Source organism: Microcaecilia unicolor, chromosome 2 (assembly GCF_901765095.1).
Source record: "Microcaecilia unicolor chromosome 2, aMicUni1.1, whole genome shotgun sequence".
Classification (NCBI taxonomy): domain Eukaryota; kingdom Metazoa; phylum Chordata; class Amphibia; order Gymnophiona; family Siphonopidae; genus Microcaecilia; species Microcaecilia unicolor.
In genome coordinates, this window is record NC_044032.1 from 360,716,571 (window position 1) to 360,841,353 (window position 124,783).

At 43.7% G+C, this 124,783-nt stretch overlaps 1 protein-coding gene across 1 annotated transcript; it reads right to left on the reverse strand.

The window, feature by feature from the left end:
- Positions 1–36,534: 36,534 nt before the first annotated feature.
- Positions 36,535–88,861, reverse strand: FUT10 (fucosyltransferase 10). The gene is given in 6 exon segments (XM_030192118.1): positions 36,535–39,196; positions 57,355–57,539; positions 57,542–58,189; positions 83,869–84,130; positions 88,155–88,218; positions 88,815–88,861. Coding segments are annotated over 6 exon segments (1,431 nt in total). The 3' UTR covers positions 36,535–38,971.
- Positions 88,862–124,783: the final 35,922 nt, after the last annotated feature.

The window sequence follows — 124,783 nt, forward strand, 5'->3', positions numbered from 1 at the left end:
CGAGCCTAGAGTGCAAACCATAAGGAAATCCCAGAAGCACCATAACGCATTTAGGGAGTCACTTACTTATACTTAGTGCGTGCTAACGGTGTTAGTAAATACTCATAGCAGGTAACTTTTCCTTTAATTAGACCCAATCCTTGTCAAGAAGGATCATACATCAGGGTACTATTTTTTAAAGTGGACAGTTTTTGGTACAGGGTGGAGGCCCACCCCATATCTGTTAGATTCTTAATAATGTCTTGAGAGATTCTTGGTTTCTTGATCCTCCAGGCAAAATTAGAAACATGTTTATACAGATCAGAGAGAAAGGAAGATAACACATCAAGGGAATCATTTGAAATAGAAACAGACCAGACGATATTCAGCCAGCGGTGAATATCCCCAGCTAGATTAGCCCCAGATATTCAGTGCCAGGCCATGTCTGGGCACTGGTGCTGAGAATATAGGCCTAATCATAAGGACCCTGGCTGCCAGAGCTTCTGCGGGTCCTGGCCAATAGTCAGCTGGGATCCGCATAAGACCGGGACCCACATAACCATTTTTTTTTTGTTTGTAATCTCCCCAAAAAGCTCCCCTGCCTTCCTTCCTCCTCCTCACAGCACGAGCGAAGCACAACCCCCCTTCTCCCAGGCCTACCTGATATCCCTGGTGGTCCCTGCCTCTTGTGGCTGCCTTCAGAAAATGGCTGGCTGCTGCCACCTCTCACGGAAGCTTGTGGTACTTGTGTACCACCAGCTCCTCTCCAGTGCCACCCCTTGAACTACTTCTGACCTGCTCACTTTTAACATGGGTGGTCAGAGACGATATTCAGTAGGAATGCCTAATTTAGTGTCATTGAATATCAACGGTTGGGTGGCTAACCCTGATTTAGGCACACCGGACCCTCTCCTGTCTGCTTAAATAGGTATGAATATCAGAACAAGAATTATTTGAAGGAATTCATCTTTATTATGGAGATTCTCCCCAGCCAGAAAAGATCTAATATGAATTTATCTTCATTAAGAAAGTATCATATTGATGGCAAAGGGCTTGATATCCAGTGGCTATTACCCAGATAATTGCCAGCTGCTGAAAATCTTCCCCGAGCATCCTGGTGCTATCCATATGGGGAGCAAGTCTACTACTACACACCAAGAAATAGACACCACAGTGGGTCATGCTTTGCACCAATTCTATAATGGATTCAGGGCAAAGATGTGTTGACACACTGAAATTTACATATGTGTACTTATAACAGGTCAATGCTGATGTTCAATGAAGTCTTCTGTGTGAGTCTCCACCCATGTTGTCAGAGCAGCGCTTAATTCAGCCGGCGTGCGTCAGCCACCAATGTTGGCACTCTTGCCTGTGCTTAGTTCAGCAACTGATGATGAACTAAGTATGTGTGGGAGTGCTGCCATCAGCGGCTCAAGCACGGTGCCAACTTGAGCACTGTTCTGGTTGTGTTATGTTGAGAGAAGAGGAGAGGATGAGGCAGTGTGTTTTTTCAGTATTCAGTTTCAGTTGGAATGAGTTTGCCCAAGAGTCCATGATGTTCAGGCCAGCGTTGAGTTCATTGGTTATTTCTGTCAAGTCCTGTCTAAAGGGGATGTAGATTGTAACATCATCTGTGTAGATGAATGGGTTGAGGCCTCAATTGGATAAGGACTTTGCCAGTGGGATCATCATCATGTTGAAGAGTATTGGTGATAATGGCGATCCCTGAGGTACTCCGCAGGCTGCTTTCCATGGTGGTGATATGTTTGAGTTTGATTTCACTTGATAAGTTATGGTGGTTAGAGAACCTTTGATCCAATTAAGTACATTTCCTTCAATCCCGAAGTGGCCAAGGAGTCTTAGTAGTATATCGTGGTTTACCATGTTGAATGCACTCGACATGTCGAACTGGAGGAGAAGTATACTTTTACCTGTGGCTATTTCCTGCTTGAATTTGGCTAGGAGGGTGACTAGGACAGTTTCGGTACTATGGTGGGATTGGAATCCTGATTGTGAGTTATGTAATATTGAGAACTTGTCCAGGTATTCCGTAAGCTGTTTAGTCACAAAACTCTCCATCAGTTTTACTACTAGTGGGATAGACGCAACTGGACGGTAGTTGGTAAGATCTTTTGTGCTTTTCTTGGTGTCTTTTGGTATTGGGGTGAGTAGGATGTTGCCATATTCCACAGGGAAGAGACCTTGTTGTAGCATGAAGTTTATGTGGGATGTAAGGTCTGCTATGAAGTGGTCGGGGGGCGGATTTAAGTAGATGACTGGGACATGTATCTAGTTTGCAATGGGTGTTGGCAAATCTGTGAGTCGCTTGTGTAACTGATTCGGTGTTGAGGATGTAAAATGTTATCCAGTTGCGGTCAGCTGGGAATCCATCAGGGGTTAGGTCCATATCATTCAAGAAGTTTTCAATGTCGATTTGTGGTGAGGAAGTGTGCTGCGTAATTTTATTATTTTTTTTGTTAAAGTAGTTAGCAAGGTTGTCTGCGGGTGGGATGTCTGTAATGGTGGTGGTGATAGGGGTGGTGTCTAGTAGCTTATTTACGAGTTGGAATAGTTTCTTCAGGTCTTTGTAATCTGGTCCTAGTTTGGTTTTGTAATAGGACCTTTTGATTTGTCTTATTGCATATTTGTATTTTTTATTAATTTGTTTCCATGCATAGAGTGTATGTTCATCTTTTATTTTTTTCCATGCTCGTTCTAGTTTCCTGTTTTTTTAGTTCGTCTTTGAACCATGGTGTTGTGTTCTGTTTACTTGATAATCTTGTTTTTAAGGGTGCTATTTCGTTTAGTACGCTTCTGCATCTATCCTCCCAGCGATTGAGATAAAGTATGGAATCAGTGTGTGTCGTCCATCCATTGTTGTATATCTGTTGCCAGAATACTTGTGGATCTATTTGCCCTCTTGTAGTGTAGGTTGTATGTTCTGGTGTGTGATTTGATCCTTTCTTCCGCCAGTTTAAAGATAGGTTCAGTTTGTAATGGTCGGTCCAAGGTGTTGCTGTCCATTTGATGTCTGTTATTAGTAAGTTATGATCTTTGGACAGTTTATGTGATAGGAGGTCCAGTGTGTGTCCCTTGATATGAATGGTTTGCATGTGAGGCCAGCTGAGATCCCGGGACTGTAGGAAGTCTTTGCATTCACGTACGTTAGTGGAATTGGGGTCTTCTAGGTGAAGGTTAATGTCGCCTAGTATTAGTGTGTTGGAGTTGTTTAAGCAAGTGTTTGATATGAAGCCCGTGAAGCTAGGTTGGCTTTAGTTCCAGTTACTGGGTGGTCTGTAAAACAGGACGCAAGTCAGGTGATTGGTCAGGGATTTATTATGGATTCTGAATGAGGCAATTTCTAGTTGGGGTGTTATGGCGTCGGCAATGGTTTCGGTGATGAATTGTTCTCGATAGATTAGTGCTATGCCTCCACCTCTCTTTTCCAATCTGGTCCAGTGAGTGATTTTATAACCTGGAGGGCATAGTTCAAGGATTATGGGGTCCTTTTGATTGTGGATCCATGTTTCATTGATAAAGATAAGATTGAGGTTTTCTGAGGTGATCCAATCTGATATTGTTGTTTTGTTAATTATGGACCTAGCATTGATGTAGCCCACTTGGATATTTTGGTATGGGGCTGCTAGGTTTGGTGTTATGTGGATTTTTGTTAATTGTCGTTCCTTGGGTGGTGTATGTTTGTTGTGATCTTTCCTTCCATTTTGTTGGTCTTGTCCATCTTGTGCCTAACATTATATCGAAAAGCACAGAAGAACAAAAGTCTTCCGCACAGGTAACACAGGTAAACAAACACAGCGGGGGTGACATGAAGGATGATGCAGAATAAAAATGTTGAATGGACTAAAAAGTTCACATCAGAAGCTTTATTCACAATAAAATGGACTCAACATGAATCGTGTTTTGGCCACAAGCTTGTTAGCTGTGACTCTGACAGTGCTTCTGCGATTGATACTCACTGTCTAGGTTATTAGACTTTGGTACTTGCAGTGTTGTATAGCCATATAAGTACAACCTACAGGGACTCCTGAAGCAGGTCTTTGTGGCTGAAACACGATTTGTTTGCCTAACATTATATGCCAAGTTGTACAATCGCCTGGATAGTATCAAGATGGTCTAGGGGTGGAGCCAAGTCAAATCCAGGAACCAGTGATGTTCAGCATCCATACCCAGATAACTATCCAGATAAGTTACAATAGCTATTTTGCTGTCTTAATGTATCCAGATCATTTTCAGATACGAACACTGAATATCAGTGGTACCCATATAACTTGTACCTGAGTATTCATTGCTGGCATCCAGGCATGGCCTGGCACTGAATGCGAAGGCATAAATTTAAATGCTGAAGTCAACACTGACCATGATGTTTAAATATCGGGGAGAAAGATTTTAAACATGTTCTGGGGATTAAGATGGGCTCCACCTTAACCAGGGTGGGATCAGCCTGCTGGCATCGGCATTTAAAAAGGAGAACGGCTTTTAAACTAGAAATGGGGCAGGGGAGGTCGACAGTCGCTCAAAAGCGCATGGTTCAGGATAAGGTATCTTTCAAAGATATCACCAAAACAGGGAAGATAGGGTTGCAAAAGAGACCGTAATAGATCAGATGTCCTTAAATAAAAATAAAAATCAGAAAAAAGATTGCAAATTAATACTGTCAAGTACTAAGCATGATGTAATTAGGAACAACAAACATAGTTTGAAATGTCTATATGCGAATGCCAGGAGCCTAAGAAATAAGATGGGAGAGTTAGAGTATATTGCACTAAATGAAAAATTAGATATAATAGGCATCTCTGAGACCTGGTGGAAGGAGGATAACCAGTGGGACACTGTCATACCGGGATACAAATTATATCGTAGTGATAGGGTGCATTGAATTGGTGGAGGGGTAGCATTGTATATTAAGGAGAGCCTTGAATCAAATAGATTGAAAATTCTGCAGGAAACAAAACACTTCTTGGAATCACTGTGGATTGAAATTCCATGTGTAAAGGGGAAAAGGATAGTGATAGGAATGTATTACTGTCCGCCTGGCCAGGATGAACAGACGGATGCAGAAATGTTAAAGGAAATTAAAGACGAAAACAAACTGGGCAACACAATAATAATGGGTGATTTCAATTACCCCGATATTGACTGGGTAAATGTAACATCAGGGCACTCTAGGGAGGTAAAATTCCTTGATGAATCAAGGACAGCTTTATGGAGCAGCTGGTACAGGAGCCAACAAGAGAAGGAAAAATTCTAGACCTAGTCCTTAGTGGAGCGCATGATCTGGTGCAGGAGGTAATGGTGCTGGGGCCGCTTGATAACAGTGATCATAATATGATCGGATTCGATATTAGCTTTGAAGTAAGTATACATAGGAAATCAAATATGTTAGCGTTTAACTTTAAAAAAGGAGACTATGATAAAATCAGAAGAACTGTGAAAAAAAAACTTAGAGGAGCGACTGCAAGGGTCAAAAATTTACATCAGGCATGAATGCTGTTCAAAAACACCATCCTGGAAGCCTAGACCAAATATATTCCATGTTTTAAAAAAGGAGGATGGAAGACCAAACGACAGCTGGCGTGGTTAAAAAGTGAGGTGAAGGAAGCTATTAGAGCTAAAAGAAAATCCTTCAGAAAATGGAAGAAGGAAATGACTGAAAATAATAAGAAACAGCATAAGGAATGTTAAGTCAAATGCAAAGCGCTGATAAGGAAAGCTAAGAGGGACTTTGAAAAAAAGATTGTGTTGGAGGCAAAAACATATAGTAAATTTTTTTTAGGTATATTAAAAGCAGGAAGCTGGCAAAAGAATCGATTGGACCGCTAGATGACCAAGGAGTAAAAGGGGCGATCAGGGAAGACAAAGCCGTAGCGGAGAGATTAAATGAATTCATTGCTTTGGTCTTCACCGAGGCCACTCCTACACTCATCCACTCCAAGCTTTCGAAGGTAGCTCTTCATCAGATCTGTTCTGATTTGATGAAGAAGGGCTACCTTCGAAAACTAATCATAAAATGTATTAAGTTAGTCCAATAAAAAAGGTATCATCTTATTTTCTTTTCTCTGTTTTATTTTATTTTATTCCTATTGGATATACAGAAGAAAATGGCCCATTCTGTCTAGTTCTTGTAGTCATCTTTCACTTTCAGAAACTGATCTTTTCCTTGCAAAGGTACTGAGGTACTTGTACAAGTTAATATATCCATGAGGTTTCATGGATATTTTTATTACTTGCCCCATGGCTAAGGTGATGGAAGTTGTATCAACTCTAGTAGATTTTCACTAGTATGTAGCCAATGTTCCATAATCAGTGACCTGGAATAAATGCACCAACAAAATCTAGAGTGCAAAATCCAAACACAAGATAGGGAATTTCATTCTTGAATTTATTACTGTGACTCTCTTTTGCTTAAGTTAAACATGCTACTCATTTTAATGTTAAAACTTTTATTTGACTTCTTTGTTTGTATTAAAAAGCTGTTGTCTAAAAAAGCAATTTTCAAAGACATTTCCAAGCATAAAACTCTGTTTTAAATAAAGAAAAAAAGGGGAATTTCGGAATATGCACATACTGATACTTGCATATTAGAGAGGTGTTCCTGGAGGCAAGGTTGACATGGAGAATGCACTTACATCCAATTTCTGTGTATATATTTCCATGGAGGATGTACCCAGACAGCAGATGTAAAATTGCATGTGTATATTTTCCTAGTCAGTTTTCAAAGAGAAGTTTTTCCTTTTGATAACTAACATATTCTTTCTGGATAAAAAGTACCCAGACACTTTATACTTATGTGCTGTGTTTGAAAGTTTTCCCCTAAGTGTGTATCTGTTTTTTAAAATTATTATTATTATTATTATTTATCTGATGGTGGGTCAGTGAATGCTTGAGTTCTGGATGTGGAATCCCCCTCAGTCATACCCAGAGGAATTACCCACATTACTACCAGTGCATCATATCTAAAGGAACGAAGGCCCCTGAAGATGGCAAGCCCCATCCACAATGAAAAAGAATCCATTCTGTTAACAGTTGTGTAGATTATGGGAAAAAAAAAACATGCCAGAGTGAGTCCCACTCCCCTCATTGTTCAAATACCCAGATGGGGATTACATACAGATATATGACCCATAATACCTCTTCTTGGCCCCTCCAGTCCCCTAAACAGAATGGCATATCAGCTTGTGCATTGAGTAATGGAGAAGCGTCAGATCTCACTTGAGCCATTTTGAATGAAGGGATTGCCATTGGAATGAACAATCAGGAAATGTTCAAACTGCTTCTTGCAAATGGACTAGTTAATAATGCAGATAGATTCTGGGATAGCCCACATTTGCAAGTTGGCATTACATTGGGGCTTCCAGGCAGGTTTGGCTGTGGACACAACTATTCAGCTGGTTTCTTTTCTCCAGGCCTGATGACAGGCTGTGGACCTTGCATCCAAAACCAATTTAAGGGCCCCTTTTTTAATATTTAGTAAATTTTATAAGATTTCAAGGGTAACAAACATCCAAATTCAATTAAAAAATACAATGTTTTATAACTTCCATTCCATAAGAGAAACTATATGATAACAGACATTTAACTGGATAAAAATTAAATAATGTTGTAGTTCAAAAGCTTGAATTGAGTGAATACACAACAAGTATACAGATAAATAGCTTATATACACTTTAATGGAAGTTATATGAGAATGAATAGAATGAGAATGAATAGTAAATTGGAAGACAAAAAAAAACAAAACTAGGAGGAGAGGGGGAAAAAAGGGGGAGATTTAGATATTTTACTCAGGTGGCTATTTAGTTGGATTTGATTCAAAAAATTGTTGCAGAGCTAACCAACTAGTAATATCTTAAGGGCCCTTTTACTAAAGTTTAGTTTAGTTAAGTTTATTCAGACTTGCTATACCTCCTTTGTTAATTAGTAGTTCAAAGCGGTTTACAATCTGAAAATGTAGACAAGAGGAACTACAAAATATGACAGGAAAGTAAAAGACTTCCATTCATACAACACAAATTATAACCAGGTAATAAGAGAAAGCGGGTAGAGACAAGGAAGGGGAGACAAAATAGATTAGAAGAAAAAAAAGATAGGAACATTAGGCACTTAACAAACAAATTGGTGCACATTAACTGCTACAACACATCAATGTGATAACTACTTTTTGCATTATTTTTATAATTCGTTTGCACTAATTTGAACATTAAAGGCTAGATTCTATATATGATGCCTGAAAAATCTGCATGGAAAAAAATACGCCTAGGTGTATTCTGAAAAGTATGCCTAAATTTTATAGAATAGGCTTAAACTTCCACGCAGTATATAGAATATGCTGAATGTCTCTCTACATGACCAAATTTGTTTGCATCCATTTAAGCCACATTTTACTTGGTGTAAATCCCATCACCTAAATTAGGTGCCGATCGAGTGTAATCTATAATAATGTGCATAGATTTTAGAAAGGCACACGCCCCGCCCCCTAAGCACACCCCCTTTTTCAACTATGCAACTTAGAATTTAGGTGCACTATGATATAGATACTCCTAGGGGCCCTTTACTGCTCGCTCCTGGGACTACCGCTGTCCTAATGCGGCTGCCGGTGGTAGTCCTTCCCTGAGCATGCACCATTTCCGGGGGAAAAAGAAAACCCCTGGAAATGGTTTGCATGGTGATAACCTGGTGATAATCGGGCATTGCTGTGAACTGCCCGGTTACACCAGGTTAGTGCAGGAGCCCTTACCGCCACCTCAATTGGTGGTGGTAAGGGCTCCCCGCCACATGGCCATATGGTAAGAGTTCTCTTACCGCATGGCCATGTGTGTCTGGGGACTTTTTTATCTGCTGTGGTAAAAAGGCACTGGCACATGGAAAAATAGCATTCACCACTATTGCAGGGCCTTTTTTCCCCCGCAGTTTCATAAAAGGACCCCCTCAGTGAGTTGTGTGTATAAATCTCAATTAATGCCAGTTAGTACTGATAACATCCAATTAACAGCGCTGATTAACTAGTTAACCAATTAAGTTATGTGCATTGTTATAGAATACGCTTTGATTTCTGTGAGGAAATTCAGGCGCCATATATAGAATCCCGGGGTAAGAGCACTTTGTGTTAGGAGGCATAACTAGGTGGAGCATGGACAAGAATGGGTGTAAAGAGAAATGCTAAATAGTAGTAGTAGTAGTAAAGAGTACAGTGTAATTACTGCATATTAACTGACAATTTTGCAGTTAGAATGGGTTCATTTAGGCCTAAATAGGAGGTGCCGAGTGCAACCAGAGTTCCACATGCTAATGGACATTTTAATGTGCAACCTGCAAAAGAAATGCTGAGTACGCCCCCTAATAAGTACCATGTTAAACTTGCACTCACCGCACATCAATTTCTTGAGTTAAGGTGCAGTAGCTGCAAAATGTGATGCTCTTTTGTAAAAGGATCCCTTAGTTTACTACTTAGGTTGGATAGACAGGTAGAGAAGACACTGAACTGATGAACTGCAAATGATTTGACATAACATAACATTATAACTTATAATCCGCTATAGCCACGTCACGAGTTCTAAGTGGACTACAATAAGAATAGATGACTAGAACTATACTAGTAAATAACACTCATAATAAGATCTTCAAATAAATTCTGACTAATATTCTGTCCAATAATCATTTAGAAATAAAAAGAAAATTGCTGCATAATCACTCTATAAATCAAAGAAGACATCCCTAAAACATATTTATGAATCAAAAAAAGTTTTTAAATGTTTTTGATAAGTAAAATAATGATTTGAGACTTGTAACTCTTTTGGTAAATCATTCCAGACTTTTACTGCCTGGCAGGCTAATGAGGTACGAAATAATATTATGGATTGTTTTCCCCTTTAGGACTAAGCAATGAAAAGATGGAATTAGTGCAGTTTCTATGATTTCTTCCAAAAGGTACAAATTGAAAATGGGCATGCATATAGGGAAGCAGAGTGCCATACAGAATCTTATGAAGTACAAATGAAAATTTAAAATGAATCCTCCCCTCAGTTGGAAGCCAGTGCAACCTCTGCCAGAACACATCAATATTCTAGTAGACTTAGGTAAAGAAAAAATATCAATCTGATGATAATTTTCTGTAAAGTCTGAAGTGTTCTTTTAGTACATATCCTACTAATTGCTATATTTAATTGTTCTCTTCCTTCCCTCTAAAACTTATAGTCACCTTCAAATTCCCACGAACAGCTCCACTGAAACACACTCTCCAAGGTTATCTCTCTTTGCTTTTCTTTTCTTGATTGATTTTATTTTATTTATTTTTGTTACATTTGTACCCCGCGCTTTCCCACTCAAGGCAGGCTCAATACGGCAGGCAATGGAGGGTCAAGTGACTTGCCCAGATTGATTTATTCTGGAACTATGTGGTACCTAATTGGTTTAAGATTAGGAATTCAATTTTCATGCCAGCAAACAAACACCATGCTTGCTAGTGGCAGGTGTCCATTTTGACTTCCAACTTCAGTAATACGGGTAAAGCCAAAAAACCCATCATCCTGCACAGGCAAGAAGAAGAGGTCAGGAATACAATTGGATAACCAGAGCCAAACCTGGTACCTGAACTGATTTCATGATCTAAAATGGCATTTATTTATTTAATTTGGCTTTTATATCACCTCTGTCACCCAGAACTGAAGTGATTCTCAAGCCATCATAAAATAATTTTTAAAAAGCTATAAACAATGAAATAAAACATTACCCATGCATATCCGTAACATTATAGTGTGATGGTCTCACTTATTTTCATACTGTCACAGTCCCTCAACAGTGTTACGGCCTTGTAAATCTTAGATATTAGAGTTTTTATTTAGTTCATAATATATGTAATATTTATGAGTTCATGTGCAGCTTAGATTTCAGTACTTTATGAGTTAATCCAATTTAGATTAGTATCACGATATGTGGAGGTACTTCATCTGGCAAAACTTATTCCCACATCCGCCTTTTTATCTCAAGAGGTACAATTAAAAATGAACATGAAACTGTTTCACTCTATTATTAAATTACCAAAAGAACACAATAATATCACAACCAGATAACTGAGACACTAGAAACCAAAAGAACAAGATACTAAGAAATATCTAATGTAAACCATATTGTCAGCAAGTGATATCATGCACTGTGTATTTCTCCTCAGGCAATTTAGCCACTACAAATAGCATTGCATACATATCAGTCAAACTGCTGTAAACTGATTCCTTTATATGATGACAGCATCCTTTGATGTCAACAATACTGGATACCAGTGAGGCAATATAATAAGAATGTCAGTGCTTGTCTAACAATTCTGTTCAACTAAAGGTTCTGGACATTCAGCAAAATACAGACATTGCTGATACTAGCCCCGCAAACTTTATCTGACTCAACAAGGGCCCAACCATGAGTCAGTTGGGCACCAGTTGTTTTAGTTTTCTTGATGTAGCCCCCTGGTAGGCACTCTTTTCAGATACGCAGGGGCTCATTAGGGGGTCCTTTTACTAAGGTACGCTGAAAAATGGCTTGCAGTAGTGTAGGCGTGGGTTTTGGGCACACACCGATCCATTTTTTAGCGCACCTATAAAAAGGCCTTTTTTTGCCGAAAATGGACATGCGGCAAAATCAAAATTGCCGCTCGTCTATTTTGGGTCTGAGACCTTACCACCAGCCATTGACCTAGCGGTAATGAATCTGGGCGGTAATGACCTACGCACATCGAATGCCACTTGGCGCACGTCCGTTACGCGCACCCAAAAATAAGAAATATTATTCAGACGGGCATATCAGCTGCGTGCCAAAAATGAAATTACTGCAAGAGCCATGCGGTAGTCGGGCGGTAACTCCATTTTGGCGTGCATTGGGTGCACGTAGATGCTTATGTGGCTTAGTAAAAGGACCCCTAGTTTAGGTTCCAATCCCTTTCTCACTTTGAAAAAGCTAGTGTGGATTCCCTGACTGGAGGAAGAGATAACCAGTTCAGGGACCTAGGTGTAGTCACTCTTTAATAGTAGCAAAAAAAAAAAAAAAAATCACACAGACCAGCAAATAGTATTCTATGAATTGACCAATTTCCGCAAACTATTGAAAACCTATCTCTTCGACAAGATATATCACAAAGATCAACATGTGTAACTGTATAATCTAACATGTGTAACTATATAATCTTTAAAACTTCCAGACTGTCTTATAATGTCTTATAATGTCTTTCTGCTTTAACACCTTCATGTATTTCACCACCATGTAACACAAAACCCTCTGTAAACCAAATGTATATTCACTTCTATTTCCAGTATCCATGATGAATTGTAAGCCACATTGAGCCTGCAAAGAGGTGGGATAATGTGGGATACAAATGCAATAAATAAATAAATAACTCAAATGTAGTATAGAAACTTAATGCAATGACTGTTTACTCCACTTCTTCCATAACAAAGCTCAAAATCATCCTCTGTAAACTTCACATTCAACAGTGACAGCGCATCTTAAAAACTGAGGCTTGAGATTTTAAGGTGAAGCGTCCAGTTCATATAGTTTACAATGTGGATGAATATGCATGAAGATGGATATGGATTGGGGGGTGGTGGGAGGCATTGAATAATGCAGGCATCGTATGGAAAAGAAGTGATAATAACAGCATAATTCAGCTGACCCCTAAGATGAACAAGAAACACCAAAGACAGGACAATCTGATTTCAGTTAAGTCCATTTACATTTATGATGTGCCATGAAGAAATTGCCCCTATTCAGGCCTATGGTGATGATTTTATATTTTTTTGATGAGTTCCAATTCAGCAGCTTCATACTGGGCAGTTCCTTTGAAGTTCCTTTGTAGGAGTATGGTAACCTTAAGGTCAGACAGCTGCAGTTACCCTACAGGTTTTGTTGTTGTTTTTTGGTTTTTGTTTTTGGGTTTGTTTGGGGTTTTTTTTTTTGCCATTTCTGATCTCAGATTTGTGTCCACTTATTCTTTTTTTTTTTTTTTTTTTACAGATTGACCTGTTTGTCCTATGTAGGCAGCTGGGACCATTGTTGGGAGATCATATCCCTATCCCTAAAACCCTACCAAACAAGCACATCACTAACCACCTATGTTTGTTTAATTTCTGATGATACCTTGGCCAAGCATATATAGAAACAGAACAATGAACTTGATACCAATTTGAATGTTGATGACTGCCAATCTATTTAGAGCAAGACTCCATCAATCTCTAATTGTCACAGAGAGTGAGAGAGAGAGAGAGAGAGAGAGAGAGAGAGATTATGTATCATATACTTCACCATGCATATAAATATCCAAGTCAATATTCAAAGCACTTGCCCAGAAAACAGCAGCTGCTATCCAGACATGTGCTGCTGACAGGATATTCGGAGGCACTAGCCACATACTACCTGTAAATATCCTTACAGAGCACCTCTGTACTGTGCAGAACTGCAGATAGTGCCGAGTCAGAGGAAGGATAAAGCCTGGGAGGTCCTGGAACTTATCCAGATAGTGGCAATATTCAGTCTGTATCCAGATTATTAATTTGGATAACTTGGAGACAAACAGGTTGTCCAAGGTTATCTGGACAGCAGACTGAATATAGCCACTATGAGGGGCTATTCTATAACTGAGCACCTTCACTTAGGTGCCTTGAGGATGCCGTGGTGGATTGGTGCAACTTCCATTTACATGCTCACAGTTATACCAGCTATAGTCCTGGTGGAACAGTATATTCCTAAATGCTACCAGAAATGCATATAATTTACAATCTTCTGTAAGGTAGGTGCATCAGTGGGAGTCTTGCCTATTGCCCACCTATGCTCCACCCTTTACATTTACACATTATGCCACTTACGCTCACCAGAATAGCGCATACGTGCCCTACTGGCACTTTTGCAGGTACGTGACCGTGTTCTATAATTTTAAGCGTGCAAGGAGTACATAAATGCAAGCATTCATTTATAGAATTGCATTTCACCTGGATATGTTCTGGCACTTTTTACTTTATCCGGATATTCAGCACCGGACACTATCTAGATAATGGTGTTGAATATCCAGATGTTTTGACTGCCACAGCTGTACCTCTTTTTAACCTCGGTTCAATAGGACAGAGAGGCTTAAGAAACTGTACTGAATCCCTCTGTGTTTTGAAGTTTGTGTTGTTATATGTATGTAATCCCCTGAGGAAACTGGTAATGAGACTACTGGGTGTGTAGGAAAATTGTCACCGAGGACAGGCAAGGTGGGTGGTTGGGAGTAACAGTCTGCTGGGGGAGGGGGAGCCCAATGAAGATCAGTGCTGTTAGCCCTCCACAGTAAGGGGCAGGGTTAACATGTTCTATGTTGCAATATGCTGTTAGTGTTGTATAAAATTATGATGTTTTATAAATGATGGATGGTTGTACTTGGGGGGGGGGGGGGGGGTCATAGAGGTGGAGTTGATGGGAATAAAACTGCCTGTGCAAGGGACATGAGGTCTTTAGTTGCCCAAACCCCTGCCAGGAGCCATGGAGATGAGGGGGTATCTTGCCCAGCATCAGAAGCAGGAGCTGCTATTTGGACATGACCACTGCTAGGGAGCAGAGGCTGAAAAGGCGAGACTCCAGGGGAGGGGGAGAGAGAGAATATAACACCCCTCCCCCCCATGAGTGGAACAAGGAAAGGACCTGTTCAGTTCAGAGGTGGATGAGGGAAACTGCAATTCCGAGTGAGAAGGGCAGACAGCGAGGTCTGGCCTGGATGCAGTTCAGCAGCTAGGAAAAAGCCTAGCGGGACACTTGCCTGGTGAGTGAGTGGACAGCTGCAGCTCCAGGTTGTCCTGCCGGGTGGGATGAGTTTGAACATTACATTACTTTACAAGAGAAACTTATACCCTGCAAAGTCCTATAAGAGCTCCATACGGTTTACAATAAAAAGAGAACTGTTTAATTATTGGAGGGTTTTTTTTTAATTGCACTTCAGTTGATGAACTGAATGACTGATTGATGCTTCCATGAAAGCCATACATTTTCTGTCAACTGTTGGAACACAACATAGAGAATTGTGGATTCTAAGAGGAAAAGAAAAATGAAGATGGCCAGGAGGAAAAGGCAGACAGGCAGTAAGACCAACTGAAGTGCAATTAAAACAACAACAGCAACAACAACAACAACAACAAACCTCCAATAATTAATGTGAATCCAAGAGATGATGTAATTTTTCCACATTAAAAAGTATATTAACATTTCATGGATTAATACATCTTAGTAACTAGGAGTATTTTTCATGTGTATGTTAACTGTCTCATCTATGTTAAATTAGTCAATTTAAATATACAATAGAACAGAAGTTAAACATGTTTGAGAGGCTAGGTGTTAGGGATGTGTATGGAAAAATATTGGGTTGCTTTCCAGTTCATTTACAGAAAATTTTCCCACAACTTTCAGATAATTTTTGGAATGTTTCAAACTTTTTTGTTAATGAAAATGTAAATTGCAGAAACTGACTTTAATTTGTAGGTTAAATGATTTTGCACACGTTTTCAGCTCTTAAACGAACTAAATGTGCACTAATGAATTTACAACTCTATTGGATGTTAATGTTGAAACAACCTGTGTTAAGTTTGGTAAAATACATTTTCAGGTGTGTTAGAAATAGGTTCTAGATAACCTGAGAACCTATACAAAGAAAGAATGTCAAAAACAAATTGGTGAAGCAAGTCTTAATTATTATTTCAAAATACAATCTTGCAAGAATGGGTGTCTCTTATAGCAAACAGACACACACATACCTTAATTCTTAGAGCTTATATTCCTTTCTCTTGTAACATAGGTTTCTGCCCCTAAATTCTTCATTGGATATTAATTTCATATCTATAACCTATTACATTAGTTCTAAGCATTGTATGTCAACTCCACCCCTTATTCTGTTCCCTTTTTCTTTTCTTCTAAAAACTTAAAATTTTCCATAGATACAGAGTTTCTATTTCAGGTGTTATCTTGCATGTGTCCACCCATGGGTAGCTCTTATGCTTTGCTTACATTCTCTTATCTCAGCCTTCAGAACTCCATGTCCTGAAGACTCACATAAGTTTCTGCATCACCAGTTTCAGGCGTGGTAGGCTTCACCCCTCCCCCCCCCCCCCCCCCCCCCCACCTACTGGTTATAGATTATCTTGCTTTTCACATTGCTTGTTAACTAGCAACATCCTGCTTTTCAAACTGCCAATTCTTAAAGCAAATTAATATGTTATATTAATTTCTATGTATTAATGTGGTGGTCCTTATTAGGAAGGGCCTGCAATATTAGTACACACACACAAACTCACACAAGTATAGTTACACCATTTATCCCCCAAAGATTTTCCCTTTTAAAGGGGCATAAGCTATGTATTTTACTTTTGCAATTTTGTTAAGTGAAAAAGCAATATATTTACATATTTCTCACAGGTGCCATTTACCCAAGTAAAATGGCTGTTTGAAAACTGCATACCCTTCCCTGGTTAAAAGTATATATGCAGAAGAGGAAGTGACATCACCTGCTAGGATGGCATCCTTGAGCTTTTGGCTCTGGGTATACCGCATTAAAAACATGAATTTATTTGCTCCTAATTTGAGTCTGCACTTACTAATTTACAGGCAACACAAATCTCAGCATACTGCATTTATGTATCCCTTGTATGTGTAAAAGCAGGGAACATTAGCATTTATGTGCTACAGCACATAACTGCAAGGGGGCATATGCAGCATGATCAGGACATGGACGTGTCTCCAGTGGTGTGCCATTTGTTAGGTTTTTAAGAATTTTGGTAGCCAGTTGTTAAAGTAGGCCCCTCCCTAGCTAAATTCTGACCTTTTAAATTCCAAACTTCTCAACTTTCTGGCTATAGATGAGATACCTGATATTCTCTTTAATTTAATGCTTATTGCTTAATTAATTAATTTGCCCTGTGAAACCTCTTATTTGCTTTCTTTCTCTTCCTGCCAAGCTCTGATAGAGAGGAGAGGCTGTTTAAACTGCATTGCATTGCATTGAGGCTCTAAAGTTGCATTTTACATTGCTGAAACTGCTATAATTATTGGGAATATTTAGATTTATATTACAAAAAGGAAAGTTATATTCTAGGGCAATTTTGAAAGTTAAATCAATTGAAAATGCTTTGATCAGACTTTACCATTTCTGGTCCCATCTAGAGAATTGCCTTGATAACAGCATTTAGTTGACACATTGAGTGGTCCAGGCTGAAAGAAGTAATAAATAGGGCCACAGACCTTTCTGTAAAGAGAGTAAATAAAAGCAAGAGAAAAAGGAAACCAATATGGTTATCTAAGCAAGTGGCTGAGAAAATAAAGGCTAAAGAGTTAGCATTCCAGAAATATAGAAAATCTCAAGAAGAGGAAGACGGGGAGGAATACCGGATGAAACTGAATGAAGCCAAGAGAGAGATACGTCTGGCGAAGGCGCAAGCAGAAGAACAAATGGCTAGAAATGTAAGGAGGGGAGACAAAAATTTCTTCAGGTATATTAGTGAAAGGAGAATGACTAAAAAGGGAATTGTGAAACTAAAAGATACAGCGAAACGCTATGTAGATAATGATGAAGAAAAAGCCAATTTGCTAAATAGATACTTTTGTTCTGTTTTCACTGAAGAAAATCCTGGAGAAGGACCACAAGGGACTGGCAAAAGTACACCTGAGAATGGAGTGGATAGAGCACTGTTCACGGAAGAGAGTGTGTATCAACAACTTGGAAAGCTAAAGGTGGACAAAGCCATGGGACCGGACGGGATCCACCCCAGAATATTGAGGGAGCTCAGAGAGGTTCTGGCGGGTCTTCTTAAAGATTTGTTTAATAAATCCTTGGAGACGGGAGAGGTTCCGAGGGATTGGAGAATGGCGGATGTGGTCCCTCTTCACAAAAGTGGTGATAGGGAAGAAGCTGGAAACTACAGACCGGTAAGCCTCACTTCGGTTATTGGAAAAGTAATGGAAGCGATGCTAAGGGAAAGGATAGTGAATTTCCTGGAAGCCAATAAGTTGCAAGGTCCGAGACAACATGGTTTTACCAGAGGGAAATCGTGCCAAACGAATCTCATTGAATTAGTTGATTGGGTAACTGGAGAATTGAATCATCGACATGCTATAGACGTAATCTACTTAGATTTTAGCAAAGCTTTTGACACGGTTCCCCACAGGAGGCTCTTAAATAAACTCGATGGGCTGAAGATAGGTCCTGAAGTGGTGAACTGGATTAGGAACTGGATGACGGACAGACGACAGAGGGTGGTGGTAAATGGAGTTCGCTCAGAGGAGGGAAAGGTGAGTAGTGGAGTGCCTCAGGGATCGGTGCTGGGGCCGATTCTGTTCAATATATTTGTGAGTGACATTGCCGAAGGGTTAGAAGCAGTGGTGTGCTGGAGCCGGCTCGCACCGGCTCGCAAGAGCCGCTTGTTAAATTTTGACAGCTCTTGCGAGCCGGTTGTTGTTGGGGGCGAGCCGGCTCCATTGCGGGAGGTAAGCATGGCAGGAGGGCGCCATCACTGGCCATGCTTACCTCCCCTGCCGCTCCGAAGCATGCACAACCATGTCCTTCGCCCCCCTCCGTCTTTCTTGAATTACCTCCGTCGAAGCGCCGCCATTTAAAGCCCTGCTGCGTGCTGGCTGGCCGTCTCCAGGCTTCCCCTGCTTGATTCGGATGATGTTCGTGCCTTAGTCCCGCCTTCATTCTGACGTCATTTCCTTTTTCGCGAAGGTGGGACTCCGACTAAGGCACGAACATCATCCGAATCAAGCAGGGGAAGCCTGGAGACGGCCAGCCAGCACGCAGCAGGGCTTTAAATGGCGGCGCTTCGACGGAGGTAATTCAAAAAAGACGGAGGGGAGGGTGGGAGCGAAGGAGTGGCAGGGGAGGGAGGATAATCGCTGGATGGGTAGAAGGGGGCAGGGGAGAGACCTGCTGGGCATGGGTGGGTAGAGGGGGGCAGGGAAGAGACTTGCTGGGCATGGATGGGCAGAGGAAGGCAGGGGAGAGATTTGCTGGCCATGGATGGGCAGAGGGGGGCAGGGGAGAGAACTGCTGGGCATGGATGGGCAGAGGGAGGCAAGGGAGGAGAACAGCTGGCCATGGATGGGCAGAGGGGGGCAGGGGAGAGATTTGCTGGCCATGGATGGGCAGAGGGGGGCAGGGGAGAGAACTGCTGGGCATGGATGGGCAGAGGGAGGCAAGGGAGGAGAACAGCTGGCCATGGATGGGCAGAGGGAGGCAGGGGAGAGAATTGCTGGGCATGGATGGGCAGAGGGAGGCAGGGGAGAGATTTGCTGGCCATGGATGGGCAGGGGAGAGAATTGCTGGGCATGGATGGGCAGAGGGGGGCATGGGAGAGAATTGCTGGGCACGGATGGGCAGGGGAGAGAATTGCTGGGCATGGATGGGCAGAGGGGGGCAGGGGAGAGAACTGCTGGGCATGGATGGGCAGAGGGAGGCAGGGGAGAGAATTGCTGGCCATGGATGGGCAGAGGGAGGCAGGGGAGAGATTTGCTGGCCATGGATGGGCAGAGGGAAGCAGGGGAGAGAATTGCTGGGCATGAATGGGCAGAGGAGAGAATTGCTGGGCAGAGGGGGCAGGAGAGAGAAGAGAATTGCTGGGTATGGATGGCTAGAGAGGGGCAGGGGAGAGAGGAGAGTTTCAGGACATGGATGGCAGGGAGAGCAAGAGAAATTCTGGACATGGATGGAGGGGAGGGAAGGGAGAGAGAAGAAATGCTGGACATAGAGGAAGGAGATTAGATGAGGGAAAAGGAAGTGAGGAGAGAAACTGCACATGGATGGAGAAAATAGGAGGAAGCTGGATCCACTGTACAGTCAAGTATGCGGAGGACCAGAAATGAAGAAGAAAGGAGGAAAGAAAAGAAATAAATGGAAAGGAAGCCCTGGAAACGGAGTCAAGGGAACAGATAGAGAGCAGCAGAATCAGATACTGGACCAGCATGATCAGAGAAACAAAGTCACCAGACAACAAAGGTAGAAAAAAAATAATTTTATTTTCATTATAGTGTTTGGAATATGTCCACTTTGAGAATCAGGTGCTGAACGTTAAAAGTTTATGTTTATTTACTTATTTATGGCATTTTATCCCATATTAAACATGAATTAGATTGGAACCTGGGATCATTTAATTTTTTTTCCTGGAGAGAGTAATGTGTTGGCCGCTGCCCCCCCCCCCCCCCCCCCCTCCCGGTATAGTCAGCTCTGCAATTGTTTTTTGGGGGGGGCACAGAGGTGGACGGGGGGCGCAGGGGTGGACGGGGGGGCGCCGAGGTGGACGGGGGGGGGGGGGCGCCGAGGTGGACCGGGGAGAGAGCCTGTTGTTAAAAATTTACCAGCACACCACTGGTTAGAAGGTAAAGTTTGCCTATTTGCGGATGATACTAAGATTTGCAACAGAGTGGACACCCGGGAGGGAGTGGAAAGCATGAAAAAGGATCTGAGGAAGCTAGAAGAATGGTCTAAGGTTTGGCAATTAAAATTCAATGCGAAGAAATGCAAAGTGATGCACTTAGGGAGTAGAAACCCAAGAGAGACTTATGTGTTAGGCGGTGAGAGTCTGATAGGTACTGAGGGGGAGAGGGATCTTGGTGTGATAGTATCCGAGGATCTGAAGGCGACGAAACAGTGTGACAAGGCGGTGGCCATAGCGAGAAGGTTGCTAGGCTGTATAGAGAGAGGTGTGATCAGCAGAAGAAAGGAAATGTTGATGCCCCTGTACAAGTCGTTGGTGAGGCCCCACCTGGAGTATTGTGTTCAGTTTTGAAGGCCGTACCTTGCGAAGGATGTTAAAAAAATGGAAGCGGTGCAAAGAAAAGCTACGAGAATGGTACGGGATTTGCATTCCAAGACGTATGAAGAGAGACTTGCTGACCTGAACATGTATACCCTGGAGGAAAGGAGGAACAGGGGTGATATGATACAGACGTTCAAATATTTCAAAGGTATTAATCCGCAAACAAATCTTTTCCGGAGATGGGAAGGCGGTAGAACGAGAGGACATGAAATGAGGTTGAAGGGGGGCAGACTCAGGAAAGATGTCAGGAAGTATTTTTTCACAGAGAGGGTGGTGGATGCTTGGAATGCCCTCCCGCGGGAGGTGGTGGAGATGAAAACGGTAACGGAATTCAACCATGCGTAGGATATGCATAAAGGAATCCTGTGCAGAAGGAATGGATCCTCAGAAGCTTAGCCGAAATTGGATGGTGGAGCAGGTGGGGGGAAGAGGGGTTGGTGGTTGGGAGGTGAGGATAGTGGAGGGCAGACTTATATGGTCTGTGCCAGAGCCGGTGATGGGAGGCGGGACTGGTGGTTGGGAGGCGGGAAGTACTCTTGTATGGTCTGTGCCCTGAATAAGGCAGGTACAAATCAAGGTAAGGTATACGCATATGAGTTTGTCTTGTTGGGCAGACTAGATGGACCGTGCAGGTCTTTTTCTGCCGTCATCTACTATGTTACTATGTTTTAAAAACCGGCTCCCAAAATTTGGGCTCTGGCCCCCTGCTGAACGCCCTATTACTTTGCTGGCAGGGATGCCAAGCCCTGCCAGCCAAATAGACTGCTGCCACTCACCGCTGCTTGTATGTGGTCTGAGCAGCATGCCGGAACTTCTCACACATGCTCAGAGCCAGAAACAAGCAGCAGGGAGAAGTGGCAGTCCATTTATTTGGCAGCATCCCTGCCATCTAAGGTATGCCTAGCATCCCCACAAGGAGGGGGAGAGGAATGCATTGCCTCCTAGTCCATACCTGCCCCCCCCAAAAAAAATTGCAGGGTTGGCTACGCCCAGAGAGAGAGCCCGTTGTTAAACATTTACCAGCACACCACTGCGTGTCTCCCACTAATGAGTGAAACTTATAAACAGTGTAAGTTGTGTGCATCCTTGCTGCATTACTATGCCCATGATTGTACCAGGTTGATGGCTGGTGCAGTTGCTGGTACGTAAGTTTTAGGTACACTGATGCTGACTTACACTACTATTATATGACGCAATCTGGGTGCCCAGATGCCATTATAGAATAGGTGTCACCTGTGCGGCATTGGCACAACTAAAAGGAGGCACCAACAGATACTATGCATGTAAAATGCTTAGAATAATGGCATTTACACATCTATGTGCATGCATGCATGAATGTCAATATTTTGCCTAAGCACTATTCTGTAAATACTGTACCCACTTAACTTACATCACATGTATTTTCAAGTGAAGTGTATACATGTATCTCCAACACTATGCTTGACTTATTCTTGCTGTACACTGTCTTGAGTGAATTTCATCAAAAAGGTGGTAAATAGTAACATAGTAACATAATAGTAACATAGTAGATGACGGCAGAAAAAGACCTGCATGGTCCATCCAGTCTGCCCAACAAGATAAACTCATATGTGCTACTTTTTGTGTATACCTTAACCCTAATAAATAAATACATAAAATTTTAGGCATGAGCATTTACACCAGCTCTATGACTGGCATAAGTGCTCGCACCTAACTTTTATTAACTTGGTTATACTAGTATTCTATAAAGGAAATTAGGCTCCTATGTTTCTTTATAGAATATGCTGGTAATAGTCATCCAATTATAGAGCTGCCCTGTTTACACTGATGAGTTATCTATGAGACAATGAATAATATCCAACCTTTGGTGTTTATGGCTTGGTTTTATTGATCAACATTTCTCTCTCTCACAAAGTTTTTTTTTTTTTTTTGGGGGGGGGGGGGGGTCTAATGTCTTCCTCCTTTGTCTTTTCGGTTTGAGCTCTTTCTCTTCCTTCTTTGTCTTTTTCCTTCACCGGTAAATATTTGAATACTTTTCCTTCTCTATGTATGCTTCTACCCCTTTTCTTATCCTTCCTGTTCTCCTTCCCATTCCTCCTTTCTCTCCTCATGAGTTCTCTTCCACTTCTTATCCTCTTCCTCTGACACCCTCTTACTCTCTTCACTCCCCTTTCCAGTCCAGCATCTCCACCTCTCTCTCCTCACCAGTGCCAACCAGCATCAACAACACTATTTCTCTTCCCACAGTGTCCCTCCCTGCAGTGCCTCCTTTATCTAGTCAAGCTGTGGAAGCAAGAAGGACAGCACTATAAGAAACATCAAGGTAAGAAACATCAAGGTACTCCATGGAAGCTTCTAGCACGTGTTCAGCTGTTAGATGGAAAGGAAAATGGGACTTGATTTACCACCTCTCTATGGTTTTTGCAACTACATTCAAAGCAGTTTACATAGTACATACAGGTACTTATTTGTACCTGGGGCAATGGAGGGTTAAGTCACAAGGAGCTGCAGTGGGAATCAAACCCAGTTCCCCAGGAGCAAATTCCACTATACTAACCACTAGGGTACTCTTCCACTTCCACAGGACACCTTGGTGTTTCTCCTACTGCTGTACTTCTTGCTGCCCTTGCCTAGGTAAAGGAGCACTGAAGGGAGGGAGCTTTGAGGGGAGATTTGGCACCACAGGATGGGTAAAAGCATGAATCGGGAACAAAATGTACTTGTGTAATGCTCCTTCAGGACCATCCCTGGATTTGGGGCCTGACCTGGCAGGAACTCCCCGGGCCAGCTCCTTCAGTCCCTTATATATCCTAGCCGTTAAGCCCGTAACAACAGGCTAGTTTTTTGTTTTCCTATGGCCTCTCCCCCCACCCCCCATCCACCAACCCTGCTTTCTCCCCTGCCCTCCCCCCAGCGTCTGTTTCCCTCAGTTCCGCCCCCTCCTTCCTTCCCTGCTCCCTCCTCCTCTGATTTCCACGCCCATGTCCAAGCCCTCCTCCCTATTGGGCTGTACTGCTGGTGGAGGAAGGGCTTGGACTTCTACACTCTCAGCGTTCCGACTCTACTGCGCATTTGCAGGTGAGTCGGTCACTTACTGTTTATATGTTTGATGGTACCTGATGCCTCCACCTGAGGTAAAAGGTTTTTTTTTTTTTTAGCATGTACGATTTCCCTCCCTTTTTCCCAGAAAAACTCCAACAAACACTTCTGTGAATTTAACTCTCTTAGGATTTTCCACTCCTGACAGGTTTCAGAGAACTCCTCCAGAGCAGAGAAATCACTCCCTGTTTACTCAGTTCTCAGGAAAGCTCCTCCCTCCTCCTCTCAGGCACAGGTTGCTATGGAGAAGAGAAAAAGACATTTCACTGACAGCCTGTGTTCAGCACATTCCCAACATATGGACTTTATCAGTAAGATGCATGTGCTTCATACTACTACTACCACTACTTGACATTTCTAAAGCGCTACTAGGGTTACGCAACGCTGTACAGTTTAACACAAAAGGACAGTCCCTGCTCAAGGAGCTTACAATCTAAAGGACAAATGTACAGTCAGTCAAATTGGAGCAGTCAAATTGGAGCAGTCTAGATTACCTGAATAGGTATAAAGGTTAAGTGCCAAAAGCAACATTGAAGAGGTGGGCTTTGAGCAAGGATTTGAAGATGGGTAGGGAGGGGGCTTGGCGTAAGAGCTCAGGAAGTTTATTCTAAGCATAGGGTGAGGTGAGGCAGAAAGGGCGGAGCCTGGAGTTGGCGGTGGTGGAGAAGGGTACTGAGAGGAGGGATTTGTCCTATGAGCGGAGGTTACAGGCGGGAACGTAAGGGGAAATGAGGGTAGAGAGGTAATGAGGGGCTGCAGACTGAGTGCATTTGTAGGTAAGAAGGAGAAGCTTGAACTGTATGCGGTATCTGATTGGAAGCCAGTGAAATGGCCTGAGGAGAGGGGTGATATGAGTATATCGGTTCAGGCGGAATATAAGATGTGCAACAGAGTTCTGAATGGATTGAAGGGGGGATAGATGGCTAAGTGGGAGGCCAGTGAGGAGTAGGTTGCAGTAGTCAAGGCGAGAGGTAATGAGAGCGTGGACGAGAGTATAGGTGGTGTGCTCAGAGAGGAAAGGGCGAATTTTGCTGATGTTAAAGAGAAAGAAGTGACAGGTCTTGGCTATCTGCTGGATATGCGCAGAGAAGGAGAGGGAGGAGTCGAATCAAACCGGTTTTAGACAGTGTCACAGTACCGAAACAACATTATTAGACATTAATTCCTATATTTACTACCATCTGGAACAGTCAAAATCTATCGTCTTCCTGCCTTTAATCCTATCCACAGCATTCAATCGTATATGGATCACTCCTACTTTCCAGATTACATCAGATCAGGTTAACTGTCATTGCTTTTGAATGGTTCCAGTTTTATCTCACAGACCATAGTTACACAGTTCAGTTTCAAAACTCCTTTCCCAGCCCATTTTCAATGTCTCTGAGGACTCCCAAGGATCAATTTTGGCTCCTACACTTTTTAAACATTTTTTTTTTGCTCCTCTCTTAACCCTTGCACAGACTCTATACTTTATTATGTATGTCTATGCAGACAATATTCAAGTCTTATGCCTCAGAGTCTCAGGAAATCAGTAAGATCAATAATAAGCTAATACAACTCACAGACTGGCTTAGGGAAACATACCCGCACTAAAACCTGACAAATCGAAGGTTATTGCTTTTGCCAATGAAGAAAAGACAACTCTTGTCTTTTCTTCATTGGCAACTCTTGCACCGCTTATCTTTCTCTGCTCTACTCCACTTCCTTTAGCCCATACCACAAGAATCATTTATCTTATATAACACCCTTCAAAACCCACCAGAAACCCACTGTACCCACATGCAGGTGCCCCCCTTCACCCCTTAGGGCTACGGTAGTGGTGTACAGTTGTGGGGAGTGGGTTTGGGGGGGGGGCTCAGCACACAAGATAAGGGAGCTATGCATCTAGGAGCAATTTCTGAAGTCCACTCCAGTGCCCCCTAGGGTGCCCGGTTGGTGTCCTGGCATGTCAGGGGGACCAGTGCACTACGAATGCTGGCTCCTCCCACGACCAAATGGCTTGGATTTGGTCGTTTCTGAGATGGGCATCCTCGGTTTCCATTATGGCCGAAAATCGGGGACGACCATCTCTAAGGTCAACCTAAATTTCGCGATTTGGGTGTCCCCGACCGTATTATCGAAACAAAAGATGGACGCCCATCTTGTTTCGATAATACGGGTTTCCCTGCCCCTTCGCCGGGACATCCTGCAAGGATGTCCTCAGGAAAACTTGGGCACCCCTTTCGATTATGCCCCTCCATGTGTACTGTAAACTGTTTACATTTCATCTGGTTGTTAACTGTAAACTGCTTTAAAACCTTGTTGAACTAAGCGGTATATAAAATAAATAAATCAAATTAAATCAATAATGGTATTATCTGACTTCTACTCACCAAAAGGATGCTGAAACTTCTAGGACTGAAATTAACCCACAGTGATTTAAGTGCACCTTTGATTGATTTGGGTGAAGGTTTGACAATGGTATCCTTCATGTTTGTGCTATTAACATGCCTGGAACTTGCAGCTATGATATATTACATGCATTATCCTGTTTCACACCTTTCCCTGCCCCTCACAAAAAGTTGCTCTAGTCTACTATAAGATTAGTTTGTGAAGGAAAATGCTGCATTCTAGTGGTTAAGACCTGATTTGATTTTCCTGTGACTATGCAAAAAAGTATTTGACAGATCAGATTCACAGGAATTTTTCTCCTCTGAAGGAGAATGTGAATGTGACCCTTCTTGATAAGACACTAGCTGCTCTCTTCCAATGCAAAACAACCAAAAATCCCCATTCCATAAGTGAAAGAATGTTGTTCCGACAGTGGAATGAGGGAGGAGAAACGTGGGAAGCATAAAAAGTTCATTCAGAAATCGAACCAGCTTATGAGGCTGATGAAAAAGGTCACACTCCCTTTTTCCTTTCTTGTAGGAGGCTGGAATAGCTGATCAATGAATAATCAAAGCAGATAATTCAGCATCTTAGATACCTATGAAACATCAGTCTTTGAATCAAGAGTTTTTATTTGCTATTTACCCATATTTTTAATGCTGAATAACACTTATATGCTAGAGTTTTAATAACAGCTTCTGAAATAAAGGTTAATAAATAGAAACAACAAAAAACAGAATAGTTTAATATGTATTTTGACTAGTGCTTTGGGAGCTACAAGCCCTTTCCTTAGGACAGAACAGAATGGGCAAAAGATGTTAGCACTAGAATATGTAAGGGAATGTTAAAAATCATTACAATGATAGTCTGAAGGTGAAAGAGGGAAGGAGGTTGACCAGAAAGTGACTTGTCACTTAGAAAGGCCAGATCTTCATTACATACTTTCTTGTCTCCTTCAAAGAGCCTTATCATTTTAATTTCAAAAGCTTTATCTTGCCAGTGAAACAGACCAGATACCGAAGGCTGGGGATGAGCCTTCACTTGTAACAATATGAGAAATGTCAATGACATATCCCATGTCTTTGCATGTGTTTTTCAAATGAATAGGAACAGAGCAAACACAAAAATTCATGTTTTTATCATTAGACAATAATATTGCGTACTCTTTCACGAGAGTGCACATTATTTGCAAAGAGGACATCCATTGTGTATGCAGAGGAGTGTGGTAGCCGTGTTAGTCCACTCTTAAGGTTATCAATAGAAATCAAACAAAATAAAACATGGAAAAGAAAATAAGATGATACCTTTTTTATTGGACATAACTTAATACATTTCTTGATTAGCTTTCGAAGGTTGCCCTTCTTCGTCAGATCGGAAATAAGCAAATGTGCTAGCTGACAGTGTATATAAGTGAAAACATTCAAGCATTACTATAAACTACCAAGCATGCATGAGCCAATACATATGTGCTCATAGTACACACTTTTTCAGGAACAGTGCACCCTCTTTGCACATAATACACCCTCTTTCAAAACAGTGCCAGGCTATCCAAGACATAACAGAAGAGATTTACAGCATGGGAGACACACGACTAGCCACAGGTGATGTCACCAGCAGTCTGAGAGACATTTCATTGGAACTGAATGCTCTAAAACAGAGGAAGTGATCACATCCTCCTCCTCATTGATTCTGACAGACTGGGACAACAGAGAGGTAGGTGCATCAGAACTTGAAAGGGAAGTGGTGAGACAATAGAGGTCAGTGCAGAGATTCCTTCCTGTCTGAGATTTTTAGATAAATTTGACTTAAATGCCAAGTGAAGATCAGTTCTGAAGCATCTTTCCTTTGATCACTCCTATGGGACATAATGCTAAAAGGGCGAAGATGGAGACAAGAAAAACAAGAATGCTCGTGCTGGTACCGCGGGGCCACCAGCATTACAGAAGACCTGTGAGGAATCGACGTGCTGGATGGAAACTGGCAAACTGGTTGGAAGTGCTGTTTTCTATGAAGGGCACTGCTGATTCAAGTCTGTCTCAGGAAGTGTGATATACAGTGTCCTTGAGAGAAGGTTTCATTACTTAATACGACCTCTTCCACAGCTGCTTAGTAAGTACTTTTCTGTTACTGTCTTTCCATCCATTACAGGTGATTTCTACTCATTTCTATTTGTTTGCAAGGTGTTCTACACTTCGTGGACTTCACATCTGCATCCTGCTACTGCTGGTGGTTCTTCTGTGTCTTAATGTTTTCAGTAGCTCATGGAAGAACCCAGAAAGCCTTTTGAGCACAATCTGAAACAGCCTTTTAAAACTGGGATTTTAAATCCACTCTTGTTTTCACATAGGCCCAAATTATACATTGATGTTATGTGGAGAGTGACTGAATTTGGACTGCTTTTCCATACAACTTTTCTCCTGATCCCCAATTCGCCCTTGACCCCACCTCCTGGTTAAAGCATAACTTTTATATGTATAGCCAATGTCCATTAATTTAATGCACAAGATTAAGCCTTAAAATTGAGTTCACTCTGAGAAAAGGGCAATTCCTAATGACATGCCATTCGGATTGGTTCTTGGTCCAGTATTTTTCAACATTTTTGTAAATGATATTATGGAAAGCTATTGAGAATATTTGCTTTTTGTGGATGATACAAAAATATGTAATGAGGTGGACACCCTGAAAGACATGTAAAACATGAAGAGGGATCAAGCAAAGCTTGAAGAATGGTGTAGAGTGTGGCAGCTAAGATTTCTGCTGAAAGAAATTCAGGGTCATAATTTGGGGTGGAAAACTCAATACAATATAGGGAGTGAAGTTCTGCTGTGCACAAATAAAAGTGGGGCCTAGGGGGTGGGTCATATTTGATGACCTTAAGATGAACAAAACAGGTAGAAAAGGTGGCAGCAAAAGCCAGAAAGATACTTGGATATATAAGGACAGGAATGGCCAGCAGAAAATAAGAAGTGATAGTGCTTTTGTATAAGTCTCTGGTGAGACTTCATCTGGAATACTGTGCAATTCTGGAGAATGACCTTTAGAAGGATAAAAACACGATAGAGTCAGACTAGAAGACAGCTACTAAAATGGTTGGTGGTCTCCATTATAAATCATCTCTAAATATGTATACTTTGAAAGAAAGGCAGGATGGGAGATGTTAAAATATCTCCAAGGTACTAATTCACAGGAATTGGACATCTTTCACATTTCAACTTTATTTGATATACCACAACAAAGTAACATGTCTAAGTAGTTTATACAGTAAAAATAAATAATACAAGTGGGGAAATGAAAGGGTGTGTGATACATAAGGAGAAACTATGAAATTGGGGACTATTATTACTACAACAACAATAACAACAACAGAGAAGCGATCTAGTAAAGGGAGGTGTCTATACTTTACCATAAATCATGATAAGAGAAGAGGTAGTGAGAAAAGGTCAATATTGTGAGCAGAGGGAGCTTGCTGCACAAGAATGTCACAACCGTCAGCCTGTCCATATGAGAAAAAAAAGCCTGTTTGCTAGTTCGAGGGGAAAACCTGCGCAAAATAATGAGTTTTGAAGACGGTTTTAAATTTCTTAAAGAAAGTTCCAGGCTGGATTTGAAAAGGAATTGCATTACAAAGTGCAGGTGCCACTACACTGAAGCAAGACTGTCTAGTGGAATCTAAGTGGATATATAAATGGCAAGGGATGACCAGCAAATACTGTTGAGATGATCTGAAAGGGTATGATAACATGTGGCATAGTAAATGTCAGCAGATAAAGACCTGTACGGTTCATCCAGTCTGCTCAAGGTGGCCAGAGTTGAATCTGGCATTCTGCCATTTCTTCATGATCATCATTAAACATTGGTATACTTAGATTATAATTAAAGCAAAAACAAAACCAAAAAATAGCATAACTGGCAGATATATGTTTTTCTCACAGAAAAACGTGTAACATGTGTAATCAAACAAACCCAAAAAATTTGTCCAAGACTGATAGTTGCCGAAAAGAAAAAATGCCCAGAGGAGGCGTTTTGTGGGCATGATGTGGTCGGTGTTACATGATGAATCTTTTTGGCAATAACAGATAGCAAAACCACTTCCTTGAGGCAGAGTGAAAAACGTCTGGAATTAGACCTCCTTTAAAAGCATCTAGGTAAGGCTGAGCCTGTCTTTGGACCTATGTGTGATTTTGGCGAATTGGAGAATGGAGAGATGGAAGTGGTCGTTTGTGAGAAATAGTGGAGAGTTGCTGAGTGATTTCTTACCCTTTGTGTGTTTGCTCCAGTTTGAACCTTTTGACTCACATGCCTTGTGTCCTCTGTGTCTAACCTCCTCAACATACCTGCTATCCTTCCCCAGCCACACCCATCCTGTATCTGGCTCCCTTCCCCCACTAAACCTCACTGTTCCCAAACCCCCACAACTTCTTACCTGCTTGTCCTCTGACTCTCATTGTTCCTCTGTTTGTCCACTCCCACTTTGTCACTTTGCTCTATGTTGCAGCTGTGTGTGTGTAATGACTGTTTGCTGGTGGTGGAAGAATGAGTGCTTAGTGCTGGAGATGTGTGTGTCAGGACTGTTTATTGGTGGTGGGAGAGTGTTTTGGACACCTGGTGTGTGTCTCACAACTGTGTGCTGGTGTGGGTCCTAGGTCTCACGAGGCGCCAATAGGTGGGGGTGTGCACAGTGGTGTTTCTGGGGTCAGCGGGTTGCCCTTGTGGTGGTGGGACACCTGCATGTCAATCATGGATGCACTGAATGCTTTGGTGACTCACACCTTGCTAAAGGTGAATGAGAGTTTGGAGGGACGGCCACAGAGGAGATATCCCCATCAGAGAGTTTTCAGGCCCAGCACCCACTTCCTGGACCTCACTGACCAGGGATGCCTTACTAGGTACCGCTTTGACAGGGCTGCCATACAGCACCTCGGTGACCTGCTACAATCCCTCCTCAAGCCCAGGACATGCAGGAATAATCTTGAGCCAGGCCACCTGAAGGTCACTGCCTCCTTCGCCTTTCTGGCCAGTGGCACTTTTCAGTCAGTGCTAGTAGTAAATGTAGGTCTTACCAACCCCACCATCTCGAAATGTCTTGCCCAGCTCCTTGATGCCTTCCTCACCCACATCTCATATTTTATTACATTCCCTACCACTTCTCATGTTCTACAGAACAAAATGGCTCAGTTCAACACCATAGACCTCCCCGCACACTAGGTCAGCTATAGAAATAGAAAATCATATTACTCCATAAACATGCAGATTGTGTGTGATGTCCAGGAGGAGATTGTGGATGTGTGTGCCCAATACCCAGGCTCCACCCATGATGCCTACATCCTCCAACATTCAGGAATCTACTGCAGGTTTAACCGAGGGGAGATCACCGGTGGCTGGCTCCTAGGTAAGCAGTTTAGAGATTCCCAAACCCCATACCCCACCTTCCACCCCTCCTAACCTTCAACACACTTTCTTCCTCTAGATGCCCCCAGAACCCACAACCATTATCCCACCTATACAAGATCACTATACTAGCCAATGCAGACCCATGTTTGTGATTCTGCTTCCCCCCACAGGTGACAGGATGTCCCCAGCAAACCTGGCTCACGACTCCCATAGTCTACCCCCAAAATGAGGCAGAAGAGGAGTACAACAAGAGGCATAAGAGCACCTGCACCATCATAGAACAGACCTATGACCAGCTCAAGAATCACTTCAGATATCTTGACCGTTTCAGAGGGGAACTCCTCTAACGCCCTGAAAAGGTTGCCAAAACTTTCATGGCCTGCTGCATATTGCACAATCTGGCTCTCTGAAGAAGACAGACCCTGCCAGAGGAGGGACATCAACCATAGCAGCAGCTGCCAGACCCAGAGGATGAGGAGTCCCCCCCTTCCGCCCACAGAGTTGAACAGGAAGCACACCAGTTGGAGGTCCGTGCCAGATAAAGACTCATTCTGACCAATTTTCTGTAAAGGTAAGTGCACAATTTATTTGTGCACAGCACCTCTGTAGCATCCCTTTTCCCCATACCACCACCCCCTTTCCCCCTAGCACACACCACTACAGTAGGGCAATTAGGTAGCTCACAACCATACCTCATCCTCCCCCTCCCCCTCCCTTCTGGAAGCCACCTCTCTCACCCCATCCCCAGGTGGTGATATTATCATCTCCATAATAAGACTTGAGATTTTAGAATCAGTAGAAAAAAATAATTTATGAGAAATTGACAATGATACATCTTCGTACAACTTTATGAACAATATAAATCAACATAGTGGACATATATAACACTTTTGAATGCAGTACTTTGAAGATGCATAACACTGTGATGCTGTGAGTGTATTGTTAAAGACATTTGAATAAGACCATCTTTTTTTACATTTGATTTGCTGGCGCTAAAGAACCCCTGACGAAGGCTCTGTATTTCAAAACATGGTTCATGTTGGGTTGGTGCGTCACCACATCTTGTTTGAAGAATAAACTTTGGTCTTCTTGGACATGGTGGTTGGCTTATTTCACTCTTTTTTGCAGTCCATATATAATGCTACCATCTTTAACACTTTTTGATTGATAGGTGAACTTGTATGGGTATTTGTGATAGTCATAGAATTATCATTGTGTGATGTAATGTGACAATAAGATATTGGGAATTTTAAAGTTTTTGATAAGATTGCGATAAATAAAGTAGGATTGATTGATATCATAGTTATTTTTATTAATAGACTTTCAAAGGAGGAGAAACAACGTCAGAGTGCAAGACTTATGTTTATATTGTGCTTACCCAGGATATTATGTTAACAGATGTCCCAGGAAATTAGGGAGACTTCAAGGCCTACAGTTGATTGGGGAGGCATCCATAGGTCCCATTCTGAACCTCTTCAACATTCCTCATTACTTACTGGTCATTCTCAATGGGGAGATAAATCATTGTCCAGGCCTTCCTTGACTCTGGGGCTGCCAGGAAATTTATGGACGAATGGCTGATATGCCAGAATGATATCCCCATAAACTCCCTTGGAAACCTTTTTGTATCTCCTCGGTCTACGGGGACCCACTACATGGGCACCTGATGACGATTACTAGCCCTATTTCTCTTGAGGTGGGCCTCTTGAACCAATAAATGATAGAATTTTATGTACTCCCTAGACCAGTCAATCAGGTCATTTTGGGCCTTCCTTGGTTACAGAAACATGTACCCCATATCAACTTGTGTTTCGGAGATATTCTGGCCTGGGGCCCCACCTGTTTCCATTCCTGCTTGATACCTGTTCAACCTCAGTTAACCCTGGCTAAAACTGAATCAGCCCTGCCTCCTAGTCTTCCAGCAGTTTATGCCGTCTATGTAGACATCTTCTGCAAGAAACAAGCTGAGAAACTACCACCTCACTGGGAGTATGACTGCTCTATTGACCTCCTGCCCAAAAAGATGCCACCCAAAGGCAAGGTTTACTCACTTTCCATTCCTGAGACAAAGGCTATGAGGGAGTATATCCAGGATAACCTGCAGTGTGGTTTCATTCATCCCTCCACCTTTCCTGCAGGAGGTGGCTTCTTTTTCATTGGGAAGAAAGATGGATCCTTAAGGCCCTGCATCAATTATTGGGGTCTGAATGCTATACCATTAAGAATAAGTACCCCTTACCACTCATAGCTGAGTTGTTTGATCGTCTACAACAAGCGATCATCTTCACCAAACTGAACCTCCATGGAGCCTATAATCTGATTCGTATTTGAGATGGCGACAAGAGGAAAACGGCCTTCTACACACAGAATGGAAACTATGGTGATGCCTTTTAGACTGTGTGTATTTCAGCACTTCATTAATGAAGTTTATTGAGATCTCCTCTATTCCTGTATTTTAGTGTACCTAGATGACATTCTAGTGTATTCTACATCACTCCCTGAGAATCAAATCCATGTCAAGACAGTGCTACAGTGCCTACAGGCTACAGGAGAATGGTCTGCACGCTAATCTGGAGAAGTGCAGACAAACCAAGTCACATGCATTTGGCGTGTGACACACACATTGAGCTCCATTCTCCAGCTCACATGTCAAAGCCCCCTCCTATCATGCACTGAGGAAAGCCTCAAGTCCCCGGATCTACCCGAATGATTTGGGTAGGTCCAAGGATTCGGGGCTTTAATCAGAAGGACTGAGGAGCAGAAACAAGAAAAATTTGGTTACAATGGATGGGAAGGGTGGGGAGGGAGGATTGTAGCTTCCCTCTACTAAGAGATGAAGTGTGTGTTATTAAGGGGCCCTTTTACTAAGCTGCGTAAGCATCTATGCGCGCCCAATGCACGCCAAAATGGAGTTACTGCCTGACTACTGTGTGGCTCTTGCGGTAATTTCATTTTGGCATGCGTCCAATAGGCGAGTCTGCAAAATATTTTTTATTTTCGGACGCATGTAACGGACGCACACCAAGTGGCATTTGACAGGTGTAGGTCATTACCGCACGGATTCTTTACCGCTAGGTCAATGACTGGTGCTAAGGACTCAGACCAAAACCGGACGTGCGGCAATTTTGATTTTGCCGCACGCCCATTTTCGGCAAAAAAAAGAGGCCTTTTTCATGGGCATGCTGAAAAATGGATTGGTGCGTGCCCAAAACCCACACCTACACTACTGCAAGCCATTTTTGAGCACACCTTAGTAAAAGGACCCCTTAGAGAATCAATAGATGTTACAGGATTCCAATTTACACACTCAGGTTTAAATATACATACACTGAATTAAAGTACAAATCAATTAGTTTATTGCACTTAATATCTTAAAAACAGTTAAAATGGACCAAGATAATTACAATTCTAAATTTCTGCTTACAAAAAAATGTTTACAATCAGAACTCAGGTAGAATAGTGTACTTGTAATTTAAATTGTTTAGGCTAACATGTAAAACTCCTCTACTATTTAAAATTACTTTTTCTTTTCTAAAAAAGTATTTCCTCTGTTCTATATATGAGGTAAGTATAACTTCAATTCTTAGAAGCGTAAAGTTTAAATCTTAAAGTCTATTTTTTCTTTTTCCAGGATCTACAAATTAGCAATAGGCAAGTATGAGTAAGTATTATATATATGTAACAGCTTTATGTGCGATTTCTTTCTTTTTAAAAGTCCTAGGGGGTCTTTTACTAAGGCGCGCTCACGTTTTTAGCACGGGCTAAAATTGGGTGTGCGCTAAACGTTAGAGATGACAATGCATTTCTATGGGCGTCTCTAACGTTTAGCGCTTGCCCAATCTTAGTGCACGCCAAAATTGTGAGTGCGTCTTAGTAAAAGACCCCCCCTAGAGTCTTTAAGTTTGTCTTCTTCTTTACTTATCTGTTCAAGCTTTCTTTAGTTTTCAGCTCTTCATCTGTCTTGAATAACTTCATCTGTATCTACTGGGAGAATGGGCGTGCAAGTGGCAGATGAAGTTCAATGTTGACAAGTGCAAAGTGATGCATGTGGGTAAGAGGAACCCGAATTATAGCTACGTCTTGCAAGGTTCCGCGTTAGGAGTTACGGATCAAGAAAGGGATCTGGGTGTCGTCGTCGATGATACACTGAAACCTTCTGCTCAGTGTGCTGCTGCGGCTAGGAAAGCGAATAGAATGTTGGGTGTTATTAGGAAGGGTATGGAGTCCAGGTGTGCGGATGTTATAATGCCGTTGTATCGCTCCATGGTGCGACCGCACCTGGAGTATTGTGTTCAGTACTGGTCTCCGTATCTCAAAAAAGATATAGTAGAATTGGAAAAGGTACAGCGAAGGGCGACGAAAATGATAGTGGGGATGGGACGACTTTCCTATGAAGAGAGGCTGAGAAGGCTAGGGCTTTTCAGCTTGGAGAAGAGACGGCTGAGGGGAGATATGATAGAAGTGTATAAAATAATGAGTGGAATGGATCGGGTGGATGTGAAGCGACTGTTCACGCTATCCAAAAATACTAGGACTAGAGGGCATGAGTTGAAGCTACAGTGTGGTAAATTTAAAACGAATCGGAGAAAATTTTTCTTCACCCAACGTGTAATTAGACTCTGGAATTCGTTGCCGGAGAACGTGGTACGGGCGGTTAGCTTGACGGAGTTTAAAAAGGGGTTAGATAGATTCCTAAAGGACAAGTCCATAGACCGCTATTAAATGGACTTGGAAAAATTCCGCATTTTTAGGTATAACTTGTCTGAAATGTTTTTACGTTTGGGGAGCGTGCCAGGTGCCCTTGACCTGGATTGGCCACTGTCGGTGACAGGATGCTGGGCTAGATGGACCTTTGGTCTTTCCCAGTATGGCACTACTTATGTACTTATATGTACTCCCTGTAATCTCACTTTAAAATAAAAGAAAGAGTCTTCCTCCCTATATGTGTGTACCTGTATTATGTGACTGCCTGTCGCAGGATACCTGCACTATATTTTTACCTAAGAAAATAATTAATATTTTTCATTTAAATTTTGTCTATATTCCTTACTATTCTTATTTATACTTTCCCTAAGTTAACTAATAGAGAACTTGGCTGTCTTCTGGATACTGGTTTTCTTCAGCTACAATGCAGTCACTCAGACTCATACAAAAAACACTCAAACAATTGGTTTCTGAGGAAAACTGAATAATTATGAAAATTTGAAATAATTATATCCCAATTATGTCTTAGGCTTCTTGAAGGTCTAAAGAGAATACACAAACGTGAAGAACTCAATAGATCCCACGGGATAGAGAATAAATGCAAACAAGAGTGGGAATGTGAACCAGGCTTATCCAAAGAACAGAAACCAGACAAAAAAGTAGAGTTAAAAACCAACAAACTATATTTTAACTCTAATTTTTGTCTGGTTCCTGTTCTTTGGATAAGCCTGGTTCACATTCCCACTCTTGTTTGCATTTAGGCTTCTTGAAGAAATTATTTCTTGAACTTAAGGAGCATTTTTATTCTTCTTTGAATTAAAGATTTAACTTTCTTGTAAATAATATTTTTTCTTTAACTAAAAATGAATTAGTTCTCAATACTAATTTGTTCTTCACTTCTATTATTTCTCTTTTGTCAGAAATATATAAGCTTTATAGATTCCTTCATTTAGTTTCTGACAGGAATCACTCTCAGGTTTATTTTTATTTTTTTCTTAGAACTGTTAGATCCAAAACAGTTTAAATTCACAAGGCAATATTGTCTTAGTTATTTTGTGTCTTTCTTTCAATAAATTACTAGTTACCTTTCACTAAGGGCCTCTTTTATCAAGCCGCACTCCTGACACCCGGTGCGGCATTGCCACGTGGGAACCATTTGCACGGCTTATAAAAAGAGGCCCTAAATTTCCAATGTGCTACAGAAATTTCATTTTAAAAATTAGAAATTACTTTCTCAGCACTTTTCCGTTCACTTTAAAATGTATTATCTGAAAACAATCTCATTTTCAATATTTCCACACCACAAACTCTCACAGTCTTGGTAACACTTCTGTTCGTTTCTGTGGTGTCCATTGCTCCTCCACTAATTGTTTCTGACAAGGTTCCTTTACTGACTAATGCAGCCAATCAGAGCAGAGTACATATACCAAACCTCATAGGCATTCCAGTACTCTATTTTATATTAAAATTGCTATTTAAACCCTTGTTTATTGCCTGAATACCACACAAATCAAGTTACAGCCATGCTTTAATCTGTATTATGTAAAAATTTGAATTTCTAGAGACCCAAATTACACCAAATGGGTGTCTATTAATTTGCAGTGTTTTGCACTTAAACGAGGCACAAAAAGAATAAAAATTTTTCCACCTCTGCACATCTTAATTCTTATATTTAAATTTTCCTTCCACTTTTAAAATCATTTAAATAGTTAAATTATTTTGTAGGTGTCAGTGCCAGTTTCCGTGGCACTTACTGCACATGCGTGATTTGTTTGTGCCAGAATTTGGGCCATTAATGGGCACAAGATAGTGCCCTTCAGCTCCCAGCAACCTCTGAGGCATATTATTACAAAACAGCATGTTTCATGCATACACGAATGCTCTATTATTTTCACTTTTGGCCTAATTTCAGCCCAAACAATACAAAGACCCTCTATAGGTCTGAAACAACTATTCCCGCATTTTACTTTTAAAATAATTGGTGGCATAGTGCTCCCTTTGACTCTGGGATTTTCCTGGAGCTATCGGGACTCTCTCTCTTCCTCTGCTCATGCATGTATGATGTCACTGATGATGTCACTGTGCATCTGCATCACCACATGTGCACGCAGCAGTGTCCCGGGCCCAAAACAGGCTCTAGCACATCCAGGGACTCTCCCAAAAACTCCTGTCCACTTCTATCCACCTTAGGTGGCCGTGAACCCCACAGGACATGTTGGGAACGTGACTCCGTGCCAGGTCCCACCCCCAAGAAGGGATCAACACCTGACCCTCCCAGGACCTTCCCAAAACCCTGGGAGCCAGGTAAACTTTTTTTTTTTAAACATTTTTTCTCTGGTTACATTTGCTCGAGAAACATATGGAGGGTTGGGTGTTCAAAGCATACAAGGACAAAAGTGACGAGCAGTGAAATCACATCTGCTGGAATATAAAAAAAAGAATGGAAGATTTTTAATAAACTAGTGAAGAAAATTTGTAATATACATTCACAGAACAGCTGTGACCAAATATTACCATTTGTAAAGTATTGTGTGAGGTACCAAGTTGAGTTTCTACAGCATCACAGGCTTCAAGTTCCTTCCTGCAGTGAGTGGATCAGTTCTTTCTTCTTTTCCATTTCTTTAAAATTAATACTTAAAAACAAGATTCCAAAACTCCCGAGATGTAAAGTTTGTATTCCTGTTCACTAGCTGACGGAGTGCTTGGGCCTCTCTCTTGGACTGTTCGAAGCTCGATTTCCACAGTTCTCTTACGGGTGTCCGATGTGAACTGAATGATGAGAATGTGAAAGCTTCAGGTGAAGGGCAACTTAAGTGATTGGCCTTCGCGTTCCATCGCCTGGGTTCTAGTCCCTGCCAAATAGTAACACATATGACCAGTTACTATGGGATTAAACACACTTGGAAGCACAAATTTCTAAGCAACAGGCCACAAGAAAACCACATAGGTGCTGGAATATCAACGAAGCATATTCTATAAATGTGCCTAAATCTTATAGAATATGCTTACGTGAAAATGATTTCTTTGTGGATATTGCAGGTGCCATATATAGAATCTTCTCCTAAACCCCTAAATTCAAAGCACGGCCATGTCTAGGCACTGGCATTGAACTTCCGGGTTTCCAGAGCCAGCTAACACATGTTATGTTATGGTACTCATAACCTGCTTTATCTTTTATAAAAGTTCACAGCAGGATATAAAAGAATTTCTGATTCATCAATCAGGAGAATACAATATAAAATGCAATAATAACATAAAAATAATCTTTATAACAAATACTTCAAAAATAAATAAGATTTTAATAACCTTCAAAAACGAAACTAGCAAGAACTTAGACAAATTTCCTGAGATTAAGTCATTCCAAAACTTCACAGACTGATACATAAAAGAATTTGCAAAAAACACCTCAGACTTAAGATTCTTAGATGGAAAACTTTAAATTAAATAACTACACTTACAGCGATCAGTATTAGATCTCAACAAACTAATCAAAGGGCTTGATACTCAGCCAGCAGGAGGCAGCCTGCATAAGTGCTGTAGTTGGCGCTGAAACCGGATATTCAGTGCTGGGCTGTTTCCGGTGACTGGCGTTCTATCTTCATTTTTTTTTTTGGCCATAGCTAACTTAACTGGCTAAGTGAATATTCAGCACTGGCCGGTTAAGTTAATAGTGGGAAAATATAGGACTGCTATTTATGTGGTCTGATTTGCCCTCTAAACTTAACTGGTCAGTGCTGAATATTGCCAGTTAACTTTTTGGTGCTGACTGCGAATATTCAGCGTGAGATGACCAGTTATTTCATGCTGAAAATTCACAGTTAGGCACTGAAATGCTATTTAACCGGAGAGCAGTCATTTCTGGACAGTTAAATAGCTTTGAATATCGGGGGGGGGGGGGGGGGGGGGGGGGGGGGGAGTGAAGAGAGAGATTCAGCTGGTTAAATGTGATATTCAGCACTCAAGCAGCTATGGGTTACCGCGCAAAGGGGTCCTTTTACCAAGCTGCGGGAAAAAGGGCTCTGCGCTACCCGCGGGGCCATTTTTCCTGCGCCAGGGTCCTTTTACCACAGCAGGTAAAAAAGCCCCCAGCACACATGGCCATGCGGTAAGAGAACTCTTACCACATGGCCATGCAGCAGGGATCACTTACCACCACCCATTGAGGTGATGATAAGGGCTCCCATGCTAACCCGGCGGGTAACTGGGCAGTGCACGGCGATGCCCGATTACCGCCGGGTTATCGCCATGCAACCCATTTCCAGGGGTTTTCTTTTTCCCCAGGAAATGGTGAACACTCAGGGAAAGACTACCACCAGCGGACACGTTGGGCCAGCGGTAGTCCTGGAAGAGCGAGCTGTAAGCCTGTGTTGCGCTTACCGCAGCTCGTAAAAGGGCCCCAAAGACAGGACTGACTTTTATGCAATCCTATTTATGCGGTTAACATGGGCGGTTAAGTGCTGAATACTGGCACTTAACCGGCCAACCGTCAACTCCACCCATGGAATGCTCCCCAAAATTCCCAGTTTTCAGTTTAGCGCAAACCGGTTATATTCAGCAGCACTAACCGGTAAAGTGCCACTGAAAATGACCAGTTAACCTCAAACAAGTGATTTAACAGGCCAGGAGCCATCTCTGGCTGGTTAAATCATTTGAATATCGACCCCCAACAATTATAAACTGGACTCACACTGAAATAAGTAAACTTTATACAGTTCTTGTTAAAGCACTTAAACCTGGTATATCAAATCCTATTTATTACTATTGTGTTCATCAACCTAATTATAATAAAGAACTACTACTACTACTTATCATTTCTAAAGCGCTACTAGACGTACACAGCGCTGTACACTTGAACATGAAGAGACAGTCCCTGCTCGACAGAGCTTACAATCTAATTAAACAGTACATAAACTCTACATTCGGGTCACCTAAAGGATAGTTTCAAAAGCATTTCCAGGGAGACACTGCGCTAACGTTAGGCAGCTGCTCAAAGCTCCAAAATTTAGAGGATGGCAAAAGCACACCCTGTATGCTCCCAATTTCCAATTTACTCACTGCACTGGCCTGAATATAAAAAGAAATTCCACCCAAAAAGGCTTGTGTTGAGCTGCAGCCTCTGCCTCCTCACCCTACTATACCCTGGTAGAATCAATGAGCTATGAGTGCCGCCCTGCCCCTCTTCTGCAACCACACTCCAGCAGCTGAGCCCCCAGCCACATGGTCAGTGCTTATGAGCTGATCCTGTTACCCACGCTTCTTTTCTCCCTACCTCATGGTTCAATACTCCACTTTGCAGAACGCCTCTGACAAGGGAAAAAGTATTCTTACTTGCTAATTTTCTTTCCTTTAGTCCAACCAGACCATTCCAAGATATGTGGGTTATGGCCCATCAGCCAGCAGACATGGAGATGAGGATTCAAAGAAGGGAAAAATTCTTGCTCCTCAAAGAACTTCTGCAAACCACAAATAATTTAAACAACAAAGTAATGCAGAAATGGGTGGGTTCCTGGACTGGTCTGGTAGGACTATAGGAAAGAAAATTAGCAGGTAAGAATAATGTTTCCTCCTCATCGTCCATACTAGACCAGTCAAGGGCATATGGGATGTAGCCAAGCAATTCTGAAAAAGGGTGGAAATCTGCCGATGCGCACCTAAATACCCAGAACCAAATGAGGCTACTGCTCTCACTGATAAATAAGTCTATAATGGTTTGAAAAAGTGTGAAGAGATTACATTTACCATGTTTGTGAAGTGCAAGTATACTCTAATTCATGCACTTTAACAGCTTAACACACTTTAGTAACAGAGAACCCCTAAATGTTAAGATGGCCACTGACTAAGATGAGTGCACCATGGTGAGCTCCAACCACACTTGCCTGATTCAAACTTAATCCCCAGGAAAACAAAGCCAAATGCCAAGGCTCCCATTCAGGCTCAGAACCAGAAATGGCCACTGACTAAGATGAGTGCACCATGGTGAGCTCCAACCACACTTGCCTGATTCAAACTTAATCCCCAGGAAAACAAAGCCAAATGCCAAGGCTCCCATTCAGGCTCAGAACCAGAGATCCAACCATCTAAGCAGCTAAACATCCGCCCATACGACCCTAGCACATTGTGATGCAACCCGAAGCGGAATTGGAGGCTGCAAGACAGACAGTGAAAAGCCAATCTCACTTATTGTGAGGGAGAACTCCCTCCTGCACGGCGATCAGCCCAATGGAGAATCAGAACTCCAAGCAGCACCTACGGAACACTCGCTCACTCAAAAAGCATACGGCTCCCGGCTCACCGCTACAAGAACATGGAAGCAACAGGCCCATTGCCTCTCTGTAGTGAGGAAGACCTCTCTCCTTTGGCCCAAAGGAAGAATCGGCATCCCAAGCAGCACCTACGACACAAGAACCCACTCAGCAAGGGTCCTACAACCAACACACCATGGCCAAAATATGAAAAAAAACAGACTGTAGGGAGAACTGGACTGCTGGAACTAATCAGTGAGTAAACCCACTGCATCAGCACTATCAGGTTCACGAGCCGCCTCCTGCTCTCCCAAAACACCATCCCCTAATTCTCCCACCCAGTGGCGTAGCTAAAAGGCAATTTTTGGGTGGGCCAACAAGTTGGATGGGTGGGCACTAGAGAAACACATGCCACTTGATTTACCCATGTCCTGCCCCTGCCGCACACCTACCCCACTCTCAATAACTTCAATGAGAGTAATAGTGCTGGCTTCAGTGACTGCAGGTCACGTTGAGGGCTAGGGGAAGTACAAAAGAGTGCATTCTTCATCTTCCATCGAGCCACGGTCTTCAAACACACATATGCTTCCCCCAAGTATTCTGCATCCATACAACCCCCTGGCCCTCCCCCAACAGTGGATGCAGAGCAGAGATAGGACATTTACCTATAAAACTCACCATACAAAAATGTTTGTTTCTAGTGTTATCCCAATAACAAGGCATATTGTATAGTACAAAAATCTATCAAACAAAAGTCACTCAGAACCTACAGCAAATCTATCATGCCAGCACTAACATCCAAAACAAGGATCCTACCTATGATATTTTAGGGCCCTAAATATTTTAGTGGGGCTCTAAAATATCAATACATCTATCGAGAAAACTGAACAAGCCAAATTACTACAGAATACCACATAGAAAATTCATGCTAACAATACTTTGGTCACACACACAGAACACAAATATCAAATACAGAATAAGTGACCACAAACCATAAACAAATTAAATCGAAATCCCAAGAGGCCACATCTTGCACGTAGTACAGCACCAGAGAAATAGAAAGAGATGCATTTTCTCCTACACTGTGCAAAATATAATGATAGCACATGCCACAGATGGTGTTAGGGGTTACAACTAGGGCAACAGCCCTTGGTCCCCTAGCCAGAAAGAACTACCATTTTTGCCCGAGGCCCACCCTAACTATCCCCAATCTAACATCCTTTGCTATCTTGCTCCTGCAGGTCCAAGATTGTTGCCTCTTCCTGCTCCCCCCTGCCCCACCACTGCCGCGGTGCCTGCAGCTTTCATTTATTGGCCTTTGCTGTCAGCGATTCACATAGGCACTCTAGGGTGGCCTTCTCTCTGCTGCATCTGGCACGCACATAAACGAAGTTACATCAGAGAGGGCCAGATGTGGCAGAAGGAAGGTTGCCCTGAAGTTCCTTATGTGAATCGCTGCTAGCAACAACTGAAAATGAAAGCGGCAGCAGCACGGAGCGGTGCAGGCAGGCAGGCAGGGTCAATGATCTCGGACAGCTGAACCTGTGGGAGGAAAGGCAGCAAGGGGTTGGAGGGAAAGAAGAGAGCTGCTGGACTTCTGGGAGGAAGAGAAAAAACTGGTATAACAGGATCCCCGGGAAGACTCTATGGTCTTGAGACACCACCCAGTAACCCAGGCCCCACACAAAAAAGGTTGTGAGACATTTCCCTAAGCAACGACCCTAACCCAGAACCGGTGCACTAGGAACCCGAGATATCTCACAGCCGCAAAAAAAAAAAAACCCTCCATAAAGGTTATGTGGAGCCAGCAGAATAAAGATGGAACCAGCTGAGGCAACCTACTTCCTATGTCGACCCACTAACTGTGAGGTCACACAGTGAGCAAACTTCATGCAGGCAATCAGATTAACTAACCACGTAAACCGGAGACATCACCAGATCCAATGGCAAGCAAGCAATAAAATATCACCCGCCCAGGGCATCATGGCTTCACACAGAACACTACTAAAAGCGACATTGCTCCTCCTTATAATTGGCACCTCTGCCCTTGTACATGGAGATTAACAGGCGATTCCTGTAATCATACACCCCGAACAGTGACTGAATAATTGCAATTCCTGTAATCATATACCCCGGACAGTGACTGAATAATTACATAGGAAATGAAGTAAAACACATCACACACAAATCCTCCTTCAGGGGAACTAATCCATCAGAAAACCACATAGCCGGGGATACAGGAAAACCCGGAAAACCCCCAGAGACCACAACCATCAACAACTGACTAAGATAGCATTAGAACCCCTACACAAAGAAAACTTCCTACCCATTCCCATTGGCTACATCAACACATGATTGGTACTAAACAAAGCAGAAAATATTACTGGATCGAAGAAGAAGAATTAGGGCTAGTCTTCATCAAGGAAACATGGCTCTGCTCTAAAGAGGACCCAATCATAAATGAGATATGCCCTCCAGGATACAAAATATCCCAATGGACCAGAGAAAAGAAAAGGGGAGGGGAGATAGCTGTGCTGTAGAAATCCTTCTTCAGAACCGAAACATTATCGGAACTCATAACTCCCCATCTAGAAATAACTGCAATCAAGATAACTGCAATCAAGATGAATCACTACTGGGCCACCTCTGAGCTATCCTACTTTATAGACCACCAGGAAACTGGAAAGAGTGCCAACCAGACTTCATAGTTTTTATCTCTAGCACCTGTATGACCTGCTGTAATTATAGGTGATATTGACCTACACCTAGGCGACATGGCAGATGAAAACAATAGAGCATGCAGGGAATTCCTACAACTATGGGATTTCCAACTTCCCCCAGTAACCAAGATTCACAAAAAAGGGCATGTGTTGGATCTATTAGCCTACAGATTTATTGCCAACCTAGACTTGCGAATGGGAGACTAAAACTGGGAGGAAACACCGTGGTCTGATCACCACAAACTAACACTTAACTGGAGAGAAACCTTATCTTGAACCAGGACAGTGCCTACCCAATACAAATCTTGGGGCAAGATTAATGGCAAAGAGTTCTGGGACAGAATCCACAACAATACCAAACATTTGTCAACTAAAACCATGGAATTCCTCATACTCTCGGATGAAAAATACATATCCACACTAGACAAAGTCGCCCAAGTAAGGATGAAAAAGAAATACAGAATTAAGCCATCCCCTTGATTTCATGAGGAACTGAAGCAACTAAAAAGCCAGTGCAGAAAATGGGAACGGAGATGGCAAAAAAACCAAAACCAATAAAATAAAGCTTGAATGAAAAAAAGCAATTAAAACTTACAAGGTGAGTATAAGACATGCAAAGTGGAAATACTACAGAGAGCAAATGGGAACCAACTACAGAAACACAAAGAACCTATACTGGCTTTTACACAGTCTATTAGACACAAATCCTGTGACATCGATGATCGGCTTGGCTCCATCTGCACTTGATCTAGCAAAATACTTTGAGAAAAAGACTGCAGATCTGAAAAGGGGAAATAACACAGAACAACAGGAACTTAGAGGACTTACAAGCACAGCACACGGGAGTCATTGCGGACATAGCTTGGACATCGTTCACTCCTCCCACATTTGACACCATCATTCAAACTGTAAAACAATTCTCCATAGCATTCTGTCTGCTAGATGACTGCCTCAACTACCTAATGAATGAAGCCCTGGCACATTTCATAGACCAAATCCGATCACACAGCATTCATGTTATCTAAAGGTCTGTTTCCAACAGAAAAGGACAGAATAGTTCTGACACTGATCCCAAAGAATGCACAGAAAAGCAGAAGCGAAATCTCGAACTACAGACCAATGGCCTCCATACCCCTCATGACCATGATCATGGAAGTAGCCAAACAACTCATGGACTACCTCAACAACTTCTCCATACTCCATATCTCCCAAATGGGATTCAGGCCACAGTTCAGCACAGAAACAGTAGGCATAATGCTATTAGCCAACTTCAAATGGGAAATCAGCAAAGGCAAGAAAATACTATTGCTACAATTCAACATACCAAGCGCCTTTGACATGGTTGATCACCTGATCCTGATAAGACTACTGGACAAAATCAGCATCAGCAGCAAGGTGCTACAATGGTTCAAAGGCTTCCTGACATCCAGAGCCTACCAAATCAAGATGGGCAACACACTCTCCCCCAGACAGCAGAATGTGGGGTTCTACAAGGATCACCAATCTCGCCCACACTATACAACATAATGATGAACCCACTAGCAAACACACTGGCAAGAAATGGTTTCAACCCATTCATCTAAGCAGACGATGTGTCAATATACATCCCATTTGACATGGACAAGAAAGAAATCACAGCCTTGATAACCCAAGGAATGAATATCCTAGAATCATGGGCAACTGTATTCAAACTTAAACTAAACAGACAGAAGACACAATTCTTACTACTCACATCCACCTTCTGCAAGAAAACCTTATCCAGCATCACTCTAGATGGGATCAGCTACCTGATAGCAGACAGTCTGAAAATCCTAGGAATCACTCTGGACTGCACCCTGTCCTTTGATAATCAGACGATGAATGTAGTAACAAAAATGTTACACACAATGTGGAAGCTAAGGCGCATTAGAAGTTACTTTCCAAGAAAGGTGTTCCACATCTTAGGGCAAACACAAACCTTAGAACACTAGACTACTGCAAGAGAGTTTATGCTAGATGCAAAGACCATGTCCTGAAAAAACACTGCCACATTACTGATTGACAGAAAATCTCACTTCGACAGAGCCATTCCACTACTACAAGCCTTACACTAGCTCCCTGTCAAGGCAAGAATAACCTTCAAACTCTGTACCCTAGCATACAGAATTATTTTCAGTCTGGCTCCTGGTTACATGGCAGACCTAATAACCCTGCCACTATGCAACATCAGTACGGAATTAAGGAACTCTCTCACACTCCACTTCCCTAATTGCCAGGGTCTACAATACGAATCAGTTTACTCATCGAGCTGGAACACTCTCCCAAAAGCCATATGGAGCATGAATAAGTACCTGAACTTTCATAAAGACTCTTCTGTGAGGACTCAAATGGGAACTCCAGATCAGAAATTTCCTTTGTTAGCTTGCACTCCACTATTAGCCTGCACTCAACCCTCCTTCTCACAAACATGTAACCAGTCACCAAAATGTAACTACCCTATTATCACTGTAAGCCACATTGAAACAATATATAAATGCCAAAATAAATAAATAAATTACCGTGTTGCAGCTTTACAAATATCTAGGCGAGCCACCGAATGTGACTCTGCTCAAGAAGCAGGTATACCCATAGAAGAATGAGCTCTTCAACTCTGTGGTGGTTGCTTTCCCTTAAGGATATAAGCAGAGAAAATTAGGTTCTTGAGCCACTGTGTTACTGTAGGTTTGAAAGCTGCTTTGCCTTTCTTTGATCTGCTGAAAAGAATAAATATTCAAAGGCTCCTTCCCAGTTAAACCCCGCCGAGCTGGCCAGCCACCGATATTTAGCAGCACTTAACCAGATAGTGCCACTAAATATGTGCTCTAACCAGCTAGATTAGGGGTAGTCTAGGGGCAGAGTTTGGGCAGAGCCAATACTTAGCCGATTAGCAGCTAACCAGCTAATTAAGGGGATAAATTTAGGACAGCAAAAAGGCTGTCCCAACTTTATTCGCTGAGTTAACTGGGCACCAATATGAATAACAGTTGGTGCCCAGTTAAATTCTGGGGTGCTGCTAAACCTGCATTTTCAATGCAGAGGTCAGACATACTCCAACATGAATAATTCAGCCCACAGCTGTGAGCGGCTTACAAGCTGCTTATCACTGTGGGCTGAATATTAGGCCCACAGAGTCTGTCAGACTTTCTAAATTCATTAGTAACCCCTAAGTATCTGAGGAAAACTCGACGACTATCTAGAAAATGAAGGGTCTTGAACTTTTCCCATAATCCTCTTTACAAATGAGGGAAGAACAAAAGCTTCATTCAAATGGAACGAAGACACCACCTTAGGTAAAAGGAAGGAACTGTGTGGATAGAAACTCCTGCCTCCGTGAAATGAAGATAGGGATCCCTATCTTAATCTAAAATACTGTCTTAAGAGTGTGATCCTTCAAAGTTTGGTGCTTAATGGAATCAAAGGGAGACCTCTTTTCAGGAATTTAAGAAGGGTCTTAAAGATGCATTTCGAAATTAACTGACCCAGGGAAATGGGAAGTGTGATGTGAGAGCCTCAGTCTGGAGCAGGAGGACAAACTTTCTCTTAACTTTTACTTTACTTAAGTTCCACGCAATACAAGCTTTTCAGAAAGGAGGTTGAATACAAGCTATGCCTTTAAGAAAATGAACTACATCTGGATGAGATGCTAAAGAAAACCTTTTAAAGCAACCACTGAAACAAAACAATGCTGCCAATTGTGCTTTCAAGGACCCTAAAGCCAACCTCTGTGCAGACCACCCTGAAGAAAAGCTAAAATTTGGGGGAATAGTCCTATCTGCACACCAGGATTTGAACAATCTCCAGATCCTCGAATAAGAAATAATGTAGATCTCTTTCTGGCTTGAAGTAGCACAGTTATAACTTCCTTCGAATAACCCTTGTATCTTAAACAAGACTGCTCAAGAGCTAGGCTGTAAGAGTAAATGGAGTGGGATCTTCCCATTGGCACCAGTCCATGCAGAAAAGACCCTTCTTCAGTGGCAGCAGAAGGGGTTGATCCTTTTTGAGCCCAATGAGCTTTACAAATCAAGGCATCCTGGGTCAATCTGGAGCCACAAGAATCACTGGGCAAGAATGAGATGAAATGTTTTGAAGTCTCAACCTATCATAGGCACAAAATGGAAATATATACATCAGGTTTTGTGATGGCCATGGCTGTTGAACAGCATCTAGGCCCTTGGATCCTGCTTCCTTCCAACAACTAAGGAACTTTGACATTTACTAAGGTGCATTAGCATTTTTAACGTGCCTTTAAAGGTAAGGCGCGTTAAACGCTAACATGCCTATACATTTCTATAGGCGCGTTAGAGTTTAACGCACATTAACGTGCATTAACAACAATAACATGCCTATAGCGCCCTTTGGTAAACATAGGCGCAAGTATCTTGAACGAAAGATTTAGAAAACAATTCCCATTCTCCTGGGTAGAGAGAATTTCTGCTGAGAAAATCTGCCAGGGTGTTCTGGCCCCCTTTTATCTTATTGAAGTGATGACTGTTATTGGGTGGAAAGTCGGACCTTTTAAGGGCTCAATGGTTACTGTCTTTTCCTTCAGGTAGGAATGTTAGGTATAAAAGAATTTTGTCATCTTCACTTTCTTACCAAGCTCCTGCTTTTTGGAATTCATTGCCTTTGGAGCTGCGGCATAGTTCAGACCTTCTTATGGTTAGAAGGATGCTTAAGACTTTTTTGTTTAAGAAATTTGTAGTGGGATCTTTTGTTATTTTATCTTGAATATATTATGACATATTGTATTATATCTTAAACACTGTGTTCAATTTCTTACTTTGTAAGTGAACTGTATTGGTATTAGTGGGCTATAAGTCCTTTATAAAATAAATAAATAATAAACAGAACTAGGAGATGTCGTTCTGTCCAAATCATTAGAAGACTTACTTCTTGGTCCCCCCCCCCCCCCTTCCTTGTTGTATGTATGCTACAGCAGTCACATTCTTAAATGCTTCCTTTTCTGTCCGCTGAAAGGAAGGGGATATGGCCTTGACATTTTGCACAGTGACCACTACTACTTCTCATTTCTAGTGACAGGAACTTGATTTTTCTGGCTGATACTTCTTCATCTCCCTAAATCTGGTCCCGGAAGAAGTCTGTCTGGAGGAAGGTTTGGGTTTATCTTCTGGCAGTCTCTGTGTCTTGGTATCTTCTAAATCCTTAACTAACTTCTCCAAGTCTTCATCAAAGAGAAGATTGCTTCTAAAAGGAAGTTTGCTGAGACGAGTATTTAAAGCATTATGCTCAGACCAATTACGTAGTCGCAATAAGCTCCTAGAAGATATCAAGGTTGAGGAAGTTCTGAAGACAAAAGGCTCTGACATCAAAGGACTGCTTAAGGATTGTCTCTAATTTGTGGTCTTGCTAATCTTTGATAGCTCTATGCCCCTCCACCAGGATAGTAGTGTTTTTGGTAACCACTATTATCAAAGCATCTGCTTTAGCCTGTTTAAACTTTTCTTTTTTCCTCTGGAAGTAATGAAGAGAGATTTGCCATAGTTCTTCTAGCTTTAAGAGTTGCTTCAGAAGCATCCCACTCAGAAGAAATAAAAATTTGAACACCTTGATGGATTGGAAGAACTTTGGAAGGACCTTAGTGCCCAAAAGAATACAATTTTATGAGGAGCCATGGAGATACTTGCTGACATCTAAGCATCTCTGTGAAAAAGATGTACAACTGAGGGGTTATACAACTTGCTCTTGTTGAGACCTCTTTAGCATGAAAGCTTTGTGAAGCAGAAATACAAACTCTGGAGAGAAAGGCACAGTCATTTTTGTGCTACAGGGATTGGTTCTAGGATCATATATGCTTCTTTTATATAATAAACTGAAGAGACAACATGTTTAAGAGATGGTGACTGCATATTGAGGGGGCCAGCCTTGAGAAAGCTTAGGCCAAAACATGTCGGCAAAGTAATCCCCATACCAATGCTGGACATTAGCTTTAAAGCTGCTATAACTGCTACTGCTTAGGATTAAACTAAGTGCTTTTCTGATTTTTATATTCATGTATTAAGTTAGTGAATTACAATATAAATTAACAACGATACTATTTTACATCTTTTTCAAAATTTAGAACCAATGACGATCTGGTACATAAAGCTTAGGCACCAATGATTTTGTAAGCTACTGAAGTGGTACCGCTGAGGTTCTTGAAATTGGTCTCTAAGATGTTTATTATTATTATAGCAACATATAGTAACATAGTAAGTGACGGCAAATAAAGACCTGTATGGTCCATCCAGTCTGCCCAACAGTCACATTCATTAGCAATTCAAGATTTAAATCAACAATGAACGTGATATTATATACTTGATCACAGTCTTTCTTTGGTGTTTCTTGGACATAGGCCATAGAAGTCCGCCCTGTTCCGACTACTGGAGTTGCTGACAAAGCTCACTCTAGCCTATCTGAATCTGCCTTGTCATTTGTGGGACAAAGACAGTAAAAGTTTGCCTGGCATTGTTCTCACATTCCAAATTACTAGAGTTTCCGTCAAAGCTCTCTCCAGTCCATCGTAAACTGGATTGCTATATGCGGGATTCAGACCGTACAAGCCAGCCCAAGCACCGGCCTTAGCTGATGCAGCCAGAGTCACCAGCTAAGCACCACTTGACATGCAAACACATATGCAACCCCTTAAGTTTTGTTTTTTTTTATAATATTCATTTTCTAATTAGAAATCCTGTGTTCATACCATGCCTTTTTGAATTCCACCACAGTTTTTTTTTTTCTCACCACTTCCCCTGGGAGGGCATTCTAGGCATCAACCACTCTCTCCGTGAAAAATAATTTTCTGACATTACTTCTGTTCTGTCTACTGAATAATATAATATGATCTACTTCTACTATTTGATTATTTTTTGAGCCTATTAGATTGTATATCTTTTATAAAATAGGGTTAAAATAGGAGCCTTTATGGACTTCTGTAGGCATTCATTTATAAAACTTTCCCCATTAAATTTAATAGTTACTTCAATCTTACTCCACATTCATAGTTTTCAAATATTCGGTAATGTAACAAAGACTGCATACTTTTTACCCAGGGGCTTTGAATAAATTCTCTATCTGTATTTCCTTTAAAATGTGCCCTAGTGTTCTGCCCCCATATTCATGGAGGCAGGTTGTTTATTTTTTATATGTATATGATGGATATTGTTATATCACATTGCACTGATTGTAACAGATTACATTACTTGTGCCTTTAAGAAAGGCAGGAAATGCCTTTGAACTACAAATATTAGTCTTCCTGCACTGCACTGTAATGGGCTTTTCCTAAGCACATGTTCTAGTTCCTGATGCCTTGTGGGATTTTTCCTATTGGCTGGCTTCTTGTCTGTGTATGATGGGATGTAGCCTGCACATTCTCTCTCCATTGAGTAATAGGAATCTGTCTGCAGCATGCTTGTTATTGACTGAGTCTAATACTGTGCTTGCTTCTTTAAGCCTGTCAAAAGTCTTGTATCATCATCAAATTTTCAACAATTAAAGTATTGACAGCATCTACTCATCAGCCAGTGCTGAGATTTCCTGGCTTCCCTGGTTACATGGTAAGCTGGTAGAGAACAGACTCCCAGTTCTGCAAGGCAGAAACTCTTGTGCATCGCTACAAACTGTAAGTCATATTTCCTTTGTTTAATTTGCATTAAAGAAGTTTTGATTCAAGAGTTCTGAGTCTTACCAACCATTCCTTGGCACACACTTAGTCTCATCAGGTTTTCAGGATATCCACACTAAATATGCATGAGATGAATTTGCATACACTGCCTCAATTGCATGCAAATTTAACTCAAATATTCATTGTGGATATCCTGAAAAAACGATGAGACTAGATGTGCCCTGAGGACTGGGTGGGGAATGTTTTTTTCTGTACTATGGTTTAGCTGACAGTCTAGCTAAGTGTATGAAACAGCACTTCTGCAAGGTCTGTAGACCTAGTTACATATAACATAAGTAATGCCACACTGGGAAAAGACCAAGGGTCCATCGAGCCCAGCATCCTGTCCTCGACAGTGGCCAATCCAGGCCAAAGGCACCTGGCAAGGTAGAGTTTTGATGAAAAATGAAGTTTTCAAAATGCCTCTCCAAAACTTAATATGCCCTGAGAACACTTCCTTTCAATGCCTTTAAAGTACATGTTTTGTGGAATAATGCACTAAGGGAGGTCAATTTCCAAACAGCCTCTTAATACGGGTAAAATGCTTTTTGCCTATATAAATGAGTTAGAAATTGTTTTCTCCCTTCTTTCCTGTGCTAAAAACATTATTTTTGTTGTTTTAACTTTATGGAGAAATGTTTCAGCTTAGGGCCTGATATATCATAAACGCAGAATAGGAGAAAAGCTTTAGTGAGTCAGACTCCTACAGAGGAACTCAAAATTCTAAGATAATTACCGTCTAGCCAGCTGAAAGCATCTCACTGGTTAGATAATAAATTTACACTCAAGAAGATCGTGAGCTAGTTTATAATGAGATGGGATCTGTGGCACCGCTGGAAACATCCATTTTGTACTACTAATGAATTAGAATGCTCTGAGATGACAGCATCTCAAAAAATAATTCTGATATTGAGCTCTGCTGCTAGAGCAGCTGAATGTTCTCCGAAACTGCAAGGCTCCCTGGTCAAGGTAAACCACATTAGCTCACAAAAAGCCACAAATGGAGGTAAAATATTCAGGCTTGGAGGGTATAATGACATTATATATGTGGTATTCTGTTATGCAGTTCTGTTTATCTGAACAAATTTCAGCTAGCGTATGATTCCTGTAAGGCTTAGAGCTGAAGGCAGGATACAAGAAAATCTCCAAGTACTTACACCCAGGGACGTATTTTTAAAACAATTCTGAACTTTCTTTCATCAGGTCATATTAAACATAACCAGGAAATGTACATATAATATGCAGGCCCTGCAGTCTGCAGGCCCTCATCAAGTACATTCACTCTTAAAGTAACATACATAACATAGTAGGTGACAGCAGAAAAAGACCTGTACGGTCCATCCAGAGTGCCCAACAAGTATAAAATACTATTAAGTCACACTTCAGTTCCAGCTTTAATTTTCTTACTTCTTCCCAGAGACTCTGGAATTTCTCGAAGAGAGGACTCAGGCTCAGACTTTAGGTGTCTCTCTCTCTCTCTCTCTCTCTCAGACCCTGACCCTCCAGGCTCCAACTTCTACAGTATCTCCTCTGATTCCTCAGCATCTTTTCTGGAAAGATGCTGAGGAATCTCTGAGGACTTTTAAGGGGCTTCGACGTTAGCTTCAGAACTTAGTACAAGAGGAGTGCTGGGCAGACTTCTACGGTCTGTGCCCTGAGAATGGCAAGGACATAGTAAACTCGGGTATACATATAAAGTAACACATACCATGTAAAATGAGTTTATCTTGTTGGGCAGACTGGATGGATCATACAGGTCTTTATCTGCTGTCATTTACTATGTTACTATGAAACACATCACATTTCTATTTTCTTCCTTCTTCAACTGAGGCTCCTGTAGCCTCTTTCCCCTTTCTCCAGTTACTTGGTTGCCCAGTGGCTTAGCCAGCCAATGACAAGAAATTATCATTGAGCTGTAATATTTATATATAACTTCTTCTGCTCTTTTTGGCAGTTATTATTATATCATTAATGGGTAAGACCTCCCAAAATTGAAAGTTCTGGGTCTTGGAAATATAACTCCTGTACCCGATAAAGGTGCTCCGTTACAAAGCCTCAGTAAAAAGTGGTCTGCAGTAATGAGTGTGTGAAAATTGCTGTGCGACGAGGCCACTTTTACCATAGCAGGAATTTCCATTATTTTAAATGGAAATCGTTAAATGGCCATGTGCTAATAAAAATATTGGTGCATGGCGATCCCTTACCGCTTCCTATTTAGCAGGCGGTAAGGGCTCACATGCTAACCCAGTGGCAATTGGACATTATGCGCCGATGGCCGATTACCGCTGGACACACCTATTCCCCTACCCCCATGCTGGAAAATAGAAAAATATTTTCTGACATGTCAAACCTAGAACTACTGCAGGGCGCCGCGGTGCACCACGTAGTACTGCTGTTTTGCCATGCCCTACCCACGCGGTAACTCTACTGCACCTTTGTAAAAGCAACCCAAAGTGTCTAGAAGTCTCTGCATATAAATCTTCTTTATCTGGTAGTTTTTGAATGAACTCAACTACTGTGAGTGGACACTGGAGGATTCACTTACTGTGGTCCTTGTTAGCAACATCTGAAACATTAAGATACTTTGGATTCTTACTCTTAATTAATTTCTGAATATCTCTATAATTGTTCTTTTATCATGAATGTGTAGAATATATTGTGTAGATCAATGAAACAAATTTAAAAACTTTAAAAATATTTTGAACTGTATTTTTTAGACAGCAGAATGTGAAAAATATACAAGGTTATGAAAACCTTTAGAAAACACTGTAAATATAAAGATCCAACCATTACATATGAACGATACCACAGGCACATCCAGTGGTGTGCTGGAGCAGGCTCTCATAGGCTCGCAAGAGCTGGTTGTTAAGTTTTTAAGAATTTTGGGAGCCGGTTGTTAAAGTAGGGCCCTCCATGGCTACTTTAACAACTGGCTCCCAAAATGTGGGCTTGGGCCCCTGCTGAATTATCTTTTACTTTGCTGGTGGGGATGCTGAGCCCTGTCAGCCAAGTAAATAGACTACTTCTGCTCCCTGCTCCTTGTCTGGGCAGCAGACTGGGACTTCTCGAGCATGTGAAAGAAGTTCCAGCATGCTGCTCAGAGCAAGACGTTGGGAGTGGTGGCAGTCCATTTATTGGCTGCCAGCAAAGGTATGCCTAGCGTGCCCGCATGAAGGTAGGGAGGAGAGAGAGGCAAGTGTTGCTCCCCCACCCCACCCCACCCCCACACCCGGCCACCCCTGGCCCTTCCAACTGCAGAGCTGGCTACATCCAGAGAAAGAGCCTGTTGTTAAAAATTTACCAGCACACCCCTGGGCACATCTATTATAACTACCTCAGTTTGTATATACTCTTCTGCATTAAGCCGTTCTTTAACTTTTTATGAGATCATAAGATTTGTGAGGTGAAGACAACGTTTTATTATAAAGATATCATTTAGGGATTCTTATTGGTGAAAGATGATCTCTGTACCCAGGATCAGCCTAAACAGAGACAATTCTATAAATACACAACTATAAATCAACTTCAGTTCTTCCCTTCTATCCTCCTCTACCGCTACCCCATTTTTTTCCCTCTGTGAACTTATAAATCCCTCTTTATCTCTTCTGGAAAAGATCCCCTTTACTCCCTTTCTATTTTAGAAACATTTTAAACCTGGATCACATACCTGACCTGAATCAATGACTTTTTCAGTGTAGCTAAACTGGACTGGCCCATCTGTATTCTTCATGTTCCTTCTAAGAGTCTAAAATGCACTTCAGTTTGACTTTCAAATTGTGGGGCCCTTTTACTAAGCCGCGTAGGCACTGCGAGCACCCAACGCACACCAAATTGGAGTTACCGCCCGGTTGCCGCGTGGCCCTTGCAGTAATTTCAGTTTTGATGCGTGTCCACTACGTGTGTCTGAAAAATATTTATTTTCTGATACGCGGCAGCTACGCACGTCAAGTAGAATTTGATGCGCGTAGACCATTGCCACCCATTTACCGTGTGAGACCATACCGCTAGGTCAGTGGCTTGCGGTAAGGTCTCAGACTGAAAATGGACGCGCGGCAATTTTCATTTTGCCGCATGTCCACTTTCGGCAACAATTTTAAAAAGGCATTTTTGTAGGTGCGCGAAAAAATAATTCTGTGCGCACTCAAAACAAGCGCCTACACTACCGCAGGCCATTTTTCAGCTAACCTTATAAAAGGGCCCCTAAGTTCCTCAAATGCTTTTGAAAATCCAAATGGAATGTGTTTCAAATTAATTTGAGAAAAAAAACAATTAAATGAGAACTATAATAGAGATACAGCAAAATATATTTATCAAAGAAAGGCACCAGAAGAGGCCACCAAAAAGAGGGGAGGTCATATATACCTTACCTTGTTTTGTCGTCTAATATTTTCCCAGACTCTGTTACACACCATGCACTCAAATGCATCAATATAATTGTCCTGCATCATGTCCTGTACTCCCCATTTGCGTTCTTTGATGGCAGCCAACAGCTTCCCATTAGAAATGTCACCTTTTAGTTTCCATTCAATATAGGCCTTATATTCAGTGTCATTTCATCTAATCGCTTGATGTAGCTTGCCAGCTCCTGAGGATGGGAAAATCTGGCAACAAGAATTGCACTTTTGTTACTAGGAAGCCAGTCTGCAATGGTAGAAGACCCATAGTACACTGGGATCACCCCCAGTTTTAGAGGCCTCCAAACCTTCTCTGTTATGTAATCATCGCAAATTGCATTTTCAAAAGCAAGAATGAACTTATATTGTGCCAAGATGTGGTGGAACTTAGTATGATCCATGGAGGCTGAGGATTTCAGCTGCTCAGGGAGATCTTTGTTGTGCAAGCATTCCCCATATGAGTCTACCTCAATGTAGTTCATCAGCTCACGCACATAGGTGTCCCGATCTGAAGGAGGGTCACAGTCAGACTGTACGTATGCCAGTGGTGCAAGTGTCTGTCGCAAGCTGTTTTTCTTTTGCAGTGGAACCATGTAGTTCAGTGACGTCAATGCCTCTATACCATCTAGGTACTGAGTGGTCAGTGGCATATGGGAATGACGACTAAATGTAGCTGTGTGGTTGAACAAGCTGAGGACAGGCTCATGGAAGAGCCTGTAGTTGTTTTTAGGGGATTCTTCATGAAAGAGAGCCCAGTCATAGTGGATTTGACGAGGGAGAGGTAAGCTGCTTATACTGAAGTCCGTACCTAGTAAATAAATGAAAAAAAAGGGTTAAAATTGAATTTACAGAGGCCTATTCATGAAACTGCAAAAAGACTAACACGGGCACATTAAGCCTCATGGAACCCTGTACAGCTTCATGCAGGTGTTCACTCGCCTGTGTTAGGCTTACTTAGGTCAATATTCAACCCACGGGGGTCAACGGTTCTTTTAACGCCAATAGACATGAGCAGAATTAGGCCCAGATATTCAATGTACGGCCTAGATATTCAATGTATGGCCAGTGGCATAGACTATCCAGAGCTAATTCCTCAGATGCTAGCCACAGACGCTTATGTGGGTCCCGGCTGAATATCAGCCAGGACCCACATAAAAAGATTTGCCCCCTTCTGATGCCCATTCCCCCTTCCCATGCTGGGGGGGGGGGGGGGGGGGGCGCCTTGTTTCTGAGGGGAGCAGGCATCTGAAGAGGGGTATTTTTTTTCCTTTATAACTTTTCCATATAAAAATACAAGATTGCTCTTGAATCAGAAACACAGAAAGTAATTAAACCAGAAGAAAAATTATTTTAACATCAGAAAACTTATACATTTCTTCCTTAGACCACAATAAAGTAGGGGAGAGTGAAACAAAGAAATTCAAGGAGATCCAAAAGAAGTAAATTCACAAAAAAAGAGAAGCTTAGCATTAGGGCTGAACCGAATATTCATATTCGATTCATTTTGGCTGCAAATAGTACTCCGAATTCATTATTCAGCCGAATAGTGATTTAAATTTGAATACTAGATCCTACTGAAATATACACTTGATTTCTGATTTCACATTGCTTATTATCTGTTATGTTAAAGCTCAATGCCCATTATTTGTATTCAGATATTTTTCATTATTTGTATTCAACCGAATAGTAAAATATGCTATTTGGTACAGCTTTACTTAGCATAATCTCAAATTCCATCATCTATTCAAATAAACTAACAACAACATCATCCTACATGATCTTCTTTATATCTAAAAAGGCACACAACTGGTTTGGAGAGAAAAAAAGACATACTTACAGGCTCATTTTCGAAAGAGAAGGACACCCATTTTTCGACACAAATCGGAAGATGGGCATTCTTCTCACAGGGTCGCCCAAATTGGTATAATCGAAAGCCAATTTTGGGCATCCCCAACTGCTTTTCATCTTGGGGACGACCAAAGTTCACGGGGGCGTGTCAGAGGTGTAGCGAAGGCGGGACTTGGGCGTGCCTAACACATGGGCTTCCTCAACCCATAATGGAAAAAAAAAAAGGATGCCCCTGACGAGCACTTGGATGACTTTACCTAGTCCTGTTTTTCTTATGACCAAGCCACAAAAAGGTGCCCAAACTGACCAGATGACCACTGGATAGAATCGGTGATCACCTCCCCTTACTCCCCCAGTGGTCACTAACCCCTCCCACCCTCAAAAAACATCTTTCGTGCCAGCCTCAAATGTCATACTCAGGTCCATCACAGCAGTATGCAGGTCCCTGGAGCAGTTTTAGTGGGTGAAGTGCACTTCAGGCAAGCGGACCCAGGCCTATCCCCCCCTACCTGTTACACCTGTGGTGGTAATGCGAGCCCTCCAAAACCCACTACAAACCCACTGTACCCACATCTAGGTGCCCCCCTTCACCTGTAAGGGCTATGGTAATGGTGTACAGTTGTGAGGAGTGGGTTTCGGGGGGGGGGCTCAGCACACAAGGTAAGGGAGCTATGTACTTGGGAGCAATTTCTGAAGTCCACTAGGGTGCCCGGTTGGTGTCCTGGAATGTCAGGGGGGGCCAGTGCACTACGAATGCTGGCTCCTCCCACGACCAAAGGGCTTGCATTTGGTCGTTTCTGAGATGGGCATCCTTGGTTTCCATTATCGCCGAAAATTAGAAACAACCAAGTCTAGGGACGACAATCTCTAAGGACAAGCTAAATGTCAAGATTTGGGAGTCCCCGACCATATTATCGAAATGAAAGATGGACGTCCATCTTGTTTTGATAATACGGGTTTCCCCGCCTCTCCACCGGGACGTTTTGCGAGGACGTCCTCAGAAAAACGTGGGCGTCCCTTTCGATTATGCCCATCCACGTTCTCCCCAATCTAACTATACATTTATAGGGGTAAGCCAGAAGAAATACATCACCAGGATTCTTTGTCTCTTGCCAGGATGGCTAAAAAAGGCCTTCCTTCTATCATGTGTACCCCTTTGTTACATCGGGATATATTCACACTTTTTCTCCACCAAAAAATCTTCTGAATGTCTAAAGTAGAGTCTTAAGATTGCATTCACATCCTGTTCAAAAAAAAAAAAAAAAAAAAACCCAACAATAAAGTGGCCCTTTGAATAGACTCTGTTATAGATTCTTCCAAAATGGCAGATATAGTTTTTACATCTAACTGAACTTGTTGACCCAGAACTCCTTTTGTCTCTCCTTGGAGATTCTTTGAAGAAAGCCGATTTTGGGCGTCCCCAACTGCTTCCCGTTACGGGGATGACCAAAGTTCTCGGGGGCATGTTGGAGGCATAGCGAAGGTGGGACTGGGGCATGCCTAACAGATGGGCAATAATGGAAAAAAGAAGGGCATCCCTGAGGAGCACTTGGGTTTACTTGGTCCATTTTTTTCTTACGACCAAACCTCAAAAAGGTGCCCGAACTGACCAGATGACCACCAGAGTGACTCAGGGGATGACCTCCACTGATTCCTCCAGTGGTCACTAACCCCCTCCCACCCAGAAAAAAACAACTTTAAAAACTTTTTTTGCCAGCCTGAAATGTCATACTCAGGTCCACCACAGCAGTATGCAGGTCCCGGGGGGGGGGGGGGGGGAAGGTATGTGTGTGCCAGCAGAGGCATAGCAAAGGTGTGGACGTCCTTCTTTCAAAATTTTGGACCTCCTGAACTGCCCCTCCATACACACACACAGGGATGGCCAAATTTCAAGGGAGAGGAGTGGCCTAGTGGTTAGAGCACTGGTCTTGCAAGCCAGAGCTGGCTGGTTCAAATCCCACTGCTGCCACTTGTGATCCAAAATCCAAATAAATAAAGGGGATGTCAGAGGCATAGCAAAGGCATGGACATCCTTCTCACAGAAACATCCACATTTTGGACGTCCTCAATGGAGGCATAGCGAAGGACATCCTTCACCCATACTCTAAAAAAAAAAAAAAAAAAAAAGATGACCCTGACAAGCACTTGGACGTTTTCACCTGGACTTGTGTTTTCCTAAGGTTGCAGACGGCTATTATACACGCAGCTTGTCTGCATGTATGAAGCCGTCTTTGGCATGCGCAGAGCAGCCACACTTAATGCTTGGCTGCTCTGCACTGGCTTCCCCTCCTTAGGAAGGAAATCGTGTGCAAATGAGCTAACAGCGAGCAGCTCATTTGCATGTGATTTCCTTCATGCATGCCCGTTCCTTTCCGGATCAGTAAGGGAAGGGCTTTTTCTGTTCAGTTAGTGCATCTGGCTGAAGGTAAAGAGCTATGTACCTGGGAGCAATTTGTGAAGTCCACTGCAGTGCCCCCTAGGGTGCCCGGTTGGTGTCCTGGCATGTCAGGGGGACCAGTGCACTACGAATGCTGGCTCCTCCCACAACCAAAAGGCTTGCATTTGGTCGTTTCTGAGATGGGCGTGCTTGCTTTCCATTATCGCTGAAAATCAGAAACGACCAAGTCCTGGGGACGACCATCTCTAAGGTCGACCTAAATTTGCTGATTTGGGCGTCCCCGACCGTATTATCGAAACGAAAGATTACTGCTCTACAGTGTGACTACTGATAAATACTAAGTGCTCAATATTGAGCACAGAGTTGCATCATAGTGGATTACAAATTTACATACATAATATAAAAACAAACCAGACACAACACCATAACATCATAAAATAACTCACTGAATCGGTCCAAATCTCCACAAACAGAACTTAGATCTTCACTCATCACTTAAGGGATTGCATGAGCTTCCTTCTGCTTCCAAAAGCAATCAAAACCAGCAGATTTTACTACTATACATCTACTACTTCTTATTTCTATAGCACTACTAAAATCATGAGAGAAGCATGCGAATCATAGAAAATCCTCTCTTCCAATCCCCTAATGCCTGCTCTGATTTGGTGTTATTTTTTGCAGCGGTAAGGCAGTTTTGTTTCAGGTGTGCTTTCCTGAACATTGACGAAGAATACAAAATGACCTCATTAACATGAGCGTGACTACATTTGTATGCTATCTGCACTGGTGCTCTCTTTTACTGTGCTAGACCCCTCTGAACATTCTGTGTAGGTCAATGCAGGCGATAGTACGGTTCTAATGGTCTCCAGCGCATGCGTTTACTTTTGAGCATTGGGGCCTCAGTAAGTCAAATACATTTCCAGTTATAGTAGATGTCACAGCTTTCAGCTACCTTTATACAACACCCAGGGCCAAGTTTTCAGGAGCGCCCTAATGAATATTCATGAGAGAAATTTGCATGCAAAAGAGCTAATAGCCCTTGGTAGCCCTCCAGAGCTGGGAGTGAATACCAGGGACCCAGAGACTCATCATTTGATAGAAACTTTTTATCAGCAGCCCTTACAATAATTACAGAGGTGGTGTGTTACTGGTCTGTTGAGTTTTATTAATTTGCATTCCACCAGAACAATAAAAAAAACTATAATGATGTGAAAAAGTAAATTTGGGAAAAAAAGACAGAGGAAACGTGGGTAAAGGAGCCCACTAGGCATAAAGTTATCAAAGGCAACCTTTATATAACATCAAATAAGGCTGCCTGGGGCAATCAGACAAGTTATTAGAAAGATACTGTACAAAAATGTGAAAAAAAAAAAGAATTTTCCATTACCAAAGAGAGGTCAGGAAATGGGTATAGTTAGGAATGCCTACTCACAAGTTAAAGAAAAGATTTTTATGGCCATCAATGAAGGAAGAAATTACTTCCCTAGGAGGTCACAGATGATGCTAAAATAAGTGAAGTCTTAAAATGGATAACTGCTCATCCTAATCAGAATAAATGACACTAGGGGAGCACAAGAGAACAGCAGCTAACGTGCAAAAAAAAAAAAAAAAAAAGACAGGAATACAATTAAACTAAATTTCAAAATTCAAACTTTATGCACAGATCTGTTACTCTTATTGTAGAAAGCATTAAATGGAAAATAAACAGTACTGAAAGTATATATATTTAAGGAAAGTAAAAGAGAAGAAATACACTACATCAGTGGTTCCCAAACCTGGACCTGGAGGCACCCCAGTCAGGTTTTCAGGATACCCACAATGAATATTCATGAGAGAGATTTGAATGCAATGGAGGCTGTACATGCAAATATCTCTCATAAATATTCATTTGGACATCCCAAAAACCAGACTGGCTAGGGTGCCTCCAGGACCAGGTTTGGGAACCAGTGCATTAACTATTGAAATGGTTACTCTGACAAATGCTGTCACAGTTTTAAGTTCCCTTTTACATTTTCCCTTGATCATGAGACAGGCAAGCAAACATCAATCCCTATAGATCTGAAAGGTTAAAATGATTGTACTCTGTGTCAGACCAGCTGCCATGTAGACTCAGACCTGATTCCTGGACCTGGTTCCTGCTCTCTGGGCCAGAAACACAGAATCTGCTTTATGGTGCCATCTACTGGCTGGATTAGCAAAATGTCTGAACTGCATTTCCGAGAGAATGCTGGTTTATGCCTCTCAAGAAACTGTTGCTGCAATAACTTGGTAAGGCAGGAAGTGAGAGGGGGACTAAAAAGGCAAAATAATAAATAAAACCTTCTTGTACCAGAAATCCAGTTGGGACAGTTTCTGATTGAGCTGAAAGTCAAAGGTATAGGAGGAGAAGTCGTTTTCCCATTATCTTCTTGAATGCCTAACATGAGACTATGACCAAAATACAACAAATTAATTTGATAGGAAATGTTAAGTGTTTATCAGCAGTTCACTGAAAGCAATTACCATCAGTTGTTATTTAATTGTTTATTTATTTGTTGCATTTGTATCCCACATTTTCCCACCTTTTTGCAGGCTCAATGTTATTACCTACTGATAGTAGAAAGAAGTGTACTCAGTGGCGTACCAAGGAGGGGGGGCGGTGGGGGCGGTCCGCCCCGGGTGCACGCCGCTGGGGGTGCCGCGCACGCGCCTGTTCCAAGTTCGCTAAACTTCGTCGCTCGTTCGCTGCAGCTCCCTCTGCCCCGGAACAGGTTACTTCCTGTTCCGGGGCAGAGGGAGCTGCAGCGAAGCGAAGTTTAGCGAACTTGGAGCAGGCGTGCGCCGCGGCACCCCCCCAGCGGCGTGCACCCGGTGGGGGGTTGTCATTTCACCGGAGGGGGGGGGAAGGTGTAATTTAGTGGGGGGGGGGGGGGGGTGGCGCATCGGCGCTCCGCCCCGGGTGCCATCCAGGCCAGGAACGCCACTGAGTGTACTATGTTAATATTACAAATTATTTGCTGGGGGGGGGGGGGGGGTCGATATTCAATGCGATTTAACTGACTCCTGGCCAATTAACTTTCAGCAGTACTTAACTGGTTAGTGCAACTGAAAATAACCGGTTAGCACCGAACTCAGATTAAGTACTGATATTCAGAACTTAATCAGCCAGGTTAACCGCATAAATAGGACTGCATAAAATCTTTGGGGCCCTTTTACTAAGCCACGTATGCGCTGCGTGGCCCAGGCGGTAACTTCATTTTTTACACGCGTCCACTACATGCGATTATTTTCCGGCACACGGCGCTAACCAAGCTGTAAAAGGCAATCTATGTGCATAGAATATTACCACCCGGTTAACACATAAGACCTTACCACTAAGTCAATGGGTGGCGGTAAGGTCTCAGACCCAAAATGGACACGTCCATTTTCGGCCAAAATTTTTAAAAAGGCATTTTTTTACAGGTGCACTGAAAAATGGATCTGTGCACGTCCAAAACATGCGCCTACACTAGCGCAGGCCATTTTTCAGTGCCCCTTAGTAAAAGGACCCCTTTATGAGGTAACCAACATCTGGTTAAGAGCTAAAATATTGCACTTTTATCGGCTATGTATTAGCCGGCTCCACAAAGCAGGAAATTCAGTGCCGGAGACTGGACATGGCCTGGTATTGAATTTCCATGTTAGTGCCGGCAACGGTCCAGCAAAATACTGATCACCAGCAGCTCAATATCGACCCTAGATTAGTTCTAGTATACCAAATCGTACATGCACAAAAACACACGGGCTGGTTCTCTGTTGTAACTGGATATTCAGTCAACTTATCCAGTTAACTTTAAGACAGCTATCTGTACAGTCTAAACATCTGATCTAATTTTTTCCATGCCCACCAAACAGCTGTTTGACCTCTTCCACTTATCTAGATAATGTCTGACCAGATATCATAATGTTCAGCCACTAATTATATCTTCAGAGGACCTGAATATTTTAAAAAGATATATATCTAGTTAACTCCCACAGTTAACCAGATACATTTCTGAATATGGACCCCCTTAAAATGTATGCCATATTTAGTTGAAATATTTAGGATGGTACGTTAATAGAGAAATTAGCGCGTGACCATTAATTGAGAAAATGGGAAATGTACCCATTTTACAGCAGTGCTAAAAGTGGCTTCACTTCACAGGAAAGCCCTGTGCTAATGACAGAACTGGCCACTTTTAGCGCAGCTCAGTAAAAGGGCCCCTGTGACAGAGTCTATAGGACACTTCCTCACACTATCAGAGCCAAGGAGGTTGGAGAAAGAACATGAGATGTCATGAGGTCACAATGCTGAAGCCAGTTTCCCCAGAAGCCTCCATATTGGTACACCCAACACAAAGTAAGAGGCTATCAGCTGCTGTATCCATGTTGCCCGTTGTTCATTATTATTTATCTCAGTTATATTTAGAAACATGCTGGCTTGTGCAGCATACAGATATACACAGAGGAAACTATCACAACAGAATAACCTTTCATCAGTTAGAGTAGTAATTTGTCCTAAAAATCACAATCATTGTGTCATTTGGAGGGGCTGGTTTATAGGGACACCCTAGCAGGCATTGTATTGGTACTGAGATTGGGCCACCAAAACAGACATCATGATATGAGAATCAGGTGCTCACACTGAGTTTTTATTTTTAAGTGTAAAGATTTTTTTTTAACTTTAGGTTGAAACCTAAGAACATTTAAAATCTATTGCCTGTGCATAGATCAAAAGAGAAAAAAAGGTATGTGGGAACTTGCTCCTTTTGTTTTGTGGAATGCCGTGGGTATATTATAAAAATGCCCTGATTTATTACTACTATTTAAAAGGGAAGTACTGAATAATGAGGGAACACTACCTTCAGGCAGAAGTTTCTGTTTGGATGTAAATGGCATGTTTTATTATTATTTAACCTTTGTCTCCCGGCTATGTGTTAGTATAGCGAATGCTACATACCTGTAGAAGGTATTCTCCGAGGACAGCAGGCTGATTGTTCTCACTGATAGGGTGACGTCCACGGCAGCCCTTCCAATCGGAAACTTCTCTAGCAAGTCCTTTGCTAGTCCTCGCGCGCAGCCGCGCGCACACGCGCATGCGCGTCCGTCTTCCCGCCCGAAACCGGCTTGAGCCGGCCAGTCTCATATGTAGCAAGACAAAGACAAGGGAAGACACAACTCCAAGGGGAGGCGGGCGGGTTTGTGAGAACAATCAGCCTGCTGTCCTCGGAGAATACCTTCTACAGGTATGTAGCATTCGCTTTCTCCGAGGACAAGCAGGCTGCTTGTTCTCACTGATGGGGTATCCCTAGCCCCCAGGCTCACTCAAAACAACAACCATGGGCAATTGGGCCTCGCAACGGCGAGGACATAACTGAGATTGACCTAAAAAATTTACCAACTAACTGAGAGTGCAGCCTGGAACAGAACAAACAGGGCCCTCGGGGGGTGGAGTTGGATCCTAAAGCCCAAACAGGTTCTGAAGAACTGACTGCCCGAACCGACTGTCGCGTCGGGTATCCTGCTGCAGGCAGTAATGAGATGTGAATGTGGTGGACAGATGACCACGTCGCAGCTTTGCAAATTTCTTCAATGGAGGCTGACTTCAAGTGGGCTACCGACGCAGCCATGGCTCTAACATTATGAGCCGTGACATGACCCTCAAGAGCCAGCCCCGCCTGGGCGTAAGTGAAGGAAATGCAATCTGCTAGCCAATTGGATATGGTGGCGTTTCCCTACAGCCACTCCCCTCCTATTGGGATCAAAAGAAACAAACAATTGGGCGGACTGTCTGTGGGGCTGTGTCCGCTCCAGGTAGAAGGCCAATGCTCTCTTGCAGTCCAATGTGTGCAGCTGACGTTCAGCAGGGCAGGAATGAGGACGGGGAAAGAATGTTGGCAAGACAATTGACTGGTTCAGATGGAACTCCGACACGACCTTTGGCAAGAACTTAGGGTGAGTGCGGAGGACTACTCTGTTGTGATGAAATTTGGTGTAGGGGCCTGGGCTACCAGGGCCTGAAGCTCACTGACTCTACAAGCTGAAGTAACTGCCACCAAGAAAATGACCTTCCAGTCAAGTACTTCAGATGGCAGGAATTCAGTGGCTCAAAAGGAGGTTTCATCAGCTGGGTGAGAACGACATTGAGATCCCATGACACTGTAGGAGGCTTGACAGGGGGCTTTGACAAAAGCAAACCTCTCATGAAGCGAACAACTAAAGGCTGTCCTGAGATCGGCTTACCTTCCACATGGTAATGGTATGCACTGATTGCGCTAAGGTGAACTCTTCCAGAGTTGGTCTTGAGACCAGACTCAGACAAGTGCAGAAGGTATTCAAGCAGGGTCTGTGTAGGACAAGAGCGAGGAGCTAGGGCCTTGCTGTCACACCAGACGGCACACCTCCTCCCCAGAAAGAAGTAACTCCTCTTAGTGGAATCTTTCCTGGAAGCAAGCAAGACTGCGGGAGACACCCTCTGACAGACCCAAAGAGGCAAAGTCTACGCTCTCAACATCCAGGCCGTGAGAGCAGGGACCGTAGGCTGGATGCAGAAGAGCCCCTTCGTCCTGCGAGATGAGGGTCGGAAAACACTCCAATCTCCACGGTTTCTTCGAAGGATAACTCCAGAAGAAGAGGGAACCAGATCTGACGCGGCCAAAAAGGAGCAATCAGAATCATGGTGCCTCGGTCTTGTTTGAGTTTCAACAAAGTCTTCCCCACCAGAGAAATGGGAGGATAAGCATACAGCAGGCCCTCCCCCCAATCCAGGAGGAGGCATCCGATGCCAGTCTGCCGGGGGCCTGAAGCCTGGAAACAGAACTGAAGGACTTTGTGGTTCACTCGAGATGCGAAGAGATCCACCAAGGGGGTGCCCCAACGCTTGGAAGATCTGGCGCACCACTCTGGAGTTGAGCGACCACTCGTGAGGTTGCATAATCCGGCTCAGTCTGTCGGCCAGACTGTTTGTTTATCGCCTGCCAGATATGTGGCTTGGAGCACCATGCCGAGACGGCGAGCCCAGAGCCACATGCTGACGGCTTCCTGACACAGGGGGCGAGATCCGGTGCCCCCCTGCTTGTTGACATAGTACATGGCAACCTGGTTGTCTGTCTGAATTTGGATAATTTGATGGGACAGCCGATCTCTGAAAGCCTTCAGAGCGTTCCAGATCGCTCGCAACTCCAGGAGATTGATCTGTAGACCGCGTTCCTGGAGGGACCAGCTTCCTTGGGTGTGAAGCCCATCGACATGAGCTCCCCATCCCAGGAGAGACGCATCCGTTGTCAGCACTTTTTGTGGCTGAGGAATTTGGAAGGACGTCCCAGAGTCAAATTGGACCAGATTGTCCACCAATACAGGGATTCGAGAAACTCGTGGACAGGTGGATCACGTCTTCTAGACCCCCAGCAGCCTGATACCACTGAGAGGCTAGGGTCCATTGAGCAGATCTCATGTGAAGACGGGCCATGGGAGTCACATGAACTGTGGAGGCCATGTGGCCCAGCAATCTCAACATCTGCCGAGCTGTGATCTGCTGGGACGCTCGCACCCGCGAGACGAGGGACAACAAGTTGTTGGCCCTCGTCTCTGGGAGGTAGGCGCGAGCCGTCCCGAGAATCCAGCAGAGCTCCTATGAATTCGAGTTTCTGCACTGGGAGAAGATGGGACTTTGGATAATTTATCACAAACCCCAGTAGCTCCAGGAGGCGAATAGTCATCTGCATGGACTGCAGGGCTCCTGCCTCGGATGTGTTCTTCACCAGCCAATCGTCGAGATATGGGAACACGTGCACCCCCAGCCTGCGAAGTGCCGCTGCTACCACAGCTAGGCACTTTGTGAACACCCTGGGCGCAGAGGCGAGCCCAAAGGGTAGCACACAGTACTGGAAGTGGCGTGTGCCCAACTGAAATCGCAGATACTGTCTGTGAGCTGGCAGTATCGGGATGTGTGTGTAGGCATCCTTCAAGTCCAGAGAGCATAGCCAATCGTTTTGCTGAATCATGGGGAGAAGGGTGCCCAGGGAAAGCATCCTGAACTTTTCTTTTACGAGATATTTGTTCAGGGCCCTTAGGTCTAGGATGGGACGCATCCCCCCCTGTTTTCTTTTCCACAAGGAAGTACCTGGAATAGAATCCCAGCCCTTCTTGCCCGGATGGCACGGGCTCGACCGCATTGGCGCTGAGAAGGCGGAGAGTTCCTCTGCAAGTACCTGCCGGTGCTGGAAGCTGTAAGACTGAGCTCCCGGTGGACAATTTGGAGGTTTTGAGGGCCAAATTGAGGGTGTATCCTTGCCGGACTATTTGAAGAACCCACTGGTCGGAGGTTATGAGAGGCCACCTTTGGTGAAAAGCTTTCAACCTCCCCCCGACTGGCAGGTCGCCCGGCACTGACACTTGGATGTCGGCTATGCTCTGCTGGAGCCAGTCAAAAGCTCGCCCCTTGCTTTTGCTGGGGAGCCGCGGGGCCTTGCTGAGGCGCACGCTGCTGACGAGAGCGAGCGCGCTGGGGCTTAGCCTGGGCCGCAGGCTGTCGAGAAGGAGGATTGTACCTACGCTTACCAGAAGAGTAGGGAACAGTCTTCCTTCCCCCGAAAAATCTTCTACCTGTAGAGGTAGATGCTGAAGGCTGCCGGAGGGAGAACTTGTCGAATGCGGTGTCCCGCTGGTGGAGAGACTCTACCACCTGTTCGACTTTCTCTCCAAAAATGTTGTCCGCGCGGCAAGGCGAGTCCGCAATCCGCTGCTGGAGTCTATTCTCCAGGTCGGCGGCACGCAGCCATGAGAGCCTGCGCATCACCACACCTTGAGCAGCGGCCCTGGACGCAACATCAAAGGTGTCATACACCCCTCTGGCCAGGAAGTTTCTGCCACGCCTTCAGCTGCCTGACCACCTCCTGAAAAGGCTTGGCCTGCTCGGGGGGGAGAGCATCAACCAAGCCCGCCAACTGCCGCACATTGTTCCGCATGTGTATGCTCGTGTAGAGCTGGTAAGACTGGATTTTGGCCACGAGCATAGAGGAATGGTAGGCCTTCCTCCCAAAGGAGTCTAAGGTTCTAGAGTCCTTGCCCGGGGGCGCCGAAGCATGCTCCCTAGAACTCTTAGCCTTCTTTAGGGCCAGATCCACAACTCCAGAATCATGAGGCAACTTGGTGCGCATCAGATCTGGGTCCCCATGGATCCGGTACTGGGACTCGATCTTCTTGGGGATGTGGGGATTAGTTAGAGGTTTGTCCAGTTCGCAAGCAATGTCTTTTTAGGACATGGTGCAAGGGAACAGTGGACGCTTCCTTAGGTGGAGAAGGATAGTCCAGGAGCTCAAACATTTTCAGCCCTGGGCTCGTCCTCCACAACCACCGGGAAGGGGATGGCCGTAGACATCTCCCGGACAAAGGAAGCAAAAGACAGACTCTCAGGAGGAGAAAGCTGTCTTTCAGGAGAGGGAGTGGATCAGAAGGAAGACTCTCAGACTCCTCGTCAGAGAATATCTGGGGTCTTCTTCTTCCTCCCACGAGGCCTCACCCTCGGTGTCAGACACAAGTTCACGAACCTGTGTCTGCAACCTCGCCCGGCTCGACTCAGTGGAGCCACGTCCACGATGGGGGCGTCGAGAGGTAGACTCCCTGGCCCGCATCGGCGAAGCTCCCTCCGCCGACGTAGTCGGGGAGCCCTCCTGGGAGGTGGCCGCAGTCGGCACCGCACGCGGTACTGACGTCGGGGACCTCACCCCGGGCGATGGGCCAGCCGGCGCCACGCTCGACGGTACCGGAGGCGCAAGCACCGCCGGTACCGGAGGGGTAGGGCGCAACAGCTCTCCCAGAATCTCTGGGAGAACGGCCCGGAGGCTCTCGTTCAGAGCGGCTGCAGAGAAAGGCAAAGAGGTCGATGCAGGCGTCGACGTCAGAACCTGTTCCGGGCGAGGAGGCTGTTCCGGGCTGTCCAGAGTGGAGCGCATCGACACCTCTTGAACAGAGGGTGAGCGGTCCTCTCGGTGCCGATGCCTGCTGGGTGCCGACTCCCTCGGCGACCCAGAGCTCTCGGTGCCGACGCGGGGAGGCGACCGGTGTCGATGCTTCTTCGATTTCTTCCGAAGCATGTCACCGGAGCTCCCCGGCACCGACGAGGAGGACGTAGAATCCAGCCGTCGCTTCCTCGGGGCCGAGGCCGAAGGAGGTCGGTCTCGGGGGGGCTGTACCGCAGGAGCCCTCAGGGTAGGAGGAGACCCACCCGAAGGCTCACCGCCACCAGCAGGGGAATGGACAGCCCTCACCTGCACTCCTGACGATGCACCACCGTCCGACGACATCAGCAGACGAGGTCCCGGTACCACCGACGTCGATGCAGCTATCCGATGTCTCGGCGCCGATGCAGAGGCCCGATGCCTCGATGCACTCGATGCAGGGGCGGCCGAGAGGAAGATGGTCTGGACGCTGACGACGTCGATGCACTCGAAGATCCCGGTGCCGATGCCGACGAAGAGCCCGAGAACAACACGTTCCACTGGGCTAATCTCGCTACCTGAGTCCGCCTTTGAAGCAGGGAACACAGACTGCAGTTCTGAGGGCGGTGCTCGGCCCCCAGACACTGAAGACACGACGAGTGTTGATCAGTGAGCGAGATAACCCGGGCGCACTGGGTGCACTTCTTGAAGCCGCTGGAAGGCTTCGATGTCATGGGCGGAAAAATCGCGCCGGCGAAATCAAAGTCCGAAATGACGGAAAAAGAGCACCAAAAAATTTGTAAGGGAGAAAATCTCGACCGAGGCCGAAAAGAGGCCTATCCCGACGACGAAAGAAAACTTATCGGGGCAAAAAGCTGGAAGTACGGGGAGGATTAACATGAAACCCGGGGGGGGGGGTTTCCGGAGCACTTCCCGACACTTGAAAAGACTTTTCCGAAGAAAATCACGTCAAAATAAATTTTGGACGCGCGAGGTCGACTTTCCGGGGCTCGACACGGCGAAAACACGACCGTACCGAGTGCGGACAAAAGAAGACTGGCCGGCTCGAGCCGGTTTCGGGCGGGAAGACGGCCGCGCATGCGCGGTGCGCGCGGGCGCGCGAGGACTAGCAAAGGACTTTGCTAGAGAAGTTTCCGATTGGAGGGGCTGCCGTGGACGTCACCCTATCAGTGAGAACAAGCAGCCTGCTTGTCCTCGGAGAAACAGATGAGTCCTAGGAATAATGATGCCTAAGGGAAAGCAGCAGTTAAAGAGCTGGAGCTGAATGACATTTATATTTTGCAAATGGTGATGCATAGCTTGATGGGACGCCCTTGTTAGAACAGAGTAAATCATTTCTTAGCTATTTTGGCAGGTGGGCTTATAGGGAGGGAAGAGAGAGCAGAAGGGGAAGGGTTCTTGGGGTATGTTTCTCTATAAAAGTTTATAGTTTGCCATGTTGGACGGTTCACTGGTTTTTCTTGTTCTGTATGAAGCTTATCTACCTCCACCTTTTAAGGCAATGCCTATCCGACTGGATGGTGATGGCATAAGGAAAGCAAGTTTGGTCCAGTGAAGACTAACTCAAAATAGCCTGTTCCGTAGCTGGGCTCTAGTATTACCATGTTGAAAATGCGACCATACCATGCCCTTGTGGTTATGCTCCACTAATAAGTTAAACAATTAACTGGTTTTCTTGAAAGGATTATATAACCTTTGGATGCATAACTAGGAAGAACACACACATTTATGGAATATCACAATTTCCTCATGTACAGCCACAAAACAAACTTTTAGGGTGGATAGTGTTCATAATGAGCTCCTTTTATTATTGACCAGATAGAAGAGATAAGAGTTTTCAGTTTCGGCACAGTATAAGTCATCATAAGAACAAAATAGAAGAAAATCAATGGACTGCATTAGGGGCTTATAGCCCATTTAGGGCTTCTTTTACAAAGCTGCGCTACAGATTCCCACACAGCTTATGAGAGGAAGCCCACAGGAATTGAATGCCTATAGAAATCCCTAGCATGGCTTTGTAAAATAAGTCTTTAGTTATATTTAAACAAATGAGAGATCTGCATGAAACAAAATATTTTTTTTTTATTATTTCGACTTATAAAACCACTTGTCCCTGAAACATGCTCAAAACAGAATAATCCATTTGTGTATTTAAAACGTAAACTTTCTATTCTATTCTATCTAGATTTTATATACTGCCTATTATTCCAAAAAAGATTCATTGCGGTAAACAAAATAAGAGGTTCTCTATATTAGAGGGAATTACAAAAATTATCTTTATACAAAAGTAGCATCATCCAGTCTAAATTCCAATTTCTCAAGTTCCTTATCAAATAACTAAGTTTTTAAAGTCTTCCTAAATAGTACATAAAATGGTAGATTCTTCATAGTCTGGGGTAGCATATTCCAAATCATGCCCCCTGAAAAGGAAAAGAACCCTAATAAATGGATTTTAACTGAACATCTTTTAAAATTGGATAGTTCAGATCTAGGGTTCGATGGAAACACAAACTCCTACCAGAAGAAGGAATCTCAAGCAGTTCTCCGAGCCCATTAGGATGAAGTGAAGATGTGATTTCATGTGCCCCAATGAAAGGAGAATTTAATTTTACTTCCAATATTTATAACACCAGGCTTCCCAAGGCATATTACTACTACTACGTATCATTTCTATAGCGCTACTAGACGTACGCAGCGCTGTACACTTGAACATGAAGAGACAGTCCCTGCTCGAAGGAGCTTACAATCTAATTAGGGCAGACAAACAGGACAAACAAGAGATAAGGGAATATTAAAGTCAGGATGATAAAATAAGGGTTCTGAACAAGTGAACAAGAGTTAGGGGTTAAAAGCAGCATCAAAAAGGTGGGCTTTTAGCTTAGATTTGAAGACGGCCAGAGATGGAGCTTGACGTACCGGCTCAGGAAGTCTATTCCAAGCATAAGGTGCAGTAAGATAAAAGGAACGGAGTCTGGAGTTAGCAGTGGAGGAGAAGGGTGCAGATAAGAGAGATTTACCCAGTGAACGGAGTTCCTGGAGAGGAATGTAGGGAGAGATGAGAGTGGAGAGGTACTGAGGAGCTGCAGAGTTAATGCACTTATAGGTCAATAAGAGGAGTTTGAACTGTATGCGGAAACGGATAGGAAGCCAGTGAAGTGACTTGAGGAGAGGGCTAATATGAGCATAACGACTCTGGCGGAATATTAGTCGAGCAGCAGAATTTTGAACAGATTGAAGAGGAGAGAGATGGCTAAGTGGGAGACCTGTGAGAAGCAAGTTGCAATAGTCTAAGTGAGAGGTGATAAGAGTGTGGATGAGGGTTCTGGTAGTGTGCTCAGAAAGGAAAGGGCAAATTTTGGTGGTATTATAGAGAAAGAAACGACAGATTTTAGCAGTCAGTTGAATATGTGCAGAGAAGGAGAGGGAGGAGTCAAAGATGACCCCAAGGTTACGAGCTGATGAGACAGGAAGGATGGGAGTATAAAGGTAAAGGTGTATAGGGAGGAAGGAGAATGTGTGGTAGTGGATAGGAGAAATATGAGGAAATTGGACAGGGGGGATATAGTTTTCTATTTTCAGCTTTATTTTATGATATACATCTACACATAGAAAGCTTTCAGATAAATAAAAAGGCTGTCAAACAAAAAATAAAATCCTTAATCCTCTGATTTTTAAGGCACTGCCTATCCAACTGGCACACCTTTAGACTTTTTTTTTTTTATAGACGGACTATGCATAGGTAGTCTGTTATTTCTAATAAGCATTTCCTATTGTTTTCAATAGCATTTGCTATTGCTTTGGGTGACTCAATGTGGTGGCATGCGACACCTACTGGCTTCAGCCAGCATAATGGGCCCGATAGGCTCATGTTGTCTTCTGTTCTTTCTCCAACCTCCTTGGTCAAAACCACCTTAACCCCTGGTCCCACCCCAGGGGGAAGTGACATGCAATAGGTGGAGCCAGAAGGGCATAGACCAGGAAGTATAAAAGGCTGGGCTACAGCTAGATTAAGGGAGACCTAGAGGGAAGCAACCAGGGTTGCCTGATGGGTGGTTTTCCCGCCCAATTAGGCGGTTTTCCGCAACCCGCCACGGGAAACTTTTGCCCGCGGCGGTTGCAGTTTTTTGGGCTCGTTTCTTTTTTCTGGGCGGTTTTTCGGCCGGCGGGGGTGGGGCTAATGGCGACAGAGGCGGGGTTTTGGGCGGGGTTTGGTGACGTATTGCGTGGGGCTGATTACGGCGGGGGCGGGGTGATGACGGAAGGGGTGGGGTTGATGATGGCGGGAGTGGGGTGATGACGGAAGGGGCGGGGGTGATGACGGCGGGGGTGGGGTGTGTGCGGTTTTTGGGCGGGTTTTGAGCGGTTTTGTGTGGGAATTTTTTTTTATATGGCAACCCTGGAAGCAACGACACCCACTACAGATGTTTTTACCCTGAAGCGGATACAGGCCAGCCTTGTGTACCTGCTAGAGACTGTGCTGGAACTCTGGATTCAGGGACCAGTCCACAGACCAGCAAGAGTGGTTGCAGAGTGGAGAGGAATTCATGTATGCTGTGGTCCTGCAGGAGCAGGCCATCCAAAGACACTGTTGTGCTTACTGAATTAGCTTTCAATATTGTTTTCTCCCCTCCTGTGAAGTGAACAGGAGCACTTCCAACACCTTTACTTCAGCATAACTTGTGGAGAATGTGTGTATGTCTTGGCTTACCAGGCTCCATGACACCGCCCCCACCCCCTCCAATCATGGTATCACAGCCCCTTAGTGAAACTGAAAGGCTGTAATACACAGTCTTATCTCATGCATGCATATTAAAGCACACTCAGGATTTTCTTCTTTTCAGAAAAACCAATAGGGGGCCTCAGTAAAACATTGACTCCACACTGTTTTGCACCAGAAGAATAATTTTTTTCTACTGATTCTTAGAAACAATTTCATGCTTCCTGAAGCAAGTGTTTTTACAGATGTCTATAGCATTTTTAGCACCTGAAATTTCACATATTGTACCAAGCCAAATCTGCAGAACTCTACAAAATGTTTTTGAAACCATCCACCATGCTGTAGCTCTGAGATCACTTGGTTATGAAATTGACTAGTGTCAGAGTAATAACAGAGCAGTGCAATTCCCTCAAACTATTATGAGAGACACACCATTCAGCCCTAAGCAAATTCCTCCAGGGTTTGCTTATTTGCAGGGAAAAAAACTGCCTGCTTAAGTAAATTGAAATCCATTTACTGACCCTGGAAACTGCTGTTCTGTGCAATTGCCTACCACGTCAACTGGATTGTATACCTTTTTATAGCAGCCATTTCAAAATGTACAGGTCAGAGCAATAAGGCTCTTCTGAGGAAGGATGGAGAATCGTAAACTTCAGCAGACTAAAATACACTGCAGTGCAGCTTTTGAATTTACCTAACACACTGTCATACGGATTCATTTAAGCTTTCTGTCAACATTACAGAATACATACTGGAGACAGTGACTCCAAAACTTGACTGCTTTTCATTGTTTATAGTAAAGAGCTTTGACTAATCTGACCCTGTGAAGGTATAAAGAGACGTTAGGGATACTGGGATCCATTTTACTTGAATGAAAGAAGAGCAGGACTTAGGGGTGAACTTATTTGATGATCTTAAGGTGGCCAAAGGAGTAGAAAAACCAAAAGATGCTTGAATGTGTAGGGAGAGGAATGGTCAGCTGGAAAAAGGAGGTGATAGTGCCTCTGTATAAGTCTCTGATGAGACCGCATTTAGAGTACCGTGTACAATTTTGGAGACCACACCTTTGAAAGATATAAACAGGTTGAAGGTAGTCCAGAGGGCGGCTACTAAAATGGTAAGTGGTCTTCATCATAAAGCATATGGGGCAGAGATGGATCACAAGTTTGTGGGCCCCTGGGCCACGTAGCACATAAAGCCCCCTCCCCCTTTCTGGCCGCAACTGCCAAGTACATAGTTTTACTATCCATCACACAAGGAACACAATATTTATACAAATGTAAAACATCAAGTTGCGTTTTAAAATTAAACAATATGTGTATATTATCGAGGCTCTAGCTCACTGTTGTACAAATTAGTAATTGTTGTCTAACAGAGTAAGAGGAGACCTATTGCTCACATGAAAATTCATCCACCACATCATCAAAGTCTGTTTAGTAAGTTCACTTTCAATTGACACGAGTGAAAGCGAATTCAGTTGTTCCTGTTTCATCATTGTATGCAGCTAATTTTTTATCCGTCCCATACATGAGAATGACCACTCTCTTTCACAATTTGTCACGGCAAGGTTAAAATCCCTCTTTCCTGGAAGAGTGCTTTAATTAAACGAAACAGGAAAAACACCAGGGAAGAAAGCTTATCCAATTTATTTTTCTATTGTGTATTTTAATACAAGGAGAAAACCCCTGAGAACCTATCGGACCAGACGTCCTAGGTTACAACGTGCCAAGTGTTGGCCGTTGATAGTTTCTATCATGGGGGTTTAAGGTTTCCCCTTGATTTTTTTATCGTGCTCAATACTGTGCTTCAAAAATATAAATACTGACTGTAGTCACACAAACAGGCTTAATTGAAAGCGCCAAAGAATATGAAACAACACAGCCTTTGTCCAACAGCGCCACCGTTTCACCTCAATGTGGTTTCCTCAGGGACTTAGTGCTGCTAATGCTGCCTTCAGGTTTCTTTCATCTCATATAGTTCAAAACAAAATGGCCATTTCAAAAAGTACAAAGACTAGGGGACACTAAATGAATTTACATGGAAATACTTTTAAAGCAAATAAAAGGAAATATTTTTTCACTCAATGAATACCTAATATCTGGAACTCATTGCCGGAGGATGTGTAACATTATCTGGGTTTTAAAATGGTTTGGACATGTTTCTGGATGAAAGGTCCATAGTCTGCTAATGAGACAGACATGGGGAAGCCACTGCTTGCCCTAAAATTCATAGAATGCAATGTTGCTACTATTTGGGTTTCTGCAAGGTACTTGTGACCTGGATTGGCCACTGTTAGAAACAGGATAAGTACATAAGTATTGCCATACTGGAAAGACCAAAGGTCCATCAAGCCCAGCATCCTGTTTCCAACAGTGGCCAATCCAGGTCACAAATACCTTGCAGAAACCCAAAAAGTACAAAACATTCTATACTGCTTGTCCCAGAAATAGTGTGGCCTATGGACTTTTCCTTTAGGAAGCTGTCCAAACCTTTTTAAAACGCCGCTACTAAATGGACTTGGGAAAAAATCCACAATTCCAGGAATAACATGTATAGAATGTCTTTACGTTTAGGAAGCTTCCCAGGTGCCCTTGGCCTTGATTGGCCGCTGTCATGGACAGGATGCTGGGCTCGATGGACCCTTGGTCTTTTCCCAGTGTGATGTACTTATGTACTTAAGCTAATCGCCTTTACCACATTCTCTGGCAACGAATTCCAGAGTTTAATTACACGTTGAGTGAAGAAATATTTTCTTCGATTTGTTTTAAATTTACTACATTGGAGCTTCATCGCATGCCCCCTAGTCCTAGTATTCTTGGAAAGTGTAAACAGACGCTTCACATCTACCCATTCCACTCCACTCGTTATTTTATAGACCTCTATCGTATCTCCCCTCAGCCGCTTTTTCTCCAAGCTGAAGAGCCCTAGCTGCTTTAGCCTTTCCTCATAGGGAAGTCGTCCCATCCCCTTTATCATTTTTGTCGCCCTTCTCTGCACCTTTCTAATTCCACTATATATTTTTGAGATACGGCGACCAGAATTGAATACATTATAACATCCTCATTCTTTTTTTTCCATTCCTTTCCTAATAATGCCTAATATTCTATTTGCTTTCTTAGCCGCAGCAGCACACTGAGCAGAAGGTTTCAATGTATCATCAGTGACACCTAGATCCCTTTCTTGGTCAGTGACTCCTAACGTGGAACCTTGCATGACGTAGCTATAATTCGAGTTCCTCTTTCCAACATGCATCACTTTGCACTTGCTCACATTAAACGTCATCTGCCATTTAGACGCCCAGGCTCCCAGTCTCGTAAGGTCCTCTTGTAATTTTTCACAATCCTCCCGCGATTTAACGACTATGAATAACTTTGTGTCATCAGCAAATTTAATTACCTCACTAGTTACTCCCATCTCTAGGTCATTTATAAATATGTTAAAAAGCAGCAGTCCCAGCACAGACCCCTGGGGAACCCCACTAACTACCCTTCTCCAAACTGGGGCTAGATGGGATCATTGGTCTGACCCAGTATGGCTATTCTTATGTTCTTATATAACCTTCTATTGATCCCAAAATCTTAGCTAACGCCAATCTTCCATTTCTCTCTAAACTCATGAAAAGGGTGGTATTCGCACATCTGTCTAGCCATGCCAAGTCCTCCAATTTGCTTCATCCTTATCAGTCAGGTTTTTATCCAGGCCAGTCTAATCTAATCTAATTCATAGCTTATATACTGCACCTATCCCAGCAGAAGGTTCCAGGCAATTTACAATACAAAAACTCACATAAAATGAAATAAAAATGTAAAATGTATCATATAAAAATGTTTTCAACTTCTTACACAAACACATATAGTTTAATTCTAAATGAATTACACCAGGTAAATTCTTCCACTCAGAGGTAGCTTGGAAAGGAAACATGGAACTGAACCGACGTTTGAATTGTATATTCTTTATAACCGGAAATTTTAATAGAAGACTGGTGTGAATTCCGTTGAATTAAAAAAAACAGTAAGAAAAAATGTGAATAATTCTGATGTATTCCCATATAATATCTAAAAAACTATAAATACAGTTTTAAAAATTATTCTTGCACACAGAGCCAATGTAATTCCTTCAACTAACTAGAAACACTGTCATATTTTCATAATTGAAAAATAAACAAAACTGCCGTATTACTGCAATAATATTTAATTTAGCTAAGAATCTACTATTCAAACCAACATACAATGAATTACAATAATCCAAGATTAGACAAAACCAGCATCTGAACCAAAAAAGCAAAAGGAGAATTATGGAATATAGACTTTATCAGTCTTCAACTGACGCAAATGGGAAAAAAGATTTTTTTCCAAACCTGATTGATCTGGGCTTTGAAGGTTAATGAATAGTCCAAGAAACACCCAGGAACTATATGATTTCCCTCATGAATGACCTTCACTCTATCTTTGAACAAGGTAACATTCTGCTTCTTGTCTCACTTGATTTCACAGCTGCTTTCGATCTCGTGGACCACTCTTTGCTTTTAGCTAGGCTGTCTTCATTTGGTATCTCAGGTATTGTCCTTCAATGGTTCTGCTCATTTCTAAGGATCGTATCTTCCAGGTTCAGCGTCAGCTTCCAACTTCCACCTCTCACTCCCTTACTCTGGTGTGTCCCCAAGGTTCTGTGCTTTCACCACTCCTCTTTAATATCTTCTTTAGGCCCTTGGCAACTTTGATTGAGTCTTTCTCAGTTACATTTAAATATACTCAGATCATATCTTGCTTGTTTCAAACAAGACCCTCTAGCCATGGATCTGACCATTCATCAAAACTGCCTAGACACAATAGATGAGTGGCTATCCTCCAACAAACTTATTCTTATCCTTGCCAAGGACTGTGGGCCTCTGGGTGACCGTCACAGGTATCACCCAAATATTTCCCTCATTCTGGGCAATTTTTCAGTCTCCCTGTAGACTCCATGCATTATCTGGGTGTCAATCTGGACTCCCAGTTGACTTTTAATTCTCTCATTTCCTCAACTGTCCAATCTGTTTTTTCTCATGGTGTGCTATTTGCTCTCTTGTAGTTATATTGTATGTCGAGCCTGTGCTTCTCTCCTTTACTCCCTTGTTACAAATTGGTCTTGACTATTGTTATCTCATCTAGTTTTCCATCTAGTTCTCTAAAATGTCTTCAGACTGTATAAAATACAGCTATTAGGAATCCTCACTCATGCACTACTGCCAGGATCAGTCACTCCTGTTCCTATGCACCATTCACTGGCTCCTAATTTCTTTTTGTATTCAGCACAAATCCTCATACTTGCATATAAGATTCTATATCCATTCGGATCCCTTCATCATCTCTCCTCCCTGATCGCTTCTCCCTAACGTGCCCCCCCCCCCCCCCCCCCCCCCCCCCCCCCCCCACCCCCCCCCCCCCCCCCCCCCCCCCCGTGCCCTTCTTTCTGCAAATGCACACTGCCTTGTCCTACCCTCAGTCTACTCGGCATTCTCCCATCTTTTTCCAAGCCCCTATTCTTTGGAACTCTCAACCTCTGATCTGAACAGTCCTATATTAAATTCCATTCTGCCTTGAAAACTCACCTTTTTTCTCTAACATTTCCCCAAGGTTCCCTTGGGTGATGTGGGTGTTCCTTGGACAATACGGAACCTTTCCAACCTTTCTTATTTTTCCTTACTTTTCCCTCTTTACTGCCCTCTAAAATCATTGGAGTTACTTTCTATTTTTGTGTTTTTATTGTGTAAACTGCTTTGGTTGTTTAAGTGAAAGGCCTGAAGTGCATACATTTGAAAATACAAAGCATGTATATTATTGCTATTCCCACCCTAAACCCACCTCCAGGAATTCTGCTGCTGAAATGGAGTGACCAATTTTCAAACAGCCCATTTGCATGGTTAAAATACAAATGACTCTGAAAGCTGCCCCCACAATCTAAAATGCATGACACATGTCCATCATTGCTATTCCACGTGCAGAAAGCCCAGAAAATTCAACCACTCTCACTGCAAACATATTGGTACTTTATACTGGAGTTCAGCTGAGTACACACTTTCAAAGTAAGCTGGTTTCCTTCTCATTGCACCTTAAAAGTGTCCTTTTAGGTTCTTCCCCCATCCCTTTCTTTCTCCAATTGTTTTTTGTACCTATTTTTTTCCCTTTCTTTATGTTAGGTTTGAAGTCATTCACTCTCTTTTTTTTTGTTGTTGTTACATTTGTACCCCGTGCTTTCCCACTCATGGCAGGCTCAATGCGGCTTACATATTGTATACAGGTACTTATTTGTACCTGGGTAATGGAGGGTTAAGTGACTTGCCCAGAGTCACAAGGCGCTGCCTGTGCCTAAAGTGGGAATTGAACTCAGTTCCCCAGGAACAAAGTCCACCACCCTAACCACTAGGCCACTCTTCCACACCTGTTGGTGTTCCTCAGTCTTTTTGCCCTTTCTCTGCTTCCATATTTTTGGGGGGGATTTAGCTCATGCCTTTTCTGTAGTAGATCAAAGAGAGTTAACATTCAGATACAGTAGTATTTTCCTGTATCCAGAGGGCTTACAATCTAAGGAGCCCTTCTACAAAGCTGAGGCAAAAAAAGGCCTTAGCATGCCTTTACGTGGGTCTTCCCCGCGTACTAAGGTCATTTCTACCGCAGTCGGAAAATGGTCAATTTGCCATTTTCCGATTTAATGACCATGCACTAATGTTGCCCTTAGCACATGGCTATTAACAAAAATTAGCATGTTAGCCCTTACCGCCACCTATTTTGTAGGCAGTAAAGGCTCATGCACTAATCTGTTAGCATTCAGCAATGCTGACGTGCTAACATTAGTGCATAATTGCCCCCTCTCTCTACCCCGACACACCCTCTCAGTTAAAAAAAAATTTAAATATTTTTTTAAAACATGGGTAGCACTGCACTTTTGCAACCGCAGGACGCCTCAGTGCGCCCTGCGATACACCATTGTAAGCTGCAGTAAGCACACGTTAGAGCTTATCATAGCTTAGTAAAAGAATCCCTAAGTTTGTACCTGAGGCAACAGAGGATTGGGCTTCTATACTTCTATGCTCAGAAAGCTTCTGCCCAATCACCTCCTGTCAAATATTGGCTGCTATTGAATAAAGCATGCTCAGATGCTTATTAAGATGACGGGCCCTGCTTACTAAGATGCACTAGTGTTTTTAGCACACGCTAAAAATGTTAGCGTGCCTACAGAGCAGCTTAGTAAACAGGGCCCAAAGTGTCTTCTGAATACACTCTTCTGATGAAATTATAAACCCAAACTCTGCTAGTGTTTATAGCTCTTATTTCTGGTGATCCCTCCCCCATTTAAGGATCATCATATTTTGTGTTGATGATACCTTTGGATGAGGAACTAGAAATGTTTAGTTCTGTTTTTTTTTAAATTAACAAAACACCAAAACCCCATACATTTGTCTAAAATATTCTGGTTTTCTTACTTTTACAAGCACTATTTTCTCCCAGGACTAGACAGAATAAGACCTTTGTCCTAATCTATTTCTCTTGGTCAGGAATTTTTAAGAACTCCGTGTATCTTCTCCTTACCGTAGAAGAGAAATGCTCTAGTCCTGTGGTCCTCTTGATAGGTCCTGTTGATAGTGAAGAAACAAGTATCTGTGCCACACTGACCTAATCTTCCAGTCTCTCCAGTCAACGGAGACCACCAGATTAGAATGGGGTATCTAGTTGCAACATCTGAGGCTGTTAATGACGTGCTGTATGGCTCTAGCTTCTTCAGTAATAGGAAAGAATGTTGCAGCTGTGGATCTTCCTTTGAGCCAGAACGTTTAACATTGCTTTTCTCAATCTTCCCAGTTCAACCACCACCTTGGGACATAAAACAAAAATAGAATAATGAGTGATATCTGTTCCATACTATTTTGTCGTTACACCTATGGTTAGTGTTATCAACATGGACTAACTCTGAGACGTGTTATTTTACCAAAGGTCCCATTATATGCAATGAGATCAAGTTAACTGGGATTAGCAATTGTTAACAACGCCCATGATCAATTTCCTCACACTGTTCCAAACAGCACTGTAAAACTAGCATTGGAACAGCGCAGGGAAATAAAGCCCTGATGATCAGAGTTAATAGAATACACATTTAGGCGCGCTATTAGCTCTAATCATTGGGGTACTTCTACAGGATTGTGCCTGGGCATGCGCCCAAGGCACAGTCCTCCCACAAAAGTTGTTTGACAGGTCCGGGCTATCAAAAAACAAAAGCCTTGACCTGCCAAACACAAGGTCCTGTCCCCTCTCCCCCCATACGCAAGGGGCTGGAGGTCCGATAGAACTCCAGCCCCCCTAAGCCCCCCCCCCCCCAACAAGTTTGCCCAGTGGCCTTCTCCTTTCCCTTCACCCCCCCCCCCCCCCCCAGACACAGGAGACTGGAGGTCCACTGGACATCCAGCCCCCCTAACCCTATCCCCACCCACCCTGATGGTCTAGTAACCCCCCAACCCTTCCAGTATCTTTAGAAGGGAAGAAGGAGTAGCACTCCCTCCTCCTGGGATGCCACCTTTAAAATAGGTGATGCCATGTTTTGCATGCATTTACATGCTACTTGCGGTCTGAGCTGGTGAGCACATTGTTTCACGCGCTCGCTGCCTCTGATCATGTGGTGAGAGCAAATGCAGGTGCTAATACCCCCAAGCACCCGCACTTACTTCTGATCATCAGCCCCTTAGTTTGCTAAAGATCTCACCCTTCCACTTTGGCAGAGGTGGCCAGAAGGAGAGGAAGATCAAACAGGGTTCCCTGTCATCTCCTAGCCAGCTGTAGGCCACATAGGCATGGGGATGCACACACACCCACATCCCTGACAAGAGCTGTAACAATGGCCCCAACCAGGCAACAGTGCAGTGACATATTACCTGTCAGCCAGTGCCTGGTCACCCAGGGCCCATCAGCAGGGCCAAGACACATCTTGCATACCTGTAGGGAGACAACCCTCTCAGGGGACAAACATCTGTCACATCCTTGGCCCCCACTGGGGTTCCCTGCTATGTCATCTCATTGGTACCACAGATCAGAGATGCCCTCGGGTAAAAACCAGCAGCCCCCAGCTTTCCTTTTCTCTGCCTTCCAACAGACAGCAGGATCTAGTGCTCACAAATGGGGAAAGTGTGTCTAATGTCTGAGTGACTTTGGTTTGATATAACAGCTAAAGGGGAGGGCAGCCACTCAAAACTCAAAAGTCATGGATTTCAAACATGCTGACTTTAGTAAAATGGAGGAATTTCTGAAGAAAGAGTTAATAGGCTAGGAGGATATACTAGAAGTGGAAGGGCAGTGGTCCAGGCTGAAAGGAGCTATAAATATGGCTACTAACCTTTATGTAAGGAGAGTAAATAACAGCAAGAGAAAAAGGAAAACAAAATGGTTCTCCAAGCAAGTTGCTGAGAAAATAAAGGCTAAAGAGATGGCGTTCATGGAATAGAGAAAAATTCAAGAAGAGGAACACAGAGAAGAATACTGGATGAAACTGAAAAAAGCCAAGAGAGAGATACATCTGGTGAAAGCGGAAGAACAAATGGCTAGAAATGCAAGGAGGGGCGACAAGAATTTTTTCAGGTACATTACTGAAAGGAGGAAGACTAAAAATGAAATTGTGAGACTGAAAGATGCTGTGAACCGTTATGTGGATAATGATGAGGAAAAAGCAAACATGCTAAACAAATATTTCTGTTCTGTGTTCATGGAAGAAAATCCTGGAGAAGGACCACGATTAACTGGCCCCTCAGGTAGTGAGGAGATGACCAAGGAATCTGTCAGAGAGGTGTGCAGGCATACAATTTATTTTTATTTATTACATTTGTATCCCACATTTTCCCATATAGCAGTAGGCTCAATGTGATGTCTGCACATCTCAGATTCCTTGGGCATCTCCTTACCACCTGAGGGGCCGGGATGCCTCCAGGAACTGGCAAGGGCATATCTGGCGAAAGGTCTCATCTCAGAAAAGGCCCCAATCAGAGATGCACTACTGCCAGAGCCCAGCCAGTGTCCCTCTGGGGAGTTGGGGGAGGGTGGCCAGCTGAACTGAATAATGCCAGTCTTCTCGTATGTAGACACAGTAACCTGGACATGGGAAGACACATCAGTTCAGAGAAACAGCACTGTGAGTCACGGGATAGGGTTGACAGACCATCTACATCACCATTGCACTCTGAAGTCATCTGTCTCAGGGGGTTCACAATCTGTGCATAATCCTATAACAATGCTGCCTACAGAGATCTGGTCTGTGGGATAGTTGGGGTTAATGGGGCTGGATGGCACGTGACATAAGTATTTGTGGAAACCAGCATGCTGGGTCCCCAGTCCATCTCTATGCTGGAGCCTGGAACAAAGTTCCCATAACAGGTGTCCCTTCACAAAGAGGATAGGCAAACCTTTGTAACCCCCAGGAAAGGAGCAGCAGCTACTCATGTCAGCCACATTTGACCCACTCTAAGCATTGCCACGTCTGTGCTAACTAACTAGCAGTAGGAGTATAGCCCCATCTACTCCTTCTACCCTGCAGATCCACACCCATTTGCCAGACTGCACATAGCTAATCTTAGGAAAGGTTTGTTGTCTCATACTAACCACCAGTATGGTACCAACCAGCTGGTGTTTCTAGGCAGTACCCAAACTAAAGTTTACTCTCTGTTCAGCATACTGCCTTGCCCACAACCAGCATGATGGCTGAGGGCTTAGAAAGCTGCACAAACAGTTGCTTCTTATATATATATATATATATATATATACTGGACACTGTAAATGCTGGCAATGGTTTGCCATATGGCCCAAGTTTAGTGGAGTTTTACAAAAATGGAGATCTTGAGGACTGGCCACAAAAACAAGAGGCAGTTGAAGAGGGAGGTGAAGGGCAAAGCTACTACTACTACTTATTATTTCTAAAGCGCTACTAGACGTACGCAGCACTGTACACTTGAACATGAAGAGACAGTCCCTGCTCGACAGAGTTTACAATCTAATTAGGACAAACAGGACAAACAAGAGATAAGGGAATATTAAAGTGAGGATAATAAAATAAGGGTTCTGAACAAGTGAATAAGGGTTAGGAGTTAAAAGCAGCATCAAAAAGGTGGGCTTTTAGCTTAGATTTGAAGACGCCCAGAGATGGAGCTTGACGTACCGGCTCAGGAAGTCTATTCAAGGCATATAGTGCAGCAAGATAAACGGAACGGAGTCTGGAGTTAGCAGTGGAGGAGAAGGGTGCAGATAAGAGAGATTTACCCAGTGAACACAGTTCCGGGGAGGAATGTAGGGAGAGATAAGAGTGGAGAGGTACTGAGGAGCCGTAGAGTGAATGCACTTATAGGTCAATAAGAGGAGTTTGAACTGAACGGATAAGAAGCCAGTGAAGTGACTTGAGGAGAGGGCTAATATGAGCATAACGACACTGGCGGAATATTAGTCGTGCAGCAGAATTTTGAGCTGCAGAGAATCTGCCGGATGAGGATCCTGTGACCCTCAGCCCTGAGGAGCACATGGTGCACAGACCCATTCCCAGGGATTCCAACCCCCACCCAGCTTCTCATGAAGGCAAACACAAAAGGGTGTGTTCAGTGGGGTACAATCTGCACATATCCCCACAGTTACTTTGTTTCAGCATTAAAACAACAAATACATAAATAAGATAAAACAAGTCCACTGCTGTCCCGTGTGTTGCTGCTGCCCCATGTCTATGTTGTATCTTGTCCAGCAGCCAGGTCTTGCAAAAAGGAATGAGTCCTGGTTAGCAAAAACATGGGGCAGACCAGATCTCAGGTCATCTCCTTACCAGAAGGGGAAGAATAGGTTCAGAGGTCTCTGCTTACCTGGAAACAATGGCAAATAGGGACTCCAGCTGGCTCATAGCTCCCATGGTTCAGCTGGCTGATGCTGTGGGGGCATAATGGAGAGCTTAAGAGTCAGTTTCCAAGGTGTTTGGGATTCCTGACTAATAAACCACCTCCTCCTTAGCAACGTTAAGGCGTTGAGGATTAAAAATGGCTTCTAATTTGCCTTTTTTAGACATCATTCTACCCAAAAATATTTTCATGTGTCAGCCATTATAAAAAAAAAAGAAAAGTTTATCCTTCAAATATCAAAGTGCCCACAGCTGAAACGTCTAAAGTGCTCTATAAAAAAGTGCATCTCAGGATTTTCAAACCTGCACTGCCCCCACTTGCAAAGGCATCCAAAAAGAAGGTACTTAGCAGGAAGGTCAATCTCAGCGATGCTGAAATAGTGCTCCTAATGAAGAATGTAGTGATACTCCATGCCAATCGGTTTCCTCCCAAGGCACAAGCTATCTGTGCGTACAGCCGTACACCAAGAAGAAAGAATGAATGACAAGATGCCAGAGGTTTAATGCGGTCCACCACGCAAACAGAGATACAGAGGACATCAAAAGAAGATGGAGACAGCTGAAGATGTTTGTCAAGTGGAAGGCAGGAACCAACCTGCCAGGTGCAGACTCTCTGAACCTCACACACCTATGGAGTGCATGGTGTACAGGCTCCTTCCCAAGGACAGCATCCATAGCCTGGGAACCCTGTTTCAGTGATAGTCAATTGTTATTTCATGATATTTATATCTATATATGGGAAGCTTTCAAATAAATGTAAAAGCTGTCCAATAAGTTAAAAAAATATATCTTTTCTCCTCCACCTTTTAAGGCACTGCCTATCCAACTGAAACAACTTTAGACTTGTTACAGATGGATCACGCAAAGGCAGTCCCTTATTTCTAATAATATTTTGCTAGTGTGTTTTCAGTGTAGTAAAATAGTGGCAAGCTCCACACTCAAAAGGTTGTTTTGTGGCTGTACATGAGGAATTTGTGATACTGAATAAATAAGTGTATGTTTGTGTTCCTAGTCTTACATCAAAAGTTTATATAATCCTTTCAAGAAATCGTTAATCATTTAACTTGTTAGTGGAACAAAACCACAGAGGCATGGTATGGCCACATTTTCATTATGGTAATACTAGGGCCCACTAAGGAACACATTATTTTGAGTTAGTCTTCACTAGACCAAACTTGCTTTCCTTGTGCCATCACCATCCATCTGGCTAGGCAGTGTCTCAAAATGTGGAGAATGAAGGATTAAAAAAAAAAACAAAAAACATTTATATCCCATATTACCACAAGCAAACTCAGGGTCAGTGTGGCTTACATTTGAAAATATAGTGAGACAAAATAACAGAATTCAGTTATTCATGGGAGCAATTAGATGGATATGTCTGAAACATTTAACAAAGTTGAGATTAACATATATACCCAACTGGGCATTTAAAAGTCTGTCCTTTATCATTATGCTGAATGTTTAGAAATCATATCCATAAAGCGAATGCTACATACCTGTAGAAGGTATTCTCCGAGGACAGCAGGCTGATTGTTCTCACTGATGGGGTGACGTCCTCGGCAGCCCCTCCAATCGGAATCTTCCTAGCAAAGACCTTTGCTAGCTCTCGCGCGCCCGCGCGCACCGCGCATGCGCGGCCGTCTTCCCGCCCGAAACCGGCTCGAGCCGGCCAGTCCAGTATGTAGCAATACAGTTCAAGGGAAGACACAACTCCAAAGGGGAGGCGGGCGGGTTTGTGAGAACAATCAGCCTGCTGTCCTCGGAGAATACCTTCTACAGGTATGTAGCATTCGCTTTCTCCGAGGACAAGCAGGCTGCTTGTTCTCACTGATGGGGTATCCCTAGCCCCCAGGCTCACTCAAAACAACAACCATGGTCAATTGGGCCTCGCAACGGCGAGGACATAACTGAGATTGACCTAAAAAATTTACCAACTAACTGAGAGTGCAGCCTGGAACAGAACAAACAGGGCCCTCGGGGGGTGGAGTTGGATCCTAAAGCCCAAACAGGTTCTGAAGAACTGACTGCCCGAACCAACTGTCGCGTCGGGTATCCTGCTGCAGGCAGTAATGAGATGTGAATGTGTGGACAGATGACCACGTCGCAGCTTTGCAAATTTCTTCAATGGAGGCTGACTTCAAGTGGGCTACCGACGCAGCCATGGCTCTAACATTATGAGCCGTGACATGACCCTCAAGAGCCAGCCCCGCCTGGGCGTAAGTGAAGGAAATGCAATCTGCTAGCCAATTGGATATGGTGCGTTTCCCTACAGCCACTCCCCTCCTATAGGGATCAAAAGAAACAAACAATTGGGCGGACTGTCTGTGGGGCTGTGTCCGCTCCAGGTAGAAGGCCAATGCTCTCTTGCAGTCCAATGTGTGCAGCTGACGTTCAGCAGGGCAGGAATGAGGACGGGGAAAAAATGTTGGCAAGACAATTGACTGGTTCAGATGGAACTCCGACACGACCTTTGGCAAGAACTTAGGGTGAGTGCGGAGGACTACTCTGTTATGATGAAATTTGGTGTAAGGGGCCTGGGCTACCAGGGCCTGAAGCTCACTGACTCTACGAGCTGAAGTAACTGCCACCAAGAAAATGACCTTCCAGGTCAAGTACCTCAGATGGCAGGAATTCAGTGGCTCAAAAGGAGGTTTCATCAGCTGGGTGAGAACGACATTGAGATCCCATGACACTGTAGGAGGCTTGACAGGGGGCTTTGACAAAAGCAAACCTCTCATGAAGCGAACAACTAAAGGCTGTCCCGAGATCGGCTTACCTTCCACATGGTAATGGTATGCACTGATTGCGCTAAGGTGAACTCTTACAGAGTTGGTCTTGAGACCAGACTCAGACAAGTGCAGAAGGTATTCAAGCAGGGTCTGTGTAGGACAAGAGCGAGGAGCTAGGGCCTTGCTGTCACACCAGACGGCAAACCTCCTCCACAGAAAGAAGTAACTCCTCTTGGTGGAATCTTTCCTGGAAGCAAGCAAGACGCGGGAGACACCCTCTGACAGACCCAAAGAGGCAAAGTCTACGCTCTCAACATCCAGGCCGTGAGAGCCAGGGACCGGAGGCTGGGATGCAGAAGAGCCCCTTCGTTCTGCGTGATGAGGGTCGGAAAACACTCCAATCTCCACGGTTCTTCGGAGGATAACTCCAGAAGAAGAGGGAACCAGATCTGACGCGGCCAAAAAGGAGCAATCAGAATCATGGTGCCTCGGTCTTGTTTGAGTTTCAACAAAGTCTTCCCCACCAGAGGAATGGGAGGATAAGCATACAGCAGGCCTTCCCCCCAATCCAGGAGGAAGGCATCCGATGCCAGTCTGCCGGGGGCCTGAAGCCTGGAACAGAACTTAGGGACTTTGTGGTTCACTCGAGATGCGAAGAGATCCACCAAGGGGGTGCCCCACGCTTGGAAGATCTGGCGCACCACACTGGAGTTGAGCGACCACTCGTGAGGTTGCATAATCCTGCTCAATCTGTCGGCCAGACTGTTGTTTACGCCTGCCAGATATGTGGCTTGGAGCACCATGCCGAGACGGCGAGCCCAGAGCCACATGCTGACGGCTTCCTGACACAGGGGGCGAGATCCGGTGCCCCCCTGCTTGTTGACATAGTACATGGCAACCTGGTTGTCTGTCTGAATTTGGATAATTTGATGGGACAGCCGATCTCTGAAAGCCTTCAGAGCGTTCCAGATCGCTCGCAACTCCAGGAGATTGATCTGTAGACCGCGTTCCTGGAGGGACCAGCTTCCTTGGGTGTGAAGCCCATCGACATGAGCTCCCCATCCCAGGAGAGACGCATCCGTTGTCAGCACTTTTTGTGGCTGAGGAATTTGGAAAGGACGTCCCAGAGTCAAATTGGACCAGATTGTCCACCAATACAGGGATTCGAGAAAACTCGTGGACAGGTGGATCACGTCTTCTAGACCCCCAGCAGCCTGAAACCACTGGGAGGCTAGGGTCCATTGAGCAGATCTCATGTGAAGACGGGCCATGGGAGTCACATGGACTGTGGAGGCCATGTGGCCCAGCAATCTCAACATCTGCCGAGCTGTGATCTGCTGGGACGCTCGCACCCGCGAGACGAGGGACAACAAGTTGTTGGCTCTCGTCTCTGGGAGATAGGCGCGGGCCGTCCGAGAATCCAGCAGAGCTCCTATGAATTCGAGTTTCTGTACTGGGAGAAGATGGGACTTTGGGTAATTTATCACAAACCCCAGTAGCTCCAGGAGGCGAATAGTCATCTGCATGGACTGCAGGGCTCCTGCCTTGGATGTGTTCTTCACCAGCCAATCGTCGAGATATGGGAACACATGCACCCCCAGCCTGCGAAGTGCCGCTGCTACTACAGCTAGGCACTTTGTGAACACCCTGGGCGCAGAGGCGAGCCCAAAGGGTAGCACACAGTACTGGAAGTGGCGTGTGCCCAACTGAAATCGCAGATACTGTCTGTGAGCTGGCAGTATCGGGATGTGTGTGTAGGCATCCTTTAAGTCCAGAGAGCATAGCCAATCGTTTTGCTGAATCATGGGGAGAAGGGTGCCCAGGGAAAGCATCCTGAACTTTTCTTTTACGAGATATTTGTTCAGGGCCCTTAGGTCTAGGATGGGACGCATCCCCCCTGTTTTCTTTTCCACAAGGAAGTACCTGGAATAGAATCCCAGCCCTTCTTGCCCGGATGGCACGGGCTCGACCGCATTGGCGCTGAGAAGGGCGGAGAGTTCCTCTGCAAGTACCTGCTTGTGCTGGAAGCTGTAAGACTGAGCTCCCGGTGGACAATTTGGAGGTTTGGAGGCCAAATTGAGGGTGTATCCTTGCCGGACTATTTGCAGAACCCACTGATCGGAGGTTATGAGAGGCCACCTTTGGTGAAAAGCTTCCAACCTCCCTCCGACTGGCAGGTCGCCCGACACTGACACTTGGATGTCGGCTATGCTCTGCTGGAGCCAGTCAAAAGCTCGCCCCTTGCTTTTGCTGGGGAGCCGCGGGGCCTTGCTGAGGCGCACGCTGCTGACGAGAGCGAGCGCGCTGGGGCTTAGCCTGGGCCGCAGGCTGTCGGGAAGGAGGATTGTACCTACGCTTACCAGAAGTATAGGGAACAGTCTTCCTTCCCCCGAAAAATCGTCTACCTGTAGAGGTAGAAGCTGAAGGCTGCCGGCGGGAGAACTTGTCGAATGCGGTGTCCCGCTGGTGGAGAGACTCTACCACCTGCTCGACTTTTTCTCCAAAAATGTTGTCCGCACGGCAAGGCGAGTCCGCAATCCGCTGCTGGAGTCTATTCTCCAGGTCGGCGGCACGCAGCCATGAGAGCCTGCGCATCACCACACCTTGAGCAGCGGCCCTGGACGCAACATCAAAAGTGTCATAAACTCCTCTGGCCAGGAATTTTCTGCACGCCTTCAGCTGCCTGACCACCTCCTGAAAAGGCTTGGCTTGCTCAGGGGGAAGAGCATCAACCAAGCCCGCCAACTGTCGCACATTATTCCGCATGTGTATGCTCGTGTAGAGCTGGTAAGACTGAATTTTGGCCACGAGCATAGAGGAATGGTAGGCCTTCCTCCCAAAGGAGTCTAAGGTTCTAGAGTCTTTGCCCGGGGGCGCCGAAGCATGCTCCCTAGAACTCTTAGCCTTCTTTAGGGCCAGATAGACAACTCCAGAGTCGTGAGGCAACTGGGTGCGCATCAGCTCTGGGTCCCCATGGATCCGGTACTGGGACTCGATCTTCTTGGGGATGTGGGGATTAGTTAAAGGCTTGGTCCAGTTCGCCAGCAATGTCTTTTTGAGGACATGGTGCAGGGGAACAGTGGACGCTTCCTTAGGTGGAGAAGGATAATCCAGGAGCTCAAACATTTCAGCCCTGGGTTCGTCCTCCACAACCACCGGGAAGGGGATGGCCGTAGACATCTCCCGGACAAAGGAAGCAAAAGACAGACTCTCGGGAGGAGAAAGCTGTCTTTCAGGAGAGGGAGTGGGATCAGAAGGTAGACCCTCAGACTCCTCGTCAGAGAAATATCTGGGGTCTTCTTCTTCCTCCCACGAGGCCTCACCCTCGGTGTCAGACACAAGTTCACGGACCTGCGTCTGCAACCGTGCCCGGCTCGACTCCGTGGAGCCACGTCCACAATGGGGGCATCGAGAGGTAGACTCCCTCGCCCGCATCGGCGAAGCTCCCTCCGCCGACGTAGTCGGGGAGCCCTCCTGGGAGGTGGCCGCAGTCGGCACCGCACGCGGTACCGACGTCGGGGACCTCACCCCGGGCGATGGGCCAGCCGGCGCCACGCTCGACGGTACCGGAGGCGCAAGCACCGCCGTACCGGAGGGGTAGGGCGCAACAGCTCTCCCAGAATCTCTGGGAGAACGGCCCGGAGGCTCTCGTTCAGAGCGGCTGCAGAGAAAGGCATGGAGGTCGATGCAGGCGTCGACGTCAGAACCTGTTCCGGGCGTGGAGGCTGTTCCGGGCTGTCCAGAGTGGAGCGCATCGACACCTCCTGAACAGAGGGTGAGCGGTCCTCTCGGTGCCGATGCCTGCTGGGTGCCGACTCCCTCGGCGACCCAGAGCTCTCGGTGCCGACGCGGGGAGGGGGACCGGTGTCGATGCTTCTTCGACTTCTTCCGAAGCATGTCACCGGAGCTCCCCGGCACCGACGAGGAGGACGTAGAATCCAGCCGTCGCTTCCTCGGGGCCGAGGCCGAAGGAGGTCGGTCTCGGGGGGGCTGTACCGCAGGAGCCCTCAGGGTAGGAGGAGACCCACCCGAGGGCTCACCGCCACCAGCAGGGGAATGGACAGCCCTCACCTGCACTCCACTCGATGCACCACCGTCCGACGACATCAGGAGACGAGGTCCCGGTACCACCGACGTCGATGCAGCTATCCGATGTCTCGGCGCCGATGCAGATGGCCGATGCCTCGATGCACTCGATGCACTGGCAGCCAAGGAAGAAGGTCTGGACGCTGATGACGTCGATGCACACGATGACCCCGGTGCCGATGCCGACGAAGAGCCCGAGAACAAAACGTTCCACTGGGCCAATCTCGCTACTTGAGTCCGCCTTTGTAAGAGGGAACACAGACTACAGTTCTGGGGACGGTGCTCGGCCCCCAGACACTGAAGACACGAAGAGTGCCTATCAGTGAGCGAGATTACCCGGGCGCACTGGGTGCACTTCTTGAAGCCGCTGGAAGGCTTCGATGTCATGGGCGGAAAAATCACGCCGGCGAAGTCAAAATCCGAAATGACGAATTTGGAGCACCAAAACTTTAAGGGAGAAAAATCTCGACCGAGGCCGAAAAGAGGCCTACCCCGACAACGAAAGAAAACTTACCGGGGCAAAAACTGGAAATACGGGAAGGGGCAAACGAAACCCAAGGGGGTTTCTGGAGCACTTTCCGAACGAAAAGAAACTTTTCCGAAGAAAAAACACGTCGATTTAGATAACGGACGCGCGAGGTCGACTCTCCGGGGCTCGACACGACAAAAACACAGCCGTACCGAGTGCGGACGAAAGAAGACTGGCCGGCTCGAGCCGGTTTCGGGCGGGAAGACGGCCGTGCATGCGCGGTGCGCGCGGGCGCGCGAGAGCTAGCAAAGGTCTTTGCTAGGAAGATTCCGATTGGAGGGGCTGCCGAGGACGTCACCCCATCAGTGAGAACAAGCAGCCTGCTTGTCCTCGGAGAAGTATAGACATCTATTCAAACATCACATGCATACACCAGAACAGGCATCCATACACACACTGCAAAAGTAAATAACAACTTCTACATAGTACATCCAAAACTAAATTTTTATTTCCTCATTTCCATCTTCCAAAACTCTAGACAGCAGATGTACAGATCAGTAGGACCCAAAGCAGTCCGAAACAGAAACAACAGAGTCTATACCTAATTGTTCAACCCCCCCCTTAGGTTTCATCTTTAGGTTTAAAAAGCAATACTATGTGCATGTAAGGTCTTGATAAACAAATTAAAACCATCAAAGCTTTAAGCAAATGCCCCAAATATATAATACTTGGAAGCAATAATTAAGCAGTGATAGAATATTCACATAACAGGCAGCCAACTGATTTATTTTCCACTGAAAATAATTAACTTTATATGAACTTGGCGACTAACAGTATGCTGCTTGCATTTACATCCAAAAAAGACTAAGAAGAAATAAATATATACAACAGAACTGGCATATTTAGATTGACTCTGAAGGTAGCTCTTTCCTCATTATTCAATACTGCTTTTAAATAGTAGTAATAAAAAATATCAAGTACATTTTTATAATATACCACTGCGTTCCACAAAACAAAAGGATCATGCTCCTATATACCATCATTCTCTTTTGATCTATGCACAGGAAAAAAAGATTTGAAATACTCCCAGGTTTCAACCTAACTAAGGGCTTCTTTTACTATTGTATATCACAGAGGCCATAGTAAGGTGCAAACTGCCCATATTTCTAGTTTTTATTTTAGTATAGCCACATTGCATTTCTGAGCTGGGAATTGCAAGACAGCTATAAATGTGTTTTTTTTCTAATAACTACCCTTCTGAGACTGTAGAAATTTGTGGTTTGACATTTGGCCTATGCTAACTTGGCCTATGCAAACTTGTGATAAGCAACCAAGAGCCAGAGACTCCTATGACTAAGGACACCTGCAGTATCCAGATAAACAATCAAAAGGAGAAGTGGGTTTGGGTGAAATTGTAGCTTTAGTGTGGGCACTGTCATAGTGACTATGCATAACTGGGATATAGGTCCACCATTATCTAATGAAAACTTATGCTTATTTATAGGACAGGCCCTAACTGTCCATGCAGTGAGGGAATAAACGATAGGAGTTGGAAGATGGTAGAAAGTGCCGGAACTGGATTCACCATAAAAGGAAATAGAATGTTCTGAAAAGATGCATATTCATTAGGTAGGAAGGGTAATTAAGATAATAAAGAAAGGAAGAAAAAGGTATATAAGAGGAAATAGAACTGAGGATGAGGAGCCTCAGTGTGTCTACACTAGCAGGTGGACATATTGACAGCTCCCAGGGAAAACTCTGTGTGTTTATTTGCTACATATTATAGTCTATAGGGCTTTTTATTTTCTTTAATATCTGAATTACTTATTGGCTTCTTTGAAAAACATTTATTAAATCTAATACTTATTTAGTAGCCAGAGTTTTTCTTGCCTCCAGGGTTCTGCTTGGGGGAGAAAAGATTTACTCGAGGGTCCACCCTCCAGGAGACCTACAGAAGGCTACTCCTGTCTCTGAGGCAAGGACAGAAGTGCACTATGTGGCACTAAAATGATTCCCAGCACAGCAAATGAGAGGAAGCCCATTCATAGTAACATATAGTAACATAGTAGATGACGGCAGAAAAAGACCTGCACGGTCCATCCAGTCTGCCCAACAAGATAACTCATATGTGCTAATTTTGTGTATACCCTACTTTGATTTGTAATTGTGTTCTTCAGGGCACATTCAATTCCTTTGAGCTACCTCTCATTTACCGCATAGGAATCGCTAGCATGGCTTTGTAAAAGAAGCTCTAAGATTTTTTTTTTAAATCTTTGTAGTTAAAGATAAAAACTCTGAATGCTGAGCAAATGATTCCCATAATATGATGTCTGCTTTGGTGGCCATTTACATAGTAACATAGTAGATGACGGCAGAAAAAGACCTGCACGGTCCATCTAGTCTGCCCATGATAAACTCATATGTGTATACCTTACCTTGATTTGTACCTGTCTTTTTCAGGGCACAGACCGTATAAGTCTGTCCCGCCTCCCAACCACCAGTCCCGCCTCCCATCACCGGCTCTGGCACAGACCCCATATAAGTCTGCCCTCCCCTATCCTAGCCTCTCAACCACCAACCCCTCTTCCCCCCGCCACCCAATTTCAGCTAAGCTTCTGTGGATCCATTCCATTCATTTACTAGGTGAAAAAAAAATCTCAGCACTAACACGTGCTTGGGTGTCCCTATAACCAGCCTCTTGAAATCGTTCACTGATTACGGTTTAGAATTACTACTCTAACTGATGAAAGATTATTTCATTCTGACGGTTCCTCTGTTTACATCTGTATGCTGCACATGACTGCATGTTTCGACAACTGTGATTAAATAAAAACGTTACCAACAAGGATGCAGCAGCTGATAGTTTGCTTACAGTACAACAATATAGCGACTGTGCAGGGGAAACGGCTTCAGTCTTGTGACGTCAGGCAGTCTCCTGTCTTATTAAACCTCCTTGAGTGGTTCTAAGAGAAGTACAAGGAGAACTGATGGACAGAAGCCAGCCTGACGTCACAAAGCTGAAACCTGTCCATTCAAGAAGGCTTTAATTCTCCCCAATGCAGCCCTCACCATCTTGTTACACTCAAAACAAGGTAACTGATAGGGTGACAAGCATCACCTACTGGCTTCAGCGTTTACAGATCTTGCAAAATGCAGCAGCAGCAGAACAGATCACATTTCTCCATTACTGAAAAGCCTCCATTGGCTTACTGTGGAAGCTCGCTTTCGATTTAAATTGTGTTCGATACATAAGGAATTTTATGGCCTCGCTGCTGATTATTTGGTGGATATTTTATTATCGGAAAGGTCAGATCAATCTTCCAGATTGCGGGGCCAGGGATTATTACAGTATCCAACACCCAAAGGAGTTGGGTTTAAATCAATGCAGGACATGGGCTTAGCTTATACCTCAGCATAATGCTAGAATTCATTGCCCATGGAACTGAGGCTATAATTACTTGCACTTTCACAAGTTCTTAAAAACTTATTTGTTTGGACAATATTTATAGAAGCTATGATGGGAGTTATTTTAAGTATACTATTTGTTAAATTGATGTTCTCTTCCTAGGGTTGCCTATTTTCTTTTATTGTAATCCACACAGATCCAGTAATGGTATGTAGAGGAATATAACTTTTTAATATTGTATTGTATTGTATTGTTGATAATGGGCCAAGCAAGCTCCTGCCATCTCCAGTTAATCAAACTTCTTTGGAGAAGTACCAGGGCCAGTCCTGTGGCTCAGACTGCAGCATAGAGAATTAAGGTCCAGATCCTACATTCTTTAGAGCCAGGCCGATATGAGCATACTGAGATATTCAAAAGCACTTCTACAGACAGTAGCACCTGCTACCTGAATAACAGCTACTGACTAAGGCCAGTCATCGATTTCCAGCAGAATTATCTAGATAATCCCACTCAAAATCACTGAAGACTGCCCCACAGCTATCCAGATAGAGCAAGAGTGGTCTGTGGGCAGAGCAGGGACAGTTACCTGAGTTAGCTAGCTAGTGGCGATAATCAGCCCTAATTTATCTAGTTAGCTATCCAGATAACAGGCTGAATATCGCTGCTATCCAGACAGTGACAGCACTCTTATCAATATTCAGTACCAGCCGCTATCCGGATACTAGCACTGAACATCCGGATGCATTTCAGCTGCAGCTGCTGGCATTTGAAGGAAAAAAAAAAAAAAAACCTGGGTTGGCCCAGCTGAATATTAACAAGATACTATATATTCATACGCACTTCGATACAAATATAGCCAGATACACACACATACACTGGAAAGGAGGAATAAAAATGTTCTACAGCTTTAAAAGTAAAAAAATACACTTCAGAAAAACACAAAGTCAGTCCGCCTGATATTCAGCTCTATTTAACCAGCCAGAAATGGCTCCTGGTCAGTTAAATAACCTATGTGCTAATATTCAACACAAGATAGCCAGCCATCTTGGCTGAATATGACTGCTTAGCAGCTAGCCCGGTCATCAGCTATGTTGCACAACATAACTGGTTAGCACCAATATTCATTGGCTGACTGGCTAAGTTTATAGACCCGCATAAATAGCAGGTCTATCTTTGGTCGCTATAAATTAACCAGATATGTTCAGACCACACAAAAGAAAAGAGAAAGGAAATTCAATGCCATTTGCTGGATACAACCCGGCATTAAATTTGTGGGTTCACCACTGACCACGGGAGGCAGCCAGTCTACCACCCACAGTCTGAATATCAGCTGGTGTGATTTTAAAACTGGGAACTTTTCTATTGAATGATCTGGGTTATACAATGGGAAAGGGTGATGAGAGAGTGTCCATTATTTTTTTTAATAAGAAAAATATGCTAGTGTTCATAAAGAGCCTTTATGAACCCTTAGTAGGTGGGGTGACTATCCATGACTCCATCCCTATGTCCCATGCACATATTAGAAAGCAGTACTATAAATACTACACCAGCCCCTAGAATACCAATTAGTAATATCAAGCATCTCTTACTGGAAAAACAGAACAAACAAGATATTCTACACAGAAACTAGGTATCAGCAGAATACCTCAGCTTGGCTAATATACTTAGAACATGGATGCTACGGTTACTACAGTATCAGTATAAAGCACATCTAATAGGCACAAGAAGCCTCAATTTAGATTTTAATACCCTCCCACCTTGCACCAATTTATAGACCCTTGCACCAATTAGGAGGCTACAGATTTAATTAGATCATCTCTAACAGGTAGTAATTTAGCTCTTAGAAATAAAATCTACTTAGATCCATAGAGGGAAACCTAACATTTAAAAATTAGAATAAGAAAAACTAAATATTAGCATAGCATATAATTAGCAATCTTAGGAGACATAAGTTTACAAATTCCGGCTCCATTAGCAACTTAATTAAGAAATCACCAATAATAAGATTCAGTCAGCAGTTAAGCTGAGAGATGGGGGATATCCAGTCTTTTGCACCGAGCGACACGTTTGATTATCTCCCAGTTGGTGAGAAGTCGTATGTGTGTACTCTGTGCAAAGAGCTCCTAGCACTAAGGGAAAGGGTCCACTCTCTGGAGGCTAGAATAGCAGACTTTGAGAAGCTGACGCAGATAGAGGTTTATAGAAGAGGCCTACAAGGCCATAGAAGTCAAAATAAGAACACAAGAGTAGCCATACTGGGTCAGACCAAAGGTCCATCTAGCCCAGTATCCTGTTTCCAACAGTGGCCAATCCAGGTCACAAGTACCTGGCAGAAACCCAATTAATAGCAACATTGCTACCAATACTAATCCCAGGACAAACAGTGACTTTCCCATGTCAATCTCAATAGCAGACTATTGAATTTTTCTCTAGGAACTTGTCTAAACCTTACTCAAATCCAGATATGCCAACCGCTGTTACCACTTCCTCCAGCAATGAGTTCTGGAGCTTAACTATTCAATGAGTGAAAAAATATTTCCTCCTATTTGTTTTAAAAGTATTTCCATGTAACTTCATTGAGTACCCCACCTCCAGCCTGGTAAAGTACAAAGGTCTCCAGAAGGAAGAGAGTAACTGTGAAGAGGCAGGAAATGATCCTGTAGCCAGTATCTGCCCTCCAATATCCTCTCACATCAAGGATGTGTCTCCACTTGCCTCTGCATAGGAGGGAAGGGTTAGGACGGTCACTCTAGTTGGAGATTTGGTCATTAGGTATATAGATAGCTGGATGGCTGGTGGATGTAAAGATCGCTTGGTCATTTGCCTGCCTGGTACGAAGGTGACGGGCTTCACGCATCACATAGATAACATTTTAGACAGTGCTGAAGAGGTGCTTGCTGTCTTGGTACATGTGGGTATCAATGACATAGGAAATGTGAGGGAGGTTCTGGAAGCCAAATTTAGGGGGTGTTTTACAACAGCACAGTAGCGTTTTTAGTGTGTGCTAAATGCTAGATGCCCATAGGAATATACGTCTAACAATCCACAGTATACTCTGCTTCAATGTTATAGAGACATCAGATTAAACTACCTGCTTCTGAAGTGGCTATTTATGAGCCAAGCATTATGAACAAAGAGGCGGTAACGCAACCCTCATATGTCCCATATATTTACAATTTTTAGATCTTTTCGTTAAATTTTCATAGTCATCTCATTTCAATTAGACTTTTCAGTTTCGTCTTTAAATATATAGTACTTAGCTTTTCAGCAGTCAACACTAATATGTGGTGGAGACCCAATGTCACCAACATAGATCCATGTTTTGCATAGTGCTATAACTATGAAAATTTAACAAAAAGATCTAAAAATAGTAAAAATATGGGCGTTACCGCCTCTTTGTTCAAAATGCTTGGCTCATAAATAGCCACTTCAGAGGCAGGTAGTTTAATCTGATGTCTCTATAACAAACGCCTTGGTTGATTATCAATGTAGTCATAATTGAATCTGTATTATATTGAAGCAGAGTATACTGTGGATTGTTAGATATTTACTCCCTTCATCTTTAAACTAGATATATGCCGTTATATCACATAGGAATATATGGGCATCTCCAGCATTTAGCGCATGCTTATTTTTAGCGTGCGCTAAAAACTCTAGCGCGTTCATAAAAGGACCCCTTAGGCTCTTAGGTAGAAAGCCTTGAATCGAATAGACTAAAAATTCTGCAGGACACAAAACACATCTTGGAATCCCTATGGATATTTATTTATTCCATGTGGAAAAGGAAAAAGAATAGTGTAGGAGTGTACTACCCATCCACCTAGCCAGGATGAACAGACAGATGCAGAAGATGTTACCAGAAATTAGGGAGGCTAGCAAACTGAGGAACACAATAATGGGTGATTTGAGTAAATGTAACATCAGGGCATGCTAGGGAGGTAAAATACCTTGATGAAATCAAGGACTGCTTTATGGAGCAGTTGGTTCAGGAACCAACAAGAAGGGGAACAATTCTAGTCCTAGTTCTTGGTGGAGCAAATGATCTGGTGCAGGAGGTAATGGTGCTACGGCCATTGGATAACAGTGATCGTAACATGATCAGATTTGATATAATTTCTGGAGTAAGTACACACAGGAAATCCAATACATAAGCATTTAACTTTCAAAGAGAAGGCTATGACAAAATGAAGAGAATGGTTAATATATATATATATATATATATATATATATATATATATATATATATACACACTCAGAAGAACAGCTGTAAAGGTCAAAATTTTACATCAGGCGTGGATGCTATTTAAAAATACTGTCCTGGAAGACCAGACCATATATATTCCATGTATTAAAATAAGAGAAAGGAAGGCCAAACAACAGCCAGCGTGCTTAAAAAGTGAAGGCAGTTATTAGAGCTAAAAGAAAATCCTTCAAAAAATGGAAGAAGGAGCCGACTGAAAATAATGGTTAAAAAATAGAAAACAAAGAGTAGGGTTAAATGGTCAGTATTCTCAATGGAGAACAGTACATAGTGGGGTATCCCAGGGGCCTGTGATGGGACCGCTGCTTTTTAACATATTTATAAATGATCTAGAGATGGGAATAACTAGTGAGGTAATTCATTTGCTGATGACACAAAGTTATTCAAAGTTGTTAAATTGTAAGAGGATTGTGAAAACTTGCAAGAGGAGCTTACATGACTGGAAGACTGGTCAGCCAAATGGCAGATGACATTTAATGTGAATACAAATTGATACGTGGGAAAGAGGAACCTAAAATATAGCTATGTGATGCAAGGTTCCACATTGAGAGTCACAGCCCAGGAAAAAAGAGCTAGGTGTCATTGTTGATGACACGTTGAAACCCTCTGCTCAGTGTGCAGCAATGGCTAAGAAAGCAAATAGAACGTTAGGAATTATTAGGAAAGGAATGGAAAACAAAAATTAGAATAATGGCTTTGTATGACTCCATGGTGCGACTGCACCTCGAATACTGTGTGCAATTTTGGTCACCACATCTCAAAAAACTGGAATTAGAAAAAAGTACAGAGGAGGACAACAAAAATGATGAAGGGGATGTGACAACTTACCTTTGAGGAAAGGCTAAAGCAGCTAGGGCTCTTCAGCTTGGAAAAGAGAGGGTTGAGTGGAGGTATGATAGAGGTCTATAAAATATTGAGTGCAGTAGAATGAGTAGATGTGAATTGCTTGCTTACTCTTTCCAAAAATACTAGGACTAGGGGGCACACAATGAAGCTACTAAGTAGTAAATTTAAAAAGAAACTGGAGAACATATTTCGTCACTTACTGTGTAATTACACTCTGGAATTCATTGTCAGAGAATGTGATAAATACACTACTTAAATTTTCCCAAAAATATCTAAGAGAAAGAACAAAAAGTGTTTTTTTTTATTATTTATTTAGATTTTGCTCACACCTTTTTCAGTAGTAGCTCTAGGTGTGTTACATTATTGGTACTCTGGATATTGGATATTTCTCTGTCCCAGGAGCAATGGAGGGTTAAGTGACTTGCCCAAGATCACAAGGAGCAGCAGTGGGATTTGAACTGGCCACCTCTGGATTGCAAGACTGGTGCTCTAACCATTAGGCCACTCCTCCACCAACAATCAAAGCCCTCAGTGTGTAGGTTCACTCCAATGAATGGATAACACCAAACAAAATGGCATTGCTACAATTGCCTTGAACATACACACTGAGGGCTTCCATTATTACTATTAAAAAAATTTTTTTTGCTCTCTCTTAAGATATTGTTGGGAAATGTTGAGTTCGGATTAGAGAATGTAGTAAAAGCAGTTAGCTTAGCAGTGTTTAAAGGAAAGGTTTGGCTAATTTCCTAAAAGAAAAGTCCATAAGTCATTATTAAGATGGACTTGGGAAACTTCACTGCTTATTCCTAGGATAAGCATCATAAAATCTGTTTTACTGTTTTGGGATCTTGCTAGGTACTTGTGACCTGGATTGCCCATTGGAAACAGGATACTGGGATTGATGGACCTTCTGTCTCAGTATGGCAACGCTTATGTTATGATATGGCCTTAAAACACCAATATACACTAGAAGTAGAATCACAAGGAACACAGCTGGGATCCAATACTATAAAAAGCAAATCTACCTTGCACAATTTACATATTCTTTCAAAACAGCATAAAAACATAAGAACATACGTGCTGCCACACTGGTCCACCAAGTCCAGCAACCTGTTTCCAAAAGAGGGCAATCCAGGTTACAAGTACCTGCCAAGATCCCAAAAAACAGTACAATACATTTTGTGCTGCTTATCCTAGAAATAAGCAGTGAGTTTTCCCCAAGTGGACTTTTCATTTAGGAAGTTATCCAAAACTTTTTAAAATCTTGCTAACTGCTTTTACCATATTCTCTGGAAACAAATTCCAGAGTTTAATTACACATTGAGTAAAGAAGTATTTTCTCCGATTTGTTTTAAAATTTACTACTTTGTAGCTTCATTGCATGCCCATTAGTCCTAGTATTTTTAGAAAGAGTAAACAAGCAAGTCACGTCTACCCGTTCCGTTCCACTCATTATTTTATAGACCTCTCTCATATCTTCCCTCTCCAAGCTGAACAGCCCTAGTCGCTTTAGCCTTTCCTCATAGGGAAGTCGTCCCAACCCCTTTATCATTTTCGTCGTCCTTCTCATATATCTTTTTTGAGATGTGGTGACCAGAATTGCACCAGTATTTGAGGTATGGTCGCGCCATGGAGCGATACAAAGGCATAATATCCTCATTTTTGTTTTCCATTCCTTTCCTAAAATATCTAACATTCTATTTGCTTTCTTAGCCACCACACACTGAGCAGAGAGTTTCAACGTATCATCAACGATGACACCTAGATCCCTTTCCTGGTCCGTTGATTATGTAGACAGAGGATCCCAATGGTTATTGGGTTAGTCACTCATCAAGAGAGAAAATATATCTGCCTGGAATGTGGCTGCTGTTCAACCCAAATGTTGCACGTTCAAGGCTGGCTTGTGCATGACTTAAAAAGAAAAACATGCCGAGAGACTGAGATCTTTAATCAGATGGGTGAAATATTTTTGGAAGGTAGAAAAAAAAAAAAGGTGAAAGTACTCCATACCAATGCATACCGGCTGGAAAAAAGTCCTGCATATTTATGATCCAATCTTGTGCCACATAAACTGAGCACCAGCAGTTTCCTGTTGAAGTGAATTCAAGGATACACAGTGCAAGACTGTTCAAGTGCAGCGAGATTACTAATTTATTTCCTATGTAAGTTTATGGATATTATTCAATTGTGAACTGCAGTACTGCATCTCTACTCTTGGGCCCTTAGGATAATAAATAATCTGATGCAGGCTTCCTGTTACTATTATCTTGTACTATTACTGATACCATTTTGAAGAGCTACACATATTATTCAGGCATTAATTTCTGCAAAAGTTGGCCCAACAACAGTACCTGAAGAGTTACAAGAAGAAAGAAAAAAGCAATGAGGAATAAGAAGTATGTCCAAAACTTCTTTCCCCTGATCATCATGCTTCACTTCCCACTGGTGTAAGTGGATTGCATAGCAGCAGCCAGGGCTCATTATTGAGGGTTTCCTTTATATCCAGTATCTTTGTATATTCTAGACTCAGTTTCTCTCTCTCTCTTTCTCAAGGATCATTGGTCTTGGATCGTGCTTCCAGGAGAGCTTTGCGTGGGCATCTGGTAGGACTGCTCTGCAACCTGCATGATTAGACTGGCTTCTGGATACAAATGCATTCTTATACTGTCCATAGAGCAGGCTTCAAACCTAAGACTTCATGGATCTGTGTACCTCTTCAAGGCTGGATCTGAAAAAATAAAAAGAAAGAAAAAAAAAACCCACAAAGGATACTGAGAACAAGAAATAGAACATAGGCATGTCTATAAATCCCTTTGGTTTATACCATTAGAAGTTTTGGAGGTAGTTCTATAAACCTCATGCATAAAAGTATGAATGGTGCAATTAGGTGTGTTCTTGTAGCAACTTTAGAGCAGGCGTGTTTGATGGAGAAGTTTGGGCAGAGCACAGCAAAGTTTGTTCAGAACTGTTATAAATGTCAGTGCTACTACAGGCCTCAGCAAATTTTCATAGTTCTAGGAACCAGCCCCAAAAAAAGCCAGCCAGTGGCTGAGATCCTTTTCTCCACATCTCCAAAATTTCGGGGGGGGGGGGGGGAGTCTTCTCCCAGATTAGCAGTAGCTCTTTAGAAACTGATGTACTAAGGCTCTTTTCTGTGTCAGTGGGCAAAGAACCTTTAGTAAAAGGGTCCATTAAGATGCTTCTACAAATCAGTGGCAGAAGCCAGCAGTCTCCTTTACCAAAACATGTAGTCAGATGTCTGGCAGCACCCCCTTGACAGGTGAAGCAAAGGGGCTGTTTCACAGTATCTCTCTCATGCCACTCCCAAACCTTCACCCTGTCTCTGTCTCTGATATATCACCCCTCCCCCAAGAACCAGACAGTGGATGGAAGGGGGAGAGAGAGGGGGGCAGACAGGGGAAGATGGTGGATGGAAGGGAGAGAGAGGGCAGAAGATGAATGGCAGGACGAGAGAGAGAGAGAGAGAGTGAGAGAAGGCAGATGCTGGATGGGAGAGAGTGAACAGAAGATGAGAAAAGCAGAAACCAGAGACAACACAATGTAAATAATTTTCTTTTTTTGCTTTAGGATAAAGTAGTATTGTAGCTGTGTTAATAAATGTTTATAAATAGAACATGGAAATAAGGTAATCTTTTTATTGGACTAATACATTTTGACTAATTTTTGGAGAACAAAACCCCCTCCTCAGGTCAGGATAGGATACTGTAACAACCAGTATACTGTAATGACCTAAGGAAGGAGGTTTCGGCCTCTGAAAGCTAAATGTATTAGTCCAATAAAATGGTATTATTTTCTGTATTTGTTTTATTTCTATTTGTTAATTTGTAAAGTGGTGAAATTTACATCTGCTGTCTTTATATTTTGCACAGTACTAGGGGATATTTTCTGTTTCTGTGGTGCATTGTATGCAGAATCTGGCTTCTTGGGGGGTTCAGTTTAATTTTTGTCTAAATAGAAAGTTTATGGTTACTTATTCTATAGTGGATTAGGGTGTATCTGTGTCTGTGAAAAAGACATGGCTTTCAGTTGGTACTGACTGTACAGGATCGATGATCTTCGTTTTACAATAGATGATTGATGTTCTAGTGCTCACTGCAGTTTAAGATGCTTCCTTTTCCTAGGTACACCCTAGTGTGACTCACAGAAATTACTGCTTATGGTATGGTAGAATTGCTCTATAGGTTCTGAGCGTTTTGTATTCTCGGTATGTCTAGTAGTGGATTTTGGAGGGGGGGTGTTAAAAAATGACCGGCCCCGGGTGTCAAATACCCTAACATAGTAACACAGTAGATGACGGCAGAAAAAGACCTGCACGGTCCATCCAGTCTGCCCAACAAGATAAACTCATATGTGCTACTTTTTGTGTATACCTTACCTTGATTTGTATCTGTCATTTTCAGGGCACAGACCATATAAGTCTGCCCAGCACTATCCCTGCCTCCCAACCACCGGCTCTGGGACAGACCGTATAAGTCTGCCCAGCACTATTCTTGCCTCCCAACCACCAGCCCCGCCTCCCACCACCAGCTCTGCCACCTAATCTCAGCTAAGCTTCTGAGGATCCATTCCCTTGGAACAGGATTCCTTTATGTTTATCCCACGCATGTTTGAATTCCGTTACCGTTTTCCTCTCCACCACCTCCCGCGGGAGAGCATTCCAAGCATCCACCACTCTCTCCGTGAAAAAATACTTCCTGATATTTTTCTTGAGTCTGCCCCCCTTCAATCTCGTATTGTGCCCTCTAGTTCTACCGCCTTCCCATCTACAGAAAAAGTTCATTTGCGAATTAATACCTTTCAGATATTTGTATCATATCACCCCTGTTTCTCCTTTCCTCTAGGGTATACATGTTCAGGTCAGCAAGTCTCTCCTCATACGTCTTGTAACGCAAATCCCGTACCATTCTCATAGCTTTTCTTTGCACCGCTTCAATTCTTTTTACATCCTTAGCAAGATACGGCCTCCAGAACTGAACACAATACTCCAGGTGGGGCCTCACCAACGACTTATAAAGGGGCATTAAAACCTCTTTTCTTCTGCTGGTCACTCCCCTTTCTATACAGCCTAGCAACCTTCTACTTACGGCCACCGCCTTGTCACACTGTTTCGTCGCCTTTAGATCCTCAGATACTATCACCCCAAGATCCCTCTCCCCATCGGTACCTATCAGACTCTCCCTGCCTAACACATACGTCTCCCGTGGATTTCTACTCCCTAGGTACGCCACAACTACAAGCACATATGTAGTGTAAATAGAAAGACCAAACCATCCTTCCCACACTGCCTCACCTGCCCAACATGCATATCACCACAGTAAAAATCAGTCCAAATCCAAAAGGCAACAGTAGCGATAGAAGTATGGGTTTTAACATACAAACTCACACATTCCTCTCCTAGGTCCATGGAAGGAACTGGAACCTGAAATAATGAATAGCAATGGTCCTCTGCATTTTTAGAAACCCATACTGCTGCTACTAACCCTGCTATGAAGCCCTGAACTCGCCCCTTCTCTGCTAAAATACATGCAAGGGTACAAGTAGTAGTAGTAGTAGTACAAGTGAGAAAGCTTTGGGAGGTTACTGTTCAGCATTTCTTTGGGTGGCAGGACCCAACCCCTTGCTGCTTCCACAGTACAAAGAGAAACACGCCACTGTAGCACAACATACAGAAGCTTTTAAACATGAACCTGGAGAAAGTCAACAATCGTCCAAGGTGATACGGCTGAGAATATGATACTATCAAAACAGGTTAAGGCGTTCCAACAGAGAGGTTGCAATAAAGGCTAAAGTAACCTAGATGTGTTTGAAGGCTGTTATGCTGGAAAAGGAGAGGAAACAGGGAAAGGTGAAGGAAGGGAAGAAGTAAATTCACGGGGCACCAGAGACATGGATCTGAAGACCTCCAGATATGGATCTGCAGACTCAAGCCACCCACAAAGCTTAACTGCGGACAATGGGGAGCCGGTTGATATTGTATATCTGGATTTTCAGAAGGCGTTTGACAAAGTGCCGCACGAAAGACTCCTGAAGAAATTGCAGAGTCATGGAATCGGAGGTAGGGTATTATTATGGATTAAGAACTGGTTGAAAGATAGGAAGCAGAGAGTAGGATTGCGTGGCCAGTATTCTCAGTGGAGGAGGGTAGTTAGTGGGGTCCCGCAGGGGTCTGTGCTGGGTCCGTTGCTTTTTAATGTATTTATAAATGACCTAGAGATGGGAATAACTAGTGAGGTAATTAAATTCGCCGATGACACAAAATTATTCAGGGTCGTCAAGTCGCAGGAGGAATGTGAACGATTACAGGAGGACCTTGCGAGACTGGGAGAATGGGCGTGCAAGTGGCAGATGAAGTTCAATGTTGACAAGTGCAAAGTGATGCATGTGGGTAAGAGGAACCCGAATTATAGCTACGTCTTGCAAGGTTCCGCGTTAGGAGTTACGGATCAAGAAAGGGATCTGGGTGTCGTCGTCGATGATACGCTGAAACCTTCTGCTCAGTGTGCTGCTGCGGCTAGGAAAGCGAATAGAATGTTGGGTGTTATTAAGAAGGGTATGGAGTCCAGGTGCGCGGATGTTATAATGCCGTTGTATCGCTCCATGGTGCGACCGCACCTGGAGTATTGTGTTCAGTACTGGTCTCCGTATCTCAAAAAAGATATAGTAGAATTGGAAAAGGTACAGCGAAGGGCGACGAAAATGATAGTGGGGATGGGACGACTTTCCTATGAAGAGAGGCTGAGAAGGCTAGGGCTTTTCAGCTTGGAGAAGAGACGGCTGAGGGGAGATATGATAGAAGTGTATAAAATAATGAGTGGAATGGATCGGGTGGATGTGAAGCGACTGTTCACGCTATCCAAAAATACTAGGACTAGAGGGCATGAGTTGAAGCTACAGTGTGGTAAATTTAAAACGAATCGGAGAAAATTTTTCTTCACCCAACGTGTAATTAGACTCTGGAATTCATTGCCGGAGAACGTGGTACGGGCGGTTAGCTTGACGGAGTTTAAAAAGGGGTTAGATAGATTCCTAAAGGACAAGTCCATAGACCGCTATTAAATGGACTGGAAAAATTCCTCATTTTTAGGTATAACTTGTCTGGAATGTTTTTACGTTTGGGGAGCGTGCCAGGTGCCCTTGACCTGGATTGGCCACTGTCGGTGACAGGATGCTGGGCTAGATGGACCTTTGGTCTTTCCCAGTATGGCACTACTTATGTACTTATGTACCAATTGACCAACTAGACTAGGAGCAAAGCACTCAGAACCAGACACTGAAAAAGTGTGTCCATCCACCTGTGGGAGACAGAAAACACTGAGGAGCTGAACTGGACGCCAAGAGAACCTCTCTCAGCTCAGTTTTCAGCTCTCTATCTCCACCTGCTAGTTGACGGACATAACTATCCCACGGGTTCTGGAATAGTGGGAAGCTATGTAATGAAAATTGCAATTTTGCAAAATGTAGTGGAAGGGTAGTAACTGGTACCCTTAGAAGAACTAATGCAGCCCCCTCTCCCCACCTCTGCCAACTATTCTGGTTCCAAATGGGGGACAAAGCTAAATTTGCATTGTTAGCCCTTATTTTTGGGATATTAAGGGGTAAGGGATAGCCACACAAATCCAACAGACTGGACTGATATATACTTAAACCTGAGCACCACTCATCCTAGCCATATCTGTTCCAACTCCCTACTTTCTGAGAAATTTCCCTTGCTCTGTAATGGACCAGACACTTCTCTGCTGCAGCCCTAATATTATGGAATAGTTTACCCATAAAGGCAAAACTGGAATTAAAACTCCAATTATCTGTAAAACGGTCAAGACCTTTCTGGTTTCCTCTTAGTTCTGAACATTAGCCCTTCTGGATCATCTTTTTTGGAGTCTGAATGCTATGTGAATACAGTGATGAGAACCAGGTTTGCCTTCATTATATGCCAAACAGGGCTAGAGTCAGTAAATGGCACTCAAGAGCCAGAAGGAAAAAAAAAATTCAACTCAATGCTATTCTACAATGGGCACGCCAAGATGAGCACCCATTATAGAATAGCACTGAGTGCAGATTTTAACACGCAAAATTTAGACACCAGGACTAATGCCTGCTGAAACCAGGTGTAACTCCCAGTGCACATCCTTGGTATTCTATAAAAGTGTGTGCAAATTTTAGAACACCTCTGACCCACCCATATACCTCCCATGGCCACTCCCCCTTTTGGGTTGCATGCTGTGGGATTTTGTTGCACACTGTTATAGAATAGTGTGTGCGTGCAAATTCAAATCACTGTCAATTAGTACCTAATTCTTGGCACACATCTTGGATCAGCGTCGTATACAGAATCCAGGGGATAATGTTTAAGTCTGTATACAGTTTACTGCTGTATTTTCAGTTATTTTGTTCAGAGACAAGGAAGTAGAATGATCAACAGGACACTTCCAAGCAAAACCAAGGAGACGAAAGATGAAAAAGTGTCCTTGGTTTTACATGGAAGCGTCCTGATCACGCTACTTCCTTGTTCACCATGTCTGGTTGGAGACATGCCATACAAATGTTAATATATTCCCATGCGGGCAAAAAAAGGGCAGTGCTTATAGTGGAGTTAGGACAGGTCACTCAAATACATAGAAGGATTTAATTTTGAAATCCCCATACATCATTTTTCCTGCACATTTTTCTTCTGCTACATGTGAAGTGCAAAACAAAAAAAACAAAAAAAAAATAATACATGCAGCACTGAAAGATTTCAAAGGGAAATGGCACAGGGAACATCCTTTGAAAACCGGCTTGCAGCTCCCTGGTATCTGCTCCATGGCCACTTTAAAACATTACCCTCTTTTTACACAGGGAGGTAAGGTAGAAAGAAGGTGCTGTGTATTGGCTATCCCTATGATGCATTTGTTATATTGTATTGTTACTATAGGCATACAAGTAACATTATAATATATATTCATGATGGTAATCCTATTTCCATAACTGGCTTAAATCAAGAGTATGAGTTACATGTATATAATGGGGCAAGGAACATTCAAACTAACAATTTCCAGGAGCATGAATCATCAATGAGATTTTGTAGAACTAGAACCATAGAAGATGACAGTAGATGATATGGATGGGCAGACTTTATAGGCCATATGAACTACTAAATTGTACAATCTACGCCACTCTCTGAGATCCTCCATGCTTGTCTCATGCTTCCTTCAATTCATATAGTCTTCACCTCTACCCCTTCCACTGGGAGGCCATTCCAAAAGCTGGGGTTATTTTACCATGGAAGAAGCATCAGGCCTCAAAGCTGCAGCCTGATCTCCCAGACTGGAGCCTAAAGGGGTCATTGCTGTCCCACCGCCCCAAGGAGCTCCAGACTTTCTTAGTGGGCCTACCAGCCCTGTACCTGGTGATCCAGTGGTCTTAAGGCAGCTGTAATCCCCAGTTGCTTTTGTTCTGCCATCTCCAAAATGGCATCCCTAGTGATATTCTCACCCTCTGGACTGTTTAGTGGAGTGGAGAAGTAGCCTAGTCATTACTGCAGCAGACTTTGATCCTGGGGGACTGGGTTTGATTCCCACTGTAGCTCCTTGTGACTCTGGGCAAGCCACTTAATTCTCCATTGCCCCAGGTACAAATAAGTACCTGTGTATAATATGTAAACCGCTTTGAATCAGGGCAGTGCTAGGATCTCTGGCGCCCCCCTGAAAGCTATCAGTTGGTGCCCGCCCCCCCTCCCCGGGGTCCAGCATCTGCTTTCTCTCTTCTCCCTCCCCGTACCCTCTTTCAGCCCAGTGCCTTAAAAGGTGAAGAACAAAAGTTGTTGCTTTTTTTTTTTTACTCCACAGCTTTTTAATTTATTTGAAAGCTTCCCACATATAAATATTATGAAATAAAATTGAATATCACTAAAACTGCTTAAAATATTATTGCAGCTGGTGGAAACAGCACTAATAAAGGATACATTTTGTGCTCCTTTTTCTACACAATACAGTAAAACATGGCCAAATTTCAGTGAGGATATCCTGTTTACTGATGGGTTCATCTTAACTGTTGTTGTAATCTGCCTTAGGAAACCTGGAGGGGCATAATCGAACGGGGCGCCCAAGTTTTCCTGAGGGTGTCCTCGCAGGACATCCCCGCGAAGGGGCAGGGAAACCCGTATTATCGAAACAAGATGGACGGCCATCTTTTGTTTCGATAATACGGTCGGGGACGCCCAAATCTCAACATTTAGCTCGACCTTAGAGATGGTTGACATAAATGTTGACATGGTCGACCTTGGAGATGGTCGTCCCCGGTTTTCGGCCATAATGGAAACCGAGGACGCCCATCTCAAAAACTACCAAATCCAAGTCATTTGGTCATGGGAGGAGCCAGCATTCGTAGTGCATTGGTCCCCGACATGCCAGGACACCAACCAGGCACCCTAGGGGGCACTGCAGTGGACTAACTGATGCACTAACTTAACGGAAAAAGCCCTTACCTTACCGATCCCCTAGCGATTCAGAAAGGAACGGGCATGCATGAAGGAAATCGCATGCAAATGAGCTGCTCGCTGTTAACTCATTTGCACACAATTTCCTTTCTAAGGAGGGGAAGCCAGTGCAGAGCAGCCAAACATTATGCGTGGCTGCTCTGCGCATGCCAAAGACGGCTTCATACACGCAGACAAGCTGCATGTATAATAGCCGTCTACAACCTTAAATAAATTGCCATCTACAACCTTAAAAAACCACAAGTCCAGGTGAAGACGTCCAAGTGCTCTTCAGGGACGTCTTTTTTTTTTTTTTCTCTGAGTATGGGTGAAGGACGTCGAAGTGTTAGGCACCTTCGCTATGCCTCCGTCCCTGCAACGGGCAGTTGAGGACATCCAAAATGTGGATGTTTCTGTGAGAAGGACGCCCATGCCTTTGCTATGCCTCCGACGCCCTCTTTATTTATTTATTTAGATTTTGGATCATAAGTAGCAGCAGTGGGATTTGAACCGGCCACATCTGGATTGCAAGACCAGTGCTCTAACCACTAGGCCACTCCACTCCCTTGAAATTTGGCCGTCCCTGTGTGTGTGTGGGGGGGGGCAGTTCAGGATATCCAAAATGTTTGAAAGAACATCCACGCCTTCGCTATGCCTCCGCTGACACACATACACCTCCCCCCCCCCCCCCCCCCCCCCAGGGACCTGCATACTGCTGCGATGGACCCGAGTATGATATTTGAGGCTGGCAAAAAAAGTTTTTAAAGTTGTTTTTTTCAGGGTGGGAGGGGGTTAGTGACCACTGGGGGAGTCAGGGAAGGTCATCCCCGATTCCCTCCGGTTGTCATCTGGTCAGTTCGGGCACTTTTTTGAGGCTTGGTCATAAGAAAAAATGGACCAAGTAAAGTCGGCCAAGTGCTCGTCAGGGACGCCCTTCTTTTTTCTATTATCGCTCGAGGATGCCCATCTGTTAGGCACGCCCCAGTCCCTCCTTTGCTACGCCTCCAACACACCCCTGGGAACTTTGGTCGTCCCCGTGACAGGAAGCAGTCGGGGATGCCCAAAATCGGCTTTCGATTATGTCAATTTGGGCGACCCTGAGAGAAGGATGCCCATCTCCCGATTTGTGTCGAAAGATGGGTGCCCTTCTCTTTCGAAAATAAGCCTGCTGGTGTTATAAAAGATTGGAAATAAAATTAAACTCTCCTTACAATGGGGCACATGGAATAACACCTTCATCTCATCTCTTTTGAACAAATGGATTATTCTGTTTTGAGCATGTTTCAGGGACAAGTAGTTTTCATAAGTCAACATAATAAAAATAAATATTTTCTTTCATGCAGATCTCTCATTTGGTTTAACATAACTAAATGGGCTATAAGTCCCTAATGCAGTCCATTGGTTGTCTTATATTTTGTCCTTGTGATGACTTATACTGTGCCAAGCCTGCCCCCCCATCCCATCCCCCTCCCGCATACTATACAGTCCTACCTTGCCGCACGACCTGGTGGTGTAGTGGCCTCTGCGGCTGAGGGGGCAGGAACCTCTGCGGCTGAGGGGGCAGGAAAGAATCCCACACTTTCCTGCCCGCTGCCGCTACTCGGTTTCCGGCGCTCTCCGCTTTGCTCTTCTGTGCTGCAGGCAGCGCCGCTGTGTTTTCCCAAAATGGCTGCTGAAACTGCCGCTGCAAGCCTCAGCAGCCATTTTTAAAATACGGCGGGGTCGTTCACGGCACAGAAAAGCAAAGCAGAGATGGAGTGGCGGCAGAGGGGAGGAAACAGTGGGATTTTTTACTGTCCCCGTAGCCACAGAGGCCACCACACTACCAGGGTGGCCTCCAAGATTAAGGAAGGTCTTGGGAGGGCTGTAGTGTGCGGCGGCAGTGGCTAGTGGAGCATAGCACACAGGTAAACATGGCAGTTTCTGGCGCCCCTCAAATGTTGGTTCCCCCCCCCCCCCCATAAATATCCTGCTTACCACGTTGTGCCAGCCCTGCTTTGAATGTAGTTGCAAAAACCACAAAAAGGCTATCAAGCCCCCTTCCCTTTATATCTCTTAAGGTGCAGTCTCCAGAATTGTACACCTTGCTCGAAACGGGGCCTCACAAGAAACTAATAGGGCGCACTATCACCTTATTCCCGCTTCCCACCACCGGCTCTGGCACAGACCGTATACGTCTGGCCAGCCCTATCCCCGCCTCCCAACCACCAGCCCCGCCTCCAGGAGCTTAGTCAAGATCGGGAGGCGGGGCTGGTGGTTGGGAGGCGGGGATAGGGCTGGCCAGACTTATACGGTCTGTGCCAGAGCCGGTGGTGGGAAGCGGGACTGGTGGTTGGGAGGCGGGGATAATGCTGGACAGACTTGTACGGTCTGTGCCAGAGCCGGGGTTGGGAGGCAGGGCTGGGGAGGTGAGAATAGTGCTGGGCAGACTTATACAGTCTGTGCCTGTGCCAGAGCCGGTGGTTGGGTGGCGGGGATAGTGCGGGGCAGACTTATACGGTCTGTGCCCTGAAGAGCACAGGTACAAATCAAAGTAGGGTATACACAAAAAGCAGCAAATATGGGTTATCTTGTTGGGCTGACTGGATGGACCGTGCAGGTCTTTTTCTGCCGTCATCTACTATGTTACTATGTTATTTGTCCTACTGACCAATACTCTCCCTATGCACCCGACCATCTTCTTTCAAGAATGGAAGCATTTCCCTCTCTTGGGTTTTTGCATTCCAAACGCATGCCCCTTAACTTTCAGCCTTCAATCTTGGATGCCAAATTCGACACCAGCCTTCAAGTATGGCTAGATCCCTCCTCATCTTATCCACATCTTCCAAGATTCTACCCTATTACAGATTTCCGATTCATGCACAAATAGACAAAGCTCATCCAACAAACCATTCCCCAACATCGCATACAATATTTTTTAAAAGAACCACACCAAAGACCGATCCCTGTGTCACACCTTAGCAAAAGGAACTCCATTGACCATTACAATAAATTTCAAAACAAAACCAACAAATATACCTCACTAGCAAAGACATCAAATCGCACAAGTTAGGCGTGTGTGTGATACACGCATTCGGCTGCTCTCACACGCACTCGAGGGCCGGTCACCCCCTCCCCATGGTCTGCAAATCTTTCCTCCTGTCTTCCGCTTTCTTCTCTCTAAAATGTCTCCTCCTCTCCGCGATCCGGCACTTCTCCGTCCAGCAACTCACCCCATCCTATCAGAGGTTGCCCACCAGCAATCCTGCAGCTTTCCTTTTCCAGTGCCTCTCTCGTCCCCAAATAAAATGACATAACTCCCGCCTTACCGGAAACAGGAAGTTGCGTCGAAGATAGAAGACAAGGATGTTTAATGATAGGTTGGGCAAGGAGGTTAAACTGAGAACAAGAGACGGTATGAGCCCAAGGAGGTTTAATAAACAGGAGGAGTGGAAGTGAGCCTATCTAGTCCATTGTAAGCATTGAAGCCAATTAGGATGGTCTGACTTTCTCCTTCCCAGCGCAGCCGTCATCCCCGTTCACTCAAAACAAAGCAAGCAAACCTATGAGCTGCAGCATCCACATTGTCGTTTTTTTATTGTTGGTCCATCTGTAACAAGTCTAAAGCTGTTTCAATTGGCTAGGCAGTGCCTTAAAAGGTGGAAGACAAAAGTTGTTTTTTGTTTTTTTTTACTTATTGGACAGCTTTTTAATTTATTTGAAAGCTTCCCATAAGTGGGGTTACCATATTTTGTCCTCTGAAAGAGGACACATGTCACTCTCCCTGCCCCGCCCACACCAGTGCCCCACCCACACCACATCCCTTTCGGATCCTCGCCCCACCCTTTCTCGTTCTCACCCCGCCCCCTGTCACATATTCCCCTCCCCTCCCCTCCCCCTTGTCACATATTCCCCTCCCCTCCCCTCTCCTTACTATCTACTGCCCTGGTGGTCTAGTGACCTCTTCAGGGCAGGAAAGAGCCCCCTCTTTCCTGTCCGGAGCGCTGCCTTGCCCTGCATCCTTCTCAGTCTCTGCTCGGGATTCAAATTGGCCGCTGAGGTTGAAGTCTCGCGAGGCCACTTCAACTCTCGGCAGCCATTTTGAATCCCGAGCTGACAGGCAGCACTCCGGGCAGGAAAGAGGGGGCTCTTTCCTGCCCCAAAGACGTAACTAGACCACCAGGGCAGATAGTAAGTAAGGGGAGCGGAGGGGAGACCAGACCCACGGCGCTGCTCACCTGCCCGCCCGCCCGTTTGTCCAGAAATCCGGACAAACAGGCGGGCGGGCAAAACCTGCTGGACGCACCGGACATGTCCTCAAAAAGAGGACACGTCCGGGGAAATCCGGACATATGGTAACTCTACCCATTTGTAGATGTAAATATCATGAAATAAAAATTGAATATCACTAAAACAGCTTTAAAAATTACTATAGCTGCTAGAAACAGCAATTTTAAACTCTGTATTTTGTGCTAATTTTTCTACACTAAAAACTAAATAAATACACTGTATACAATACAGATGGCCAAATTTCAGTGAGGATATCCTGTTTCCAGATGGGTTCATCTTAACTGTTGTTGTAATCTGCGTTGGGAAGCCTGGTGTTATAAAGATGATGGAATATATTGAAATTAAATGGAAGTTAAATTAAACTCTCCTTTCATTGGGGCACATGGAATCACATCATCATCTGTTTTGTACAACTTTACCTTTTAGATACACAAATGGATTATTCTGTTGTTTGAGCATGTTTCAGGGACAAGTGGTTTGTAAGTCAAAATAATAAAAATATTTTCTGTCAAACATAACTAAATGGGTATAAGCCCCTAATACAGTCCATTGGTTTTCTTTTATTTTGTTCTTCAAATGGCTTATACTGTGCCAAAAATGGAAATACAGTGAGAAAGAATAATAGAATTCAGTAACATCCAAAACTTTTCCGGAAAATTGCGGCTCTTTTTAAAGCTTTTAATGGCGTCACACACTGTTGCTAAACTAACCAATCAATGGTTCTCAAAGACCGCACAGGGCCGAATAACCTCTTAAAGAAGGTAACTCCCAGTTGCCCGTGAATACTTCACAGAAAATGGATCCACTCTGTTTTAGAGTTGAGAACATAAGGACTAAGGTTCCTAATTTAAAGATCCATCTCTGTTCATTCTTCAGAAGGACCCGACGTCTATCCTGTCCTCTTCATCCGGTGGCTCTGATCTGCTGTAACACAAGACAAAGTAAGGTTCCAAATTCATGCTTTAGACTAGCACAGTGGAGAGCTAAAGGAGAGGTACTCTTCTGGGTTTGCTGGTTTGGGTATCTCTCCCCCAGATAGCATTATTTAGTTTACTTCTACAATAAAAACGTTTACAGAGAACATACCCCAAGGACCCTTCCCCTCCTGTACTCTCCTCCCTCCCTACAAGCCCACCTGTTTCCACCTGCCAAAATAACACAACAGATGTACAGATCAGTAGGACTCAAAGCATTTCATAACAAGTAAAGCCATAAACAGCACAGTTTATACCAAATTGTTTAATCACACTTTGGTTTTGCCTTCAGGTTTAATAAGCAATATCATGTGCATGTAAGGTCTAGATAAACAAATGTTAACAATCTATGTTTAAGGCATATGCTCTAAATATGTAATTCTTGGTAGTAATAATTAAACATTGATGGAATATTCACATAGCAGGCAGCCACTGAAAATAATCAACTTTGTATAAACTTGGCCACTAATACTGTGCTGCTTGCTATTTTGTATTTTGGCTGTGTATTGTTTGCCTGCATAATAAAATAGCACTTGCAAATATTTTTCTGACAAGGCTTTAATTAACAAAAGATACCATAAGAGGCAGACACAGTTGTATAATTAACATCATTTTATTTTGTATTTGGGTAATGACTGAGAAAAATACTATTAAAAATAGTGGGGTTTGGGGGGACTCAGCACACAAGGTAAGGGAGCAGTAGTGAGATGTGTACCTGAGAGCATTTTATGAAGTCCACTGCACTGCCCCCTAGGGTGCCCTATTGCTGTCCTGGGATGTCAGGGGGACCAGTCTACTAAAAATGCCGGCTCCTATCCCAATGGCTTGATTTTGTGCAATTTGCACATGGACATTTTTTTTTTTTTCGAAAATGGACCAAAAAAAAAACCGTCCATAGTATTTTTGGAAAAAAAGATAGACGTTTTTCTTTTTCGAAAATGACCTTCTTTCCTGTTCAGAATTTGGACATTTTGTATAAAACATCCAAATTCAGATTTAGACATCATATCAAAAATGCCCCTCTATGCCATACTTTGTATTGTTATTTGAATATTTTTACTGCTGTAATTGTCTATTGCTTATGTTTGATTTATTCTTATTGTACACCGCCTTGAGTGAATTCTTTCAAAAAGGTGGTAAATAAATTCTAATAAATATTAAAGAAATAAAGTTACAAGTATAAACCTGACTAAATAGTACACAAGATCGGAATCCATGATAGTATTCCAAGGGAAGTTGGATTAAGAAAGGATAATAAGGAAAGTCAGGTTAGCCTTCCCAAAACAATTTCTTGGCCAGATTAATAACTAGAATAGAGCACAAGCAGGTTAAAAAAAAATACATATTTCTTATCCTTGAAAAGAAGAAAACATTTTACAAACAAAACAGAACTGGAAATGGGCTCCCAAGCATAACATTTCTTGCCTCACCACCAGAAACTTCTTCCTCTTTTCCTGAGTCCATTTTGAAACATCAGGAAAATTCTGAACTTTTCCACCTAAAAAGGTGTGTAGAAATATCTGAAGATATTTTCTCAACAAGGCATCTTTATCATGTAAAAAGACAAACAAAACAAGTAATGTAGCTAGTATTTTAATTTCTTCCACCTTTTGTTCAAGCAATGTTGAAACATCCAAACTGTCCAATGATACATCCTGCAGTGACTGCTCCTCCTCCTTTTCCTGCAGTTCTCCTGACTTTGATGGAATAGTCAAGATATAATGTAACTTTTGAACAGGTAGAAAAGAATTCTCAGAATACTTAAAAAAATCTCCTTCAGGAACCTATGAAACATATCCCTAGGTGATATATGTCTTGAATATGGGAAATTCATAATTCTCAAATTTAAATTCCTCGCTAAGTTTTCCAGATTTTCCTCCTTACATTGAAGCAAAAGTCTATCTCCCGCAAACTGCCATGAGTGGGAAAGTGCGGGGTACAAAATGCGGGGTACAAAATGTAACAAAAAAAAAAACTGAGCTTGGTTATCTTGGTCACCACAGATTCCAATTGAGTTTGCTTGGTTGTAACAGAATCAACTCAACCTTTAACTTCTCTAAATTGCACAGCATCATTCAAAGAAACTGATACAAAAGAAGTGCAAACCTTATGCAGAGTTTAAAGAGCTGTCCAGTTTGAATCTTGTGATCTCACCAATGACTGAAGAGCTGTAGCACAGAGGGCAACTTCTTCTGAAGTACAACTGGAGGAAACACCTTCCACTGTAGCTTCCACCAACACCATGCCCAGGAGTCGCTGGTTCCCCTCCAAAAAGTGCTATGGGGTTATACCAACTGCAGTAACCTTCCCCAATGCTTCCGTCAATGATGGCTGCTTCCTCGCCAATTCCTCTAACCCACGTCCTCCAGTATCAAGAACTGGCACAAGCCTTTCATCAGGTTGTGGGACAGGAGGATTTGCTGGTCCCTTTGGGCTGAATAAAGACACACTTTCCAATCCGGGGCTTTTCCCGCCCCCGGAAACAGAAACGCCCGATATCGAAGAAGTTCAGCTTGCCCTTTCTCTTCTGCATGCTCTAAATCACCAGGTAAAAGGAAAAGGTTCAGTGGTAAAAAAAAAAAAAAAAAGGAGCACTCCAAATAACCAGCCTGTCATGCTGCCATCTTGGATTCCTTCAATGTATGTTTTCTTTGAACCTTCACAATTGTCTTTTTGTCCTTGTTGATAAAGTACTCCCCCCATTCCTGATTTAAGGAGAGAAGTCAGGTTTAATTTTGCTGCTTCTAAGTTAGGATACAATTGTGTCATCATCCTAATCTTTATAATATTTATTTTATTATGGGATCCTTTTACTAAGGTGTGCTAACAGATTTAGCATGCGCTAATGATTATCATGCACTAAGGGGTCCTTTTGCTAAAGCACGGCAAGCCCACTGCAGGCTTGCTGCTTGGCGATCCAGCATTACCACCGGGCTACCACAGCAGCCTGGCAGTAGTGCCTGCCCCCACTGTGCGCCATTTCCGGCTCTTCATAAATAGTTTTCGCATTGGGGGCATACCTGTTGGTAATCGGCAGCACTATGCTCTGCATGGTTACTGCCAGATTAGCACAGAAGCCCTTACTACCTCATAAATAGATGGCAGTAAGAGCTTTCTCCAGGAAATGGCCACACGGCAAGTGGTTAACTTACCGCACGGCTATTTCCATTTTTTTTTAAAGGCCTTTTACCCACTGTGGTAATAGGGGGCCTCGGAGCATGGCAAACCCATGTGCCAATGCCACCACAGGAGTCCTTTTAAGGCAGCTTGGTAAAAGGGCCCCTAAATGATAAGACGCCCACAGGAATATAATGAGCGTCTTATTATTTAGCACACATTAAATCCATTAGCGCAGCTTAGTAACAGGACCCCTAAGATTGCTCTTATGTTCTTTGCATTGGCCCTCCATAACTATAGACTTTAATATGTGACTTGAGGGATTACATTTCCTTTAATTCTTCCCCATATGTAATTATTTCAACTTAATTTCATTTTCTGTTTCAAGATTCCCTTGTGATGTATAATTGGAATTCTAAAAATAAATTTTAAAAAATAGGTATAATCCTGCACATAAAGTACTCTGGAACTTTTGCTCAATACTTCTTTGTGAATGGAAATTATTCATTTTTGTATAGTGATTCTCAATCAGGAGTGTAATCGTGGACAGGAGAAAAATGGTTAAAAAGATAAAGGGGAAAGAAATATCATACAATCCTTATGTGATTCTTTCATTATGCATTTGACATGAGTTTAAAACAAGCTTTAAATGTCTTTTAGAATGGTTGAAGACAATTTATTGAGCACTTTGCAATCAATTTCAAACCTGTTTCCAAACATATTTATAGGTAGATAGAGTAGCGAGGGGTTAGGGAAGGAGGGGGGAGGAAAGGGTGAGGGGAGGAAGAGGGGGGGACGGGGAGGCCGGGGGCAGGGGAAGTGGAGGAGGAGGAAGGGGGGAGAGAAGGGATAGGAAGGGGAGAAGGGGAGAAGAGGAAATTAGGAAAGGATAGGGTTGTGCAGGGGGAAGAGAGGGGGAGGAAGGGAGGGAGGAGGAAGGTGGGGGGAGGGAGGGAGGGGGAGGACAGGATAGCGGGGAGGAGGAGAGGGAAGGGGGGACCTGGGTTCTTAAGGTAGGGGGAGAGGGGGGAGGAGAGGAAGAAGAAGGGGAGGAAGAAAGCAAGGACTGGGGAAGGATGAAAGGGGGGGGGGACCTTTGAGTTTGGGGTTAGGGACTGGGCGGAAGAAGAGGTGGAGGAAGAGGCTGGGCCTTCGAAGGGAGGTCTGGAGCAGAGAGCAGGAAGGAAGGGGAGGCAGGGCCAGGAGAGGTGGTTTTCCAATTGATGATGATGACAGGACCCTTGTTCGTCACATTGAACGTGGCGAGTGTCGCCTCCTCCAGGGCGAGATGTCTGACCTTTGAGGGCCTTTCATCCTTGGAGGCTGACTGCTTTCTCCTCCAGGAGACAAGGTTGCAGACCTTGGAAGATGTGAGACGAGCGAAACAGGCTTGGAGATGGGGACCCTCAGTGTGGGGATTGGTGGGGGAAAAGTAAGGAAGGGTGGGTATTCTGTTTAAATCACATAAGGTGGTGATCCAGCGGGTGGTGGAGTTAGGGATAGGGAGGTGTCAGGTGGTGGATGTCTTGCTGCACGGGGTGGCGTTACAGGTGATCAATGTGTATGGGCCATAAAGTAAAAGGGGGGGGGGGTCACAGTTGTTCGGGAAGATCAAACCTTATCTGTACACGGCACGACAGTTGGTGTGTATGGGGGGGGGATTTCAATACGATACTGAGGAAGGAGGATAGTGGGGGTAGGTCTGCACAGATGAGGTATGATGGGATTCGTTTATCGGGAATTATGAAGGGGGCAGGGCTGGGACGTACACTTAGAACACGGAGGTGTGCAGGAGGGTTTCACATTCTTTAGGGGGCAGTGTAGAAGTAGGATTGATAGGTTTTTGGTTAGGGGAGGGACCTGCGGGTGGGCACCGAAGTTGGTGGTGGTAGATTTTTCGGATCACAGGGCGGTGTTGATAGAGGTGGGGGGTTCGAGGGTCCACAGGCCAGGTAAGGGGATGTGG